Source organism: Tachypleus tridentatus, chromosome 7 (assembly GCF_004210375.1).
Source record: "Tachypleus tridentatus isolate NWPU-2018 chromosome 7, ASM421037v1, whole genome shotgun sequence".
Taxonomy (NCBI): Eukaryota; Metazoa; Arthropoda; class Merostomata; order Xiphosura; family Limulidae; genus Tachypleus; species Tachypleus tridentatus.
Window position 1 is genome coordinate 137,460,194 of NC_134831.1, and position 106,835 is coordinate 137,567,028.

Below are 106,835 nucleotides of genomic sequence, written 5' to 3' on the forward strand. Positions count from 1 at the left end.
CCCGTAATGGGCAGAGCACAGATACCATATTGTATGGTTTTGTGCTCAATTCTAAACAAACAAACGATGAGTGCTGCTAACCGTTTGTCTACCATACGATCAAAAGTGCAAAATTAGGCACGGTGGCAAATGGCCTTAGTAGTTTTTGTCATGAGAGAAAAGACCAAAACTATTCCAATATTATCTGGTGTAAACTAGTTGAACGTTACACTTACAGATTAAAAGCGATGTTGGGGCAGATATGATTTTAATATGAACTCTTATATCAAGATTCGCTGTACATTTAAGTTATTCATAAAGTGATAATTGTTTAATACGATATTACTACTGCTCCCATTACATAAGTTTGTAAATCGATAGCAAAACGTGTCGCGACAAAGCACAAACGTTAAAACCAGATGCATAATACACCTACACAGATACTCTCCATACGTGCACAAAATATTGGAGAGAAATTTATAACAGTGTTGAAACTGTCACTTGATGCAATATCATAGAAGAGTTACTCTTCTGTTGGCTTGGTACAATACTCATGTATGTTAGATTACTCGGAAATACACAAAATTACTTTCATATTTATTTGGTTGCTTAGTAACATGAGGTATCTAAGCAACATTTGACAGTGAGAAGTCTTGTTGCTAGTAACGGGGTATGTTTGTGATATTAATTCCCTGTGGTTGTTTATCTGATTCAGCTACGTTCTGCTGGTTAGCGCAATTGGACTGTAAATTTGAGAGTCCAGGGTTTGTATCTCCTCCTTAGTGCAAAATCAGTATCCGCAATTTCGGTCCGTGAGTGCATTATAAAATGATTGTCAAATCCTACTATTCGATTAAAGTAGTTCAAGAATTAGCGGTAATTGACGTTGACTAATTATCTTCGCTTCCCTCTAGTCTGATCAATTGACATTTAGGGACAGTTGTGACATAACTTTTATGTAGTTTTACACAATTCTCTATGTCATATCAGCCTCTGAGGTTTCGTTTGATTATTTATTGTAAAGCATATAAATGGACTATCTGTGCTCTGCCCTCTGCGGGTATCAAAGCAAGATGTACAAATTCATAAACCCACTGAATTATCCTTGAGCTACAAGGAGACGCCTTTAAGGTCTTATAAAGTATTAATTAAAGCTACTTTTTTGGCAAAACAATTCGTTACTCGAGGATTAATAAAAATTTATGGTTTTCGAATCTGGAATATAATAAAATTTTGTTTAATTAATATAACATTCTGCTAGTTAATCGTTCTTCAAACAATAATATAAATTCTAAGTGTAAACATTCTTTTTTTCTCTCTTACGATCTATAATTACATGGCGTTAACAGTTTGACATATCTCAAACTTCGGTACCACGTAATTGGTTATTTTCCTGTTTCAGATTTTTTTTTCATTTTTTAAAACTAATATAAGATATTGGGCAGAAAAAAGTCTAGAAGTGTAGCTTTAGGTGGTTTGATTGAGCTCAATCCGATGGCTTAGAATTTTTTGATATAAGTGAGGAAAATGTGAGATTTAGTAATACTAAAAAATAATATTTTAAATTGTACCTGCCTCTAGAACTCTATGCATACAATCATATCCCTATATTATTATAAATATCACTTTAATAAGCTGTTACAGTGAAAAGTAAAACACCTTTCCTGGTGACGAGTAGTATTTATTCTAATATCTGCAGTTTCGATATTTGCTTTGGTTACTTGTTTGTATCGCGTAAGAACTTAGAACTCAATTATTAGTCCGCAATTAGTCAAACGCTACAATAACCTTATATTAGCTACAATAACTGGCTGTAATATCAGTACATATACAGGTTAAAACCAATCTAAAGACGCAGGATTTTATAGTTATTTACTTTACATATATTTGCAAATAACAATTCTTATGAGAAAAATTTTAAAACGTTGTTTTGCTGCTTGAATTCGAGATTAAGTGTTCACCGTCTTTCGTTATTAGCGCTTGTTATAGGATCACATGTAGAATTATTTTAAAAACAAACCGATAGAATCTTCTTGAAACGTGCTTAAGACTAACATTGACGTTAAAATCGTGACGGAAAACTAGTCCTCAGTCTCAACTTCAGTCAGAGTGTAGTAGAACTGTGACTTACCAGATGCAATGTTTTCTTAGATATGCATGCTGTCTTTTCCACAACGAAAGTGTTGTATAAGGCCAATTCTACATAATTCTCTTGTATGTTACGTTTATTTTATAATTAATGAAATTATAAAGCACTGCTTTTAGATTATTGTCAGTTGCGTTAAAGGATGTTTTGGATATCAACGTGCCATTTTACAACAATAAAAGTCTCAAAATATTTTTATTTGTATGATAATTTATCATCTATTTTGTTTTCTTATATCATGTCATGGTATGTTTCAATTCGATGTGTTTTGTTTCTACAGCGCATTAGTAAGTTAAAAAGTAGTGCTACAGATTGTGTGATAAATTCCTACACTCACTTTTGAGTCTTGCCTCATCTGTCTTGATATTGTTTTATACTGTCTAAATAAAATTCAAAGAGAAATAGAGGAAGAAAAATTTAAAAAGTTAGAGTAGTATATAATTACAAAACCTAATTAATAACATTATATCTTAAACTGATGCACAACGTGTGCTGTGACAAAAGCCATCACCAGCACTTGCTAAAGTTTGTTTTAAACATAGTACACACACACACACACATGTATATATACTGTCTGTGTTATTTTAAAAAATCAAATAAGTGTATGATTTAGAAAACCCAAGTTGCTGTTTTATAAAATACAATAGGTTTTTTTATGAATTGACATTTTGCCCAAGGCAAACCTAATTTTAATTTCTATACTTTTAAAGTGGTTTTATCGTGGTTTTGTGAAATTATACATATATATAGGCATACAGACACCAATGTTAAAGTTACTCATTTCCTCTTATTGTCTTGAATTTCAGCTATGTAGAACTTTGCAGTTTTTACCCTTGTCTCATGCTCACTCCAGCCCTCCTCTCTCGTTGGCTAAAGAGTACGTTTGAGACATTATAACGCTAAAAATCGGGACTCGATACACGCGGCTGACACAGAGCAGGTTATCTATGAGTAGCTTTGCACTTAACATCGAGAGCCTAGTGTTAGCCCCTAGCGTTATTTTCGGTTATTAGTTTAAACGTGTGATTAGTATTACACAATTAACAATTTTATCCTTGACATTATCATTATCTTTGTATTGTTAAAAGTAATCCTCTCTTTGGAGAACACCCTACATTTTAAAAACACTGGTATTTAAAACACGTATTCTATACGTAGAGATCAGTATACAAAATGTTTTGGTTACCGCTTGGTAATAGTTATGTGCAGTCAAAAGTTCGAGTTTTTTGTTGTTGTTTTTTTTGCTATAATACAAGAAGTAACTCACGTATTAACGTAAAAGTCGGAAATACCTGAAAACTTCAAGTATATTATCAACATAACATGGATAAAATAAAGTTTAGTAAACTCCTATCTCATAATCATTAGCAATAGCAGATTTTAGTTAAATGAATCAAACGGTTTGAGTATATTTAGATGCGTGGAGCATGTAAAGAGATAAACTGATATTGACTAGATTCCATGGAATAAAAGAAAAGCAACAACTTTTAATTTTAATCAAAATAGTTGGGAAAATAATTATTGTTTTCAAGAGGTGAAACCTAATTGTTATGGAAACTTTGTTTTAATTAAAGATACGAGACTGGAGAAATCTTAATTTGAGAACTTTCATTATGACATTGAAAACCAAGACAGGACACTTTCAAACATTCTAATTCTAGAATATTTATTTGTTGTGTTTTTAAACTCAAAGGTACAATAGACTGACTGTCCAGCTGTGAGTACGACACCTATCAAACCCCATTTTTTAGCTTTATAAGCTGGCCAGGTCTTTCCCTCTAGTCTTACACTGCTAAATTAGGGACGGCTAGCGCAGATAGCCCTCGAGTAGCTTTGTGCGAAATTAAAAACAAACAAACAAACAAATCTACGGATTTATAATGCTAAAATCAGGGGCTCGATTCTCCTCGGTGAACACAGCACATAGCGCAATGTGGCTTTGTTATAAGAAAAACACACTCGTATCAAGTTTTGGAAAAGGGAAGATGCAACAACGATACAAAAATTGTATTTTTATTTAACTTCAAATTCTAAAGAAAATAAGAAGATAAATTCAGAATTCTATGTGGAGTTGATTATAAATCCAGTCAACATGTATGTAGCGTAGTACGGCTAAGACACGGGTGACTCTTACGCTATACATAGAGCAGACACGACAATTATTTGTGGAATTTGATAAGTAAAGCTGGAGTGAGCATATAATTATCAATTTCAAACGTCTCATCAAGTAGCAACGAAGGAAAAGAAACGTCTAGTGATGCTCGAACACCCCGTTAGACCAGCATCTGAGCAAAGATTAATTAGTGGTTCCTGAGACACACTAAATACAAAGCCTTAAATTTCGTAACAGTAGATTAAAGCATCTTCTTATATAACTTAATGTGGTTTCCTAAAACTTGCCAAATGCAATCTAACATTTGTGAAAATTAATATTCTAAGTAGGTAATATTTGTTGGTAAAAGATTAGCCCAAGAGTTGGCGATGGGTGGTTATGACTAGCTGCTTTCCCTCTAGTCTTACACTGCTAAATCAAGGACGGCTAACGCAGATAGCCCCCGTGTAGCTTTGCACGAAATTCAAAACAAAACAAACCAAAGCTTTATAAGACCGTAAGTAGGCGTTAGTATGAAGCGTGTGACCATGAGTTTTGATTAATACAATCCACTAAGCTAATGACGTTATATAGAAATCATCAAGTGCATCGATTTTCGCAAAAACTGGCACTGTAAAACAAAATTTTTATCCGTCAGTAAAAAACAAGAAGTTGTTCCTGTAAAAGTTGTATCACTGTCTATCAATGCGCACAATTTAGTTCCTCTGTTTTGAACCAAAAACTGTGTCATTAACGCGAAAATACAGCGTAGCGAAGGGAGGTAGAAACGTCATACACGAACCATCTTGCTACTCACGCAAACCTCACTCTGCTAATGATTTTCCTTTTCAACTGTTTTTCTTATAAAACTTTTAAAGTGATGAAATCTTTGGATCAATGTAGTGTTCTTTTGAAACTACACAAGCATGGATTCTTTATTTTCACGCAATACAACGATTATGGTACAATATTTATAACGCATCTAAAATATCACATCAAGAGTTGGCTTAGCTCACCCAGTTGATGCATAAAATTATTTATTTGAATAAATGGTCATTAAATCTGTTAAAATGAATAGAAAAAAAAACTATTTTAGGCTTAGAATAAATTTATGCATAAATCCTGTATTTATGTACTGTTATCCTTAAAATGAAGTTAAAACAAGACGTAACTGCATGTAACAATTACAACTTCTGTCATTTACAGCCTAATCTTTGTCAAGAAATTTCTGGGGTTTAAGAAGTATATTAGATTAAAGTAAGTGTGCATATGAAGAACAAGTGACAACCTGAAACATTTAATAAAAATATTTGAATTTAAGTAAAGCTTGAAAATTTTATTTAAAAAAAAACAACAACAAATTACTTTATCTTGCCTACTTCACAGTAGACTGAATGAAAACAAAACTACAAACATAAACTATAGTAAAATAGGCGTATATTTCCTGTTTTGTCATATACACAATGAGTTTCCTGTATTTTGTCTACCACGAGGAATCGAACCTCGGATTTTAGTGACACAAGTCCGTAAACTACTTAAGGGAAATTGTATTTGACTTACCATTTTATCTTATATAAATAAGCTTTTCACTAGATACGAAACGCCCTTCAAAAGGGATTCACAAATAGACAAAGACGGTGTCTAACTTTACATCTACACTTCCAAGTTCCACAACCACTAAACGTGCGTTTGTAGTAAATTTACAAATATAATACTCATTCCAATAACAAAAGTTTTACAGTTAAAATATACTACATCACAATGAACCTTAAATTTTAATGTTCGTATAGATACATATATCTTCTAGGCAAGTGCTTTCTGTCTCAGTCCTTACAGATCATTGTAAATTGAAAATTAATACGCGAGGAAAAAAATTTAGAATATACTTTTCTATATAGTTTCTTTTTTAAAACTTTTAATAAACCTTTACCCTAATTTGTCACTGTTCTATAATATTAAGTATGTAAAATGATTATTCACGTCATTCAAAGTATATATAATCAAAAACACTTATACATAAACTATGACCCAACATAGGACATATATATTTACAGTATAACCCATTAGATACCTATAGTATATGCAGTAAAAACAGACAGGCACTAACTGAATAAGTATTGAATAATCCATGAACAGCTCTATTGAAATAACTGGGGAAACGTATAGATGAACAACAAATATAAGAATGAAACACTGCAGCTAAATTGTCAATTTATCATTAGTACAACACGTTACCACAGAAAATTCAAGTGCTTTAGGATAAACAGCATGGTTTTTATGTATTATAAATAAAAAACAGTACTAATCATATATTTTGTTTATCTGCTTATTGTTACACAATAAGTTAAGCAATGACTTATTTGTATTGTGCCCACCACAGCCGTCGAAACTCGATTTTAGTATTATAAACTGAGCTGCTGAGAAGCAACGCGAGTATTATGTATATTATTTTACTGATAAACCAAATGTCAAAATATAGGGCGTTGATGAATTATAAAAATGTTTCTTGCGTTATGTTTAATGAAATGTAATAATTTTGTGTAGCAAAAATAGAAATGTAACTTCTTTCAATTGTTTTTAACTTTTAAGAATTAGGAAAATATTTTGGGTATGCACTATGGCTTTTTCATTTTTATGTACGTAAGTTATACTCGAAATCATCATGGTTAGTAACGTTTGTATTTTTTATGTTATTTCAAACACAGGTTAATACAACCAGGTAACGAACAAAGAAGATTCTTAGGCTAATACGTCATGCATGGCTGAGGTTCAGGGTTGAATTTAAATAATTTTACGAAATTTACATCTGATGAAATGCCTAGGTGGAGTGGAAATTGTTAAACAGACATAAGGTGTTAATAATTATGCTACGTTAAACTGTTTCTTTTAGCAAATTTTAATTCTATTATTTTAGGGGATTATATTGGTTTAGTTAGTACTTTTAGTTTATCTCGTCAATTATTTTTTAGGTATCAGAAAGTTTGTTAATAAAGCACAAATTGCTAGATAGGCAAAAAAACATCCAAAACAGCGAAACGGCACAAAGACATCTAAACATACATTTGTCGCAAAGCATTGTATTGAATTAGCTTACTAACAGTTGGCGACAGAAAGTAAAACAAAAGTAATTTTAGCAAAGCATTATAATAGACAGACAGACACGCACACAGACGGCTGGATAAGTCGAAAACATACAAATGCAAAACAACGAGACGTTGCATACATAATACTCTATTATATATAGTAAATGTTCATGTTTATATAGTTCGTGTTTCGATGTTATATATGCACTGTTGTTGCCAGTCCGACCTGTCTTTTCACAGAAGTTTTGGTACAAAGTCCATCTTTCATGTTAAGTGTGATTGTTTTTCTTGTTTGAAGAGCAGAACGCGAAATTCACAACGTGTGACTATAGAGGACTGTAAAAGGCTCGATCGACAAGATATGTAGTCCTGCTTGTACAGTATGTTTGATTATTCACGCACCGTTGTAACTACATATTGTTAATACATTTTTTTTTTACTTTCTATCAGTAAAATAAGAAAGATAGAATTTTATAAGCCTAAAGCCTGAGAGAAAAACCATGTAAACAATAGATAACTTGTTACACATTCTTTTTTTTCGTTTTTTTCGGATTTAAAATTTTATAATGCTACTTATATCTATTTAAATGCAATATAACACTTTAGGGGCCGGCATGGCCAGGTGAATTAAGGCATTCGACTCGTAATCCGAGGGTCGCGAGTTCGAATTCCTGTCACACCGAACATGCTGGCCCTTTCAGCCGTGGGGGCGTTATAATGTGACAGTCAATCCCACTATTCGTTAGTAAAAGAGTAGCCCAAGAGTTGGCGGTGGGTGGTGATGAGTAGCTGCCTTCCCTCTAGCCTTACACTGCTAAATTAGAGACGGCTAGTGCAGATAGCCCTCGAGTAGCTGTGCGCGAAATTCAAAAACAAACAAACAAATTTCAACCTAGCGTTGTCAAATAAACGTAGTAAGCTCATTTCGTTGTAAATAGGTATATAGCTACACAACGGGTTATTTGTACTCTACCTACCACGCGTATCGAAACTCGGTTTCTAGCTTCATAAGTCTGCAGAATAACGGTTGTGCCACTGGAGGTACTGCTTTACTTCTGGTTAGCTGGTTTCCCATTGACATGTCTATATAATTTCGCAGCTTACCCAAAAACTTTTTCCCAAAAATCTTTTTTTACCACTTGTTAAGGGCTTGGGTCAGGATCGGTCCGTGGAATGGGTGACAGATGTTTTCGTACTGGACATCTCTACCAAGGGGTGCGAAAATCGACACTGCAATTAGTAGTTCCCGTGAATTTTACGGGGGCACGGGGCACAAATGTGGCTAGTGTCGGCTTTGGCCGCTAAGACTCTTTCTAATTTCAAGAAACAACTTTTAACCCCAAGTTATCACTCCCCCTTCCAGTAGTTTAGCAACAAATCTGGAGATTTTTAACGCTAAAAATCGTGTTTCGATACCAGTAGTCGGCAGAGCACAAACAGATCATTGTGTAGCTTTCTACTTAACAACAAACAAGCAAAATCTCAAGTTATCAAGTTGTTTATATATCGTTCACTTGCAGTAGGGTCCCTTACTGCATCATCTGGACTGATTTTATGTGTTGGTTTGCTATAAGAGTCATTATAAAGAGGTAAACAAAAATATTTTGTGAAATCACCTTTCTTTCTACGTAAACTACCCAGGATATCCTTCTTTTAATGAGATTAATTACAAAATTGTTGCTTTTTTGTTTGCATTTTTATGTGATTCTCATGTTATTAAGGATCTTTATTAGAAGTGATTGATATAAATGCTTTAGAAACATGTTGAAAAAAGCCAGTGTAATGGGAGTGAATGGGGCAATGTACAGACTTAATTAATTAATTTACTGATGTGATATGTTCTACAAACGTTCCAATGTTATCATATGGTGTTTACGAAGTTAACAGTTAATATAAAGCAGCCCAATAGCTCAATAATTGATCCAAAGTATTCCTCCTAATTTAGCAATGTAAGACAAGAGGGATGGCAGTTAGTCATCACCACCTACAGACAACTCTTTAGCTAGTCTTTTACCAATGAATAATAGGATTGACCGTCACATTATAACGCCCCCAAGTCTAAAAGAGCGAGCATGTTTGGTGTGACGAGAATTCGAGCTCGCAACTCTCAGGTTAAGATACGAGCGCTCCAACCAATATATCGACTCATCACTTTTCACTGAATTACATCGATGATCAATCTTGGGAGATTCTACTCGGACAAAGGCAAATCGAAATAGCAAAACAAGGCTTCTTATATTGTATATCTTCGTATATTATATGTATGGTATTTGGAGTTAGCTTTTAGTCATCACTGAAATTCTAACAAGTGTTACTTTACGCTGAAGTTCCTTAAGTCACGTTTTCTGTATGTTCCTTATGTTGCCGATATGCCTTAAACGACATGTCCTGTTGAATTATACAAGTCAATTGTAATCTCAAGACAGCTGGAATGGGGATTAAAACTTTAATTAAAATAAAGTACAGGACAACCCCTCGATCTTCTTAGGTCATCTTCAGGTTAACAAAGAGAGAGTTATCACGAATACCAAAATACAAGTCAACTGTTGATGTTGCTCTTTCATACACTTGTAGAGCTATATTTACTCTCAGTAAATTTCTTCAAGATACGGATTTCTTATTGTATTGGAGTCGTAGCTACAGTCTTACTACTAAGAGACAGTATCGTTCACGGTTTCACCGTTATGTTACTTATTGTCAGGCTGCATCAACAACCAACCCATCTAACTGACTGACAGAGTTAAGTAACTTCTGAATGTAATATTCGATAAATATGACACGAAGAAAGCTCATCTTAATCACAGGAACGTCCTAGGGTTTATATCCATTCCTTCTTTTATGGGTTCCCTGCTAGCACATCAAAAATTATACGGATTTACAGCATTAAAATCAGGGGTTTGATTCAACTTGTACACAGCAGATAGCCCAATTTGGCTTTGCTATAACAAAAACAAACGCACTTCTTCGACCATGTTTTGTATGTGCATTGTTTCGATTTTTATATGCAAAAACGGCTCGTTTGGGCTGAGAAAACACTTTACATAGAAGAGCGAACAACGTTTCGACCTTCTTCGGTCATCGTCACGTTTTGGCATATAAATTTCTCAACAAGTGGGTTTCTCGTCATCACTGATTATTGTTTCGATTTCTTCTGCATTTGTTTAGCATTATAGTTTTCAGCCCTACAAAAGAGCTATGTGATGGAGTAACATTTCCTTCTATACTTTTAAATCTACGTAAATATCACCTTAGATATTTAAAGGATATTTTCGCTCTTGAAATCTCATGTTTTGTATGTTTAGCCAGAACGTTCATCCTTAGGAAAGTATAGTTGTCAATTGCTCATATCTTAAACTTATGTCGCTTGTAACCCATGATCTTAATTATATGGACATCCCAATGCCATATTTACCCTATTATATTCATCCAAATAGCTTTAACCGATCTCATTCATCTTTCAAACTCAACTAAACTTCTTTTACAAGTCATAATTTCGTTCACACATTATTCTTCATGAAACGGTATACTTAAACGCAGGGGCGTACCTAAAGAATTTGGCACCCCCCCCATAAATAATTTTAAAATTTAAATACACAGAAGAATATATTATATTTTAAAGTAAATTTTTAAACAGTACAGTATTGTCATAAGTAAAGTGAAAATAAGAAAAATGCAGAACATTAAAAATTTAATGAGCAGGTAACATGTAATTTTTTACAGAAAAAGCACAGGAAATCCAGTCTTAATGCTCAGCCTCTTCTTTGGATGTAAATAAAAAGGATTCACAGTCTCTGCTTTTAAGTCTTAATTTCTGCAAATTGGCCAATGGCCTCATCAAAATTCACCTTCTTTGCATATTCGTGTTAAACTGAAAGTAGAGCCAGATTTGTCAATCTTGTCAGACGCATGGTCGAGCGAAATAAATTTTTATAAATTTCACTTTTGAAAACTTCTTTTTCCTGAAACATTAGACACAGAGACATTCAAAAATAATCTCAAACACGGCGACAAGTTTGACACAAAAATCTCATATCAAATAATCTGTGAATATTATCATTATTTGGAGGGTGGGTTAAGTGCAAACAGGACTCCTGAAAAGCAGAAAACTATGAGCATTACTCACAAATAACTAAACCACTGACAAAATGAAAATTAACAGTTTATCCAGTAAATAAAAAAAAAACATTATTACAAGAGAAAAGCTTCTAACAAGTGAATTTCAAACGTATTCCAACCAGATACCCATTGAGTTATCAGATTATCAACCCAGATAAGCAGAGACAATTAATTATCATTGTCATTGCATTAACACTAATGTAATATAGTATGGTATAATGTTAGTTATTATTATAATTGATATCATTATTTATTAAGCAGTAACCATTAACAACATGTTAATATACAATGGTACTACACTGGACATTGTAAAATTACTGAAACTAAGATGATTTCACTAAGCCAATAAGCATCAGTACTAATTCAATATGAAATAGTATTGTAGTTGTTGATGTACATCTGAAACGGTATTTACTATATTAAGCAGGTTAGCATCAACACATCTCTATACAGTCACAACATCACCATCTTTGTCTTAACATCATGTAGTTGCATTAAAAAAAAAAGCATGCAGTCATATCACTACATAGTCATCATTACAAACTTATTCAGTCATACAGATCATCATTACTTCAGCAGTCATGGTTGTAGGAAAAATGTCAAGTCTAAAGTTTGGTATAAAGTATGACTTTCTGTGTCTTTCTACTGATCACCAATAGTCACAGGGGCCACCATGCGTTTATATAACATCATGACGAAGCATTCATAAACACTTAAACATCACTATGATACCACATTGTCAAACAATACTGGACACTGGTTTTAGTACCGTGATATTGGTATAAACACTAGCCCTTCATGCTTTATCATAATTATTTAATGAAACATACCTCATGTGTGTGGAGTCATAGTGTCGAGAGAACAAGACCCGGAATGTCAGTTGCAGTCAGCTGTCTATTTTCAACAAACTGATGACCAAAACGTCAATAAACATTCGTCTTTCGAAGCACTTTTTATCAATTTTTTAATTTTTGGTTTGTAAACTTTATGTTACCAATAAAAAATAAAAATAAAATGTTTTATAGTGGAAATTAATATAAAGCTGTTGTAATAGTTTGAACATTTAAGATGTTTTTCTTACTTTGGCAAAGTTTTTATTTGGTTTGAAAACTTGTTCTGGTATTCCAACTTTCTCGATGGCACCTCTCCTGGCTGTCACGTGGCAAGTACGCCACTGCTTGCAGGTACTTTAAACATTGTCATTCATCAGTTTCAACACATCTTCTGGTCGTAGAAAGGACACAATCTACTGACATCCTATCAGTTTTGGACTTCGGTAAAATGAAGAAAAGAAACTTTCGATTTGTTCTTGTTCAGGATTGCTGATGAAAGGTGTAAGTCCGTGAAGAAACAACAACTAAGTTACAAGTTTTAATAACTGTTTAAGGAAACTTTAGAAGAATTCCTTGAAATCCATTAATGCACATATTATATACGAAGATTACTTGCATTTAAATAGTATTACTGAATCTTGTTGTATAAATCTTCAAATCGCTTTCAAGATAAATGAAACTACTTGTGGTTTTTCCATAGGAAAATTTCAGATTAAATATGGTTGAATATATAGTTGTTTAAAACCCAGTTTCTAAATTAAACTTATTCAAGATGAATGTAACAGCCTGAGGTTTCTGTCATAGAAAGAGTTTAGATTAATTGCATTTGAATGGCTGTTTGAACCCATAAACATTAAATGGCTTTCGAATGGACAAATTTATCAAATCACACAAGCAGAGGTTCATTAACGAATACATTAAAGTAATTTGTATAGAGTTTATATATACACTTTACTACTTAGAATATTAATTTTCACAAATGTTAGATTGCATTTGGCAAGTTTTAGGAAACCACATTAAGTTATATAAGAAGATGCTTTAATCTACTGTTACGAAATTTAAGGCTTTGTATTTAGTGTGTCTCAGGAACCACTAATTAATCTTTGCTCAGATGCTGGTCTAACGGGGTGTTCGAGCATCACTAGACGTTTCTTTTCCTTCGTTGCTACTTGATGAGACGTTTGAAATTGATAATTATATGCTCATTCCAGCTTTATTTATCAAATTGCACAAACAATTGTCGTGTTTGCTCTTTCAAAATATGTATAGCGTAAGAGTCACCCGTGTCTTAGCTGTACTACGCTACATACATGTTGACTGGATTTATAATCAACTCCACATAGAATTCTGAATTTTTCTTCTTATTTTCTTTAGAATTTGAAGTTAAATAAAAATACAAATTTTTTTATCGTTGTTGCGTCTTCCCTTTTTCCAAAACTTGATACGAGTGTGTTTTTCTTATAACAAAGCCACATTGCGCTATGTGCTGCGTCCACCGAGGAGAATCGAGCCCCTAATTTTAGCATTATAAATCCGTAGATTTGTTTGTTTATTTTGAATTTCGCACAAAGCTACTCGAGGGCTATCTGCGCTAGCCGTCCCTAATTTAGCGGTGTAAGACTAGAGGGAAGGCAGCTAGTCATCACTATCCACCACCAACTCTTGGGCTACTCTTTTACCAACGAATAGTGGAATTGACCGTCACATTATAACGCCCCCACGGCTGAAAGGGCGAGCATGTTTGGCACGACCGGGATGCGAACCCGCGATTCTCAGATTACGAGTCGCACGCCTTAACGCGCTTGGCCATGCCGGGCCTAATCCGTAGATGTACCGCTATCCCAACTTGATACGAACTATGCAATTGCAGTTATCAAGGTGTTTATCTTTAGGGTATAAAAAAATGTGCTGTTTTAATAATTGTATTTGAACCTACAAAAGAAAAGAACAAAGAAAGATTCCACCAAACATTTTTGTTACAGTTTTCTTTGTTAGAAAACAAAAAACTTCAAGCTTTTGTTTCTCAATGGTAAAAGTATCTAATAATACAGATAGTTTAGGGAAAATAAATACTTGTATTTCAAAGTTTACTACTTTATTACTTTTAATGAAAAGTCACTGTGACAAATTCAGTAGCATAAGAAAGTTCGACTCTTAATAGATATAATACATAATCCTGCAAAATATAATATTAAGAAACAAACTTGAAAATATTTTTTCTAGTTTACCGTGTATTACTTATATATTTGTTATAGTCTTTCTATTTAGAGGGTGTTTAAGAGGCATGAATCAATCTTACGGAGTTTACACATGAAACGTTACTCATATATATATATATAATGACAAAAAAATTATTGCTTCACTCAGTTTTTTCACAGTTTCTGTAATTCTTACGAGACTGCGCAATATGGAAGTTTCAGAATTAGTGTAAAACATTTATTGACATGCGTGGTGCAAGCTGACTCATATTTCAGTCATTTAAACACGTTTGTGTCTTAATTAAGTGAAAGTAGGCTTAGATGAGTCGGTGATACCATACGTGGATCAGGGCTTCCTGCAGTTCGAAAGTCCTTCTTGATTACTTCTCTAGTACTTTGCTACCCATCATCTTCAAGAAGTTTTTAGCAGTGTTGAGATCTGGACTTTTCTTTGGGCAGCGCATCTGTCATTATCATCTCCTTTTGAAGAAATTCCTTAATCTGAAGCAATGAAATAGAACCGGAGATGACGTTAAATACATAGACAGAGGAATTTCATCCTTATTTCATGTCAACTGAATATAGTGCATGAAAAATGTTACAAACCTTTTTCAGCTTTATGGCATGGAGTAGGGACATTCTTAAATGTGCACTGATTAGCTTCACTGGAGTGATCCCAAATTGTTGGCTTTAACCATATCTTGATGATCTCGATGTACTCGTTGGCATTAACAGGGCCTATCGCAAAATGTAGGCGTCTCACACCCTGGCCAGAGATGTATCTCCATGTCACCTGACACTATGGATGATGGTTCACAGTTACACTAAAACACGCTAGATGAAACCCTGTTTCTTCATCGATGTTGTACAAAGTGCTTCCCATCAGACCCGCGCAGGATGAACTTTGATTCGTCTGAGAAGACCATTGCTTCAGTCCAGTAAGCATGACCTTCGGTCTAGTTGAGCCTCGTCTTGTTCTTGAGGGGAGGGTTTCTTTCTTGGCCGTCTTGCTCGGAGACTGGTTGAACACTGTTGTTGCGTGCGGTGATAATGAACCATGAAATTTCCTGCCGTGCCATTTTGAGGTCTGTGGACGACAGTCGACGATTCTGCAGGCTCATGCGTTTCAAAAAACGTTCGACAGCAGCTGTGGTAACTTTTTTCTTATCTCTTATCATCCGCCACTCCACACAGCCAGTCTCTCCATATCTTTGTAACCAGCAGCTTACATAATATAATTCATCTTCTAATATTTTGCCTTGTCAAAAGTCCTTCTTTGCTCAAAGAAACGATGATTGCTTTTTCTGTGGAAATAACTCACAACCGTTGACCATTGTGGCATCACACACACGTTGTAGCAGATAGGCTTCTAAACTGAATGTGAGTAGGAACCTCTGTTTATAGCCGAAAAACGACTGATGGCGTTTTAAAATGCTGATGTAATAATTATACAGTATTATATCATTCGTGAACATATTTGCATCTACATACATTAAATCCTTGAAACAGATAATGATTCTGAAGAAAAACTGATAAAAACTGAATGATGCGACACATTTCTCACCACAGTGTATGTAATCGTCATTATACGTGCAGCAGTCTGTTACCTAGCGATTGTATATACTTTGGTTTTTCACACTGATAAAAATGTGGTGACTCAGAAATCTATTAACAAATAACTATTTCAACAATGAGTGGTGTAGGAAAATGATTATTAACGTATGGAACGGGGTGTTATAAACAATATCATTAAGGTAATTCAAGGTGACATTGAGGTTATGTTCTTCTAAAGGTTTATTTATATCCATCAAACATCATCCAAAAATCAACGACCAAAGACTAGACAATAACAAATGAAACATTTTAGACCAAACAAGAGGGATTCTTCAATAGCTTGGGCACTTGTAAGGTCTGTAGGCAAGATGAGGCCTTATGGTGGTCAAATCCATCAATCGGAAGGATTTGACTTATTGAGTCGAATGATGTAATTATATGTGATTTCAGTCAAGAGATGACTGAGCTATGAGCTAAAAGTTTGTACTTGAAACAAACAAAAACCTAGAACCATTCTATGAGCCACTATGCCACGGCAAAGCATCAAAATATATTATCACTAATAACATTTACATACATCATTGTATTATTTCCATAGTAGATGTTGTTACACAGATCCAGATTTAAGATACCGATCAGAAATGTGCATGAACAAGTAACATCATCTTTGAAGAATTCAAAAGGTTAAAATAAAATAAACGCCATCTATATAAGACAGCACCAAATCATTGTGGACTGCAGCTACTCCAAACTTGTCTAAATAATGGTAGAGTATTCAGTTAAGGAGCTGTTTAACACAATCCTATTGGATGGAGTGTCACCAGAATGCTCTAGCTTCTGCAGGTTCTATATCGAGAAATTCCAGATAAACATCATCCTTCAAATCAGATGATGAGATAGGGGTGGCAGTGGTTGAGTGGAACCGGGTTACTTGCACATAGATGTTTTTTAAGCAGACCAAGAAGAATAATTACTAGTGAAAGTGAAGCTGTCATATTGTCATTTGTCACATTTGGATAACGTTTTGAACACAGCTCTTGACTTCTTGCCATCATTTTGAAATAACTGTTAAGTTGTGAACTTCACCTATATTTATGCCAATAACTGTTCTGTTCTTCTTGTAGAGCGAGTTTGGCCATTTCTGCCTTAAAAATATTTCTTCTGTATTATCCACACTTTTGTAACGGGCATTTTTTTGTGTATGATGCAAACTAATGCTCTTTTGAAGGGCCTTAATGATATTATCACAGGCTTACAAAACCTAACATCATATCATTAACAATCATCTTATTTAGCTTCGACATTTTTAAAGTATTTCCTGACAATAGTTTTCCGAATTATCTGGCTTATATATACATAAACATATAGGACTTTTAATCCAAAATTCCTCAAGTTCACTTTAACAGGCGTGGCCAGGTGGTTAAGGCGCTCGACTGGTAATCTGATAGTCGAGGGTTCGAATTCTCATCCCCCAAAAAAAAAAAACATGCTCGCGCTTTCAGCCGTGGGAGCGTTATAATGTTACGGTTAGTTCCACTATTTGTTGATAAAAGACTAGCAGCTAAAGAGTTGGCAGTGAGTGGTGATGATTAGTTGCCTTCACTCTAGTCTTCCACTGCAAAATTAGGGACGGCTAGCGCAGATAGCCCTCATGTAGCTTTGCGTAAAAATTCAAACAAAACCACTTTAATATGACCCAGCATGGCCAGGTGGGTTAAGGCGTTCGATTCGTAATCCGAGGGTCGCGAGTTCGAATCCCAATCGCATCAAACATGCTCGTCCTTTCAGCCGTGAAGGGATGTTATAATGTGACAATAAATCCCACTATTCATTGGTAAAAGAGTAGCCCAAGAATTGGCGGTGGATGGAAATGACTAGCTGCCTTCCCTCTACTCTTACACTGCTAAATTAGGAAAGGTTAGCGCAGATAGCCCTCTTGTAGCTTTACGCGAAATTCATAAACAAAAGCAAAACCACTCAATAGAAAATTTAAAAACACATGGGAGACTGACATGAAATATTTGTTTAGTCACTTTCTTCAGTAATCATTACGGCCCACCTTGACTCGTAATATGAGGATCCTGGGTTCGAATCCCTATCACACCAAACGTGCTCGCCTTTTCAGCCGTGAGGGGGTGTTACAATGTGACAATAAATCCCACTATTCATTGGTAAAAGAGTAGCCCAAACGTTGGCGATGGGTGGTGATGACTAGCTACCTTCCTTCCAGGATCACACTACTAAATTAGGAACGGCTAGCGCATATATCCCTCGTATAGCTTTGCGAGAAAATTCAAGAAACGAACAAAAAAGAAGCAGTATTAATTGACCCATGAAAGCACAGAAGTAAATATCTTGTTATTTAATCAGAACAAATGCAGTACACTTCGTATAAGTAAACCGACTAGCTGGTGTTGAAGACAGATTCACTTAATCTCTGATAATCACGTGTGATCTGCTCCTGTGTGTTTGTACCACTGCGAACGACAATACTCAAAATTCTAACGTCACATACAGAAATGTTTACATTTCTTAATCTATTTGTCGAACTTCAACTGATAGGTTTATAGAACAACAACCAGAAAGTCCACACTTATTTCACAAGTTATTTAACTTTATTTTAATTCATAATTATTTGAAGCTTTTTACTTAAGAATTGCTTTTCGTTTTATTCTTTCTTAAACACTACTCGATAGGCTATTGATGATTCAGGTATTAAAACTCAAATTTAGCGTCATAAGTCCTCAGACTCTGAGGCACTGAAATATATATCGTAAACAGTAAAATATGTCTGTTATTAAAACATATGAAATACCTCTCATATTACCAATACAGTACTTTCTTTTTTTATAAAATTAAAGTTATTTATAATTAGCAATATACAACGAGAAATATTTACTTTCGTCACTGACACAACCGTGAAAACGAGCACTTCCTTCTAAGGAGTACAATATCATGTATTCGTGAAAGTTTGTGATTTTATTCACGTTTATAAAATACCAAACCTTGAGATGAAAATAACAGTTAGTTCACTACAGCTGCAACCTTCACTGAGTAGAAACCTCGTTACATAAAGCAAAGACAACATCAATTACCAAAATCTTTGTTACTATCATACTTCTTAAACCTGTCATGGAGCCCTAGTAGCTTTCTTTAAACTAGTGTTGCCTTCACTTCTTATAGCCTGTCCCCACCCCTAGTGACTCAATGATAAATCAAAGTAAATTAGTAGGCTTATAACGATAGAAATCGGCTTTTGATACCAAAGGTGAACAGAAAATAGATAAATCATTCAGAAGTTTTGTACTTTATAACAAACAAATCACTTCTCAGTATCTTGTGCTAAGGGTATGGAGAAATACACATTTTGGATTTTTATATCCTTAGATGTGTTCATATAAATTATAAGGACGAGTACTTGTAAGTAACTACGACAACCATTATCAGCGCTCCTAAAATATTTCGTTAAATTCCACTTTGTTGCGTTTACTAGCGTATTAGGACTTGTACACTGACGTGAACTTAGAGTACACAACATTCCCAAAATATAGGTAAAAATCAGGTTGATTACTTTCCTAATCAGTCATTACTCTTTAATGTTTGGATTGAAGTCTGATAACAAAGCATGCATCATTGAAAAACGCTAATTTTCGATATCATTGGTAGAAAATGAAAAGTGCAAAATTAGATCCGAGTTCCAGTTCTGTATACATCTCAGTTTGTACTGATACCTGGAATACTGGTATTGTTGTTAACCTTTTTATGAACACGTAAGAAGTGCTCTCTACTGGCCCCAAAAAACGTTTGCTTGGAAATTTCTTTTTTAGTCCTAGCATGCACTGCGCACATTTTTTCCGCTTCATCTTTTAACAAATGTTGAACAGATTTGGTACCAAAAGCATCTCTTAATAGAGCTTTCAAAATAAAACACATTTTGTGGTAAAAAATGCATAACAAAAACATAAAAATATACAAAACTTGTATGTGTAAACATAAGCACTCAGAACGAAGGGTAATAAGTATAGACTGTATACGTAGCTTGTGTTAACAACATAAAGCTACACGAGGGCTATCTGCGCTAGCTCTCCCTAATTTAGCAGTGAAAGATTAGAGGGAAGGCAACTAGTTATCGCCACCCAACTCTTGGGCTGTTCTTTTACCAACGAATAGTGGGACTGACCGTCACATTATGACACTCCCACGACTAAAAGAGTGCGCATGCTTGGTGTGACGGGATTCCAACCGTCGACCCACAGATTATGAGTCGACCTTCCTAACCACCTGGCCATGGAGGGCCGCTCCTATAAACCAGCTAGAAGGAAACGTAAGTTAAACAATGTGTTCGATGTTTCATAATTATTGTACCTGATAACGAAAGAAATCACCATTTGTAAAACTTTGAACATCTGCACTCGTTTTTAACTTATATAATTTTTAGGTGTTGTTTCAGAACGATAGATTTTAAATAAATGTAAAGTAAGGATGTTAAATATTTCTGAAAAACATTTGATTACGTACTAAATAGACAACGCTTATTCATATAAGTATAAATTTAGAATAGAAGGTTTGAAAATTATAAACTCGTGAAATGCATAAAACTTTACCCCCTCCTCTTCCCAGTGGCATAGCGGTATGTCTGCGGACTCACACCGGCATAACCCAAGTTTTTATACCCGTGATGGACAGAGTACAGATAGCCCATTGCGTAGTTTTGTGCTTAATTGTAAACAAACAAACAAAATATAAAATTCGTTATCCCTAAAACGTATGTTTTAGTGACAACTTTGAGCAAGAGAAAGTCTACTAGGTAAAGTTCTCATAATTCTTTTTTAAATTTAGTGTTCAATTTCTTGCTTCGAGCTATCCGTGATCTGCCCATCAATGAAAGGAGATCATATAAACAGCCCCCCGCTGGTGCAGCGGTAATTCTTGGGATTTACAACGCTAAAAACAGGGGTTCGATTCTCCTCTGTAGACTCAGCAGATAGCCCAATGTGGCTTCGCTATAAGAAATCACGCACACACACTTGCTCCGAGAAATGTAATGGAACTCCTAAATTATTGTTTTGGTGTTGATGAAGAATCTTCACAAACCAAATCTGTTTTGCTCAGAACCATTACATATTGACTTGCAACATGCTCGTGACGTCTAGAAGTTTTCGTAATTCATAAAAACAATAATTGTTCAACATAGATTAATCTACTCTAATCCTAACTAAAAGAATTGCAAGTGCCGCGGCTATTGAGGATTTCCTCTTGCATTTGGGTTGACTATAAAATTTTTAGATGACCTCTCTTTCTGACCACTTATTTTTACGAGGAATCCTATCATGACTCAACCACAACTTTTACGCAAACATTAAATTCTCGTGCATATTGTCTAGTTTAACACTCAAAACAGGTCTTTTGATGATACATTACCCTATTTAAAAAAACAATAAACATTCACCAAAGTCCTGACTCAAACGGAGTGGAGAACTTACTTTCAAAATGATTTCTGTGCAAGGGTTGAATCGAGTTGTATTCCTCGAAAGTCCTAGCTTGTTTGTTTTGGAATTTCGCACAAAGCTACTCGAGGGCTATCTGTGCTAGCCGTCCCTAATTTAGCAATGTAAGACTAGAGGGAAGGCAGCTAGTCATCACCATCTACCGCCAACTATTGGGCTACTCTTTTACCACCGAATAGTGGGATTGACCGTCACATTATAACGCCCCCACGGCTGGGAGGGCGAGCATGTTTGGCGTGAGACGGGCGCGAACCCGTGACCCTCGGATTACGAGTCGCACGCCTTACGCGCTTGGCCATGCCAGGCCCGAAAGTCCTAGCACCAACTTATCATTGAAAAGCTATTTTACTGCTTTTTACACTTTGCTGGATATTTGATTTCCAAAACTGTCTATAATTAAATTAACCTGATATGAAAAAACAAGTCTGATTTTAGACATCAGTTTATTCCTAGAGTTGTGGCATACGTACTAAATTTTAATTTTGTAATATTCTAGCATCCAATACCTAAATTAAGTTAAAAATGTTTTAGTTTTAAAACAAACTTATGGCTTTTCTGATTTCGTTCATCATCGCGAACGACACAGTTTATAACTTTTCATCATCAAACTTGTTAGTATGGTGGAAAAGAAGCGTTTGTGACATTTGAGGCAACGCCTTTTAACCACAAACCTAAATAAAGAAGGAGACTAGAAATAACAAAAACATGTATATTTCAACATTATTTAATGATTACGTTGGTGGATGAGCACTACGATACTGTGACTAATTTTTTTAGGTTTTTAATTAAATAATGACGCAAGAAAAACAAATAAAACTCTTTATTCAACCACGCCCACTGTAGCTCAGCAGTAAGCTTCAGGGCCTATTTTATTAAGGTACTTGTTTCTTTGGTGTTTGGGATATTTGTACTGTGCCCACTATTGATATCATAACCATATTTTTAACATTCTAGGCCCTCAAACTTATCGTTGAGCCAATCGAGGGTTATCGTTCCTAATTTTTAAGTGAGAAACAAAGCGAAAGACAGATAGTCAACCCAACTCACTGCCAACCATTGGACTACTTTTTTACCAACGAATAGTGGAATTGACAAACACATTATAACGGCCTCACAATTGAAAGAACGGGCATGTTCAAGGACGGGATTCGAACTCGCAACTTTAATATTGCGAGTTGAGTGCACTGACCATCAACCCATGCCAAATCGGTTGGAAGTCCAAGAGGTGACAAAACTAGCAACGTGATTACTCGTCCCATATTGGTTCCATCTACGCTTATTAATAAAGCAGTCCAATTAAGGTAAAAGCAGACAAGAAAACTGACTTGTTTGTATAAATAATAGTAATGTTGGTGAAAAAAAAAAAGACATACCAACTGAAGTTACTTTAGTGTTTTGCTTGAGAACAGTCCATAATTTTATCGCGATTATGTGATTTAAAAAAATACCAATGTAATTTTGAATTAATTTTAGCAAATTCCTCAATGAAGATTAAGAGGCGTACGAGGAACACAAAGAGTGGGGAGAGAGATACTAGGCCAAAAACATAAAGACCTTTTCATCTCCACAAAACATTTAAGAGATTTTCTTTAGCTTTAATGAAACTTGTTAAACGAAAGTATTGAAAACGTAAGAGAACAAAAACAAATAATTCAGCTTACGTCACAGTAATGAGCTGCTGAGTTATAAATGTTATGCGTGAGGTTTTGCAACTGAAAGTAATTAAAATACAGTGGACTACTTGAAATATCGTAGTGGTCATTAACAAACAAGGTGGTGACATTATTTGAAAATGCTGTTGTGGTTTATTTCGGTTGTTATAAGTAGAAAGCTACACGATAGCTATCTATGCTCTACCCACCAATGAGAGGAGATTATATAAATAGCCCCCCACCCCTGATAGTACAGAGGTAAGTTTACGGATTCACAACATTGAAATCAGGGGCTGGATTCCCCTCGGTGGGCTCAGCAGATAGCCCGATGTGGCTTTGCTATAAGAAAACAAACAATCATATAAACATAGTACTGGTATGTACAGATGTAAAACAAACAGAATAAATGTTTAATTGTTTAACGTAGATTTTTTTTTCGTGATATTTATAACGTATGTCCTGTAGGAGAGTGAGCCGTATGCCGGACGTTTGTGTTATATTACATCTTAGTGAAAATGATACTAATAAATAAAAATGATACAAGTAATATAACAGCTTTAGATAAAACCTGTGATGGTTTTATTGCTTTGAAATTTTTACACGTAATTCCTGTAAGCTGAATCCGAAAATGAAATCCATTTTTCTCCATCAAATACCGATTTTTCACAAAACTTCATATGTGTTTTTACACAAGTGAGTAATTTTCATTGAAATCGGGTCACATTTTGTTATGCTTGAGATGCTGAAAACCACTGGCCAGAGATCTCTTTAAAGTCTACACCAAGAAATATATGAGTGTCTTATCGATCGTTCTAGAACCCAAACATAATAATACAAAATGTTCATTGTGGTAAAATAAATAATAATTTGGTCTAACTAAGAGCTTTTTCTTCCCGATTTGTAAAAAATCCTTATGTGATAGAAAAATATATAAAAATTATTTTTCATCTTTGCGTAACTAAATTATGGAAATCCATCATCAAAACCGAAACAACTTTTACGAAGCTTAAATTCGCAGGCCTCTGTAATTTTCAGGAATACTTTCTTTAATAGACCTATACGCTGTTTTAGCACCAGAGCTCAAAACACGGATGAGTATGCAACATGCGAAGCCTTTGCCAAAGCGTTATTTACAACAGTAATTTAAGAGAATATATGATGCTTGTGTCTGCTCTTGGACTACACTTTTACCAACGAAAAACGAAATTGAGATGAATTGTAACACCCTCAGAGACCAAGCATACATGTATTTAGTGGCAGGATTCGAACTTGTGACCTGCTGGTTTTGTGAGTAGTACCTCTAATCACCAAGCCATGCTAGGTCTAAGATCAGTGGTTTGTATGATGATTGTGTTTTGTTATCTTTCACTTTACTGCGTACAACATAGATACTGAGTGAATGAATACAGAAAAATGATTTTGCATTTTGCTCCTTAGTAGCCCAGCGATAAGTCTGCAGGCTTATAACGCTAAAAATTAGGTTTCAATACCCGTGGTGAACACAGCACAGACAGCTCATTGTGTAGCTCTATACTTAACAACAGAAGTAAACAACTTCAAGTTTTAATTGTTATTATTTTGCATGAAAATATTGTTATCTTATCAAACTTTACTAAGTAGTAAGTAGTCTTTTCATAATAATTGTTAAAGAAAATATAATGTAAATTCAAAAACATTGTATGTAACTCATGAAAGTAACGTAATTAAACGTTTAGTATTTATTAATTAATTACTAATGATGTAATAAAAAGCATGAGTTTGATTATTCTTACCTGAGTTTCATACTTGTGTAAATCCATTGATAAAGAGGTTTATACCAAAAATATTAACAATAGCATAAACTCATTTTGATCTGACAAAGGTCATTTGGTTTTTTTTAATGACGCAACGTTTATATCTCACATATAATTGTATTAGGCTGAGTTTTCGTTAAAAACAATGTTACAAACTTAACCCAAAATCGTACGTTTTGGTATTTACGTAGCTTGTATTTGTGTATTATCTTATAACAAAGCCACATCTGGAAAAACGGTGAATTCACCGAAGGGAATGGAATTCCTGATTGTAGCGTTGTAAAGGTCCAGTATGCCCAGATGGGTTAGGTCCGGCATGGCCAGTTGGGATAAGTCGTTTGACTCGCAATCCGAGGGTCGCGGGTTTGAATCCCCGTCACACCAAACATGCTCGCCCCTTCAGCCGTGGAGGTGTTATAATGTGACGGTCAATCCCACTATTCGTTGGTAAAAGAGTAGCCCAAGAACTGGCGGTGGGTGGTGATGGCTAGCTATCTACCCGCTAATCTTAAACTGCTAATTTAGGGACGGTTAGCGCTGATAGCCCTGATGTAGCTTTGTGCCAAATTCAAAACAAACAAACAATAGCATGTTAAGAATTTGCCACATGTTCCGCCAAAGTCGATTCACACTTTTTAAATTTGTCCACCGCATTTTGATGCTATTTTATTTTAACTTTTAAGTTCCCGCTTGTCTGTCAGTTATCACTTAGACCACAAGTACATGGAATTTTTTTCATATACCACATTTATTCTTTAATTCAATTTTATGTTTCAAACCATTAATTATATAATTTAATTTGAATTGAAAAGGAAATGTTAGTTGGCAATTAACATTTTACCTGATGACATTACCTATTTTTATTGACCACAGTGAAACAAAGAACAAACATGTTCTTTTCCTACCTCCCTTTTTGTTGTTTGTAATTTAGCACAGCTAGAAATTTAAAGTTTGTTTTAATATTTGCTATTCATCTTATTTATTTATTGAACATTACATCTCTGATATTTGGTTGACGTCTTCTATCAATAGCTATCTGTTTTAAGTACGATAATTCTCACATCTAATCCTCGTAATATCAAGAAATATTAATAGCCCTGTAAACAAAAGACGAAATTGAGGACATTTTTGTGACTGTCGATGGCACGATCTCACGTGTGGCGGTATGGTAACTAAGAATGACTTCCTGTACATAGACCGAAAGCTCCTCTCTCTTTTTACAGTTGGTTGTTTGGTGTTCTATGGCACAAAAATTAGGCTATCTGCACCCTTTTACACTAACACCTAAAATGTTTAAAAAACCTTCATCTTCAACTTCTAAAGTAAATTGTATAGTAGGGCTGATCGAATTCAAATGTTTATTTGTTTCTGAATTTCGCGCAAAGCTACACGAGGACTATCTGCGCTAGCCGTCCCTAATTTAGAGGGAAGGTAGCTAGTCATCATCATCCACCGCCAACTCTTAGGCTACTCCTTTATCAACGAATAGTGGGATTGACCATCACATTGTAACGACTTCACGTTTAATATTTACTAATTCATAACTAATAACGTAATAAAAACACGAGTTTGATTATACTTACCTAAGTTTCATACTTGTGTAAAATAAAAAGGTTTATACCAAAAATATTAGCAATGACATAAACTCATTTTTATCTGACAAAAGTCATTAAAATTTTTTAAAATGACACAACGTTCATATGTCACTTATAACTATATTATCACTGTATTAGGTTGAGTTTTCGTTAAAAGCAATGTTACAAAGCTAACTCAAAATCATACGTTTTGTTAATAGCCGGGTGATGCTGGGCCGAATTCAGAGACCTTTGAAACTCAATTAACGTGTCATTAATTAACGGTCTATTATTTTAATGTTTTTTGCAAAAAGTCTGTTGTTGAGGTAATGAAGAACGGCGCCGTGGCTTAGTTGGTTAAAGCGCCTGTCTCGTAAACAGGAGATCGCGAGTTCGATTCTCGCCGGTGCCTTTAAACGGCTTATCAAATTAACTTCATTTTTGCCCCACGCTGGTGCAGCGGTAAGTGTCTAGAGATTTACAAAGCTAAAATCATGGGGTTCGAGGGGGGTGGGCTCAACAGATCGCCCGATGTGGCTTTGCTGAAAAAGAATACACACACGTCATGAGAAAAGTTATTAGTCCTTAATTATTTCCCGACAAATTAGTGTTGAGTTTACGGACTTACAAAGCTAAAGTTCGGGGTTCATTCACTGTAATGTGATTTTACCTTGAAACAAACGTGTTTTTTTTATTTAATTCTGTCCTATTTATTCTTCTCATATGGTAATTCTACTTACAGTGTTTATGTTTATTTTAAGCGTATAAAAATACACATATTGAATCAGTATCAACGGTAGTAACATCCTTTTCAGGAACGTCAACAGAATGTTCCTGGTGATGACAAAGAACGTAAGTAGTAAAATAATCCTTCGTGGACAACGAGTCTGGTGTTGACAGCCAACGCGTATAATCCCAGTGCATATGCAGTTTCAGCTAAAATTCCTTACCAATATAATATATTCACTCATTAGAGGCGTAATACCGAATGGTTAATAGCAATAATGAAGGTCGCGATATAAATAAACGTCTTAGTTAAATGGGTAGAATGGTCGCATTATAAAAAGATGGAAGATAATAAGATAAATGGTTGCTAGTCGCATTTACAGTTAAGTGACAAGAAACGATTATGATTCTATATATATATATATATATATATACCTTTCTCTATTACGAAAACAGAGTTCCGGTTTTATAGCTATTCCAAGAAAGAAAAATAAAATACATGTAGCATTTGGCATCTTTGTGTTCAATCCTGAATCTTACTCGAAATATAAATATCATGTCGATTACCCATTTTGTATTTTTTGTCGACGTATCCAAGAAATATATAGATATTCATAGTTGGTTTCAGCCGTATAATTGTTCAGTACTGTGAGAATACAGAACCTTAAGAAACGTGAATCACTTGGCAAAGATATTCTAAAACACTTTTTTTGACGACAGTTTTAATTACTGATAAATTAGCTTTGGAAATAACAAAGCCTTCTTAACCTGAAGATGACCTAGGAAGGTCGAAACGTTGCGAACTCACACTACTAGGAATTGGGTTTCGATACCCCTAGTGGCTTTGGTTTAGCTTCAAACGAAAAAACAAACATTCTTGCTGATAAAACACAGCTATTATAAACTTGAAACCAAAACCACGATTAAGAGGAAAAGTAACAGAAGCACCTATAAAATACAACGTGTAGATAAAATATTATAATTAATACTAGATAATGGTGTTTATACTGGGGAACTAAAATATTATTATTAACACTAGATAATGGTATTTACACTGGGGAACTAAAAATATTATAATTAATACTAGATACTGCTGTTTACACTGGGGAACTAAAAATATTACAATTAATACTAGATAATGCTGTTTACACCAGGAAACTAAAAATATTACAATTAATACTAGCTAATGGTATTTATACTGGGGAACTAAAAATTTTATAATTAATACTAGATAATGGTATTTACACTGGGGAAGTAAAAATATTATAATTAATACTAGATACTGCTGTTTACACTGGGGAACTAAAAATATTACAATTAATATTAGATAATGCTGTTTATACTGGGGAAGTAAAAATATTACAATTAATACTAGATAATGCTGTTTACACCAGGGAACTAAAAATATTACAATTAATACTAGCTAATGGTATTTATACTGGGGAACTAAAAATATTATAATTAATACTAGATAATGGTATTTACACTGAGGAAGTAAAATATTATAATTAATACTAGATAATGGTATTTATACTGGGGAACTAAAATATTATAATTAGTACTATATAATGGTATTTACACTGGAGGCCTAAAATATTATAATTAATACTAGGTAATGGTGTTTATACTGTGGAACTAAAAATATTATAACTGTTTGTTTTTTGAATTTCGCGCAAAGCTACTCGAGAGCTTTCTGCTCTAGCCGTCCCTAATTTTACAGTATAAGATTAGAGGGAAGGAAGCTAGTCATCACCACCCACCGCCAACTGTTAGGCTACTCTCTTACCAACGAATAATGGGATTGACCATCACATTATAACGCCCCCACGGCTGAAAGGGCGAGCATGTTTGGTGTGATAGGATCTCGAACTCGCGACCCTCGGATTACTGGTCGAGTGCTTTAATCATCTGGCCACGCTGTGTCCAATTCATTGATAGATGTTTCAATGGAAGATCATCCTCACGAGGCACTGGTTTCATTGAAGATGCATTAACTGGATATTTAATGTGTTATTTAGTTCTCCTGGATATTCATAAATATTATTCAATCAAGAAAAACAGACAAACGATCTTTGCGCCTACGCCGTATCATGGGAACTGCAAATGGCACATTGGATATTTTTTATTCAACATTTGTGTTTTTCTTGTTCACCTAATTTACGTCCAAAGTAATGGTTGTAAGCTGCCTTTATCTTGTGTGTAATGCTTTTCTTTCGTGAAACTGTAATATATTTTCCACAATTGTAGCAAGAACTGTTTGAAGGATTTTTGCATTTTCGAATTTTCTTGAACTGGATTCAGTAAGCATTTTACAAATATACAATAATTTGTTTACAGAACTAAAGTTTAAAAAATTTTAAAAACAGTTTTACAAAAGTTGTTTATATCGAGGGTATGATACGAAAACGTTTGTTATTATGTTTGTTTATTTTTAAATTTAGCGCAAAGCTACACGAGGACTATCTGAGCTAGCAGTCCATAATTTAACAGTGTAAGACTAAAGAGATCAACAATATATTAGGACTTACACCAGTACAATACAGTCAACGTTTAGACTTATCAAAAGTGTAAGACTTTTACTCATTAAACTGTCCAAGTAAACTTAATTTCACAGCAAAAATCTATTGTACTCGTGATTGCATTCTATTTCACATAGTGTTGATAAAATACTGAAATATTACATAACTCAAACTAAATCTGCGATGGACAAATTCTGGCTACATTTTTTAAAAGATCAGCACCCTCAAGAAATCCCCATCATTTGAGTGTTTTTTTTCATCATGAAATTTTTGTGGTACAGTATTATTCATTGTATGATTATTTTCAATAATACGCTCCCACTAAGAATAGTAAACTGTTCCACGGAATGATTTTCACACGTTTCCAATGTTTCTGAAGAATTTAAAAGGTTTTCTAGCAACAAAATAATTATTTTACCACAGTGAAATACATCTAATGTAGATTATAGAACTAAACTTCTCTCAGTAAAGAAAATAAAATTATTTGTATAAACCTACATAGAGTTACACATGTAACACGTGCGCACGCATACGTATTTATATATATGTATAAATACGCATATTATTTCAAAATTATTTATTCTAGTGAGCAATATTCAACTTCATTCTGCCAACCAGTTGTAGTAATTTTGCGTTTGAGTTCAAGTGAAGCAATCATCCATTATTTTAAATAGTTTCGTGTTATGAAAAGAGCAGTTGTTAGAAGTCAGGTTATTGGAAAGATTTAATCATTTTTACCAACAGAATCTTGAAAAATCTACTTACTCTGTTACGATAGTGAAATCTTCTAAAGGCTGACTTCATTGTAGATCACACTGTTAATATTAATAGTTCTATAGTTTGTACAAGTAGAAAGAGAAGTGAAAGGCTAGTGCCAGTACAAAACAAGTGATGTAGGAAGAAAAAGCAAAACCTATATTTAGTGACTGACTATATTCTACAGATTTAATTAAAAATGAAAACATACTTCTACTATTGAAGGTTCCAGTAGTTCAATACTTAATTAATGTTAAAAAGTTTCGTTTGTTTGGAATTTTGCTAAAAAAATACTAGAGACCTAGCTGCGCTAGCGATTTCTAATTTAGCTTTGATAGATTAAAGGGAAGACTATTAGTTTGTTCTCGGTCTACTATTTTACCAACGAATGGTGAATAAGAGAAGCCCAAGAGTAGATGGTAGATGTTATTGACAAACAGCTCTTCCCTCAAGTCTGTCATTTCAAAACTAGGGATAGCTGTCGCAAACAACTCTTGAGTAGCTTTAAAGAAATTTAAAAACAACTAGATAAATCTTATATGTGAGCCCTAGTGTCATAGCGCTAGAAATCAAGTTTCGATTTCCGTGGTGGTTAGAGTACAGACAGCCCATTCTTATGTAGCGTTGTTTAATTTTAAACTTTCACATCGTATGCGGACACATATGCTATGGCCAAGCGTGTTAAGGCGTTCGACTCGTAATTTGAGGGTCACGGATTCGAATCTTCGTCACACCCAACATGCTCGCCCTCCCAGCCGTGGGGGCATAATAATGTAACTATCCCACTATTCGTTGGTAAAAGAGTAGCCCAAGAGTTGGCGGTGGGTGGTGATGACTAGCTGCCTTCCCTCTAATATTACACTGCTAAACTTGGGACGGCTAGCGCAGATAGCCTTCGAGTAGCTGTGCGCGAAATTCAAAAATCACGTATGCTGTGCCATCTAGCGACTTATTTAACAGTATTGTTTTGCACAAAACGTGAGAGTTACAATAGTGCGAAATGAAAATATATGTTTAGCGACCGTAATATACATACATGTATACATATAATAAGGTTTTAATTAATAATTTGACACGTTCTTCATCACAGAGTGATTATCTGTGATAAAAGAGAAGGAAAATTATTAACTTTTCCGGTTAACAATGACATCTGTTTAAAGCACTAAGCTTCATTATCTTTAGCCAACTTTTACTGTTTTACTAGAAGTAGCGGGTGTAACATATATTGAGGTATTCTGAACGATTGTTTGTCAATACAATCATATCTTTGTAAATGAATCGAACGTATCTGAAAGGATACATTCATGATCAAGAAATAAAGAGCTCCAAGAGCTTCAATTCTAGATTAAAAAATCAACTTAAAAAGGCTTAACGATGGTTCGTGTACTTATTATGTGCACCTCAAATAAAAATCTCTTCAGTGTCAAATAACGCTGTGTTGTTAAGTTTCTATAGTCAATATATTATATTTCTACAAGTTTACGAGTGATATACCAAGACTATTTGTTTCTTTTGAAGTTAAACATAAAACTACACAATGGGTGATCTGCGCCCTGCTCACCACGGGTGTCTAAACTCCTCTTCTAGCGTTGTAAGTCCACAAACTTACTACTGTGCCACTAGGAGGCTATCAAGATAGTAATGCTTCACTTTAAAAGCTTAAATTGCTTGTATTTTGGAATAAATAATGCTAATTAAAATAAACACGAATCACCTAAGCAAATGTTACATTACTTTTTAAGAAGATTTTTCATAAAACTACGAATATGTTTCTGTAATTATGACTACAAGACGAAAATAAAAACAAGTGTTTAAATTATTATGTTATAGAATAATGATTTATATCGCTTAGTAATGAAGCTATAACAAACAGAAATATTCCCAACAAATACAAACGAGAATTGCCCATTAGGATAAAAACGAAACTCTTTTCTTCTGAAAATAGTGATTTTTAACCTTTTGCAGAGAATTAGATGTTTTGTGAGAACTTGAACACCTTTCTCTAACTATGAGGACAAAGACAAAACAACAGTTTAATTGAATCCAATAACAAAAACACGAAATAGAATGTTTGAGAGTAAAATCTTAAGAAACTGAAATACTCTAAAATTAAAAATTATTCCTATCATTATTGTGAGAGAATTTCACAATTAAAATAATCATTATCTTCTTCCTATAAATAGAGTTTCAAACATTCATATAAAACAACTTTCATAAACATTAAGGACAATAAGTTTTCTGCAGCTAATGCAAATTGTATGTGATAGAAAAGAATTAATATTTATAAGCAATTTAAAAAAAAAACTTAGCGTTTTTAAAACATCACAATATTTTGTCTGCATTGTTCACATTTATCATTTACTCACAGATTAATATTATATTTAATTAGGAATTTTATGATTATGTGCAATTGATGCTGCTAACTTACGCTTGTATATTACTCCATCATACAAGTTGTTTAAGATGTTAACTGTTAACCCAACACCCACGTTACTTTAAATCGATAACTACATTTTTCATTCACCTCTTGTTACTAAATCATATCACTTTCAGGGAACTGTTTGTTTGTTTTTAATTTCACGCAAAACTACATTAGTGTAAGACTAGAGGGAAAGCAACTAGTCATCACCATCCACTGCCAACTCTTGAGTTACCAACGAATAGCGGGATTGACAATCACATTATGATGCCCCATGGCTGAAAAGGCGAGCATGTTTGGTGTAATGGAAATTCGAACCCGCGACCCTCAGGTAAGGAGTAGAGCACCCTCACCACCTGGCAAACAGCAGGGAATTCCTCCTATCGTCTGTAAATCTGGACAGAAATAAAAACCATAATCTCTAAACGGCTTTTATGGGTATTAACACTTTTATTGATAAGAAAATAACAACGTTTCGACCTTCCTAGGTCATCTTCAGGTTAAGGAAGAGAGAATTTGAATGTGACCATTGACGGTCATATATCTTAGAGACGAGAGTATAAACGGGTACGGGAGTGTAGGGAGCGTTGCAGGTGGATGTTAGTTTATTAATTACTACAGGTATAAAGTAGGGAAACAAATATAAACAAACGCAAAATTATACGGAAAATAAAATCAGAATTAAACCAATATAAAGAAATTACTTTATACCTATACTAATTAATAGCGTAACATCCACCTGCAGCGCCCCCTACAATCCCATACTCGTTTATACTCTCGCCCCTAAAACATGTGTCCTTCAACGGTCACATTCAAATTCTCTCTTTCTTAACCTGAAGATGACCTGGGAAGGTCGAAACATTGTTTTCTCCTTATCAATAAAAGTGTTAATACCCATAACAGCCATTCTGAGATCCATTGTTATTTCAAGTGGGTTTCTTGTCATCAAGAAAAAAGATCATCATTATTCTGTGTGGCATCACTCTAGTGACAATAGTAAAATGCGATGTCATGTTGTTTTTTCCCAATATGTAAATATTTGAGACATTATATTATAATTAAGTAACTAAACAAAATGTAATAAAATTTCAATATTTTTCAAAAGAACCATAGATTACAGTAAAATATAATGTCATTAGATATTTAATACATACTGTATTACGTTACTTTGAATCGATCGATACAGATTTTAGAAGAGATATTTAAATTTATCATAAATTTAAATTTAAATTTTAAAAGAGCTTTTGCATAAAATCGTTTTTTAACAATTGTCCAAATGAAAGTCATTACTTAGAAAATATACTTTTTTCTGAAACAATAAGAGACATATGTGGTTAATTAATCAGTGAAAACATTATTATTTTAATCTTTTACCTGAGGTACTTTTGTATGGTAGAAATAAAAATGATTAACGTAGTAAATTGAGCTTAACAGTTCAACTTATTATAACAGATAATTTTCTTTATTGGATGTAATTTTAATTACATGCACTAGATAGCAGATCATTTCAGGTTATCAAATAAACGTCTTTTTTTTCAATGTATAAGTAAAATCTTTGCAATTAGACTTTAATGAGCAACACAGAAAGATCTTTTTTAATATAAAATAGCCTTATTTTTTATAATTAATAGCTTTGTGTAATAGAACTTTTTGTCAGAATTTATTCAACCCTAATCTGTTCTTTTGTACCAAACTTTATATTAACATTTTCCTTTGCTTCAGATTTTTCTCTGCTTATATAATGATATTTTCTGGTTTTAAAGAGGGCGTGACGCTCTAGTAGCACAAAATTTTAACTGCAATGAAATCCAACTTTTCCTTCCTTCCTTCAGGTCTTTGGTGAGACAGAGTCTGATATCTATAAGGGTATGCGTGGTACCATATTTCATAAACCAGGATCCGTATGGTGTCCTCCCTATCAGCTGACACGACCCTAATATGTATTTTGTTCAATTATAAGCACGAAAAATGAGTTGAGGTGAAGATGAAAATCAAGGATTCTGAATCCCTTTTAACGTTGATCCATTGCTCTGGATTGCTTGCACCATCGAAGAGGAATCGTTTTATATTCATTGGTCTCTCAGTTCATCTCGAAATATAATTAAAACATGTCTTTCTATCATTAGAACTCTTTGCTGAAAGTACAAAATCATTAAGCTGTGTTGGGCTATAAATACATATCTCACTTTTTCTTTACCTGTCAAAAGATGGTGTATCTTCATATCCTTCATTCTAAAAATTTTATTAACCATTACTAATTAAAGTGTAGAAAGTATATTTATTTATTTAAAATCATTATTATTATGAGAATCTCTTCCATAAGCTAGTAAGATGTGCAACAAGTATCAAATAAAATCACTGTGGATAGTCAGTTCAAACTAATATGATGTCAAAGTGTCATTTTAGTTATATATTAAAGTGCAATAATAAATCAAGTTTTGTTAATCACATATATTGAAATGTACAAAATGCATTGCAATATTATAATTATAACTACGAAGGAATAATAAAAGATATTCTCAGCAAGCAAAGGAGGCATAAATATATATATATATATATATATACCACACATTATATATATTTAGAAAAATTAAATCCACTGATTTATTTTTTTTTTTTTTTGAAGATAAATATCAATATAACTCCAATTTTAACTAGAGATGTAATGTACTCCACGTATGGTCGCGGGTTCGAGTCCGCATCCCACCAAACATGCTCGCTCTTTCAGCTGTGTGAGCCTTGTTACATTCAGTTAATTCCACTATTCGTTGATAAAAGAATAGCTTAGGAGTTGACAGTGAGTGGTGATGATTAGAAGCATTTCCTATTGTTTTATGGTCCGGCATGGCCAAGCGTGTTAAGGCGTGGGACTCGTAATCTAAGAGTCGCGGGTTCGCATTCTAGTCGCACCAAACATGCTCGCCCTTTCAGCTGTGGGGGTGTTATAATGTTACCGTCAATCCCACTATTCGTTGGTAAAAGAGTAGCCCAAGAGTTGGCGGTGGATGGTGATGACTAGCTGCCTTCCTTACACTGCTAAATTAGGGACGGCTGGCACAGATAGCCCTCGAGTAGCTTTGCGCGAAATTCAAAAAACAAACAAACAAATCCTATTGTTTTTTACTGATAAATAAGGGAGAGCAAATAGCCCTCGTGTAACTTTGCATGAAATTCAAACCAAACCAAAGCTTTCTCTCCACCGCGGGAAAGAGAAACCGGAATTTTAGCGTAAACTTATCACCTACCAATCAGAAGTCATATTTATTTTGATAAATAGCTCGAAAATGGGATGTGTGACTGGTAACTTTGACAGTTAAAATACATTTATATAAAATGAAATTGTTTGGCCTTAAGTCTTGTATTTCTTTCTATTGAGAGCATTTGTAGACATGAGTCCGTAATCACTCCAGGTTAAAGAGAGGGGAAGAAACAAGTATTTCTTTTGACGTTTAGGAATCCATTAGAGACAACTCAAATTATTTTAAGAATATTATAGGAATAATTGTGCTACAACAGAGGGGCTGCTACTTACTGATAAAGAAACTATGTAAAATTAAGCAAAAAGTGATACTTGAATGTAAAAATTTGTATTTGCAAGTGTAACATGAAATTTTGAATAACTTATTATAAAGTATATTTTATCCCATTGAATCAAATATGACAAATAATTTGAAACTACCAGAAACATTTAGAATAAACTTGTAAAATTATTGAATGATGTGAAACCCTGAACCTGTAATGATATATCTCTTTACATAATGGATACGTTATCGATAATTACGCTGTTTATAATATTCAAAGTTATGTTTAAGACATGTTTGATTGATTCAGACGTCTGTTATGAACAACGGTGTCAACAATACTTGATGAAAAAAAACATTTAACACTACTTCATTAGTTTCTCCATGGACCATTTAACACTACTTCATTAGTTTCTCCATGGTACCATTTAACACTACTTCGTTAGTTTCTCCATGGACCATTTAACACTACTTCATTAGTTTCTCCATGGTACCAACCATAAACATTACTTTATTATTTCTTCTCTGTAACGAGACCTTAATCTTAAGCGTTGTAGTCGACCGGTAATTTTGTAAGCCAAGAAATATTTACACGCGAGTGGCTGATCCTCAAGAACAACCTTATAGGAAGAGCATGCTCGGCAACGGGGATTCGAAATCTTGACCCTTAGATTGCGAGTCAATCGCTCTAACCACCTGATGAATACTTAGAATAATTTATTACATATTAAGATTTTCTGAATAGAGTTATATAAAAATTGAAAGAGAAAAAGTCTGCCTTTTGAAAGTACTCAGGTTACCGGGTATTTTACCTATTACGATTTCTTAGTGTACTATTTGTTTGTTTTTGGAGTTCCGCGCAAAGCTACTCGAGGGCTATCTGTGCCAGCCGTCCCTAATTTAGCGGTGTAAGGAAGGCAGCTAGTCATCACCACCCACAGCCAACTCTTGGGCTACTCTTTTACCAACGAATAGTGGGATTGACCGTCACATTATAACGCCCTCACTGCGGAAAGGGCGAGCATGTTTGGCGCGACGGGGATGCGAACCCGCGATTCTCGGATTACGAGTCGCACGCCTTAACACGCTTGGCCATGCCGGACCGTGTCTTAGTGTAATGAATATGAACAACACGTGTAAGGTAATGAATAAATAATATAAGACTCTTCATAGCCACTGTAAATAAACATTACTTAATACAAAGTAGGTTAAAATATTAATATATCAAAAAGTTAGAGTAACACAAAACATTTTACAAGTATATAACCACAAGTTTAAGTTGATTACGTAAGCAATATCTCAAGCAGCAATTGTTTTTTTATTTATGTAAAATTTTATTATGAAGATTTATTGAACTGATACCTGCTTTCGAACACCTAAGTATATGGTATTATGAAAGCGTTCCCAGATCATATTAAACAACTACACAGCACAAATGCAACAAACCACATCACATATAATCTTCTGCGCTGTGACAGATAAACATCAGTAGTACATGTACTCCACTAACATAGCTTTGTATTCTAGAAATAAAAAAACTATTATATAGCCAAACCATAAATACCCTCTCCTGTGATGAGATACATTTGTTCACCTATTTTACAAAGTGTGGAGCATCTCCTAAATGTTTGTATAATGTTGAAATAACACAGGAATTATCACTTATAAATCGTTCCCGGTTGGGATAGTGGTAAGTCTACGGAATTCCAACTCTAAAATCAGAGGTTCGGTTCCTCTCGGTGACACAGCAGACCGCCCGATGTGACTGTATTACAATAAAACACACAAACACGTTTATAAATTGAATCATTTAGTAAACACTAAGAATATGACGGAATTATAATTGTTCTTCTTGAAGTGTATTTTAAGTACTCATTGGTTGAAGGGCACAGTAGAAGACAATTGATTCAGGCAGTACATTTCTAACTTAGAAAGGAAGCTTTTCAGCTGTACAAATAAAATATACTATTATGAATGTGCTCAGTCTATCGATTAACAAAATTTTGCCTGTCAGCAAGTTTAGTTTGCCATGTTTATAATGATGCAAACTAGTTTACTTTATCAAATGAAAGTAATACTTAAGCACAAAATCAACAAATCATATTATAAAAAACCTGTTTAAATAGTTTCTTTCTTTCTTCTCTTGATATTCATGTAATATTATAGTTTTGTTTGTTTTTTGAATTTCGCGCAAAGCTACACGAGGGCTATCTGCGCTAGCCATCCTTAATTTAGCAGTGTAAGACTAGAGGGAAGGCAGCTAGTCATCACCACCAATCGCCAACTCTTGGGCTACTCTTTTACCAACGAATAGCGAGATTGACCGTCACATTATAACGTTTCCACGGCTGAAATGATAAACATGTTTGGTATGATGGGAATTCAAACCTGCGATCCTCAGGTTGCGAGTCAAGCGCACTTATCATCTGGTCATGCCAGGCCTTTAGCAATGACAAACTAGTTTGTTTTATTTGTAATAAAGCCACATCGCACTATCCGCCGTGTCCATCAAGGGGAATCGAACCCCTTGACTTATCGTTGTTCCAATGGGGGGCAGTGGTAGACTAAAGGGAAAACAGCTAGTTATCACCACCCACCGCCAACTTTTGGTTTACTCTTTTACCAGTGAATAGAAGGATTGATTATCACATAATAATGCTTCCACGGCTAAAAGGGGAGAATGTTTGGTTGGTGGAGATTCGAACCCGCGACTCTCAGGTTGCGGGTCGAGCACCCTAACCACCTGGTCATGCCGGGGGCGGACAGAAACCAAATTGTTCATTGTGTATTGTGAAGCTTTAGCGCGATAATAATAACACGATAGAACCAGGAAACGAAAAATGTTTGTACCAGTAATCTATTGTGCCATAAAGATCATTTGTCAATTTTAATCTCGTGGAATATCAGTACGTAAAGTATCAGCCAATAGATTATGTTTTTGTTTGAAAAAACTGAATTATTATATATTTGAAAAAATATATTCGTTCAAGAAAAAATTAAGTCTTATTTTACTGTAACAAATGTCAACAAATTTGGTAAAATGATCAAAGTTCATTGTATAATAAAAGAACTCAATATTTAAAAGTTATTACTTGCCCTGAAAAGTTACGGAGACGTGATATCTAAAATTGGACATTTACCTCATGTTTCCCATTATAGATCGTCTTACAAAACTAACTTTGAACAAATTACAATACCTTGAGCTAAGAATTCGCGATTTGTAAAGATAGTCTTTTTCTCACGATCTCTTGAAATATCTGATAAATTATGAAAGCATACAAGTTAGCTTTGCGGAGAGATAGATAAAACGTAAATAATCAGTGATGACGAGAAACCCACTTGTTGAGAAATTTATATGCAAAAACGGCTCGTTTGGGCTGAGAAAACACTTTACATAGAAGAGCGAACAACGTTTCGACCTTCTTCGGTCATCGTCAGGTTCACTGTTCGCTCTTCTATGTAAAGTGTTTTCTCAGCCCAAACGAGCCGTTTTTGCATATAAATAAAACGTAAATGTTCCAGTGGGGTAACATCTACGTCAGGTTTTCTTAAACACTCCAGGTAGCATTGACCTCGCACTACGACACATAAATAGGTCGTAATTATAAGTAAACTTAATAAGTGAAATTTAAAATCGAATGGTAGTTCTTTTCATGACGATTTTCTAAAAGCAGATGTACAGAGCCTAGAGCTAGAAACATGTCAAACTATGTCCTACATATCAGAGCTGCAGGTGTATAGAGCTAGGAACATGTCAAACTATGCCCTACATATCAGAGTCGCAGGTGTACAGAGCTAAGAACATGCCAAACTATGTTCTTCATATCAGAGTTGCAAGTGTACAGAGCTAGGAACATGTCAAACTATGTCCTACATATCAGAGCTGCTGAAAAACTTATCTATTCCATTAAAAGCACAAATCTGTAAACTCGACTGTTATTGTTTTCATGGGATATTTTATCAACACACACAACACAAGGATATAATAGAACATAGGAAGGTAGTACTGTAAATGGGTTAATTCATTCAGGTGTGCAGTTGGTAACAGCTATAATAACTATACATCTTGGTTAATGTCTCTGGTTTTAATTATTCACAATAATGACTGAACTTTGATATTATAATTCACTTTTTATATATCATTGAAAGCCCTGATGGCTAAGGCGCTCGATTCTATCTTGGGGTTGCAGGTTTGACTTTCGTCACAAAAACGTGTTTGCCCTTTTTGCCGTGTAATTATAATGAGACAACTGATCCCACTGTTCGTTGCTAAAGAGTAACCCAAGCATTTGCAGTGAGAGGTGTTGACAAGCTTATATTACTTCTAAATTAGGAACAAAGAGTGCAAGTAACTTCGAGTACATTTGCGCGAAATTAAACAAATAATCAAACTATATCGCTCATGGAAGATTTTCAAGTCACCTATATGCTTTTACTTAACGTTTTAAAACTCATATACGTTTCTGCTATAATGACTTACATATATGTATTTATTTATTTATATATTGATGCTAGGGAACATCTAAATGATAGGCGAATTGAGAAAACCTGGTTATAATGCATCTCTGAATAAGTATGTAACCTTAGAGGTTTGTTTGTTTTGTACTTATATTTTATAACTTATTTAACTGTTGTAACTTTTAAGACTTTTTCTCTGTTGATGTACTATCCCTGAACGTAGAAAGCATTAAAATGGATTAGTCACTGTTCACTGAATCATGAGTGACTATATTTCTTCAATGAATAATAAGTTAATTTAAAAATACTATTAAATAAAATATTAAGTTCCTCGGTGCGAAAAAATCCAATAGGAAAAAAAACAAAGAAAATTTGATGTTCCACTGTGGCACTTCTTATTAGCTCAGAATATTTTAATTTATTAACGACTTCAAATGGCGGAAGATATGTGCTAGCTTTCCCTAATTTATCAGGGACATTCTTTTACCAGCGAATTGAGGGATTGACTGTAAAATTGAAAGAAGAAACATATTTTTGGGTTAAAACCTATTTTGTGGTTCATTCAATTTAAGAAAGTATTGATTGAACCCAAAAGAAATTGGAACAAGGGATATTCTAGTTTGTTTGTTTTAACTAAGCACAATGGGCTATCTGTGCTCTGCTCACCAAAGGTATCGAAAGCCGGTTTCTAGCGTTGTAAGCCCGCAGACACAGCGCTTTGCCACAGGAGGGCAGATGATATTCCAATGGCTCTCTACTCGAAAGGTACCACTCGATAACATATTAGAAGCATAACAAACTATAAATATATCAAACATACTTTGTGAGATTTATTATAACGCATATCAATGTAAGCTACAAAAGCATTTTATTTATGTTACTCACTGTTGAGCGATTGAATAAAATCTTACAGGAACATTTTTATATTTTGTGCATCTATGTTAATTTGAAGAGAATATTGATTTTGTGTGTGTGTATATATATATATAAAACGATTGTATATTAATTTGTAAATTACACAATACCCCAACCACTAACGTTAAAACATCACAATTTCTGAGATTATAGTGTCATAGTTTATTACTTCTGCTAAGCGACAGTTTGATTCAACAATCGATTGGATTTACAATTTGTTCACTATGTAATGTTACGGTAGGGGTGGGGGCAGAAAGTGGACACCGCTGCAATTACAATATATTGATGAACATTCAGAACACGTTTTAATTTTCCATTTGGAAACACCATTAGGCCATGTTTCACCATTGAAGAACACTCTAAGCCACATTTTTGCTACACATTGAGGAACACTCTCAATCATATGTCCATCACACACACATGGGAAAACATTTTAAGCCAGGTCTTCACCACACATTATGGAGCACTATAGAGGATGCTTTTATCATACATTGGGGAACATTTTAGGCCATGTCTTCATAGTTTAAGATATGTTTTCAACATACATTGCAGAACAGTTTAAGACTTGCTTTCACCATACCTTGTTTAGTTACATCATTCTCGTCAATTACTGTACCAACTCACTAAAACAGTCTATCCTGCTATACGATATCATAGTCACGTCAAGTACTGATACACACTCGCGGAACTTCTAATTTCTTTGATATTTTGTCAATTATAAGCCATTTCCCACACAAAAAGTATGTACGACTTCACTTCGATTCTCATGTTCTTCTTCACTTCGGGTTTAAATAAAACGTCATACGTATTAAGATCGGTATATCATCACAGGAATACTAACTATTTTTTTTTCATCTCCAGCAACTAGAATTGACCTCATTACTATAATTACTACTTTATTTCTGTATTTCTGAATGATAAACTGTACGTATAGATTATTATTTTGCAACAATGAGATTTTAAGGCCATGAAATTCAGTGCAATAATGATTCCTCGTTTCCAAGCCAACACAGCCAGCCATTTTTATGTTTCTCGTTAAGTAGGTGGTACTTGTTTGTTTGTTTTGAATTTTCTCGCAAAGCTACACGAGGGCTATCTGCGCTAGTCATCATCACACATCGCCAACTCTTTGAATAACGAATAGTGGGATTGACCGTCATATTATAACGCCTTCACGGCTGAAAAGGTGAGCATGTTTGGTATGACGGGGATTCGAGCCCGCGACCCTTAGATTACGAGTCGAGTGCCTTAACCGCCTGGCCATGCCGGACCCAAGTGGTAGTTAATAGCAGCGATCGTTATGAAACAACATGGCTGCCATAAAGACTACCCTTTCAAAAGCACCTTTAAAATATGTGAATATTAGCAACGACTACTTCACACTATTGACTGAGCAGATATAAAACTTACTCTACTTATAAAGCCACCTAACTGGCTACATACATGTTTATGGAGTGGACCAAAATTTCACCATCCCAACAAATTTTGACCTAAGAAACTTTTCATACAAAATAACTATTATTATCGCAGTAATTATTTCACAGAACTCTTCAATTTGGGGTCCCAGTAAGTCCTTTCTTGTACGAAAAGGATAGTAGTATGTCTATATATATATAAAACCGACGATGTACTACTTTGGGTATATAATTAGATTTGATGGTAGAGATACTGATGAGTAATGAAATCTATATCGTGCCTCACACTTGATATTGCTGGCGCACACAAATATAGTTGACAAAAACAAAATAAACAAGCGTAGGCCCCCAGTGGCACAGCAATATTTTCCAGACGTATGACACTAGAAAACGGGTTTCGATAACCGTAGTGAGCAGAGTACAGATAGCGCATTGTGTAGTTGTGTTCCTAATTACAAACAAGTATTAAAACTTTATAAACACAAGTAGGGATTGTGATACCCGTAACCTATAACACTTTCTATATTGCTACAGCAAGCTAGGTTGCTGTTTAAAATGTATAGAAAAATATTTTCTTACATCTAAAAGACATGTTATAACTAGTAGGGTGAAAAAATTTCATATATTTCATCGAAGTGTTAAATATATAAAATATGGTTTATACAGGTTAAACATATATTTTATATTTGTGTTCTCACAACAAATATCTTTTGTAATCGATTACTTATTTTGAATGTATTATGGTGGATACTATCGCAGGGGTTTATACTTTTAATACCATCGAGAAAAACAAAGTTTATATCATGCGATTGTTCTATACTTTTGCTATGCAATAGAAATACGGAGAAAGCAGAGAAACGCCAAGAAAATTTATATTTCAATTAATTTGGGGTCTTTTCATCTTTTGACTGACTTATTACAACGCCTGTAAGGGTTCTAAATATTTCTAAAATTAACATTTAAATCAATACAAAGGTAGATATGAAAGGCAAAATTACAAGGCCAGACGTGGATTAGTATTAACATGCCCCGACTGTGAATCACAGGCCCCATTATTCGCCTTCTGTTGCAGCATAAACGCACTCTGCACTTTGGAGTTGTGTATGCAATATAAAAATGAGGTCAAATCTATTCATATTCAGTCATGGAAGAGTAGGTGGTGGGTGTTGCTGAACACCCTCTAAACTATCATTTCAAGAAACAGAAGAAACTTAACATTACTAATCAGTATATGAAAACTTGTCATTAAAAACAAGTTACGACTAAAGCTGTTTCCTGCATACCTATTCTCAGTAGTTAATTTATACCGCACCTTTTCGGATTTCTGATGCAGAATCTGTTTTGTTTTGTTTAATCTTAGGGGAAACCAATGTAATTATTTTAAAGACTGCGTCAACTGTATTGAGAATATATACTTAACTGATTTAGTAAAATACATTAGTACTCTCCAAACTGTAGCCTCAATAACGTTATTTTTCAAAATTGCAAAACGGTAGAAATCCTGTTCCCCAATCCCTTTGTTTGCTAGAAATCAAACCCCATTTCTTTCAATTATTGTGTACTTGAGGGAGAAAATAAGCATATGAACATAAGAGTTATGGGTAACAGCAGGAAGAAAGTGTTTTTGATTTTTTTTATTGCTGTTTTTAATATAGGCCTAAGAATAACTGTAAAGGTAAGCATTTTGACGTAAACATTGATTAGTACTCTACATTTATGCCTGGTGCTGTTCACTAATCAGTGAACTAGTACTCAACCGTTCGTTAATTTTATTAGTATAATACGAATACGGTTCAATGACTGAAAATAACGTCTCGGCAACATTCTTCATATGAGGAGATACAAATCTGGATAGTTGTATTTGCACATTTTTCTCTTTTATGTTATTAATTATTATTATTACATTTAAGCAATTTTTTTACTTGCTACGTACTTGTATGCAAGAGTAGTTCTTACTTATAATGTATAAAGAACAGGGTTAACTTGACATTAGTAATGACTAAGTTTGAAAATTATAGAGTAAACCAGTAAACTATGAAAATTATTTTGTTTCCAAAGTTCTAGGTCAACAAAACTTGATTGGGTTAGAATGTTCGTCGCTAGATTTTAAGTGTGATTAGACTTCACATGATAGATTTTACTATCATTGGAACCGCCACATGGCTAGAGTTCCCGTATATTTAAGGAATTTCTATGATTTACCTCGTTTCAATGGATTAAACATATTTTATAGCTATCTGTAATACTACTGAGCAAAATCATTAACTAATACAATTGTAATGCTAAAAACTTTGTTTATTCTCGTACTAATTTTACTAGAAGTGTAATTGATTGTTTTATTTTATAAACATCATCATATAATGTTCTATTTCACTTCATTAGTACAGTCGTTTTGGTTTGTTTTGAATTTCACACAAAATTATACGAGATACCTGAACTAGCCGTCCCTCGTTATGCAACCCAAGATGTTTTTAATTGTGCACATATTTTGTCATTAACATGAATGAAATCTATCTGGAAGTGAAACACGGCACACAAATATGAAGAACCTTACTTTATTAAAGATTAAATTCATCCAAGTGATTAGGGTGCATCAAACATTCACACCATCATTAAAACTTAATATGCATCATAAAATATTACTTCAGACAGAATTCATTTAGTTTATACTGTACACTCAATTACTTTCTCACTTCATTATACACATTAAAATTCATGCTTAGATGGAAATCAATACAATTTTATCAAAACTAAGTGAGCTAATTCTTACAAACAGCAATAAAGCAAAAGTTTTATGGAATGGCATATATTAGACATTTATTGATGCAATGTGTTGCATGGTTATTTTGATACAAAATTTTACATATTATAAAAAAAAGGGTTAATTCATCATCATCTATGCCTGATTTAAGACTTTCTTAAACAGGATTCAAATAACTGTTTGAAGCCTTTTCAGAAAACCTTATCATAGGCTTTGAAGAAAAACCTAACCTACAAACAAGTCTGTTTCAAAGTTATACTATATTTCTACTATAGAAGGAATTGTAACTTTCAAACTTTTGTTTTTCACTAATACTTTTAGCCTCTGCATTAAAAAACAAAAATATGTAAAATATTATGTTTACTGTCCCACTAACCCATTGTCATAGTAGAAACTGTTAAAGAAAAAGACAACAAAATGCAACTTTCAACATTAAAGTTGATTTTACAAGTAACACTTTTTAGAACCCAAAAATATATGATAAATAAAATGAACATTTAAGAATTATCCACTTTTAATGCACACTGCCTTTTATTTTGTGTCATTAACATAAGAGAAATATTAGGAAGTCATCAATCCAATTTTAATGTACGATTTACTCAGGTAACTATCTTCAAATTCCTCAGTTTTGGACAACATGTTTCAAGCTCAGTGGTTTCTACCTAAGTGATTTAAGGGTCTTGTCAATGAAACAAAATTTGGAAAGTAGTTATCTCCCTGGATTCTAGATACTCTGAAAGCCAGAAGCAATGACTGCTTTTCAATCTACATCTTCAATACACACATTTCTGTAGTAAAATTACTTAGTATACCAAATATTTAAGGTATACCATGCATGTTTTTTTTTCAATTCAAATAAAATGTACACCACACTAAAAGATTCCCCAGGAATGCTACCTATTGTCTCCTAACATATAATGCTGAAAATTGTCACAGAAATCATTCTTCTTATCACTTGCAACAGCTTGTGAATGCTTAAGAAAGAAATTTATCTAACTCTTTTCTTCTACTGATTATTTAACTTAAAAACTGTATAAATCCACTTATATTTTACAATAAACTGTGTTTTGTATTTTCAAAGAAAATGAAATGAAGCATGCTAAGATCAAACACTATAGTCACACACAAATATTCAGAAGAAAAATATTCTTTTATCTCAAAAAATAAATGGCAGAATACTCCAAAAATAGATTTGCTTTTAAAACTAGGTGGCACTACAGTTCTGATGTTAGTAAAAGCAAAACTTTAAGGGCACTGAACTAATAAGTATCATTTCAGCCAGAATATTTTCAACAAAGTATTAATATAGAAAAAACGAGGTAAAATACTTTTTTATATCTCTATTTTATACAAGATGATAGTCTAGCACTACCAATTAAAACAATTTTTACACAAAAAAAACCAACAAAATCCTAGACATGTTAAAACAGACACACTGCAGGTAAACTTGCTTGGGGCCATCCACTTACATCAGCAAATTTAATTAATGAAACAACTTTTAACTGCATTAATCTAACATTTAGAAAACACTATCAGAAAAATTTTATTGTATAAATACACTTACTTTCTGAAATAACCATTTCCTAGAAACCTTTAAGATAAATATTTAATTTAACTAAACCCTTACAATCTTCTTTACTATTTCTAAATTGTTAAAAGGTCTTAAATAATTACATCAAAAAAGAGAGAAGTAGCTACACAGGCCCACTTTCTATTTTCTTCAATCTAAGAAGACAGAACCAAGAAAAGCAATGCTTCTTTCTTCTACAAGAGCATTTTGATAGATAAATTATCAAAATATGATTTAAGAAAGGATTATGTCATATAAAATAAATTTTTTATAATGTTTAATACAGCATGTAATTATGTACAAATTTAGAAGAATACACACTTGTATCTTATTGTTTACAAGTTTAAATCATGACCACGTGAACAATGTACACTGGAATGTGACAAAAAGGTAATGAGGAGAAAAGAACAAAACCAGTACCTACAACCCAGTTATTTTATCATATGCTATACTTAAATTGTGTCTTTTTTCAACTAAAGTATGTATACACTAAATGACACACACTATAGATTCACACAGTTGTGCTTATGCAAATATAATTACTCAACATCTGCAGTGGGGATTTTCCTATGAGCTTTGGGAATATTTTTATACACTTTTAAGAGAAACAAAATTTGTGCAAAACAACAAACAAAACAAAAACAGAATATCCAACCACCTATAAACTTATATTAAAAGAATACAGAAACTTCTAGCTACCCATAAAAACCTGATATACAAAAAATACAGAAACATTTAACCATCCACAAAACCAGTATGTAAAGAACATACACATGACCACCCAGTCATAAAACCATATCTACTCTGGCCAGTTTATTCAATGCATCTGAGATAAGAAGTTTTTATTAACAAATAATTATTTTTCAGTGAGAAATGGAAACAATTTGGTAGATGATTCATTTACAAAATGATGTTTAATAAAGTATATTAAAAACAATGCATACAAGTAACTAAACTCTGGATTCTAGCTCTAGCTTTTATTCAGTTTAAATATATATAAAAAACAAAACAAAATTATAGTCTTCTTAAAAGGAATCTTTAGTATTAGAATATTCAATGAATGAATACACCTGTGTACCATGAGTGAAAATTCTTGAAATAAGAACCCTATACTAAGTTGATCAAATGTATATGTTAAAACTGCTTGAATTATTACAAATTGGGTATTTCAGTGGTTACTTTATGTTTCATTAACATTGTATTGACTAGAAATACTTGAACTTTTACACAGAAAGGAAGTTTATTTAAACCACAATTGATAACCTTAATTGAAAAGCTCATCAGAATTTCACTAAAACAGTATTTTTTCCCTATTACTTTCAATGTCAAAAAATAATTCTTCGTTGTCCACATCAAGTAAAAACTCAATCATATTTTGCAATAATACATATTCATTATAGTATGGAATACATCACTAACTTTAAACCTAAGTTAAACAATACTCATGCTACTTTTATGACTCTCATAAATAGCTAACAGAAGATAACTGAATCCACTAGTGTTTAATAATATTTTCTAAAATATCAATTTTGTTTTTCCACCGATCAATGAAAATGACAAGACTGTATGGTTATGATCCTTATGGTCACTTGTAAAAGAGGATGGAAAATTATTCAATCATTGGAGACTGTAAGTGGCATACGTAGTGTGGCAATAACTCTTGTGGTAAAAAATCTAAGGCACTCTGTACCTGAAACAAAATATATATTATTTTACTTATTTGTAACATAAATTAATATATTTATTTAAATAAGTAGCACATACCAAAACTGCTATAATTTATTTGTCTCATGAAATACAATATTTACAGTATTTCAAACATTATTAATTAATACTTTCCCTTAAACAATAAGATTAACTTTTTTTTTTAATTTTTGCACAAAGCTACACAAGAGCTGTGCTAGCAAACCTAATTTAGCAATGCGAGACTAGAGAGAAGGCAGCTAGTCATCAGCATCCACTGCCAACGTTTGGGCTACTCTTTTTACCAGCAAATAATGGAATTGACAGTTACATTATAATTCCCCCACAGCTTAAAGGGCAAGCATGTTTGGTATAATGGGGATTTGAACCTGCGACCCTCAGATTACACCTGGCCATGCCACACCCCTTCGTTAATGTTTAAAAACAAATAATCATACTATTTATATTATATTGATACATTAACACACCTTTTAACAACATAAATGTGTAACATTTAAGCTGAATAGTAACTTAAAAAGTAGCATTATAGGATCTAAAAAAATTAAAACCACAAGATGTCCAGTCTGGGTGTTTGTTTGCTATTTAAACCTTTTTTCTAAAGTTACTTGAATCTGTTTACCAATAAAATAATAATCATGAGCTGTTGAATGAGGGCAGATACTTTTTAAACTCTTAATAATGTGCTTGTTAGTAGTTATTCTACAAACAATACTTTCTGTTACTGGAGAAATAGAAAAATATTCCTAACCCAAGTGCTCCAGACCTGAATAATTAACATTGCATAGAATTAGTTTCTTAAAGAGAACTACTTAATTGTTTGTACTGAAAACATTATTCTCTAATGCAAGTTCAGTATTTGTTTCATTAATATATTTTTAAGCTCACAGAAAATATTTTTTTGTCTCCTCAAATTTTAAAATATGGAGTCGAAGATGTAAATATAGGTTACATTTCAACTTTTGTACAGACTTCTTAGATGTACATTTTTTTTGGTACATACAACAAAGTCAGAATAATGATGAAAATGAATTACATAATAAATATAAATGGGGATTTCTGGAAGAAAACCTCAAAACAAAAATCTAAAATACAGCTTCAGAGCTTTGAGAAGTGCAGAGGTAAAACTTACAGAGCTAAGTTATACCACATAGCTGAAAAATTCTATACAATTTCAGAAAATGTCAATATGAATCTTGTTCACAGTTTAATAATCACTTATTGGTACCATTTATTACTTCAGTAAAAGGATAATCATCTATCAAAGATAAAATAATTCTTCACTCACAAAGGAAAGTTTTGATAAGAATCCAAAGCTGTGTGACTTCTACGTTTCATGACGTTTTATAGGTATCTGAAGTAATGTATTTGTAAAGCATTGCAACTAAATTGTGATTGTAAAAAAAAGTAATATGTCCAGAACATCAGTAATACAGCAGTTTTTGATTACTAGCTGTATAGCTGCAAAGACTGCTCAAGCAAAAAATAGAAATATGAGAGGTCATTTTATCTTGCATTTTTATAACTGCAAAACATCTGAAATGAGACAAAAAGAATGTTTCACTAAAATAGTTTTTCTAATGTGCTGTAATATTTTAAAACAATAATATTAGCTGAACAATTATACACATTAATTAAAAGTACCAATTGTGTTTGCATGTATTGTTTAGTTGGTATATATTCAATGTAAAGACAAATTGTTGTTTGTTTTTTGTTTTAATCTCACACTAAACAATAGCTATTTGTGCTGTGCTGTACCCACCATGTGTATCAAAACCTCATTTGTAGTACCATTTTATTAGCCCTCAAACATACTGCTGAGCCACTGAGGGGCAAACTAATTAGTGAGCATTATTATTCAGTATGCATTCAAAACAGAAATAACAGTGAGTTAAAAGCTAAAACCACAAAATTAGAATGATCAGTTAATATTATCATTAACATTTTATGCTATATTGCTATACATGTTCAACAATATCTACCAAAGAAACAAGATAAGCAGTTTCATTATTGTTGTGAAAAATTACTATAGTAAACTTTGGAAGTTCTTCTATTACTAAAATACAAAAGCTTACATTTGATAAACTTACTGATATAGGTACATCAATATACTGAAACATAAGCTAAAAGGATTACCTAGTTTTTAATATTATTTAACTGTGACTTCTCAAATTTCATATTTACAGAAAAGGCATCAAAACACTAACTATGAAAATAGTTGATTGATTGATTTAGTGTTTTATGGCACAAAGCAGCGAGGCTATCTGCGCCAGACATTTGGTAAAAATGTAAAAAAATAAATAAATAAATAAATGTAGTAATAGACATAGATGGAAATGAAGGTAAAACAAAAAAGTATAAAACCAATGTTGACACCTAGTCTACAATGTTAAGATAGAAGGCAGAGTATAAGAAGTTGTAAGGTATTTACTCTAGCAAAAAGGTAATGATCATAACCCTCCAGGAAGACTAACAGGTAAGTTCAAGAACCACCGTCAGTCATCTGAAGTTGGCCTTTCCAGTCCTGGTTCCGGGTTATGTGTCATAGCAGCTATTATCAAAATGTAAAAGAATAAAAGTTTTAAAAGACACTCCGCAAAATCGTAATAATGAGTAGCCAAATGTCCAGTAAAAAAGATAAAAGTCAAGTAAATGGAGTAAAATTTGTAAAAGTAATTGAAGATAAAAGTAAAATGTCAATTAAAACAGAAAATGGCGTAAAAACCAATGTTGACATCCAGTCAACAAAGTTGTAAAGGACTACCTGTAGCAGAATGGTAATGATCATAACCTGCCAGGAAGACCAACAGGTAAGTATAAAAACCACCATCAGTCACCTGAAGTTGGTCTTTCCAGTCCTGGTTCCAGGTTATGAGTCAATATGGGCAGTACTAAAAAGTAAAGTAGTAAAAGTGTGAAATGATATACAGCAAAAGTATAATAACAACTCGCCAGGACAGTGCGGCAAAAGTGCATGCATACAGATTTGGAGAGAGAGAAATTAAAGCCGTTCGCCAGATTCCACTTCCGTACACAATTGAGGGCAGTTTGTAGTTGCCGCTCAATATATCTCATGTTTGACGACTGACATGAGATGTGAAAGTCGTCGACATACAGCCCATTCACAACAGTGAGAGGGAGTTATTCAGTGATGGCATTTATCTTTATACTGAAGAGTGTAACACTCAATACACAGCCTTGAGGGACTCCAAGTTCCTGTACAAAAGAACGGGAAAGTGTCGAACCCACACGAACTTAGAATCTCCTGTCCATTAAAATTTTTTAATAAACATGGGTAGATGGCCACGTAACCCATATGTATGAAGGTCTCCAAAACGCCATACCTCCATGTTGTGTTGTAAGCCTTCTCTATGTCAAAGAATATTGATACAAGATGTTGGCGGTTGAGAAAGGCTTCTCTGATAGAAGTTTCAAGACGAATTAGGTGGTCTGTGGTGGAGTGCTGTCGACGGAACCCACACTGGGTGGGCGAGAGGAGGTTGTTTGATTCAAGGAACCAAACAAGACGAGCATTAACCATCCTTTCTAATGTCTTACAGAGACAGCTCATCAAAGCAATTGGACTGTAGTTTGAAGGAATCTTGGGATCTTTCCCTGGCTTAGAGAAAGGTAAAATAATAACCTGGCGCCAGGCATCAGGAAAAACATTCTCCTGCCAGATCCGGTTGAAAACAATCAGAAGGACATCAAGAGAAGCAGGAGATAGATGGTGCAGCATGTCATAATGAATATCATCAGGTCCAACAGACGTACTGGCAGACCGATGAAGGGCCATTTTTAGTTCCACCAGGGTAAAGGGACAATTATAGTCAAAGAAACAGTCAGTTCGAAAGGAAAGAGGTGATCGCTCTGCCCGAGCCTTGATGGCCAGGAAGGTGGAGGAACAAGCAGAAGTGCTAGATACCCGCCAAAAGCTTTCACCTAGAGTGTTAGCGATGTTCCGAACATCAGTCACCTCCTGACCATCAGAGAGTAAGATCGAGAGGGGGACAGAATTGTAGTGCCCATTAATCTGTCGAATCCTGTCCCATATGATCTTGGAACTGGTGGTAGAAGATATGCTGGTTGTGAACTTAATCCAAGATTCCTTCTGGCTTTGACGTCTTACCCACCTAGCATGTGCACGGGCCCGTTGGAAAGCAACCCGGTTTGAAAGTGTGGGATATCTACGAAAAGTATCCCAGGCCCGCTTTTGAGCCTTCCGTGCTAATTGGCAAGCAGGATTCCACCACGGACGAGGATATCGTGGAAAACGTGTCGAGATTTTAGGAATACACTGAGCAGCTACATGTGTAATACAGTAAGTTACCGCTGCTACACAGTTGTCTATTGATGGCTGATTTACGATGGCAGTGAAAGTGGACCAGTCTGCCTGATCCAGCTTCCACCGGGGCACACGGGTAGGGTGGCATCGACCACGGCCAGTCTCTCTCAAAAGGATCGGAAAATGATCACTGCCTAGTGGATTACTGTCAACCCTCTATGAAAAATGGGAGAATAATGAAGGGGTGCAAACAGAGATCAATAGCGGTAAAGGACTGACTAGGTGTATGAAAGTAAGTGGAAGCACCAGTGTTGAAAAGAGAAAGATTGTGATCAGAGAGCATCCGCTCTACAGATTGGCCCCTCCCATCAATAATAGCACTTTCCCAGAGGGGATGATGTCCATTAAAATCCCCTAGGATTAGAAATGGAGATGGCAACTGTTCAACGAGAGCATCAAGATCTGATTGATCATATGTCTCTCCAGGGGACAGGTACAGAGAACAAACAGTGATGGTATGACCAAAGGAAACACGGATGGCTACAGCCTCCAAGGGTGTGTTGAGTGACAAAGACAGGGTGGGCACGTGTTGATCAACCAACAGTACCACCCCTCCATGTTCTCGACCATCACACAACCTGTCATTTCTGTACAGAGAAAACTGCCGAATGGAGACAGTATCAGCAGTTTTGAGAAATGTTTCTTGTAAAGAAAGACAAACAGGATGGTAGGAAGCAATCAGCGTTTCGATATCATCCAGATTAGAACGTAAATCTCGACAGTTCCATTGTATCAAGGTGGCCATTTTTAAGAACAGGTAGGTGAAGTGGCTAGAGAACCCTTCGGTTTACAACCACGTCTTTTTTCTTTACTGTCTTTAGTCGGAGGAGGTCTATCAACCTCCATGGATCCTGCTCTGGGTCGGGTGGGCAGGTTTTGTTATTGGAAGGGGAATCCAGTGACTGAGGATGCAAACGAATAATTGTTTTGTCTCTTGTGGTGGGAGAAAAAGATGTATCAGAAGAAATGCCTGTATTTGAAACTGAAGGACATGGATCTTGAGGTTTGTTGGAAGATATGGGAGGAACAGAGACAGGTGTGGAAGTCGATTCATCAACCTTTTTAACCACGGAGGTCAAAAGGCTTTTCATTTGTTTTTGAAAACGATTCTCTTGGAGGTACAGAGAGATCTGTCTGCACTCCCACTGTAGTTGTGGAATGAAGTGCAGCAGCATATGTCCGAGATGGAGTTGTGGACAGCAATTTCGAGCCTCAGGATAACTAATGTTATGTGTCGTTTTCAAATGCTGCACCTCTTTTCCTCCAACCATTTTGGGCAAGAATGAAAGTAAGAGGGGTGAGAATCATTGCAGTTTACGCAATGTGGGTTCATGTCACAGTCATAGGCATCGTGGTCCTTGCCTCCACAACGAGCACATGTCAGGGAACCACGACAAGATGTCTTTGAGTGGCGAATCTCTGACATTGGAAACATCGAAGAGGGTTTGGTATGTATGGCGAACCCTGCAAATGAGATAACCTGCCTTGATGGTGGCAGGTGCACGTGGTGAAGTAAATGTTAAAACGAGGGTATTTGTTGGCAGTGTAACTCCATCTTTGCAGTGGAGATGCCTCACTGCAGAAACTCCTTGAGTGGAGAGACCAGCGAGAATCTCTGACTGGGAACGTTCTTCAAATCCTTTCAACAATAACTCCTCGTGAAGAATTCAAGGTAGCATGGGGTGTAACCTCAATAGGTATATCCCCAATTGCCTTTGAATTCAAGAGGAGTTCACTGTGTTGGGATGTGGATGTTCCAACCAATATGTCACCAGATCGAAGTTTCTTTACTGACTTTGGAGAGTCAGCAAGTTCCTCTAGTCCCTTTTGAATAAAAAAAGGGGACATTTGCCCTAAAGGTTTTTCCAAAAGAGAATGTAATATAAGAAAATGAGGTACGTGTGTTACTGATATTGACGATTGCTGTTCTGAGTATTCAAGATGTGGTCGCTTACCCATTGACTGTTTTTTTACAATTTTATTTAAATTTTTTGGAGGATCCATAGGAAAAGGAAAAAATTTCGGTACCCACTGACCCCACCCACCATGGAGCCCTACAAGGGGACGCACTACAAAGTCATGCAAGGACAATGCAGCAACGCCAGGGTTTCGTGAGCACTATACCCAAACACCAGCATCAGGCACAATGTCCACAACACCCGTTGAGAACTTCGAACACTGGTACTTGGTTGACTCTAGCCCAAGTGGACCAGCCGATTGACCCAAGGGGGGCCACCCAAAGGCCACCCGTCTACAGGAATTCGAGGCCAAAGTGGTGTGTCAGAGTTGGACCCCTCAACCACCAGGATCTTCTCCTCCCCTTCACGAGTCGCCACGCACGGCAAACACGTGGGTGGATGTTTAGATCCCAGAGAAGGTAACCAGATAGAACAGAACCTTCCCTGGGAGGTCCCCTCACCACATACAGGAATCCACACCGAGGGAACTATGAAAATAGATGTACGTAATTATGACCTAACAATATTAATATCATCAGACTACTGGCATTAAAAACACAATGTCCAAATTTTATTACAGCAATACTCTAGGAAAATGTGACTTTTATAAAACAAAATCAACAAAAATGTGGTTTAAGAGTGTTATTTTATTATTAAAAACAAACATTTTTAAAACCTACATGTATGTTGTACATATTACATACAAATGATTAATTTTCATGGCCAATTCAATATTATTTCCTTTCATCATCCTTTAGAATATTGTTTATTTGTTTTCTTTTATCTACTCAGAATGAAATCTTACTAACCATGACTGCTATAAATCCAGCCTCACAGCTCTTCTTTGATAACACTTCACATAATGCTACCTTGTTTTATCTGCAAAATAAAAGGAAGTGGAAGTTAAGAAAGTTTATATTGGTTATTACAATATTTTTATTTAAAATGACAAAAATGTAGCACTAACTATTTTAATTTTGTAGGTTTCTATTATCACCTCATATTTTATACCAAAACATTAGATACATGTTTGTAAATAATAAAGCACTAATTAAATGACAGATTTGCAACAATAATTTTTCAATGTTTCGTAATCTTGTAGGCTTGTTTTAGAGCAAAGCCACTTTGGGTCATCTGCTGTATCCACCACAGAGAATTGAACTCTAGATTTTAGCATTGTCAGTTTATAGACTTACTGCTGTCCCACCAGTAGACAATCTGTTAGATGCCCTTAAAAACATTAACTATTCCACAAGTACAAAAACAATATATTCATTAAAACATATATTTTAAGCTTCTGAATGTCCTTACCTTCACAATTTTCAAAAAGATCTAAAGTATCCATTGAAATTCCCATTGAAGTGTTGTCCAAAAGCTAAAGAGATGAATGAATAATAAATTTTAATTATTTTATAAATCAACATAAAGAAATTTCACAGGAATGACTAGGGCATGTACAGATACTATGACAATCTAATGTTTGGATGTAATATTTGAATATACAAGTAGTACATTACAATTAAACTCATATACTACTTATTTTTGTGATAAGCATATACCCTTTGTTGTTTCTACTATTAACTGTTGTTACTTTAATGCACCTTCTAACAACCATGAATTCCTCACAATATTTCAAAGAGCTTTTTGATTTTTAAATATTTATCACAGTCGTCAACAACCATTCTTAACTACAGTGTAGCAATGTGCAATTCCCCTTAGGCCTGACCAGGCTTTATAAAATAGAGCAGGAACTCAACAGTAACAAACAAAAAACTAAACCTACTTTCAAGGGAATTAGTAAAACTAATATTTGCAAATGCTACTTCAAGTTTCTGATGACGTCAATATTAATTAGAGTTTTAATACTGATTTCCTAGTAGTAATTCACAGCTTTTCTGTATCAAACCAATATTTGCTTTGAACACTCACTGGTAAACCAAAGTAAAAAAAAAAATTAAACTTTATGAAACTTGTTCCATTTACTTAGTTAATTCATACATATACACACCTGTACTTCATTTTAAAATTATACTTGATTTAAAATATTCTTACATCTTCTGTATTAAAGTTAATAGTAAACAAGAGAAATTACACATCATATTTCTATTATATTTAGTTACTAGACAGCTATGTTGTGATTAAGTTTTTGATTATGATTAAGTGACTCCAAAACTTAAGCACTCTTAAGTTAAACCAAGAAAGGATTACAAACAGTTTTTAGATAAGATCGTTATCCTGCTGGAAAACACATACTGGCCTACCGATGAAAGATCCTTCACAGAATTAAGACATGTTCATTCATAATTTTTAATATCAATAAGCATGCACCTAGACATGCAAGTTATTCAAATATAAGTCAAATATCCAGTGCTCAGAAGCACCCCATAACAAAACTACACAATGGGCTATCTGTACTCTGACCACCATGTGTACTGAATTATGATTTTTTTTAGCATGAAAGAGTCCAAACCTACTGATGAACCGACTGGTTGCCAAAGAGTCCAAACCTACTGATGAACCGACTGGTTGCCAAAGAGTCCAAACCTACTGATGAACCGACTGGTTGCCAAAGAGTCCAAACCTACTGATGAACCGACTGGTTGCCAAAGAGTCCAAACCTACTGATGAACCGACTGGTTGCCAAAGAGTCCAAACCTACTGATGAACCGACTGGTTGCCAAAGAGTCCAAACCTACTGATGAACCGACTGGTTGCCAAAGAGTCCAAACCTACTGATGAACCGACTGGTTGCCAAAGAGTCCAAACCTACTGATGAACCGACTGGTTGCCAAAGAGTCCAAACCTACTGATGAACCGACTGGTTGCCAAAGAGTCCAAACCTACTGATGAACCGACTGGTTGCCAAAGAGTCCAAACCTAATGATGAACCGACTGGTTGCCAAAGAGTCCAAACCTAATGATGAACCGACTGGTTGCCAAAGAGTCCAAACCTAATGATGAACCGACTGGTTGCCAAAGAGTCCAAACCTAATGATGAACCGACTGGTTGCCAAAGAGTCCAAACCTAATGATGAACCGACTGGTTGCCAAAGAGTCCAAACCTAATGATGAACCGACTGGTTGCCAAAGAGTCCAAACCTAATGATGAACCGACTGGTTGCCAAAGAGTCCAAACCTAATGATGAGCCAACTGGTTGCTATTATACTGTTTAATCTACTCTTTCAGTACTTGCATCACACACAGTGCTTTTTGTCTGTTAATATATCTATATACAAAGCTACCAACCTAATATTTAAAGAATGCAATAAGCAATAAAACAAAACAAAGTTTTATATCAATAGTGGTTTATGTATTACTACAGAAAAAATGAATACTGTAATTTTTTCTTACCTTTGAAACTGTTTGAGTGGCAGCTACTTTGTTTTTCTTAAGACAACCAACCTCAATTAGAGACTGCAGCTTTTGAAGTTCCAAGAGAAGGGATCTAAAAAATAACAAATCAACAATAAATAAGAAAATACAAACTTTGTAAATTCTGCTTTTGAACATAACATTAGGTTGAAGCTGCACAAAACACAGTGAATATTTAAATTATAAACGTTACTTTCATTTCTAACAATGTATATCAAGCATATGAAACCTTTCCTTTTATTTTTAATGCAGACAGGTGTTCATCATCCTAGTGTTCTATGTAGTGGTATCTGTAATAAACTAGTGCTATGCAATGTGATTTCCACTGTGGGAAACCTTTGCACAATACACTGAAATCAATGTTGTTCCATTCCTCTTTATGTCTTACAAAAAAAAAAAAAAATCACCAAATTCCACTGATGATGACTTCCAGGGGTCAGTTTCAAGCAACCCAGAGGCACAGAAGTCCATGAGAGATGTTTTTAGTATGCTGTGTTAATAAACATCATAAATTAATTTGTTTGCAAACTCCACTCACAGTTCTTGGTTCTATGCAGGATCCCACAATTTTTGAAAGTGTATAAATAATTTCACTGTAATTGGATGCTTTGCCTTGAAGAACTAGGGATAAGGTTTGGACAGGTTCCATTTTTAAATGACAAGTTACCCAGTTTTGTTGCAATCGCTTAAGTACACACAATTTATATAATGTGATAACACACTTCCATTTATCACATGTAGACATCACTCATATAACTTTTGACAGCTCCCCATACACCTTAAGCTATGTACATACACAGTTTGGGAAAACTTATTAACACATCACTGTTACACCTCTTGTAAACCTAAATCTATGCGAATTATCTCATTTACAATTTCAAAAGGTAGGGTGTTATACTTTAGTTGCATATTACTGCTGTGTTCTTGGATTACTTCTGTTAACACAGTATTTAATCTTCTTCAGTACCTCCGACGTGTGACTGATAGACAATCAGAGTAGCCTTATCTTCAGGCCAGAATCACACCTTCTCTTGTTCTACCAATAAAGTTCAATACTACAAACATCCTTTTTATTGAAACACTAAAATTGTTTTTTTTAATGCTTTTATGATTTTGGAATGGGAAAAATGTTACCTAAAGAGTCTTGCAATGGTTAGTTTTAAGTACCATTTGTAGTGTCAAGTCATCAAGTTTCAAATGAATTGCAACAAAAGAATCATGGCTTTTAGCCTACACAAGGTACAGACCACAAGGGTAGCCAGAGACTAGGTGACTGTATATACAAATTGTTAGGTGTAAAAAATAAAATAACACATAAAACTGTTTACATTATTTTTACATTTATTTATTACATATAAATTTACTGTATTATGTTTTGCGATGTTATGTAAAAATCTATTGAAACTGATAATCAGTAATTTGTCACTGAATAAGCACTTGATACATAAAATGCATACAAAACAAACATACATCTTGAAATAAGGCCTAAAGAAGATGAAATTTAAATCCTAGTATTAAAACTATGCTAAAATGATTGTCAGGAGATACATTAGATAAAGAAGATCCAAGTTTATGTTACACATAAAAGAGATAGTTTTATAGGTGTAAGATAACTAACTATATAAAACTTGTACTCTCCAAAACAACATAGGAAGTTAAAAAATAAACTGCAGGTGTTGACCTTTATACACTTAAATTACAGGTTATAGTACATCAAATTATGGTACATACTTACTTATTGGTAGTCTCTAAAGTCTCCACTTTCTTTCTGAAGTCATCATTTTCACTCATTAGTTTCTCCATACTAATAAACAATAATTAAATTCAAAATAACTTCCTTACTAATTAATGAAATAAAAGAACTGTATAAATCAAATTTAGAGAATCTTCAACTAATTGAGTTAAATATTGTGGCTAACACTATATAATAATGCCATTTGTTGAACCTGTCTAATACATCTGTCACAAAACTTTCAGATGTAATACACTAATGCTTTCTGAGCACATAAACTAAATCAAAATAGTAAAAGGAGATTGGAAACATTAAATGCATAACAGTTATTATTTTCATATTTTATGACCAGAATAATTAAAAAATAACTGCCACATTAACATAATTTACATTTAACATCAAATCCTACAGCATTAAAATATGAAAGCTAAAATCATACCTTTTTTCCAAAGTATCTACATATTCTTTTTTTTTCCTTCTACTCTCTTGGGCTGAAATCTGTAAATATCAAACTGTTATCAACTGATTTAATGACAGTTATTTCTTTCATGCATTATACTATAAAATTACTGTTAATTGAAATACTGTATTTTGTTCTGCTCATTCTGAGTGCAAGAATACAACATAAATCTCACTAAAATATATAATGCTATTACTCTATAAATATCATTTCATAACACAGAAATAAGTTGTAGTTTGAAAATGTGTGCCAAAAAATTGAAACAATTAAAATATGAAAATGTATCTGCCATTATCAGAAACAGACCACTTCTGGTACTACAGTGAGGAATAATATTATAAACAAGTCCAACTTCTATCAAAATCCAATCATTTTTGATTGAAATATAGAGCAACAACAGATAATTTTTTGTGTGACCTTGACCCTCTAAAAATAATCACTTAAATCTGGTTATAATATAAATGTATACGAACTTTCATCTAAATCTATTCAATCATTTTTAAGAAACCTTGCTAACAAACAAACATACACCAAGGGTTGAAAACAGCCTCTTTCCACCCTCAGGTTTGTCACCATGTGAGGTATATACCATTTACATAGTGTTAATGTAGATTTAGCCTTTTTATCGGAAAAACACATTTTCATACTATTGCTTTTGTATGAAAATATACTGGATGAAATAAGTGAAGATATATTCTGACATATGTTGTATAATACTACCACTGTGCATATTATTAAAGAAATGCTTTATGTTCCTGATAACTTCTGCAATCATGACTGAATGCTCCTGAAAATAGATCCAGACTTTGATGGGATGTGAAGAATTAGTCTGAAATAAGGGAAATTCCAAAAATTAATTTAAAGTCAGATTACAGTACTAGTGAGTATGCCCTAAGCAAGACATATACTACAGTGACTAATTAATGGTAATTTGATAAAAACCCAATTTCTTATCAACTTTACCTTAGTACACACTATATACAGTCATGTGAGAAAGTTAGGACACCCTATGAAAGCCTGTGTATTCTTGTAACATTTTTGGATATATAGATATTTAATCTCAATTTTAACAATACTGAGGGATTATAGGAATATAACTAAACAATTAAACCTGAAGAAAAGACTTTTGAAGATCTTCTGTAAATGTAATTCTACAAAAATGCATATTCTAACTGAGGAAAAAGTTATGACACCCTACCCCTTAACAGCTACCCCCTTTGGCTGAAATAACTGCACTGAGACATTTCTTGTAGCCATCTACTGCTCTCCGACATCGGTCTGAAGAAAGTTTGCCACACCCCTCAATGCAGAATTCTTTCAGCTGTGAGATGTTTGAGGGATTTCTCGCATTACAGCCCATTTCAAGTCACCCCACAGCATCTCAATGGGATTAAGACATGGGCTTTGACTCGGCCATTCCAGGACTCTCCATTTCATAGTTTTCAGCCAGTCCTTGGTAGATTTACTGGTATGTTTTGGGTCATTGTCGTGTTGCAGGGTCCAGTTCTGCTTCAGCTTTAATTTTCGTACTGATGGTCTCACTTGATCCTCAAGCACCCTCTGATACACAGTAAAATTCATGGTGGATTCCATGATTATGAGCTGTCCAGGTCCTGCTGCAGCAAAGCAGCCCCAAACCATGACACTTCCACCTCCATGCTTCACAGTTGGTATGAGGTTCTTTTCCTGGAATGCTGTATTTGGTTTATGCCAAACATGCCTTCTGTTCTGGTGTCCAAATAATTCAATTTTGGATTCATCTGTCCAAAGAATGTTATTCCAGAAGTCCTGGTCTTTGTCTACATTCTCTCTGGCAAACTTCAGTCTGGCCTTGATGTTTCTCTTAGAGAGCAAAGGTTTCTTCCTTGCACACCTCCCATGCAAGTTAAACTTGTGCAGTCTCTTTCTGATTGTAGAGGCATGCACTTTCACATCAACAGTAGCCAGAGCCTGCTGAAGGTCCCGTGATGACATGTTAGGGTGTTTGGAGACCTCTTTTAGCATCTTGCGGTCTGCTCTCTGGTGAACTTCCTTGGATGACCAGACCTGGGCATGTTGGCAGTTGTTTTGAAAGCCCTCCACTTGTTGACTGTTTTCTGGACAATAGAATGGCTGATTTCAAACTCTTTTGAGATCTTTTTAATTCCCTTACCAGACTCATTATAAGCTGCTACAATTTTCTTTCTGAAGGTCTCAGACAGCTCTTTTGCTCTCATCATGGTGCTCACTCTCACTTCAACAGTTAAGAGCACATCAAACTAAATGTCTGAGGTTTAAATAGGGCAAGCCTCATTCAAAATGCTGAGTAATGATCTTCTAATCATGTGCACCTGGTGTGATACACCTGTGTGTGAGTTGAGCCATTTTAAGTGGGAATAAATGTGGGGGTGTCCTAACTTTTTCCTTAGTTAGAATATGCATTTTTGTGGCATGACATTTACAGAAGATCTTCAAAAGTCTTTTCTTCATGTTTAATTGTTTAGTTATATTCCTATAAATCTCTCAGTATTGTTAAAATTGAGATTAAATATCTATAATATTCAAAAATGTTACAAAAATACACAGGTTTTCATAGGGTGTCCTAACTTTTTCACATGACTGTGTACACTAATGATACATATTTATTCCCACTGTGAAGTCTATGTTATCAACAGATCCAAAATGAGTTAAACCCACTAATGAAAATGTTGACTTTCAGATTTTGAGAAAAATGTGTTTAAAGGCATTTAACTAGAAAACTGCTTATTTCTAAGGGATTTTAGTTTAGTTAATTAAGACTTTTTGCACTGGGCATTGAAAGTAAAAGGGTTAAGGATTCAAAATATGCATGTTATAATTTTCTAAATGAAAATGTATTTCTAAAAGGTATTACCCTTTTCTCACGAGATTAGCTTTCCTCATTTTGTGCTACCCTCTATTTGTGAACCCCTTTTTGAACAGATGCCACAAACCTTCATCCCTCCCTATGTTGGAATCCAAAGTTCCAATACATCTCTAATGTAAATCATTATGCACCACCTCTCCATTACTATCACGTGACTCCCTGCATGCATCATCATCAAACTATCACCTCAAAGTTTAGCAAGAGACATGAACACCAGAAGATAAAGGGAAGGAAGGGTGGTAATGGTACCTCCACTCCACTTACACACCACAAATGCATTTTCATATAAGAAAATTAAACTTCTGGTATGATACTCTCCCTTGGCTCACAAGATTAGCTTGAATCCAACACTGAATTGGAGGAGGAAAGGTGAGGCATATTGTATCCTCCAGACGCATCCAAACAATGCCCCCTAATTGAGTAGAACAGATCAAAATGAAGAGGTGCAATGTACCACATATAAGTAACATATATTTTCATCATGAAAAATAAGATCAAAAGGACCAGACATAGCAGAACAAGAAGACAGCACATCTATATGGAAGAGGATGGTGCAACAAAGAGACAAATAGAATAACTCAATCCCACAATTGAAGATGGGTAAGAGACAATGTACCCCAAAGTGCAGTGTGTCTAGGATGTGATGGACTACTCTTGGAAAGTCAAGCACACCCAAAACATCACTTAGTGGATATCTACATCCTTGCAAGAGCAGGATAAGGACCTGTATTGTCTTTTCCTCAAGTCCAAAAGCTCATAGAAAACCTATCAGAAGACTCCAGAAACATAGAGGGAGGCCTAATGCTTTAAACCACTTCCAAGATGCACATGCAACATGAAAATCAATCAGTCTGATTGATCAAGTTTATCTTCCACCTTTACTCCTCCGTAATCTGCATGATGTACAAATATCATCCATATATTTTATACAAGTGTGAATATTTATCATTTTACAGCACTCGAACAAATACACCTTGGTATACTATAACCGTTTTGACCATTCTCGATTTTAACCCTATCACAGGGAAACATACACGAGTTAATGGCCCACTTCTCTAATGCCAACTTCAAGTACACTTCTTTATTTCACTTGTTCACATGCTATTAGGTCACTTTTCTCTGTCTGCAATAGAAATACTTTGCAACAAGAACCAGTGAGCTAAATAAATACTACTTGTTTAACAAGTGGTTTATTTTTAGTATGTTTGATTCTAAAACTCATTTATTTAACCTCCTTCAGAATAAATTATTATATAAAAATATTTAACTAATATTGACAAATTAGAGGTGGCAAGTCTAGATAAATGAGTTTAATCCAAAACTGGAAACAATTTTCATGTAGATGTAATTTATGATGATGTTAATATACACTAAATTATTTACATACAAGTTAGTACTAGCAAAATCTATCATTAAATTTGTGACCAGTATCAAGGTAAACAGTTTAATTATAAACAGTAACCTGTTGCATCTAACAAACATTTCCCAAAGTTTAAAAAAAAAAAGACTCATAACTAAATTAGATTTGATTTGTTTATTTGCTTAAGAGAAGAGACACATTGGGGAGCTTCTGTGGCCACAACAGGAAAATAAACCCCACATTTAACACAACATTGAGTTTTTAATATTACTAGCCAGGAGAGTGGGTAACTTCATTGTTATTTTCTGATATTAAGTTACAAAATCACACTGATTTAATTTTAGTATAGTATAGAGATTATCTTGAAAAATCAGGGTATTGGCCATAAACCTGGTTTCAATAATAATATGATTTTGGTAGATGTTTTTGATAAATGAAATCCTAAAACATAAAACTTGACCAATATTATTTTGTGAGAAAGAATAAATTGTGCACTTAATACTTTTAAAGAAAACAAATAACATTCTTGAGACAACTGGTTTTACTGTGGTTCTGTAAGAAAATTTAACTTATGGGAGACCATTATGATGACTTGCTATAAGTTAGTTGCTAATTATAGTCGAGTGCAGTGTAAAGAAAACAACAAATTAGTCCTGAGTTTATGAATATTTCATAACATGACAAAATTAGTGATTTTAAGTATTGATACAACGTAGCCCTAAATCATTGGCTAAAAAAACTTGAAACGTTTTATGATAATAATTCCTTATGATCTAACTTTAATATAAGAGTATTTCTTAAGAGATTCCTCAATAGTTTTAGACCTTAAGTGTTTAATGGACAAAATATGTTTGAGAAGTACTGACCTATACAACTAAAGCCTCTTTAGGCTTATACTCCATAATTTGTAAAATACATTCTATAAATTCGAATCCTATCTGCCCTACAAAGAACAGTACACTGCTTCAGTAGTTTAAAAGACAGAAAATCAAAGCATCAAGATCCTTTTATTCCACAACAATGGTAAGTTCTAATAATATTAAATGGAATACTTCCTACACGTATAAATAAAAAAACAAAAACTAAAATCAAAACACTAATGGAGGAATTTTGAAAACAAGAAAACAACAACAGCACAATAAACCAGGTATGATGTGTACAACAAATATTAGGCCCTTATGTTCTTATTATTTTGCTAGCTTTCATCACTTATATGCAAAACCATCTCTTTTGGTTTTTTTTTATTTGCAAACCTCATAAAGAGGCCTCATAATCACATATATTACATACAAAACAAGTACAAAAATCAAATACACAGTTATATACAATTGAATGCACCTAATACTATCCGTAACTGCTCATATTAAAGGACACACAATAATGTAACGTTGTGAACAAGGACGAACAAGTTTGTAATAAAATTGAAAGAAATAATTGACATCCTTATGAATAACATACCTGGAATAATCAAAACTTATTTTCTTTCTTAACTGACCTTTATAAAATGACAACAGATTTAAATGGATATTTTTGGCTAAACAAATTTTCCTAACAGTCATAATACAAAATTTAGCTAATGTAATCAAAAACATACACTGTAGGCTGTCATATTTTCTTAATCCTTCTAGGAAGCCCTGTACAAGAATTCGCCGTTTCTGATTCATTGGTACTGATTTTTGAATGATAAAAGAAATAGTGTCGAAAACTAACGTCCATAACGGTTGAACTATTGGACACTGGCAATATAAATGTCTAACTGTTTCAGTGTCTTTACTGCAAAGTGTACATAAACCAGTATCATGTTTTTGCATATGAACAAGTTTATTGTTCGTCATTAAAGCATTGTGATAAAATAAATAATCAACATCAGCAAAGACAAAGCCTTTAAATGGGTGATAAGTATATTTATGTATTTTTTCCAGTTAGTATCTCTTAAAATATCTTTCCAAGCATTAATTTCTTAAGTAGCGGAGATGGAGTTCTGGTATATTAACTTAATCAGTTTTTTACCAGGAAGATCATCTAAGTAGATAACATTTTCACCATCTGAATCACACATCTCAAAAATAAATTGTGTCGTACCTGTAATTGGGGGAATCTCTTTCAACTAAGTCTTTCTATTCTTCTGGAATAGCATCATATAACTTTTTGTAATACTGTCTGACTTGAACAAGTATCACACTTTCAGATACATCCTGACGTAACTCGATAATAAGTTTTTAAGGGAAGCCAACGAGGGACAATTTCGTAAGTGAAGTCCCTTAAGCGAATTAGTCCCACGCTAATAATTTTTTTTTATTATAGAATGTTTTTAATCCCATAGTGGGAACAAAAACATTGAGAAACAGTGATTGCCGGAAAACAAGTTATTTGGGAAGATTCGACGACACCTAACGAGCGTTTTACAAAACTCTAATACTTCACAATAAAATGTAGGAACATTCATCATGTGTCATGTTACAATACCACACATCATGCCCAAGATTTAAATCACCATACTTGCCTGAAAGATGGGCAAAGAGGATATACAGAGATGAAAATGTGTTATAATCTGCTGATCTGAAGAACCAATTTAATCTAAACGCCGCCTTTTTCATCTTGACGTCTGTTAAATTGAGACCACCTTTGTCTTTCGAAGATGCCAAAATTTCATAACGCATTTTATATACTCCACCATTCCATATAAACTGTAAAATATCATGTTTAATTGTCAGATAAATCCTGTTTTCTATCGGCAAGACCATCAGATAATACCAAATAGCACTGGAAGCTAACGAGTTCACAACCATAACTGCCTTTCAATGACAGACTCCGATATCTCCAAGCAACCAATATGCGTGTTATTCTCTGACACAATACTTCCCAGTTCAGATCATGCATTTCTGCCGCATTTGTATGGAACTAAATACCAAAAATTTTTAAAGCGCCATTTCCATCTGTTATTAACAAAACTTAGTTTTCATCTGTTCCGAAAATGCGCGTGCACCTGTAATTTGTAGTTGCATGAACGTGCATATTTCATCAAAAGATGTAAATAAGAAGCAGATGTAAAGTAGACATTTTGTACAACAAAATATTAAAACAGTAAAACTTTAAAATCTTAAAGTTTATAAAAGGCCTAACATTATGTCGTAGAATAGCATCACAAGCTTATTTATTGACAATACCATACAATTTAACCATGACTAAAGCAATAAACAAACTCGTTACAACGTTAATTTACCTTTTTATCAAGTATAGACTGCACTTAATAAAAATGTAACTACTGTTAGGCCTAAAATGAATGATCTTACAATTTATACGAAATACAGATTTTGGTTTCTGCGATTCAATTTTGTTTGCTATTCTTTAAATATTGTATTTAAAGAAATACTGACGCCAGAAAGATTGCAATTTGAGCGCAAATGTTTTGCGGGTCCCTGCTACTAAATAAATAAAACTGAATAAGAACGTTACCTTATTTTTTATTTTTCGACGAATTTTTTTTAGTGACCTTTCTTCTGCTTTAGACAGGGGAAGCCTCTGAGGAATAGGATAGCCCTCTGCCAGCAGAGTGCGTTTTTCTTCCTCTGTAAGTACTAATACTCCTGTTTCACCTTTCTGAAAATCATCATTATTATTATTTCACCATCAAGCAACATTTACACCACTTTAACACAAAATTAGGATTTCTTAAAATTAATCCGTGATAGAATAAATTCTAAAACCAATTAAAAAGTTTTTCAGTAACATTTCGTATAATCTTTATATGCTTAAAAGTTTAAAAATGACAGGATCATCATGTTTGACAGATTTTGTTAGCTCTAATAAAAATATACGAATTAGAAATCAAACTTAAAAATATAAATATGTAGCATTACATGCCTTGAAAATATAAAACAATAAGATAAGTGACGTCAGAAGTTCAGTTGTCCAAACCTTCAGCGATATGTCTCTAACGATCTAAACGTGCTTGGCATGATTCTTTTATCCGTATATATTATATACATTACAAACAAGACCGTCCTTATGGAAAAGTATACTCTAACACAACAAAAATTATACCATTTGACAAAGTCAAGCTTGATATTAGCATATAAAGTTAGAAAAGAAAACTGAAGCCTGTTAGTTCTAAGAAAGTACAAATTGGAATGACACCTGTTAATAGAATTGAACAATACGACTTACTAAATAGCACAAATAAAACTAACGTTAAATAAACATTCGAACAAACACGTACATGTCAGATTCATTAATTCATTAAGCATACAGACCTACGAAGCGGAATAAAGCTAATAAGGCTTATATTAATTTGAACATGTAACAACATAGCATTGAAATAAAGCAAAGTAGTTATTTTTATTGAAATCAATAGTTGAAAAATATTTCTTGTACATTTTTACGTCTTCAATTACTTGCTGTTGATGTTAGTTATTGTTCTAAATTAAGCACAAAGCTACACAATGGGCTATTTGTACTCTGCCCACCACAGGTATCAAAACTCGGTTTTTAGCGATGTAAGTTAGCAAACATACCGCTGTGCCACTTGGGGGCTAAGTTAGTTGCTCTAACAGAAATAGTCATTAGCTATTTATAGAAGATCATGCAAGTTATATGGAACCTTTGGCTACTACAAATAATTTCTTATTTACAATGGTATATAATATATGTAGTCACCTATATAGCTATATGTATGCATTAATTTTCAACATTTGTATTCAGATCTGAATCAACTATTTACAATTTATAAATTCCTAGTCGCACGTAATTTTAATAGTTAAATTATTATTGAGTAAATACGTTAAAAACAATTCAACTTTATGTTCAGTTGAAATTATACATAATTAATCATATTTTGCTTTTATTCTCATAAAACACGAATAGTGTTACTGTGAAGAGGTAATAGCGTTAGGCCTTCATAAGGATATTTGTAACCTCCATAAACAAAGAAGAAACAAGAACTTAAGTTCAGAAAAACAACTTTGACTGCATTTGTTTTTTATTATGTACGGTAGGAGGATTCCAAAAGTGGACCTGCATATCCATAGTCTAACACTTTAACCATTAGTTCACTTCTGACCCCAGTATCGAAACTAATACAATTAGTAAATTCATTTACACATCTTGAAAAATCCCCAGTACCACGAGAATTAAAACCATTAAAATGACAACCGAGTTCTTGAATTTACGATAACTTACAATATATTTGTTAGTTTGTTGTGATGTACAAAGTTACAGAATGAGTTATGTGAGCTCTATTCAACAATGACATCGAAACCTGATTTTTAGCATTATCAGCCCTTAGACTTACTGCTGAGTCGCTGGAGGATTGGGGCTTATAGTAAGATCCAAAAAGTTGTTTTAATTTATACACATCTGTAAACCTTATACATTTATATCAAAATGAACGTAATGATGAGATGTATGGGAGTTACCTCTGAACAAAATTGTTTATATTTAAGTTCAGAATTAAGCATTCTAAAGACATTTAAAAGAGTGATTGCAACAAATATCTTACTTAATATCAAGGTAGAGAAATAACTAGAGTTAGGTTGTTGTCAAATAATACTGTTTGGTTAAGTATAACAATTTCGTCATCTGCACATGAGATGACAAGTCGTTATTGTTCGTTAGATTTCCGCGATCGTGAATTGGCTGTATTCGTCTACTGCCATGACAAAGACTGATAAAAATTAAAAAACAAATAAATTTGTCAGGAGGCTAGGAATGATGTCAAAATATTTGGAGTTGATAGGTTTGTGTATATATGTATTTTAATGTAAACGAACTAATCTTAGGTTGTCTACTTCTGTCTTAAGCAAAGCAAAAGGAAACCCTCAATAGCCGCGGCACTTAATTTTTTTAGGCAGGCTAAGAGTAAATTAATGCGAGATTTTTTCCTTATTGGTTGCTATATTTTTATGCGCCAACGATATGAAGCGTGGAGCGAGCACACGATTTTATTTTATTATCGATAAGGATCTCTACCAACATATCCTCAAAATGAAAATCTTTTAGGCGGGATTAGAGCAAATCAATCTATGAGACTTTAGGCGTTGTCAAATACATCAATCAAAATAATTTGACTTCCTGTAATTAGATCGCAAAATCAAAAGATGGCGGAGCTATGAGTTAAAAAGATTGTGCTCGAAACAAACAAAAACTTAGCCATTCTATGAGCCGTCGTGCTGTGGCAAACAAGAAACAAAAACAAACAAAACATATTTAGGAAAAAAATAGCATTGTTTAAGAGTCAAACTATATTTTATTACAAATAATACTTACCGATTGATTACTTATAACTAATGGAGATTTTGATCGTTTTAAAAATGATGGCATAACGATTATGGGTGAAGGAAAGCCACTCTTATTGGAAGAGGAAGTTGGAGCACTAACAGTTACCGTTGGTGGTGGAGATGGGTAATTTAAACAGCGAATTGGTGATAAACTTCCATCAGAATCACTACTGTTGCTTGAAGGGGGAGTCGGGGGAAGAGAAAATCCTGGGTAACAAAGGGAAGATGAGCACTTTTAACACAACACGCTTAAACAAAAATGAAAATAGAAATTTCCAGAAGTAAAGCTCAATTTAAATGTTGTTTACATATTATTTTTAAATTACTATCTAAATGCTAATATAAATGCACTTATCTATTGGTCACACGCTTTCGTAAATATCAAAGGTCATTCCTCCTTAAGTGCCACGAACGGAACTTCTCACGCGTAAAACTATTTGTACGTGACCTTACCTTTCATACATTTTCAAATACGACCCTTTTTGTATAAGATACGCTTTCCAATGACACTTCCATCTTTCCTGTAAAACTCTTGGAAATAAGTATTGCATTTACACATTTGACTAAAACAAGTAAGAAAATATATTTTATTACAATTTACAGATTTTACAGTGAGTTAGATTAGTTTCTCAAACAGGTACAACGTTTTGATCACTGGTGCGATCATTATTAGATCTCAAAGTGATCTAAACGTCGTACCTGTTCTTGAAACTAATCTTACTCATTGTAACAACTGTAAACTGTAATAAAATATACTTTATCAGTAAGTAAAATCTAAACGAAAAAAGAGAATAAACCCTCTGTTCGTGGCAAAAATAATATTCGTCACCATTACTAGTAACGTCTAGATGACCAATTAAGAACGAATTTATTAATGCTTTCCTGAAATATTTTATGTAGAGTCCATACCAAACGATGGAGTATTTGTTTTTGAACTTCAGGCAAAGGCTATCTGCGCTAGCCGTCCCTAATTTAACAGTGCAAGACCGTCATATTATAACGTCCCCACGGCTGAAAGGGCGAGCATGTTTGGTGCGACGGGGATTCGAACCCGCGAACCTCAGATTACGAGTCGAACACCTTAACCCACTTGGCCATGCCGGGCCACGATGGAGTGAGTTTGATATATTCTAAAATGAATATTAAAATTCTGTCAACAAAAATTTAGTGAATTTTAACAATAAACCTGCAAATAAAACTTAACTTACACGAAAATTTCAGCAACATAAATAACAAATGAACTAAGTTTGTCTCAATTTTTCTTATTTAACTTACTCTTACATCACACACCTTTACAGAGTTTGTCCTTTCATGCAATTTGTCACTTTTTTAATATCACATTTTTATATGACTGATACTTTCATTCTGACGTAACCGTTTTTGTATATAAAAAACTACATAATCTAGTAAATCTTCCAGTAACGTTAACACTTAGCCAAGACAGCAAGAAAAGTGTTAACTTTAACTACAATAAATACCCTTGTAACAATATGTTATATCATAACTTTATTATATAATCACATATACACACATGTATCAATCTAGCATTTTCTGAACCGCAAGGTACTTTTAAATAACTTATTTTAAAGACAGTTTTTTATAGGTAACATGATTGTGCGTTAACTTAAACACATATGTAGCTTTAGGCATTTGAAATAACAAAACAAAAACGAAAAACTTTGAATTTTAGTTACCCTGTTACCATTTAAATTATAGAATTATTGTATTATGATGTACATTTGCATAAAGTTGTTCGAATTGATAAAAAAATTAGTTGAGAAACAAAATACCAGCTTCTTGAAATGTACTTTTAAATGCACATACTTGTCTTGGACAGTAAGAAAACAAAAGCGGTTTCACTTGGCAAAATAAAAATACGGTGCCAGTGCCATTTAGAACCGAGAAATAATACAGTTTATTTCTGGTAGAATTTGGCATAACGTTAAATTTGACGGTTTATATACTCATCTGAAAAGTACTTATGTACCCTGATAAAAGTATATCCACATTTCGTAAAAGCCCGAAAATTTGTTTCTCAAGCCTTTTCTAAACCGAAAGATACTCTTTTTCAAATTTAGTTTAAGAGTTTTACACGCACGAGCGACATAACTGTACGTTTACTTATAATCAAAATTAGAACACCAAAATATACTTCGAAAAACAAATATTTATACCATAAAAGGCGTGTACCATAAAAATTGTGACTTTTTTGAAACTTTTGCAAAAAGGCTAGTTATGAAAAGTAAGGAACAATTAATTTACCGTAATATTAAAGGTTATAGCTTTAACTCACCCGTGGATTCCAGTTTAACGTTGATATTGGGCATCAACAAACGGCGACGTTTGGAGTCTTTGGCTCCAATTTCTGAATTTTTAGCTAGCACAATGGTAGGTTTTCTGAGTAAACTCTGCTGTGCAGGGCCCATTATTCGACAAGTGTTGTCCGATGATATGTAGGGAGGATATTTAGTGGACGGACTCGAGGGAGAGGACAGTGGTTCCTGCTTCACAGTGATTTCTGTTTCACCAGTTGCAGATGTCATTGGTATTGCAGGAAAACACTCGGACATTTCATCTGAATAAACAAAGAAAAAATATTTTATCATAACAAGTAGACCCGTGTACCATACTTATTAACTGAACTATATTTTAACTGTGTTAAAAATTATATCACAATAGCCTGTTACCCTCAGTTATATGTCTTGTGTATTAACATTTTTCCAAAGTTAATTCCTCTTTTTTAGACCTTTTAATAAAGTTTCAGAACAAAATGGAATGTTCTATAGTGCGGCCTAACCTGCATTCGAAAGCAACGCCATTTCACACTTAATTTAGGTATCGTGGGAGGAGAATTCTTCCACAGTAAGCTCTTGAACTTTTTCTAACGTGAAAACTCAACATCACGCAGTTTAGAAAAGTATAGTTCTCATACTTCATTATCAAGTTTTTTAATCTTTATTTAGGGAAGGAAGATGGGTGTCCAGCTTTACACAGTTGGTCAGCAGATAGCCTAATGTGGCTTTGCTATAAGAAAACACATATATAGTTGGTGCCCCTAATATAGCGATGGCTATTTAGTCGATTCATTTCTTACGAAAACAGTAAGCCTATAATTGATGGTTCAACCAACTCATTAAACATTTTGTTGTTGTTTTATTTTCGTAGCACCTGATGTATTGTGTTACATGCAGTTTAGTAAACCAAGACAACCTTAAAAATGGTTTGCATAAGTGAACTGTAAAAGTATCAAATCTTAAGTAAACAGTTTGCTTCCTTTTCTTTAACAGATTTCTCAATTAATACAAAGAGTCAAAGCTTTATTTTGAAAAAAAAATACAAAAACCTTCCGCATCTGGAAATTTGCATTCAAGTGTTTTTGTCCTCCAATGTAAAATTTAAATGTTTTTGTCCTCCGATGTAAAATATTTTTGTTTTGTCTAGATTGTGATTGAGCAAGATTCCATCTGCAGTCATGCGGATTTTATTCACATAAAACTCTAAAATCACCAACAGAAATCTTGCTAATCGTTAAGACACATTAAAATTTGAATAATGAGGTTGACCAAGTTTTATTTAAAACCGGTTATTCTTGATCCTACTACAACCCTAGAACTGATATATTTAATATCATCTTGTGTCGGTGTAATCTACGCAAGAATTCTCTTCTAATCTAGCAGAATAATAAAAAAAACAACGTTGTTTGCTATGTTAATAATCAACGAGCGAACTTTAGGGCTTCACAGAAATTTACTTTTTATAGCAAAACATTTTTTATTATCTTTATTTTTTAAACGATGCTCCAGATTCGAAGAAGATTCAAAACTCATTGAGCACTTGATTAGAACTTCGAATAAGTACATCACTAACTGAATAGTCTCGAATGTGATCACAAAACTGTATTTCAATTTTTTCTTACAAAAAGCAAAAGTTGTCCTGCATAACTTTCTTGCTAGTGCACATGAATAATATTACTTGTTACAGCCACATAATGAAGGTCAATGAACGTGAAAAAAACATGCGTCATAAGAAACTGCTCAACTACACCCTTACTACAAAGGTATTCAAAAGAAAAATATCGGGTATTGGCTTAACACACAAATAGAATATTTTTAGCCAAAGTTCGTCCTACTTCATAACACTATTGTTTCATGGTTGGCCAGTGTTTCTAGTGTACTAAATATGCTTCATTGTTTTATTAATAAAAGAGATATGAATCCACCTATCTTGACCAACTCGTGTTTTACCAGATTCCAAGTTGAGCTGTACCAGTTAATTGTATAACCCATCCCCGGAAGTTATAAACAGGTTTCACCATAACTACAACAAGTATTTGCACGTATGATTTACCGAGTTACAAGAATGGGAATTATAATTATGCTTGAGCAAGCATAAATATGTAGTCAAATGTGTTGTTTTTTGCGATAAATTTAAACCTGTCGAAACGCCTAGGCGGAACAAAGTATCTGGCACATGTGCCCACATTCTGAAGTCAGAACTGGAGAAATTATTATAGATAAGGAAACCCTGTATGGAGTTAAAATAATACAAGGCAAAGTATAAAAACACAATTCAGAAATTGTATTGTGATTAAACGTTTATCGTACGACTGAGTACTAACATTAGCTTTTATTCGCAAATAATATCAATGTGTACACTTTAATTGATTACAAGATTGTACAGGTTTTGTTTTAATGCGATTTAATAAAATATGAGACAATATATGGAATTAACAAAGAAAACTAATCACAAAAATGAAAAATAAATCATGAACGAAGTACAAAGCAACATCATTAGTAATTCAATCCAGAGTTTATACTGAGCCAAAAGAAAAACAAAGCTAAGGGAAGAAACGGAAGCCAGGAATGTTGAACCAACGCGGGCAAAATGAAGCATGACTGACTACACGGCTGAAAAGTTCCTAAACATTTCTCTATGTATAGTTGTTGTTTGTAATTAAGCACAAAGATATACCACGAGTATCGAAACCCGGATATTAGTAAGTTCTCAGATATGCCGCTGAACTACTGGTAGTCTGTGTATAGCCCCAAAACTCATCGTCTGGGGTTTCAGATTTTACATCACAGGAATAAAATGATAAAGTACACACCATATATATATATATATTTTCATGTTTATGAAAAGTTTCCCACTGTTTTCCTTATCGAAGGATTCCTAGATTTTTCAGTTTGAGTGTTTACAACACGGTACTTCAAAGTAAATAAGTAATATTAGCTCCTGATCTAAGCATGTTACCTCTATAGATCAAAACTAGAAAATTATCTAGCAATGAGCATAACCAATTAAATACAATTTTTTTCACTTAAACAGACTAGAATGCATTGTTTTAGCAGTTTGATATCTTACTGTTAACGACACGTAATGACACGTTGAGTTCCAGAAACATCCGAATTCGATCAGCCCTATTATACAATTTACTTTAGAAGTTAAAGATGAGGGTTCTATAAACTGTTTAGGTGTTACTGTAAAAGGAGAGGGACTTTCTGTCCACTTCTGTGTACAGGAAGCCATTCTCAGTTGCCATACCGCTGCGTGCGCGCGTGTGTGTTCCTTATAGCAAAGCCACATCAGGCTATCTGCTGTTTACATCGAAGGGAATCGAACCCCTGATTTTAGCATTGTAAACCCGTAGACTTACCGCTGTACCAGCGGAGGACCCGTAGCATGCGAGATCGTGTCATCCATGGTCACAAAATATGTTGTCATTTTCATCTTTTGACAATAGAGCTATTAATGGTTCTTCATATGATGAGGATTTGATGCTAGAATTAACATATTTAAAACATATAGCAATTGAAAGAGGGTATCAACCTCAAATCATTGATGTAATGTACAATAAATTTTGAAACAAACTTTAAATGTCTGGATGTACGAAATTATAGATAATGGAAAGTAAAGAAAGAATAGATTTGCCCTATGTTTCACAATGGTCAATAAAAATATAGTGCATCTATAAGATACGAATTGCCAACTAATATTTATTTCTCAATTAAAATTAAGCTAAATAAGTTATGGTTTTAAACATAAAATTGAATTAAAGAATAAATGTGGTGTGTGTGTGTGTGTGTGTGTGTGTGTAAAATTCCATCCACTTGGGGTCAAAAGTGATATATATATCGGACAAATGAAAAAAAGGTTGTTTTGTTGTTTTTTGAATTTCACACAAAGCTATCTGTACTAGCCGTTCCTAATTTAGCAGTGCAAGACTAGAGGGAAGGCAGCTAGTCATCACCACCCAATGTCAACTCTTGGGCTACTCTTTCACCAAACGAATAGTGGGACTGACAGTAACATTATAAAGCCCCCACGGCTGAAAGGGCGAGCATGTTTGGTGCGACCGGGAATCGAACCCGCGACCCTAAGATTACGATTCGAACACCTTAACCCACCAGGCCATGCTGGGCCCTAATTGAAAAAGGATAAATCGGCTTTGTTAGAGCATGTAGTGAATTCTGTACAAGTTATTGACTGGGATAACATAGGTAACTGAAAAAGATGAACTAATTCTTTAGAAATTGATCAAAATAAAATGAATATAAATGAAGATTTAGGCCCAAGAGTCACAGAAGGGAACTTTTGGAAAGCAATGTTCTAAATGGCGTCATTGTAAAACATGTTAATTACACACGTACATTAGGTTTAAGTAATTTTATCTGTACTTCATGGTTTATTCTCCTGTGGTAGTATCTCCAGCGAAACATGTAGAGTTAAGTTTGTATGTTTTTTTTTCATCTATTTTAAACTTTACAAGTCAGTTATTGTTTAAGTAAAAATACTGATGTTTCGTATTATTAATTGCATTTAAAATATTTTGCACAAGAACTGTCTGTTTTACGTATTGAGTAGTTCACGAAGCTCGGTCAGTCTCAATTCGTACCAAATCTAAATACTAAGCTAACGATGGAAAATAACCTCCACAATAAAAGTATAATAATAAAATATGAAACATTATAAAACGAGATGTATTAAATATCAACGAACGCGAAATTAAACAAATAATAATAATAATAATAATTGTTTATCAGAGGTTCAAGAATGTTTAATTTATACAAAGGAAATATTTCTTTACGAAGCCACATTTACATTTATTTGAATTGTTGGTTTATTTGGAATTACGCGCAAAGCTACACAATGGAGTATCTGTGCTCCCCCTACCACGGGTATCGAAATCCGGTTTCCAACGGTGCGAGCGCAGAGACATACCACTATGCCACTGAAAGGCAATTTGTTTGCAATGTTAACTGTCCATTCAAAAACAAAAAAGTATGATAAAAAGATAATTACAAAAAAAAAGTAACACGAAACAAAATTTCTGAAAAAGAAATAATTCCATTTGATTTAGAATTATTTATTTCATATCGAAGTAAGACAAACAATTGTTAGATTCGGAGTAAAATTAAGGTGGTGAAGTTTGTCCTTTTCATTGGGTCATAAAAGTTAAATAAAGACTAAATTGAATACAGACATAAATAAAAAAAAATATATATAAACACCAAACAGGCAAATATAGATGAACAAATAAAACTCTTTATTCCAAATAGTATTTAGGTGTTTCACCTACTGGTGAATCTGTTAGTATTCAGGTTATCTGCTGGAACTGTGGAAGCTTTCGAAACATTTTCTCAGGACAAACAACAATATTATACCGCACTTTCGTAACAAAGTAAATTTGTCTTAGTGCAGTATCTCATAATTCATAAATTACCAAAGTCAGCGACTATTCCATATGACATTTAACGGAGAAAACACTCAACTCATATACAAATACGCGGCGTGTCAATCCTCGAGACGGGTTTATCCCGCCCCATGACCAAACTTGATACAAACTTCTATGAGGTAATCGTTACCGTATGTTACTTTTAGCTAAGCAAGAGGATTAGTACACGTGTTTATCTTCTTAGAACCTAACAAAAACGTTATTACGAAGTGCAGAAAACCTGCATAGAAATGAATCAGAATTATATCACAGCACTCTGGTTGGCTAAAGTTGTTTGTTTAAATCAAAGATACGCTACTTAAGGTAGTTCTTCACAGTATTAACATGTTACGTATTATTATTATATAAATTATATCGTATTACCATACTATGTTTTATGCTGTAGCTATGGTAACTCGTCTACACAGTAGTACATTTACACTACTGAACATTTTTTTTTTTGTTTTTTTTATTAATTTTGTGGCAAGCTTTGTTATTTATTTATTCATCTATTTTTGAAAGAAAAGTCTTGAGGAGACAAGTACGACTAAAAGCGAATGCTTAGATAACTAACAATAAAGATGACTGTTTAAGAAAAGTTTATCTATGCTATTTAACATCATAATACAGTTGCTAGCCATGGATTAAACAAATAAAAAAGGGTACCTATGGAAATTATAAAACTGCTTCATACATATACTTGAGTTTGTCATAAAACATGATATCGTCATGTATGATAAGTTAACATGTATGGGTAGAGAGTAATGCCTACACATTTGGACAAACGTCTTTGCATCTTTAAGAGGGTGGAAAAAGGCTTAAGAAAATAGTTCAAAACTGAAATAGTTTATTGTGTTATCATAAATTGTGAAAAAATAAAAAGCTCATATATACGCATTAATAACATGAATTTCGCGGTAAAACACTACGTTAGCCCTTGTATCGGATGACATTGTTCCCAAACGTATCACTAATTTTTGGCACAAAAAAACTAAATATATTGAGTATATAGATTCTAGACCTCATATTTCGATGACCACTTCTATGCATTTCTTTTCCTAGTTTTCTGACCGTCTTGTTTTTCTTATTCTATTCTAATGAAAAAAGTTAAGACATAAAATATAACAGGTTTTAAAACAGGTTTTAAAGAAAGATAAATATTTGCTTCCGTGATCAATCTAATTAATGATGAAATAAACGTTATAAAAAAAATTATAACCTGACTAATGGTGAGTTATGAAGGCTTGAAAGCGAAAATAACCATTAATTCTAAAGATTCTGAAACAAACTGGAAATAAATTAGCCTGTATGTTAATTTGAATAAGTTAAAGTGTTAATGATTACATTTGCATCTTTCTAGCGGTATGGTTTAGAACGTTGAGTAATGTCTAGGTTTTCTTACTTCTCTTTAATTTCCTCCTGTGACTCAAATATACAAACTTACATTATAAATGAGATTTCGATTCACGTGGCGGCGAAGCACCTATAGCACATTATTTAGACTTGTGCTTAACAATAACCACCTTACTTTAAGTTCCAAGGGGTATCGCAAAACAAACTTGAACCATATTACTTCGTTGAAAATGAACCTTTATCGAAATTAAAATTTCCATATAACCTCCTATAATTAAGAATATATATAACTTACAATAATCACACAATCTTGACCTGTCTTATACAGGCTGGGCACATTTTATTAAAACGATTTTGGAGCCTTATAGTCTGTGTTCCATTTGTCGACCGCTTATCTCGACAATAGCCCTGCAGTGTACATTTCACTGCAAAATGCTCCATGCCTCATTGTTTATGAGGCAAAATCCATCTAGTATCTGAAGATAACTATTTCCCAGCATCTATTTCGTCACTTGGATCGTAGAAAAATCTATAAGTGCTGCACTTGCGAAATTACCAACGTGAACACTCGTTGTTTGTTTTTCTTTCTCCGGGTATAAAACGGTAGAATTTACGTGTTTTGGAAAAAAATATATAGGTACAAGTGACTTGTAACTTTTACAGACATTACTATCTTCAGTAATATTGTCTGGAGCACGTGAACAACGTTTACAACAGACTACTTCTGTTTTCGTGGATTCTAACCTATCAGAAGACGCCGCACTTTGCTCACCACAGCTCGGGTACGACTTGTTTCAGGTCTCATTCTAAATAGTTCTAGTATCCAACGTTGATCCATATTCCCATTTTTTTCAAGTGCTAATAAATACAAGGGATATCCCCATCTTCTAAACTTTAAATTTTCGATCTGAACACATCTCAGTTTCGTTTAAAAGTTTCTTTAAACAACAACAAAATAAAACAGCCAAACTATTTCACTATCATTTGGAACCCATCTAGTAAAATGATCGTGAAACTATGGCAATCATTGAAACGTTTAGCAAAACCTACCTTTACCATGTAATTCCATTTTGTCATCAGGTTGAAATCTTAGAGTACAGCCCGTAAGGTCGTCATCATCAACAGCAAGTGAATAACTGTGATCCGCTGATTGAACACTAGGTGATTGAACAGCGTCCGTCATCATTCGGTCATGTAGTATTATAGTACGGCTATCCAACATGTGTTTCCAATCCAGATCCATGTCCAAATCTACATCTCCAAGTTTCTACCAATGAAAATAATTAGTGGTTACTTTACACTTAATGACAAATTTTTCAGACACAACTTCATAAAAAAAAAACATAGGGGAAGTTAAACTACGAAACTGTTTGGTACTATTGTGCCGTTTCGCAAGTTTAACCGATTCTTACTACTTCAGATGAATTACTTTAATACTACTGTACTATCTCAACTTTCTACCATTTGATACTATTGTCCTGCTTTACAACAGAATCACTTCAGTACAGTTTGTACTGTCTGATTTCATTGTTGTACGTCAACAAGCTATTTCAATTACGCGAGCGTACAGTGATACCCAGAAAGGTTTACAGTGATTGTGCTAACATCCTTTTTACCAAAAAAATTAAAACTTCGACTTCAGAAAAATATAATTCAGTGTGTTTTATACGTCAAAACGATCGATACTATTCCAAACGAGGGAGAGTTTTATGAGTTAAAAATATAATACAGCAAAGTAAAAATAATCATCGCCTCAAAATTAAAGTTATTTGTATAATATGCCAATAGCAAAGCTCTTAATGGCAACTTATAGGACACTGAAAACCTCACATCAACAAATTAAAAATATGAGTAGTTTATGATGACCATTAAATGTGAATAATTAGGGCCATATTTTTTTCGTACACACATAAATGTGTGTGTGTGTGTGTGTGTGTGTGTCATACACTGGTGAGCAATCCTTGACTGTGAATCGAGGATCCATAATTCACGTCTAATTGTCGTAAGATGCACTTCCGTACAATGAGGCCATCGTTACATCATAACAGTGATGGTCAAATCGGCCCGGCATAGCGAGGTGGTTAAGGCGCTCTACTTGTAATATGAGGGTCGCGTGTTCGAATCCCCGTCACACCAAACAAGCTCGCCCTTTCAGTCGTGGGGGCGTTATAATGTGACGGTTAATCCCACTATTCGTGAATAAAAGAGGAGCCCAAGAATTGGCGGTGGGTGGTAATGACTAGCAGCTTTCCCTCTAGTCTTACACTTCAAGATTTGGGATGGCTAGTGCAAAATTAGAAAAAGAAACAAACGGTCAAATTTCATTACTCGGTCACACAACAATTGGCGTTGTGGGCTATTAATTAATGCCTTCACTTTGGTCTATTAGTTCAGAATTAAAAATGGCTATGCGCAAATACCATGTGTACCCTTACGAAACAAGTTTAGAGATATAAAAATATATACTTAAGTATAGCTACACGTTTTTAATAAGCAAAGTTTCTTTTATGCACAATTTTTTACCGTAACAATTGAGTTTAAAAGTCGTTTTTATTTGGTTCAAAATAGAAGGAAGATGAAGATGGAACGATTTTCTTATGTAACATGTTGGCACAAGTAAAGAATTATAAAAAAAAAAACGCCGCGCATTGGATATTATGTCTTCTGAAAAAAGGAAAAAAGCACATTTTATAGTATTACATGCAGTTGTAACTGACAAGGAAGTGGTTTTCTTACAGGTGGCGGTAGCAGGTGTGTTGTACAGATACACATTTGGTTTCGTCAGTCTACCCTTATCCAAATAAGTGAACACTCCGAAAAACGTTACACTATCAGAAATGAGAGAAACTTTGAGTTCCTCCACGATGTAAACTCAATATATACTTTCACTGCAATTATAAAAAAACAATAAAAAACAATGTGTCAGAAATTATGTTTGTGTTTTTAATACGTCATCTGTAGCCAACAAGTCGGTATACAAATAGTCAACCACTGAGATAACATCCGACTGCACAATACTGCTTACTTATTCAAAAAATAACAACGTAAAATGAGATGCTGAATAAACACACAGTGCAACGTTTTTCTGCAACGTAAACTTCAAATTCTTTTGCTTATAAAATTTATTAATAGCTCAGAGCGCTTCATATTACTTTTGCAGCAAGACAGTTTATTTGAAAAAAATCCATGCGAGGACAAGTACTTTAATTTATAAAAGTAAATATTTAACATGAAACGGACATGACTTGGTGTTCTGGTGCTAGACTCTAATTTTGAAAATTCCGAGTTAGAATCCCCGCCGTCAAAGATTCGAGTTCTGTATAGTTAGCGACTGCACCAGCCACGAGGGTGTAAGTAATTCCTGGCTCACAAAAATACCATCCGATCCCAAGTTCGTTGGGATTAAGGTTGAAATATATAAAAAACATTTAGGCTAAGAAAACGTGCTATCGCTGAAAGTATGCAACCTCAACCGAATTTTCTCTGTTTGAATAAGGGTGCGTAGAAACACTCGAGAGTTAAGTGAGGTCCTGCAAGGTAGACACTTTGATATCTAGATAAACGTCTTTCACATATTACACAACGGTTCTGAATTGAAAGAAGGCCGTTACATTACCCTTTAGCAACTAGAAGTTAGATACGTGCAGATTACAGGACAAGCCAAACGTTTATCGATGTACCGAAATCAATGGCCTACCACTGTTCTTTTTTAATGTTTTAAAATATGCCAGTAATTTTTTCATACCCCAATATTGTCATATTACACTATATGATTTGGAGCCCACAAACACATGTACACACAGAGAAAAGAACTGCGTTTTATTATGTGCAACTGCTGGGAAAAATGTACATACAACTGTTAGTTGTCAATAAACATGCGTAACTGTAAAAACCAGGTGTACAGAGGAGGCTAGAATGTTAATACATTTTATGTTATATCGTTTCTGAAACTTAACTTTCACAGAAAAACAAATTATTTGTACATTTACTTACTGGCAGTAATTTTAAGTATGAAAGCATTATATATAATTTAAAATAGACCTAGGGAAATTAAAATATAACTTAATAAAGGGAAAACAAACAATTTCAAAAGTCCTGTTAACACACGTAAACAAGAACTAGATGTTTAAAGTCCCTGTCTAGCCAAGAGAAAACGAAAAGGAAATACCTATAGGCAGTGGCGTATTTAAGCAGGAGCTAGAGGGGACTGAACTCCAAGGCCCATGGTCTTGACTGATGGGATCCACTGATAATTTTATTCAGTGTAAAATTACATGGGATGTAGGGCCCATAAAAATAATTAGCCCCTGGACCCACACAACTTTAAATCCGCCAGTGCCTAAAAACCTACCTTGACAACCTCAAAAGAGAGTTAAACGGGAGACACATTCACTATTTATAAAGAAAAAAAAAACCAATGCCAAACTTTTCTGCCATACTGTATTGAACAATTAACGGGTTTAGGTTTAAGAGTATATAAAAATATCCAAGTTGTATTTCCCTATATAAAAATGTCAAGAAAAGAAACTTCAAGGTTCCGTCATGTTAAGGTGTCAAGTAAAAAAACAAAAGTTCAAAGTACGATCCTGTTAATGTGTCAAGAAAATAACTGAATAGTCAAGGTCTCAGATCTCTTACCATGTCAATAAAGGTGAAAGATCGAGATCCCATTCGGCTTAAAATGTCAAGAAGAGAAACAAATGTTGATGATCTAAATCCTAGTCAAGAAAATGTTCAAGGTTCCAGTTTTATTATAGTGTAGAAAAAATATTTAAAAGTTACAATCTTGATGCCCTCATTAAAATAACCAAATATATAAAATATCAAGGATCTTAAACATCTGAAATACAAATTCAAATATTCAATGTCCAAGATAATTTATTTTTAAACGAAACAAATTATACTGCAAAGGCTCCTAGCACTTTAAAAGAAACAAAAAACGAATACCGAAGAATAAAACATACATCAAAGCTGTAAGTTATAACTCGACAGAAGAAAAGTATGACATGTCAATGGATCTAGTGCTATTAACGTATGTTCAAAAATGGATATGTTCCAAAACAGACAATTTTTACATGGTTATTTCTGCGCGATGGGAGTTTTTGACATCTCTTCTTCTCCCATCAGTTATAAATTCCCGTCAGTTAACGTCTTGTCTGTCAGTAGAAAATTCAGGTGGTATAATGCCATCGCTAATTTTGAACCACCAACCACAGAGAGGCAACGGGTGAATAACAATCACCTACTAAGTTGTTTTCATATAGTGTTAATTAATTATTTATTATTAATATGCACATTTTTTTAATCTGCATAATTGTGCTTTTAATATAAAAAACGAAGATCGAGACTGCTAATCGTTGCTCTACACTTTAGCAAAATGATAAAATACAACGCAAGCTACGCCTACCGTAAAGAACCTGGTTTACAATTGTTAATTATTGTGTTCGCAAACTAAATCAAAATATCAATACTTAATTTCATTACAATGTATGAAAACTGGTCTCAGTTGTATTACTTTCCTCGATGATAAATGAAGGGGGCCAGAAACATCAGATAATTATATTTTTGTACTGTCGCGTTTATAAAACAGCTGAATGCAGTCCAGTTGTTAAGAACGGCTAACGAAGATAGCCCTGGAACAGCTTTGTGAAAAAATCGACGAACAACAACAACAAAAAAAAAAAACGTTTATAAAATTGTACAAGCAGTAAAGGGACAGCTTTGTAAATAAAAGGGCTGCATGGTTACCATTATAGATACAAGAATATCTAAGCAATGAAATTATGTTACATGGGAATTGGGTCACTCTACTGCAGGTGACATCACTGTAAGCAGTGGTGTTATCTGGATAACAATCGTTTCACTCCGTATTCCAGATGTAGTAAGTAGAGAAAAATTCCTGAACACGAGTCACTTACACACACAGTTCTTTTGAAATTATCTTTAAAGTACAAGTATGTTTGTTTGAACGTTGTTTATAGAGTACAAGGTATGAAAACGATAACACCATCAAAGTTTCATAGAAATAATATATCACGAGTTATGGACTGGTTGAAACAACCATGAATAATTTCGTGTTAGATCATCACAATTAACCAATAAAAAATAAATAAATATTTACAATATAGTTCTAGAAAATCAAAGAATAAAAACAAAGCATGTATAATAATATTTAAATAAATGGTTATGATGATTTAAAGGAATTGAGGTTTCTCACTACTCACGACTTGTACCTTTTAAAATATTAAGAGGTAATGAAATGTTTTAATGAACATTACGATTCATAAGGTGTTTCTGAAAATCACGGGTATCACAATCGTATTGAACCTAACCTTCGAGGAAAAGTTTTTTTTTGTAATTTCGCGTAAAGCTACACGAGGGCTATCTGCGTTAGCCTCCCCTAATTTAGCAGTGTAAAACTAGAGGGAAGGCAGCTAGTCATTACCACCCACCGCCTACTTTTGGGTTACTCCTTCACATTGTAACGCCCCCACAGGTGAAAGAGCGAGCATGTTTGATGTGACTGGCATTTGAACCCGTGACCCTCAGATTACTAGTCGAACGCCTCAACCACCTGGTCATGCCGGACCCTTTGAGGAAAAATTGGTTAATCTTCTTCCTGACACATTAAAGTACAACTTGTGGTTTATGAAAACTTTGTAAGTCTGAATAATAACAATCTTAAATTCATGCTGTATCATCACTTCTCCACCAGGTAGCTCTTCCTTAATGTTTCTTTTCAACTGATTATTAAATGATATCTATGGGGTAATACTTTCATTTCTAACGAGTTGTAAAAAAAATGTTTCGCAGTTTTGTTTTTTTTTCTAAGTTTAATATTTGAATATGGTATTATATTGCTTAAATCCAAGTGTAAATAAAACATGAATCAGATTATTTTCAATCTGATATTTAATTCTATACCTTGTCATAAGATGCGAAATATGCATTCTACAAAGGGTTGGGGGCTATTTGACAGTTGTTTACCTAGCAACTTAATACCAGCTCACAATTTTCTGTTGAAGAACATCGTAAGTTTCACAAAACGCAACAGATAACATATCAAAGTGATTTTATTTAGTTAAAACATTCTAAATGACGTTTATAGCCCTTTAGTCAAATTTTATCTGAATATTATTTGTTATACTAGTAATATCGACCCTGCTAACCTTTTTGCTTTCTTTACATTCAATGATAATCTGAACCAGGACAATATACATTTACATGTCTGGAATGTACTTTCGAACGAATGAACCGCGGGAAACTGGCAACGCAGATAAAACATTAACAGTTGTTTAGCTTTAAGCCAACTTTGTACTCGCTTAAGTAATGGCGTCATTTCGCGTGTGTTAAGTTGTTTTAGAACTTAATTTATACAAATGTGCTGAAACATTATATATCAGACCCATTCAATAACGAGTCCTACACTACAATCAGCTGAAAATTGTACCTTCGAACTATGTTAACTATCTTCAACGATAAACGACTGAAAATATTTTCCGAACGAGTTTTATATGTCTCTACGTAAGATAAATAATGTGTCCTGTATTTATTTCAATGCACACCTCTGTAATTTTACAAGTATCTGAAATTTCAGAAACGCATCAGAAAGTTTACTTTTGGTTGCTAAACAACAGTTCCTAACAGCAAGTTTAGAGTAAATATCCGTAACGAAGCTCATACGTGTTATGCCAGTTACGCTGAACAGAAAATTAAGACCCAATAAAATATATCTTGAGACCCTACACAAAATAACTACCAAGGTTATACCCATTTCTCATTGACAATATGACAGATGATATATAATAGCCCTAAAAATAATATATTCATGTTAATGGATTGGGTGACACAGCTGATAATCGTTTTTAGTGAAAAGATGCACAATGGAAATAGATTCTAGCGTGGACAGCTAATAAAGACTTCAGTGACAAATTTGATGAATAAGCGAATTAATGTTTGTCAATAAATTACGTAGCCATTGTTCACTCATTGAATTTGTTAATTTACAAAAACTCGAAACTTAAATTACAGATTTTATCATGTCGAGTGTAGCTCAATGCTTAACGTTCTGGACTGTTGATCTGTAAATCCAGGGTTTGCATCCCGTTACCACAAAACCAAAAAACATGGCGCAGTTTGGGGATGTGGGTTGACGATAGTAACTGTTAAATAGCTGCTTTCCCTCTAGCTTGTACCTTAAAAAATAAGGAAAAGCTATCAGAGATAGGTCTTGAGTAGCTTTACGAGAATTTCCAAAAATATTTTATTTCAGGACTAGAAAATGTCAATTATTGATTAAAAATATTATTCTGATATCACCTAAGATTTATTTTGTGCACAGGTCTAAAATTAAAAAAAAAAAAGAGTGTTTTAAAAACAAACGAAAATTTAAAAAATATTGGTTTCCTTAAACACTCAGACATTAACAAAACCTTTCTCAAACATCGCATGTTTAGTCAGTGCGTAATTGATGTAACTGAAAAGAAACTTTAACGCCCGAGACGTTTTACGTCAGAGCCTTAGGTAGCATTGGATATTTTCACCTTCCTTTGCCTTGAATATGACTTTTCACCAGTAGTTTTTAAACAATAACTTAATCATTTCGTTTCAGACTAGCACTCAGTCACTAAGTGACAACAGCCAGTTACGTATTATTAAAGTTTTCACTTCCTGTGTTTTACTACAAAGCACTTTAACAACCACCAAAGTTAAAACAATAAATATTGCACTATCGACTAGTGACGTCATTTCATTGATTTCATGGTGGGACGAAAGTGACTGAACACTTGTTACTTTTGAATCTTAATTTTTAATTATTCCTCTGAAATAAACAATAATTAAATTAGTTTCAACAGTTTTCCTAATACAGTTTTAATACCAACAGAATAATATCAACTTTACACTCAGTTTTTCTTGTTTTTTGTTCGAAACAAACGCAGATGAGAAATTAAAATAGTGAAACAAATAACAGATTTAGCGTATTTAGACACTGACTGTTTGACCTTGTGAGGTGGTTTTTCTTTGATATAAACAGAATTTTACACAAACTTTCTATTAATTTCATAGAAATGTATTATTTAAATTTGTTAAACTTTTACAAAACACCTATTGCTAACGGAAACCTCAGCTGGACTCAACTAATTTTGTTTGGCATAGTGGAAGTGGGTAAAAATAAAGCATGTGTAATGTTTTTATAGGAATACAGAAAACATACAAAATAGTTTTTCTCTGTACTACAAAATTACCCATAATACCCATCACCCTTTTAAATAAATTTGGTTAGTCGTTATTCACCAAATGGTTTGTGGGGTTATGACTTATTAATCTACAGATCTTTAATATATCATTATATACCAGTCAAAATGAAATAAATACCGTAATTAATATTATTAATTACAGCTGATTTGTTTGTTTGTTTTTAATTTCGCGCAAAGCTACACGAGGGTTGTCTGCTCTAGCCGTTCCTAATTTAGTAGTGTAAGACAAGAGAGAAGGCAGCTGGTCATCACCACCCACCGCAAACTCTTGAGCTACTCTTTTACCAACATATAGTGGGATTGATCGTAATATTCTAAAGTCCCCACGGCTAAAAGGTTTGGTGTGGCGGGGATTCGAACTCACGACCCTCGGATTACAATTCAAGTGCCTTAACCACCTGACCATGCAGGGGCCAATTACAGCTGCTACCCCATATACATTTTATAGGCTTGAGTTACACACAGGTTTTTGATCAATTCTTGACAGGAAAACACATAAAAGTATAATACTTAATATGATGTAGCAAGGTATTGAATGGTATAAATACAGTTCAGTAATATGAGGGTTAAAAGGTGAAATATTTATCTGAAAAATTCAAACTCGAATATACGAAAAACATTACAATTCTAAATAAGAAAGCCTTATAGACTATGCGGAAACCGTCTAACCTAACAGGATATTAATTAGTTTGTTCCATTGTAGCAGTTTCCTTCAGTCTAGAATGAGTTATATATGTATCGAACCAACAGTTACTGGCAACAAACAATTTCCCGCCTTCATTTTTTTTTTTTTTACCATTTTCCGCCAAAATGTATGGGCACTTGAGCTGCATAGATTTCATCTGAAATTCGTCTGCAGGTTTGATAGTGTTGATAGATGAAACATGATGCGTGCACATAGATGTATCATAAAAATCGTTCCTTATAACAAAGAAAAGGTGAATGAAAATTTTTGTCAAGGTGAGTCAACGTTGTCAATGACAAGTGCGAAACACGGAATCGAAATTTTTAGTTGCAGAAAATAATTATACGGAAAAACGAGGTCACACGAGAAAATTCGTGGAATAACAGAGGAATCAGAAATAGGGAATTGAATTGAAGTGTATTGTATCTATAGCAATGCCATTAAAATTATCTACTTGTCCTTTATAATGACAAGAGGAGTCAGTCACCAGCACCCTGCCACCAACACCAAAGGACTTATTGTTACTCTTATAACGCACTCACATCTTAAAGTTAGGGGAATATTTCGTGTGAATTCGAACTCGGATAGCTAGATTCGAAATCCAAAGCTCAAACACCGGGGCGACCTGCGACTGATATACGCGATTATTTACTTGTCTAGACTCAAGTTTATCATACCCACAGCTACGTTTTGTAAACCGGTACACGCGTCAACAGAATATACCAAGGACAAGTCAAGGATAATATAAAATTATTTAAAACCATACCCGGAACCGAAAGACCCGCTCTGTGGCCAAACCGAGCCTAACTTCAACTGATCTGAGCGATTAGTTACTAATCAAGAATTAATCTTATTCACAGCCAGGACACTTAAATCAGCACGTGTGTCGAACACACTGTACCAAGGATAAGTCAAGGCTAATAGAAAATTATTGAAATACATATTATTTTTTATCGTATAGCGCGTATTACCATAAAAACTCGGTATCCAGCGAGAAGCTTCTGTAATACAATTAGGTAGACTCTTCCTTTTCATGGCCACGCAAGGTCATGGTCACTGAACTTTATGGAACTAAATCTAGGTCAAGTTCAATGTTTGAGTGATTTACCAATCTTATCATCTGTGAAGTAATATAAAACTGTTTTATGCCACGTGACTTTATAGACATACTTTGGGAAGTGTAGCATTTATTATGGTGTTGCGTCTACATGCACATAAGAATGCACTTTTATTTAAATAAAACTCAGAAATATGATAAAATCTAGATTTATACATGCGAGTACACCGGTATTGTAACATTTTCAAATTAATTATCATATGCATATAATCTCACTTCAGAACGTCAACTGTATGCACGTATATAAATTATTTATTTCTCATTTCTTACAAAAAACCATGTATAAGTAGCAACAATTTAATATTCATGGTTTTACTACTTTATCTGCATTTATTAGTTATGTTTTATTTTCATAAACCAGAATAGGATGTTGAGATAGTTATAATATTGTATTTAAGTTTGATGTGTCATCTGGCTGCATCGAAAAATGTCGTATGCTGAAATTACATAGTACCCACCCAGGGGACCGCTCCCCCTACCCACCTGTAACAACGCGATAAAGTAATTACTGATAACATATTAAGGTTGAAAACGGACGTTCCACCTTCATGCCGAGCGTTAATTAGTTCTTGTCATTCTCTCATTCCTCAGAACAAATATTGCGCCCTCTTGATTTATTTTTCTTAAATAGAAAGTGCTGGATAAAGTAACGCGGAATTATTCGCCTCTAGTGGCACAGCGGTATGTCTGCAGCCTTTCCACGCTAGAAACAGGGTATCGATACCAGTGATAGACAGAGCACAGATTATCCTTTGTGTAGGTTTGTGCCTAACTTCAGACAAACAAGCGCACTTATCTCAGAGATGAATTCAAAGATAGAACAAGCATTTTGATTGGCGAGAAGAAATACTTGTATGACAAAAGCTACAATAAATCAAACTCTACAAAATGCTTTGCAAAGAATTGCCAACCTTAAGTAGTTGCTTTATTCTTTTTCCAACTGCAACAAGCTATCCTTAGTCTCAAGGTACAAGCTATCCTTAGTCTCAAGGTACTATTTAGATCTCCCCATTAAAACTTTCTACATTTCTAATACTTTGACCCGGATTATTATATCCTTTTCAGAATTTCTTACTTGACTTGACTGTGTTAAGCCCAACTTGATACACGTGATAGAATTGAGCGTAAATGTCCTATCACTTACTACAAGATAAAGCTTTGCCAAGAAAGTAAACGTACCGAAGACAATTTTATGTAAATCCATGAAACGAAAAACGATAAAGAAAATAACTGTATTGTGTCTTAAAAAAAAAGTATTTCTGATCGTTTTTTTACCATCATTGTTACTGTTTGTTTATATTAAACAATAAGCAAATAGCTTTATACCAGCTGGTTATTTTCTCATTACTTAAGCTGTAGGAAACTGATATGTAAGGGGTCAGCTGGCTCTTTTACTCATTCGCCATGAAGAATCGTTATCAGTGCAGACAAGAGGAGTATGCATAAAAAAAAACCTTAAAGGAAACGACACTCATTCAGCTAGAATCTTAGCTAACATAGCAATATAATTACACCTTTGTCTTCACTATATGATTAGTACTAACAGTTCTAAAAATAATTATAAAGCTAGATTTATCATTCGATTCAATACTTGTAACTAAGTTATGCCGGTTTCAAGGAAATTCACCCCTTATTAATAACCTTGGACAAGGATAAGTCAAAATAACAGGACTAGGTTTGTTTGGTTTTTATAGCGATGAAGTGTCTATTGTATGCATGATTACTAACAGATTCAGTAGAGTGCACCTCTTCTAACAACAGATAATTTCAATAGAAAAAAAAATCCTGCCTCTTTTAGCTACAGGACAATAATCTATAATGTTGTATTTGAATATGATGTATGATCTGGCTGCATCGATATAAATGATATATACGGAAATTATATGGCGCCCATCCAGGGGACCGCACCCCCCTTCCCACAATCCTAGATCCGCTACTATTACATGGTGTTTGTACTTGTCTTTTATCCATCACAATGATTTTCGATTCACATAGGATTAAAAGAATGTGGAGTTTTATCCATCACAATGAATTTCGATTCACATAGGATTAAAATAATGCTCCACATTCTTTTAATCCTATGTAACTGTAGTTTCATTTTGGTGAGCAAAAGACAATTGAAAACTTCGCGCGCGCGTGTGTTACAACTGACATCTTCACAAGAGAACGAGTTGTATTATCTGTTGTGTTTAACGCTGACAACTAAAGTAAAATAAAAAAAAAACCTGAAATAAAAACAGAAATAACTTTCGTAAAGTTACTACGAGTTTTATCGTACTAGTTGAACTACAAGTATGTAACATGATAGTCTTTGTTTTACATTAAAACGATTCGCTCGAAACGATATAAAATCTTGAAACGCTAAAGCCAGTTTGACGGATATAGACATCGTATTTGGCATACGTCGTCACTCCGTTGAATTTATATTTAAACTTGTTTACAATACGCTCTAAGAAGGTTGAACAATAAAGATCTTTATACTACGTATTGTGCTTTCATACTGGCACCAGCAAGTTTGAACAGCAAAGCCCTTCATATTTCATGCAACATCTAGGTCACCATATTGTGCTTACATACTGGCACTAACAGGTTTGAACAATAAAGCACCTTATGTAGTATACAAAGGCCTGGCATGACCTGATGGTTGGAGCGCTGGACTCACAATCTGAAAATTTGAATCATTGTCTCGGGGCGTCATAAGATTCCATCGGTAAGTCCCACCATTCTTTAGTAATAGAGTAGTCCAAGAGTTCGCCTTGGCTGGTGTTGCTTACCTGACTTCCCTATAGTCTGTCACTGCTATCTTAGAACCGGCTACCTGTAGAGAAGATGGGCGCCACCAAGCAAATCTGACGGAATATCAGCGAGGCTGCTTCAATGTCTAATGTTCCTCAGTGGTCCTAAACGGCCTCTGAACTCGTAAAATAAGCATACAAGATTAGAGTCAGTGTACTGTACTTACATACTTTTAGGACTCGCTAGTCTAATCTGTATATACTGCTTGTCCCCTTCCCTGTTCTATGGGGGAGAACAAATTCTGCAAGTTTTAATAATCCGTTTACAAACATTTAAGATTTTTCCATGTTTCGGTGACCTATAGTTAGACAGCAGTATGTTTACACCCCTAGGAACTTAAAACGCTAAAATCCGAGGTTTTATACCACACAGTAGACACAGCAGATAGCCCAGTGTGGTTTCATTCTAAAATAAACAAACCACGTTTTGGAGTTATTGTGTAAATTAAAAATGTATACATTTTAACCCGCTTCCTAGAGCTCTCATCTCCATTCGTAGTTAGCTTGTAATAATATTCACTCTAAAATAGTGTTTTTGTGTCACACAGAAGAAATCCTCCAGGCTTGAAAATTCATTTTTAATAATAACGTTTTTTACAATGGTACCATGATCGATGTGTATTGGAAAGATTGCTCCATCAGTTGGGAACGGTTTGTTTGTTTGTTTGTTGCTGAATTTTGCCTAAAGCTACACGACAGCTAGCTGCGCTAGACGTTCTTAACTTAAAAGTGAAGGACGAGAAGGAAAGCAGCTAGTCATAGCCACCCGCCGACAGCTCTTGGGCTACTGTTTTACCGACATAGTTCGTCATATTATAACGCTTCCGCTGCTGAAAAAGCCATCATGTTTGGTGGGACGGAGATTCAAACCCTCGATTCTCAGATTAACCACTTGGCTGAGTTGGGGACGAGTGACGATTTGCTTCAGCTTTATGTTCATCTTGTTCGTTTTCAAAGTTTCACTATTTTCTATATTTGCCTCACCATTAGTCAAAGGATATAACGGTATTCTGGCCTATACCAACCGTTGTTGTTCTACCTTGTCACTCTGACCGTGACGAGAACTGCTGATAGCAGGCCAAAATAGAAATGTTTTCGGCAGCTTTCTTTTAAACATCCAATCCTTTATTTTAGCACCTTGTAGCACAACTGGAACGATTCATTCCTCGTAGTTAAGTCATTCGAAACCTAAAATGAAAATAATGGTTGTTGCATTTCTTTCGGTCGGTCCTGCACAAACCTGGAGACCCAGAGTGCGCGCATTTTTTTCTTCCCCCGCCTCCTTCCGTCCGCTATACTGATTTATAGTAGCAGAACTGAGCCAATCAATACAAGTTCAACAGCTGTATAGTCGAAAAGGAAAAAAATACTGGTCACAAAGCTTAAACCAATCACGATTGACAAATTATTTCACTTCTTGGTTAAAGAAAATATATTTTCATTATACCGGTAATGATCATTAAACTGAAAAAGTGCAACTGTGGCTTAAACATTACATTTTTACTATAGCGGCCCTGAAAATGTGGACCATAAGCCCACGGGTCTGCTAGTATTCTATAAAACTTTACTTAAGTTGTACATCTCTAACTAACCGTTTAAAACACAAGGCGTGTTAGAGGTTAAGCCTAAACGTTCAAGGTCCACATAGTGTTAACATCTGATCAGCAACAGTAGAAGACGTGATGAAATATTAATATAATTATTGTCAGGTTACAAATTACCAAAGGCTGTGTTAACAGCAGTAACGTAGAAAGTTACTAATACGACATTCTACTTTAGAATTAACAAAATATATCGCCAATAATACCACTTCAATCGGTAGTAGTGACCACATAATATCAAATGATTTATTCTATTTTTAATCAATATATATTTATATTCATTTCGAGTGTTTCATTAACACTATGAAACATTCAATTATGTGAGAGTGGAACGAACAATTGACTAAAATATATGAATATCTTATTGTAATTAACATTTATCCTAAGTTATTTTGCTTTAGCTCTTAAAATGAGCTCGACTAAATACTGAAATGTGTAACACTGCGATTTTTAAAAGAAAATTTCAGTAATCAAGTTTTTATCGGACGCTGGTTAGCTAAAAAATTATACAATTTCATTCGCCCTCTGTTGCTGAATTTTATTCAGTTAGAAGTCCTATAATATAATCATTTTTAGTAATACAATCTGGGGAATATTTAGTGGAGCTTAAAACTGCTTGGAGTTTGGGGAAAAAAGATTGAAAGAAGAATGGAGATAACCTGGCAGTTATAACATCATTCGAATAAAATTTTCTGATGAAGTCATGTGTATTATAAAACAATTCTTCCCTGTGTTACTAGTTAGCATACACTGGAACTCTAGATGAAATAGACAACCTTCACAAGGTTGTCTTCGTTTAAGATGCTGGTATAATATTCAATCAGGTCAATACTACCCAGTTCTTCTTGTTCCGTTTTTCTGTTGTTTTTTTTGCTAGACGGGTTATTCGAATTAAAATAAAACTAGTTCAAGGATTCCATGGTCCAAATGACGAGTGGCCGGCTAAAGTTTTATTTTTATCCTCAGAAAGAACCTGTTATTTTGTTAAGGCAGTCGAGATATCCTGTTTGATGTTGCACTACGCTCTGTCTTATACATTCGACGACTATGACGTTGACCTTTGACCTGCAACTACAACACATTAGATAAAATTATTATTTCTATTTGAGAAAACTTCATAGGCCATTAACACGTTAGTAAAGCTTGTTCAATGTATATATTGACTGACTTGATTTCTTTAGTACAGCAATCGTGAAACAAATCGTTTCATATTTACCGTCCAGACGAAGAAAAACAAGTAACGCAAGCTGCTTCACGCGAAGGAAACGTCGAGGATGTACAATACACGTGCTTTTCAAGAGTATATAGAAAACCACGGAGAGGAAATATTTTTGGGTTTGTGACTGAATAGCCAGCTAACGAGTCAATGCATTTTAACCATTACAGGTATTAATTTCCATGTATATTGATTAGGAGATTTGTTCTTCTAATTAGTTTGTTACATATATGTATTTGGCACTATCAATCTACAGGTCTACGGTAGATCAGCGGTATTCTTACCTATTTTCAACCTTAATAACAACGGTTCGAGTCTCCGTGGTGGATAGAGCACGGCAATTCCCCTATGTATCTTAGCGCTAAGAAAATTAACATCAACCTATAGTGGCACAGCGGTACGTCTACGAACTTATAACGCTAAAAACTGTGTTTCGCTACCTGTGGTAAGAAAAGCACAGATATCCCATTGTGTATCTTTGAGTTAAAAACACATTAACCAAGAAACTACATTTTAATTTCGGATCTATAATGCTAGCTTACTTTTGATCAAAAATGACTAATAATACAGTGATTTTGGTTTTATAAAAGAGGTATTTGATCACGATTTGATTAATGGCGACTACAAAGCGACCTCCCTGAATATCTAAAACTCAATTGGCAACGAAAAAATGTAGTAAATATAGATAACTTATCACACATTCCTCATTCATTAAGGTAGCATTTCATAGATTACTTCATGGCTATTCATTTGTTTATTACTAATATACAAGCTAACACAATGGGCCAACTGTGCTGAGCCAACCATGGGCATCGAAAACCAGATTTTAACATTATAAACCTTCGAGTTACCACTGAGCGACTGGAATGGCAGTTATTCATAAATATTAGAATATTTGAACTTTCAAATGTATTAATAATCATATCTTACGTTTCAAATTCTCTACTTGTTAGTTTGAAAATTTATAATTTCTAAATTTTGTAGTTGTTTCTAACAAATAGGGTCTGGTAAGGCCAGGTAGTGAGAGCACTTCACTAGCAATCAGAGGGTCGTGGGTTCGAATCCCCATTCTACCAAATATGTTTTAGCCATCAAAGCGTTATAATGTTACGATCAATCCCACTATTTGTTGGTAAAAGAGTAGCCAAGAGTTGAAGGTTGATGGGGATGACAAGCTGTCTTCCCTCTAGTCTTTCACTACCAAATTAGGGACTGCAAGTGCAGATAGCCCTTGCATAGCTTTGCGCGAACTTCAAAGCAAACCTCGTGAACATTATCACTACTTATTGTCCTGATGTCACATATGTTACACAATGTTTAATTGTGTCTATGTGAAAAACAAAGCTGCGTCATTGGTTATCTGTGTTACTCTCACTAGAAGAATAGGAATCCAAATGTTAGTGCTAAATGAGCCGTTACACAATAATAAACGTACTGTGTAGTTACGTTTTAAGAATTAAAATGAGAAAATTTGACAACCGCGCCCGAAATTTTCTGTTAAATCCTTCACTCCTGTTTCATAAGGTTTTGAAAATAACTCTCTTCCATTTTCAAAGTATTCTGATGTAACATTAGTTTTATTACGATCACTTCTAAAAAATCTTCATACCGTCTAACAACCTTAAACAAAACACACACATTGTCCTTCGAAAGACTCGTTGCTCTGTGATCTAAAAACTGGGAACCGGTCACCATGTAGTGTAGACACACGCTTGGCCTGACTCGCACATACTGGAATATTTTCCCACTTGCACGATCGCTCGAGGGTACGAGTTACCCGTTGAAATGACCTCCATGTCTAGCTAATCAGGCGGTGTTGCAAGCAGGTTCAGGTATTCCTATTCTGGAATGTTCCTTCTGTACATTTTGGGATGCATGCCTAACATGATGGACAGTATGCGCCACTTTCATTTAGAACGAATATTAAGTATTTTTATTTTAGTTATAGAAAGGGATAATATCCAGGCATGCAGGTGCATCAAAAAGTTAAGGTTGTAAAAATAATTAATTTGATCGAATAAGACTTTAAACATTTTCAATAACAAATATTAGAGTGTTTTACATCTTTACAATAAATAAAAAGTAAAAATGTTCTCAAAGGGACGTGCTACAGTGTTATGTGCTAATGAACAACGTAAAAAAATGTAAGTTATGATAATTTTACACTGCCAAATTACGGTCGGCTAGCACAGATAGCCCTCGTGTAGCTCTGCGCGAAATTCAAAACAAACAAAAAACAATTATAATAATGGACGCCCCTTGATTGCGTATTTTATAGCAGCGCATTTTGCTTAGCAATGCTCCGTGTACGCGAAAGCAGTGGCTGAATTGAGTGGAAGTCAGTCTTTTAAAATGTTCCTATTTTTGGTTGATGTAATTCAAAACCAACATAATTTGTCGAAACAACCTGACTATTCACGCAGAAGCGAGTATGAAATCATAATAATACACTGCTTAAGAAAGACGAATATTCTGTACTGTTTAGTTGAATTTGTTTAAAGGTCAAACAATCGCTATCGTGCTATCATCTAAACGAAAGTTGCTTTTATTGAATCATCAGATATAATACTTGAAAACAGTTCTGTCGCCATAGAAAAAGAATATGACGTATTAAGCTTGTAAAACAAGTGCAAATATCAATACATACACACGTTCGTGTATATTGAGGGCATTTTTTGTAAACATTTGCCTGAAAAGCTCTACATTCGCGTGGTGTTTTCCCCCGATATTTAATCAGAACATAACATTATTCAGTAGTTATAAAAAAAATCTAGGGCACTTATAGAACACGTAAACTTTGTTGTTCGTTTTAATTTAAACTTGACATAGTAATCTTGGAGAATCCGGAAGCAAAATGTTATATGTTTAAAAAGCTGTAACGTAACCCATAATCATAAGCGTCAGTTTTTTTTTTTTTTTTAGGATGAAAAAAAATATCCTACTCGAGGAATCCTAACTCATTTCCTCCAGTAACCATGGAAAAATTGTAAAACTTGTAAAATTCTCTCTCTGCATAATGATAATAAAGCATATTTCCTGTTTCAACAAAGTAGCTGGTACTATGTTCTATCTTGATATCTGGATCACTAAATTAATAGGAAACTAAAAAAAATTAAGTGTGGAACATATTGAAAAGCCTTTTAAAGGCCAAAAAAAGAACGTAAGAGGTACTTAAGTATATCTATTTAAATAAATTAAGATTTTAAAACAATAATAAGACACTTGAAAAAAATAATAAATGAAATAACGAAAAAACTTAAATGGAAATAGAGATTTTCTATCGGCTATTGTGGGAATTTATTTATAAAAAGAAATCAAAAACGAAACATGAAGAATGTGGCAGTAAATGTAAAAATGAAGTTAAAAACACAAGATATGTAATTGTTATAATTATCATACACGAAGGAGAATTCTGATAGTCTCGGAATACGAACAATACGTGCATGAGTTATTTATTAGTCAAGTAATTGGACGAATACTTAAACTTTCGTAAGCCTTTCAACGTGAAATGAACGTGCAAACTGCAGCAGAAATTATCTGAACACGTCGAAAATGTATTAAAACAAGCGCATAATGCTGAGCCTTTTGGAAAATTCTTCTCTTATTCCTGAGAAACACTTTTCAGAGCGAACGATACAAGAGGTAACCACGACCTTTCCATATGGTGTACTTCTACCGACTTGTTGCAACGATCACGTGCTCTTTGCAAACATGTCTAATTCTCCGAAAAAGGTTTTTTTGTTTTGTTTTGGTTTTTGTTGAACATTTCCAATAGCTGTAAAAACACAAGTTACCTGTTTGAGAAACCAGCAAGCATACGTCTATAATATGTTTATTATTACAATATGGAATTTATAAAGCAACATATGAAAGTAAGATTAGCTTAAATTCACAAGCCACCTACATTACATGGTTCAAATAATCCTAACACTACCGTTATCCCTTTTACTAAATATTAATACCTTGCCCTACTTTCTCAGAAAAATTTGATATTATCCGTTAGCCTTTGTATTGTAATTTCTACAGTCAGACGTTAGTGATAAGGGAAAACGATCGGACCAAAGCAACCACTGTGATCATTTTACTTACCGAGTCCAGCGGACTTGAATTCCAGATGTCATTCAAATAATTTTCTTCAAGGTCGTACAAATTCTCACCGAGAATGTCCAGAGCCATTTCCAGCGTCCGTGTCCGGTCCAGTCAGAAGTATAGGGTTGACAACACTCACGATTACACTCCCTGAACAAACTCTCGCCGCTAGTACAGAAATGAACAACTGTAAGCACAACGCAACACCCTTAGAGTCTTTAAAACAGGAAAAGGAAATGGCCGTATTGCTCAACAAAATATTAAAATAGTGCCATACAAATTGGCTTACTATAGCAAAAATAAATTGCACCTTTGATTTATATATTAGAAAGTAAACTAAAAGGTAAAATAAAATCGAATTCATACCTTGGTTAAACCCCCTGTGTAGCTTTATGTCTGCCCAACACTAAGAGAGACGTACCAGCTGTGTAAACCGACGCAAACGATTATTGTTTCCTGGTGTTTTACGTCACATGACGTTAATACTACTAGCCAATAGGAAACAAGCGGAACATTTAAACGAATCTGTGACCTGTGTTGTGTATTTTAATAATTTGTATGTAATAACTGCGAGAAATTTACCACACAAACAGAGGTCTGACACTGAAAAAGTATTCTCAATGAAATAGTAGTAATTTTTGATTCAGCCTATCACGAATAAACTTCATCTGCTTGCATATGTGTAGTGTGTTAACAAATAGATATATGTAAACATATACTAGAAGTACTTTCGCATGTTCCCTGGAAGTTTTCTGTTTCAAAACTAAATAAAACCAAAATTAACGGTAACAAATGTTTTTGTTTAATGCTATCGAAGTTCACATGTCAGACTGTGTCGTAGCCTACAGAGAGCTTAATTCTTCCCGTGCATGTGCTCCTTTTACTGACGTCACGACAGTACAAATTCCAAGCCTTCCTTACTTGATGTGATTTTGGTATATAATTACTAATCGACAGATAACACACTACTGTATAATGGTGCAAGTGATTATAATAGGTGATTTCTCCAGTAGTCTTTTGGAGGAAAAATACACGAAAAATATTCTATTTACATACATCGTTCTTCTTAGAAATAAATACGTTATTCGATGGTGCTTTACTCATTTGTTAACGTATATTTCGTGAGTCAGTATATAGCCTTGTGCTATTATTTGACGACTGATTATACATTTAATCATTGCAAGCTGTTTTTACATAGATATAAACACATACGTATACGTTTGGTGTATGTATAAATAGCAGTGTGTTGGTCTATTACTGTCTACAGTTCCAACGTTTTGAACAACTGTTTAATATGTCCTCATTGTAATGGTTCGGAGATAAACCGACCTTCTGTTGTCTCTGTCATCCTTATACCTGTTTAAATCATAAACTGTTTTGTGTTCCATCTGCCTTTTAATTCAACTTATTATTTTAATTAGTCTGAGATTCGTGAAATAAAAAATCAAGACTTTTAGAATTTGTTTTCACAAATTGAGGCAAAAAACAAACAAATGTGAAGAACATTTTATAACTGAATTATGTTATTTTTAACAGATTATCTGTACAAATGTAACATTAAGTTTAACTACTTTGATTAGTCTCTTTTTATCAGTATTCTCGTTCAATAGAGGTTTCGTGTAAAGTGTTTTCTAGAGCAGAGTTAGATAAAACCACTATAATGTACAAGAGAATGTTGCTTGTGACAAAAATATTTTTTCGAGTTTGTTGAATTAATCCTTCTTCTTTCATATTCACGTGGATATTTTGCATGCACATAATTAAAAACTGAATCCACATTAAACTGACCTAACAAAATTGCCTCGTCCAATGAAGTGATAATAAGATTGTTGAAAATTTATAAGTTTGTTGTTGTTGTTGTTGAATTTCACGCAGAGCTCCTCAGGGGCCTCTGCGCTAACTGTTCACAATTTTCAAGTAATATACTAGAGACAGCAGTTAACACCACCCACCGTTACATCTTGGGTAACTCTTTATCAACGAATGTTAGGATTGACCGTTACGATGTAACACCCCTAAGAAGGGCAAGTGTGTTCATTGACGTGATTCGAACCTATGATCCGTAGATTGCAAATCGAATGACCTAATCAACAAACAATAAGTAACACTGGACACAATTTTAATGTGTCACACATCCTAAGTTCTAAGAGTAATATTCACTAACAAGAAAATAGTTACGTCACTATATTGTTCCTTCTGTAACCTTTAAACACACCTGTAAAACTTAGTATACATACATATATATATTTAGATGTAATTCATATCACAATACTTAATACAATGGTTGTAGATAGTAACTGTATGAATTGCACAGAAAAAAGATAATCGAATATTTGTTTCGCTTTTGCTGTGATTTTTGTCAACTATAGTGACACATTTCAATCAACATAATAAAAGTTTGGTTTAAGAAGCAAATTTGGAGAACCAGATCTCATAAATCTTGACGTAATTTGAAATATTGATAAAATATTTTATATGAAAGAGGGTAATTATATACAAAAATACATGCACATCTTAAAATACACACATACACACACATATGTATATATATATATATTCAAAAAATAGAACAAACATAAACTTTAGAACAATCAAAAATGTTTATCCGTTGCCGCTCGTTAATCTCTCTCATGGTAAAAATTTATTATGACAGGGATATAATCGAAACCTCGTTGAAATGGATGAACTGTGTTATAGAGATCTGGGACATGGATAAAAATAAAAATGCTACAAAAATTTAATTAGCTCATTTAATCGCATCAAAGAATTTTTATAAGAGTTACGTCATAACCCTACACATTCGTTAGGATTAAATAAAATGCTGCACTACAATTGTTCATCTATAGTATTGTACTGTATTGTATTTAGGGCAAAGCTGCTGAGGCTCTCTGCCGCCATTCTTTAATTTTGCGCTACTGACGAGAGGGAGGCAGAAAGTTAGCAGCAACCTACTACCTATCATCCACGCTAATATAACGCTTCTACAGCTTAAAGTGCGTGGAATATTCTTCGGTTTCACACGAATTTAAACCTGGCTCATCGGTTCCACCACGGTAACAAAACGCTAGAAATAAGGTTTCGATACTGTGGAAGGCAGAGCACAGATAAACCTTTGTGTAGCTTTCTACTTTACTACGAACAAACAAACCACCATGGAGCCAACATGCACCCTCTTTGTCTCTCACAAGGTGCGTTTTAACTGGTTAAAATAATAACTTCTATGTTAATCCAGCGTTAGGGCTCAGCTCACTTTTCTTTATGAGTAGATTCTGTATTGCATTAGTTCACACGTAAATCAGGCAAATTGTAATGATTTTTCATTGTTTTGATTACATTTACAATGCGACGAATTATAGTTCGAATGGCATTCGGGTTGAATAGACTAAGAAAATAAACTACACACCGTGTTTTATATTTATAAGTGTAAGCTGATGTCTTTCAGCTCAGGTAGTCTTCACAGTGATGTATTCCATCGTGTCGTACGAAGCCTTGTAGAGTCTTAAAACCAGTTCGGACTACGTGTAGAACTGCTGAAACAGCACACAAGATTAGCATGGATTCAATTATAAAACATACGTTGTCGAACAACCAAAGTTTGTAATAACAGAAGCAAGGAAAAAATATCTAGCGAGCAAATGTTACGTGCAGTCACACTAATGGTTTTTCCAGTCGAAACTTGGTAGCATCCATTACTATACGTACGATATTATTCGATCTCAGCATAAAAATTGCTGGTATTCTGGCATGTATAATTATAAACGTAAGCTTTTAGTACCTGCATGTTCAAACTCAAACGAATAAACGAACATTAAACACAAGACTGCATATAGGTTCATTTATGTCAAATCTCTTCAGGTACAACTTTCATTTATATAAATTAATAAAAACCCTATAACTCCAGCCCTTTCGAAAGGTGAACCTTTCTTCTTCAGAAGTAAACTGAAGAAGAAAGGTTCACCTTTCGAAAGCGCTCGGGTTATAGGGCTTTTATTTATTTCTGTTAAGACTTCTTGAACCTAACACCATCAATTTTCATTTATATAAGTCGTCTCTTGCTACCATCCTAAGAAAATCAAAACAGTAGACGTCAGATAAGTCTCGAGATTTAACCCAAACAAGTTTTGAATACTGTATGCCTCTACAGTGTATATAGGTACATCAGGAAGAATAAATTACGTAACCAAGAGCAGTAAACCAAAAAATGTCACAAAAGCAATTTTTCAGTGCTGCTTATAGGTGAACGGATATGACGTTTCAAAATATAGTATTCTATTGCGAAACTGTAAACAACCTGTTTCTTTGAAACTATTTAGCAAAAATGAAACATTATAACAATACTAACAAAATGATAATAGTTTCCCGTTGTGACAGCGGTAAATCTTCGGATTTACAATGGTAAAATCAGGGATTCGATTTCCCTCGGTGGACACAGCAGATAGCCTGAGTTGGCTTTGCTATAAGAAAACACATACAAAACGTAAAATATTCTGCCCAGGGGCTAAACACTGTTGCCACAGTGAAATGATTAAATTTAATTTTGCATATTCAATAGGCTGAGTATTGGAGAGTCCAAGGCTCAAGACATTCACTGAGCACACTTATCATTTTCTGCTATGAATGTATTATTTAGTTCAACGAACCAGACAAAGCCTTAATTACAGCAAGTGTTGCTGTTTTACCTCTGGTCAGTAGTTTAAAATTAAGGACAACTATGTCTAAACGAGGTCTCTGACCTGGCTGTTTAGCCTATAGGCACATAAAGTGTTATTCAGATTGAATATTTCTAATTCCATCCCAATTCTAAACTTAACCTTGGACAAAGGTTCGAGGTTAGCTATATATGTGTAGAATTTTTTAATATTTTTCAATAAAGTCTTATTAATTTCTTATGAAAGGCAACCGAAAAGATTCAGTCACAATGACGGCAATTCAGTACAATAGAAGACGATAGTGTTAGGTAGTAGGTACAATTTCGTTTGTAACAGAGCTTGTATTAAAGTGCTTGTTTACAGCGCAAAAGGTATGAAGATGTTGAAATCTTATAGAGTTAAAAAGATATTCATTATAGTTTGAATAAGTTGTTCGTGTTTTCTTTGTGCAAGTCTACACAACTGAACTATCCATCTGCATTCGTTAGTTTCGTGGAATCGAACTGTACTTCAGTAAATTCACCGCTGACCCTTCGCAGTTTAGTGAAACAGTTGTAGTAAACAAACAACTTCAGAAGGATAATTTACTTCATGTGGTTCTAAGAAATTGGGTGTTCAAAAACAACGACATCCATTGTTTTTTAAACTCAAGTGAATGTGTGATTAACTTTCATAAAAAACTTA

At 34.1% G+C, this 106,835-nt stretch overlaps 1 protein-coding gene and 1 non-coding gene across 6 annotated transcripts; one reads left to right on the forward strand and one right to left on the reverse strand.

Annotated features, from left to right (window-relative positions):
• Nucleotides 1-26,865: 26,865 nt before the first annotated feature.
• Nucleotides 26,866-26,939, forward strand: TRNAT-CGU (transfer RNA threonine (anticodon CGU)). The gene has a single exon. It is a non-coding gene; the product is annotated as a tRNA-Thr (tRNA).
• An 18,856-nt stretch (nucleotides 26,940-45,795) lies between these two features.
• LOC143256689 (cyclic AMP response element-binding protein A-like) lies at nucleotides 45,796-101,961 on the reverse strand. Of its 5 annotated transcripts, XM_076514235.1 has the most exons (13): nucleotides 101,869-101,961; nucleotides 101,503-101,670; nucleotides 81,793-82,009; nucleotides 73,969-74,250; nucleotides 71,665-71,882; nucleotides 68,857-69,000; nucleotides 61,136-61,194; nucleotides 60,700-60,768; nucleotides 58,944-59,037; nucleotides 56,903-56,966; nucleotides 56,401-56,470; nucleotides 50,577-50,824; nucleotides 45,796-49,277 (listed from the first exon to the last, which is right to left on the reverse strand). In XM_076514235.1, exons 2-11 carry the CDS (start codon nucleotides 101,587-101,589, stop codon nucleotides 56,457-56,459), a joined length of 1,248 nt encoding a protein of 415 aa, XP_076370350.1. In that variant the 5' UTR covers nucleotides 101,590-101,670; nucleotides 101,869-101,961; the 3' UTR covers nucleotides 45,796-49,277; nucleotides 50,577-50,824; nucleotides 56,401-56,456. The 5 variants fall into 5 exon arrangements, with proteins under 5 accessions (XP_076370350.1, XP_076370351.1, XP_076370349.1 ...); XM_076514236.1 differs by lacking the exon at nucleotides 50,577-50,824 and having other exon boundaries at nucleotides 81,799-82,009; XM_076514234.1 differs by lacking the exon at nucleotides 50,577-50,824.
• Between the last annotated feature and the right edge of the window lie 4,874 nt (nucleotides 101,962-106,835).

Coding starts and splice junctions, on each gene's coding strand:
- LOC143256689 (XM_076514234.1), bottom strand. CDS start 101,589: ATGGCTCTGGACATTCTCGGTGAGAATTTGTACGACCTTGAAGAAAAT. Junction 61,195..68,856: donor GTCGAAAAATAAAAAATAAG/GTAACGTTCTTA, acceptor TGATATTTACAG/ATTTCAGCCCAAGAGAGTAG. Junction 56,967..58,943: donor CCACTCAAACAGTTTCAAAG/GTAAGAAAAAAT, acceptor TCATCTCTTTAG/CTTTTGGACAACACTTCAAT.